The sequence below is a fragment of the Porites lutea genome, chromosome 7 (assembly GCF_958299795.1).
Source record: "Porites lutea chromosome 7, jaPorLute2.1, whole genome shotgun sequence".
NCBI lineage: Eukaryota > Metazoa > Cnidaria > Anthozoa > Scleractinia > Poritidae > Porites > Porites lutea.
Genome location: NC_133207.1, coordinates 18,708,174 through 18,835,673, shown reverse-complemented (window position 1 = coordinate 18,835,673; position 127,500 = coordinate 18,708,174). Strand labels below are relative to the sequence as shown.

General features: G+C 39.0%; 5 protein-coding genes, 1 long non-coding RNA gene and 1 pseudogene across 6 annotated transcripts in view; 5 read left to right on the top strand and 2 right to left on the bottom strand.

Annotated features, from left to right (window-relative positions):
* The first annotated feature begins 5,124 nt into the window (after positions 1-5,124).
* On the top strand, positions 5,125-5,946 carry LOC140942921 (uncharacterized). Its single transcript, XR_012166581.1, has 3 exons — positions 5,125-5,182; positions 5,459-5,603; positions 5,814-5,946. It is a non-coding gene; the product is annotated as an uncharacterized lncRNA (long non-coding RNA).
* Positions 5,947-6,477: 531 nt separating this feature from the next.
* LOC140944548 (sodium channel protein 1 brain-like) lies at positions 6,478-20,932 on the top strand. The gene is made up of 13 exons (XM_073393673.1): positions 6,478-6,867; positions 7,187-7,357; positions 8,109-8,456; positions 8,778-9,036; positions 9,545-9,555; positions 10,674-10,784; positions 11,198-11,470; positions 11,929-11,982; positions 15,255-15,392; positions 16,240-16,353; positions 17,052-17,190; positions 17,936-18,067; positions 19,348-20,932. Exons 1-13 carry the CDS (start codon positions 6,478-6,480, stop codon positions 20,277-20,279), a joined length of 3,072 nt encoding a protein of 1,023 aa, XP_073249774.1. The 3' UTR covers positions 20,280-20,932.
* Positions 20,933-56,603: 35,671 nt separating this feature from the next.
* On the top strand, positions 56,604-59,823 carry LOC140944547 (sodium channel protein type 3 subunit alpha-like). Its single transcript, XM_073393672.1, has 4 exons — positions 56,604-56,664; positions 56,998-57,146; positions 58,824-58,972; positions 59,739-59,823. The coding sequence occupies exons 1-4, from the start codon at positions 56,610-56,612 to the stop codon at positions 59,821-59,823; spliced, it is 438 nt and encodes a 145-aa protein (XP_073249773.1). The 5' UTR covers positions 56,604-56,609.
* Positions 59,824-61,194: 1,371 nt separating this feature from the next.
* Positions 61,195-86,704, top strand: LOC140944546 (sodium channel protein 1 brain-like; annotated as a pseudogene).
* A 13,999-nt stretch (positions 86,705-100,703) lies between these two features.
* Positions 100,704-103,526, bottom strand: LOC140944545 (uncharacterized). Its single transcript, XM_073393671.1, has 8 exons — positions 103,443-103,526; positions 103,253-103,329; positions 102,054-102,143; positions 101,790-101,879; positions 101,522-101,611; positions 101,258-101,347; positions 100,993-101,082; positions 100,704-100,746 (listed from the first exon to the last, which is right to left on the bottom strand). Exons 2-8 carry the CDS (start codon positions 103,315-103,317, stop codon positions 100,704-100,706), a joined length of 558 nt encoding a protein of 185 aa, XP_073249772.1. The 5' UTR covers positions 103,318-103,329; positions 103,443-103,526.
* Positions 103,527-111,189: 7,663 nt separating this feature from the next.
* LOC140943581 (tyrosinase-like) lies at positions 111,190-112,481 on the top strand. The gene has a single exon (XM_073392685.1). It carries the CDS (start codon positions 111,191-111,193, stop codon positions 112,169-112,171), a length of 981 nt encoding a protein of 326 aa, XP_073248786.1. The 5' UTR covers position 111,190; the 3' UTR covers positions 112,172-112,481.
* A 1,129-nt stretch (positions 112,482-113,610) lies between these two features.
* The window catches only part of LOC140944903 (short transient receptor potential channel 4-like), a 35,752-nt gene continuing 21,862 nt past the window's right edge, over positions 113,611-127,500 (bottom strand). Inside the window, exons 15-17 of the mRNA XM_073394009.1 lie at positions 122,756-122,927; positions 119,722-119,942; positions 113,611-114,748 (exon numbers count right to left, since the gene is read on the bottom strand). Of these exons, the coding sequence (XP_073250110.1) occupies positions 114,617-114,748; positions 119,722-119,942; positions 122,756-122,927 (525 nt within the window). The 3' untranslated portion in view covers positions 113,611-114,616. The remainder of the gene's footprint in view (positions 114,749-119,721; positions 119,943-122,755; positions 122,928-127,500) is intronic.

Below are 127,500 nucleotides of genomic sequence, written 5' to 3'. Positions count from 1 at the left end.
CGGAGAGCTTAGCTTCTTAGTGATAGCCACGCGAACCCCTCCCTAGAGTTTTTGATATGTTGCAGTATTTGGAAACGAATCTACCTTTACTGGAAAGCCACTGATCTTCTTAACAAGATGAGGTATATTTTAGGGGTGGTGGCGCTGCTGTTGGCCTGTGAAGTCACCAACAATGCTCGCCATCTTGGCCTTCAACTTGGATTTTACCAAGAATCAGTACCAATCAAACATGTATTTTCACCCAAAATTGGCTTGACCACCTGCTACTTATGACGTCATATCTCGTAACCATAGCAACTGACCATCACTAAACTTGTCTCAAAATGTGTGCCAGGGATGAATGAACGGCTACTGAAAACGTTAGGTACTGATTTTTTATCCTCTAGGAAAAAACTCAGGAAAACCTTATGGGGGGGGGGGGGGGGGTGGGGGGGGGTGGCATCCGCCCCCATAAACCATCTTTTTTTTCGTTACAGAAATTGTGTTGTGTTAATGAGAAGGCGGTCCAGCCATCCCCAGCTCTAGCCGAGATCTCGCTTTGTGCAACCGAGAACTTGGCAAGTCGACCAGCCTTCTCATATGAACATAACGGCATTAGAAGAAAACAAAGTATAAACCGAGCCACGCTATCACCCCATATAAATCATACCATCATCATCGTCGTCGTCACCACCACCACCATCATCGTCATCATATCCCCATCACCACCATCACCATCACCACCATCATTTTCATCATCATCATCATCATCATCATCATCATCATCATCTTCGTCATCATAAACATCATCTTCTTCTTGTGCTTGTTCTTGTTCTTCTTCTCTATATCGTATTGGACATCTTTGTATTGTATAGGGTAGTGGCCGTGTTTTTTGGTGTTTTATCGCTTTTATCTTTTCGAAAACAAAACCGTTCTTGTCTGATGCAGGTACTAATGCTGGAGAAACCTTCTTTTCTACCAGGTTCGTATTTAGTGGAATCTACACCATGGAGATGGTTACGAAGATTTTGTCGCGTGGATTTATACTTCATACCCACGCATACCTTAGAGATGGATGGAACTGGCTTGATTTCATAGTAGTCCTACTAGGGTATGGTGTATTTAACAGCGGATAAAATGAGCAACATGTTCCTTAAATAGCGGATTTGTAGAAAACTGTAAGGTCGTGGTGGATGCTCATAACCTTAGGGGTGGTTTACTTGTTCGGGCATAAGCGCTGATAAGATCTTTCCCCGGGTGAACTCCGATATAAAAGTTACTAGGATGCTCGTCGTCTCGCTTATCATGTATAAATTGTATATTTTGGTCTCACTTAGGGTGCTTAGGACCGAAAGTCACCATTTATATTTGCTCATTTAGGTATCGCTTAGGGCTGTGCATAACGAAATTTACAAAAAATGCGTTTTTGTCTGTTTTAGTATGGTCAGATTTAGTGTTAATTTTCCGATGAGCATCCCCGTCATATATGGGAGTTAAACCCTGGGCATCTTCCACAAATGATAAATTCATACTTGTGTAATATTACAATCTCTTATAATACTTATAGACACTTAACTAAGCAATATTTTTAAAGAAAGTTATCGCTCAAGAAAAAATGAGAAAAATGTTCTTCGAGCGATGCAATTAACATTGCATCTTCAACTTATCACCTCTTAAAGAAACCGACTTGTGTAGATGAAATTTTGATTCCCTTGTTAAGGAAGCACCAGACAGCAGAAACTTTGATTTCTTCAGGTATATCACTATGGCACCAAATATTGCTAACCTGACGGGAATCAGAACAATTAGAGTGCTTCGCGCCTTGAGGACCATCTCTACCTTGAAAGGTAAATGTAGGTGTGTAGCTCAAGTTATGTACATAGTAACAAGATGTATTTAAAACCCCGATGTGGCATATAAAACACGTAGTGACATTGTATACTTATAACTAATGGGATATCCTTTTTACCTCATTTGCTTTAAGGTCTCCGTGCAGTGGTGAATACATTATTGTCTTCTCTGAAGCTGTTGAGTGATGTCCTGATTTTGTTTATATTCTTTCTCGGTGTCATGGCGCTTATTGGACTACAGCTGTTTTCTGGAGAACTGAGAAACAAATGTGTTCTTAACATTCAGTATGCTAATAGTACAGAGAACGAACAAGAGCGAGCTGTAAACGAAAGTAAGAAACACATCTGAATTAAATTAAATGTCACAAATTGGGCGGCATTAGGTCAACTTTACATGTGCACAAAGCTACGCTGAAGAGTGTTATCATCACCATTAATGTTATCATAACCATTACTCGTATTGAATGAGGCTGAGTATGATGTGAAGAATAATTCAGATCGAGGAGAATTTTATCCACGGGGGCCGAAGAGCGGAGGCGGACAAAATCCTCCAAGATCAACATAATTCTTCACATCATACGAAAGCTGGATTCAATAACTGTTAAAATTATTATTCATTCAAAAGATTTCTCCGTTTCTGATTGGCTTAAATCCCATGGATAATTCATTATAACCAGCAGTTGTTGACCAAATTTGGAAGAAGTTTGCGATATGTGGAAAATGACGTCAATTCTACAGCAAAATTGCCAGAAAACTGGACAGTTAAACGAGAAGACCTGAGGACGAGGTTGAGTTTTTTTAGTAGTGAGTTCAAAATGGCGGAACTTTTAGCTCGTTTCGCAAGCAAGAAACAGGCGAACTATTGGCTAAAAACATAGCAAGAACAGCAAGAATATAACTCGACGGTCATCCGCTATTTGGAGAATATTTGCAGAATTGAACAACCCTTTATCTCCTAAACTTGCCGATAAACATGCAATCGAAGACGAACTTAACATCGATGGAGGTAAGCATCTTTTGGCTTGTTTTAAGGCTAGGAATTATTTTGAATGAGTAATACAACAATTATTGAATTGGGCTTACGTATCATCTGAAGAAATATGGAGATCTCGGAGGGTGTTATCTGCCTGGGCCTAATCGGCCTCGACGGATAACGTAAGGAGAGATTTTCCACGTATTCTTTTTTTGTCTGGAATTTTATATCTAGCTTTTAAAGATTCCCTTTGACGTTGTTTTAGTAATTCACACTGAATTTGCATTGCGGTTTTTAGCTCGGCAAAAAGGGCCCGTGCCGTTTTATTTTCCTTTGTTTCAGTTGCTTTTTGTTTGCTTAAGTAGTAATTGTAGAAAAGCCAAAAGTGTTCCTCAATAAACAAAACTAATGGAAATTACTCTTTTCAACTGTACACATTTTTTACTTCAATGTTGACTTTTGAAAACAATAATTCGTTTCTGAATAATGGTTATTTACGTGTTATTAAACTTTAGCCCATCTTACGTGATTTTATATCAGATGGCATTTATTCATAGCAACGCCTTTCCCACATGTGCACCTCGTTTTAATTGCAATTAAGCTAAATTTAGTGAATATATATTTCATTAAACTGCTAGTTAAATAAAGGCAACAGCCGAATTTTGAATATGAAAGGTTTTGCTGTCTTATAATTTTTGAAATAGATCGAGTTTTTAATTTGTTAAAGCTAGCATAGTCTGCGCTGCGGATTTTCATTCATATTGTAATACTTTGTACATAAACGAAAGCTTTAACAAAGAGATGGCCAATGCAAGATACAATTTAGTAAGTCGAAAGAAACACTCTCCTGTTATTGTTAGACCCGTTACGCTCAAAGTAAGAGACCAAGAAACACATGCCGGTTTAACAGACAAAGACCGAGAAGCCTTGCCGAGATGCCTTTCCATTGGGTTTCCAGTCCCGAAAGTGATGCCGAAGTTGAAGAGAATCTAAACCCATGAAGTTCAAGTTTCACGTATCCAGTTCCAAGTTCAAGCCGAGTTGCACCGACGATCCGACGTTCAACCGCATTTTCCACTACTAATCAAGCCCAAATGATAGATCCCCGACTTCCGCATGCAGCGTCGATAACGACGACGAATCCTTTGTGTGTCCAAGCGAAATAAAATATAAGTAAGCTACTTTTTACTGTTTTTCGATTAGACTGTCGATTACATTGCGTCGTTCATTACATTGCTGATTATTTCGCCGTGTCCTGCCTGAGTTTATGCCATGTGATCTGCTGAAGAATAAACGCTGTTGGAACCAAAGTTTAATTCTGTTTTATCCACTGCTGTACCAGTTAGTGGTTTGATCCCGGTCCTACAGAGACATGACGGCTCTTGCCCGCAAGAGAGTTGTCGTTTGAGTCTAGTTTCCCCAGTTTTAACGAGAGTTAAGCATCGAGTTCCTGTTGAGCCTCAGAACTTCGTTTTCTAATGGAAACAACTTCCGTCACAATACCACCCTCCTCGCTCTCCATAATTCAATAGATGATACTCAGCCTCATCCAATAATTGTTAATTATTTATTCCTAATACTCTAAGTTCTAATTAGAAGCTTATCTCCTCGTAGACTTTTTTCAACACTTTGGCCTATTTTTCGACACGGTTTCAGGATATAAACAGATGTTTTTCTTTGCAGATACCTCTCAAAAAGTCGATAACATTCATCGAGCCACATGTATTTGCGCATTCCTTCATTTCTTCCGATCAGTTTTAGTTAGAAATTCCACTATTTTGTCTTTGGATAGCATTAAACGCCATTTTTTTTTAGTTCGCTATTGCCTCGGCAAGCGGCCTCGTTTCCAAACAAATATGCCATCGATCAACCTCGTTTGAAGCAATATACCATCGAATCGATATTGCATCCCCAGCCGAGGAATTTGAGCCAATCAGAAACGAAAAAAATAAAACTGTACTGTCGTCATCATCGTTATATTATAGACTATTAGTGCAGATAGTAAGCTCTGCCTCAATTATTAAATGGCTATTTCTGACACAACCTCTATAAATGTCATCAACACTAAGTATGTTAATTTGATATCATATTTTCACGTCATGTCCCTCCCAGTACTCATTAATATGCTCATCATGTTTTTTTCGTCATTACCGATGTCATCTTTAGTTTCGCAAAGTAAGGATTTATCTTAAGGCAAAAGTTTATGATTCATATAGGCAAGTCTCTTTCATCATACAAAAAAATAACTTTTTTTAACGTTGTGTTGAACGAGACCTGAGACCTAGCAAGAATAGCGACATTATGGGCTATTTTTACTTTCAGGTTTTTGGTTTCTTAATAACGGCGATCCTTTGATTTGTGGGAACAGTTCAAGTGCAGGGTAAATTTTGTAACATATGCATGATCAAATAATCAATAAATTTGTTAGCTTATTTATTAAATGACTAAAATGCTTCTCCTTTCCTTGCCTATAGTCGGGATCCTATCTACAATGCATCAACACTAGCTTTTGTTAAGCTGTACCTTCAACAGAACACCGCGTTAGTCATTTCCGTAGAAAATCCATTGTACTGTATATACAGTACAAACAATTAGCTTATCAAGGTCACAGATATTATTAGTTGATTTTGTGTTCTATTCGTTTTCCCTGATTAAGATCTTGTCCATCCAATTACACATGCATGCCTAACGCTGGTCCAAACCCAGATCATGGTTACACGACATTTGACAACATGGCTTGGTCTCTTATTATGGCTCTACAAATACTAACAATGGATTTCTGGCAAAACGTTTACAACAAGGTAAGTGTATCAATTGAGATTTTCTCTGGATATAAGAAGAAAACTGAAGGAAACATAAACATATGCCATAAGCCAGAATTCGTCAGGCCTACTTCAGGCAGTAAGCCGTGGAAAAGTGGTGAAAAATATTTAAGTGACTATCGTGATACAAACTATAAACTAACTTTCATGGTGTAACTGGCAAAATTGAACACTTATCATTCCTTTTAGATCAACAGATCCTCTGGAGCGCAGTACGTGCCATATTTTGTCATCGGAATATTCTTCTGCGCTTTTTACCTGATGAACCTTGTATTGGCTATGGTGTACTTATCATATGAACAGGAATTATCTTCAGACGGAAAGGAGGTACTTTTAGATATCCGCAAATTCAATCAGCATAGGTAGGGCGACTCAAAGAGTTAACCAACCAGGGTATCATTTTTTTTTCGCGGCGCAATTCCCCGCGACGAAACGCTCCCCTCGTCGCTAACAAGTTTGACAACTGTGGATGAGTTAAAACAAATTTCCTTACTTTTCCTTACAAATGTTGATTCACAACTTTCTAAGACAGCCAAAGCAACGAGTAAACACTCTGATGAAGGACCTTTGCTCAAAAATGCTCTCTTCTCTTTATCTTATCAGTTAGTGCTGTCTTGCTCTGAACAATTCAGTTCCACTCTAGCTGCTTTGTGTAGTATATTATACATGTAAATCCCCATTGATTTGTCCCCAGAGGTGGTGCGGCGCCAGTGATGATTGACCAGATTGATTATCCTTTACTTGCATGGTTTTATGACACGAGATTGAAAACTGTTCTATTAACTCGGCAGAATAGCTGCAGAACTATCTTACATTGTGTTGTTTTGTGTGCATGATTTATTAGGACGAAAAGATGGATCAGCGACGTACTGGTCGTTCATATCAAGCACACGAGCGAATGTTGAACCGTCTTATTTTATTAGATAGAAACCAACCGCCTCCATCAGAAGATGAAGCCAAAGATGCGGATTCGAACGCATCGAAGCGCCGAGAATCACTTCACCACATTTTATCAGCCAGGGTATTAACACAAAGGTCTGAGACAAACAAAGTAACGAGCAAGGTTCTGTCTCATATAAAATCTTGTTGGAAAATGGTACAAAAGTGCATGCAGCAAATCACCTCCCATCCTGCCTTCGATGTGGTGATTCTACTGCTAATAGTTTTGAACACAGTTGTTCTGGCAATGTATTACCATGGTATTCCTGCCCAGTTTAGGCGCGTCTTGGATATTTTGAATTGGGTGAGTAAAAGTCAGTGATCGTTTACATGAATCTGGGATAACAAATCTAACTGTTGATTTATTAGACAGCTCCAGTTGTAGGTAAGTATGCACCACTTGTGGTCATTTTGATAATGTTAACCTATTGCCGTAGTAGCCTGTATAAGAGCCTCCCTTAGGGTCGAACGAGCGCGAGTAATAGTACAGTCCGTTTTAGTCAACAGGACATGTTAAGTACTACTGTAAGATGATCTGTTTTGCACGCTATATTTATGAATGAATAAGTAAATCAGTGAGGTTCGAAAATACGACATCAATGGCTTTTTTCTTTGCTAAATAGGTGTTCACTTTGTTGTTTACTACTGAGATCCTGATTCGTGTGGTCGCTATGGGACCGACAGAATTTGTTCGCGTTCGATGGTACTTGTTTGACACAGCTGTTGTGGCAGCCAGCTTATTGGGATACGTGATACATGCTGATGGACTCAGTATATTTAGAACCCTTAGAATGGTAAGCAACACAGGAATCATTTCATTCCGAACAAAGAAGTTATTAAGGTCACAATTGAAAAAGACACAATTGAAAAAGAACTACGTTGACAACTTTGAACTTTGAAAATGTCAAGATTTTGATTACTCTCTTTTATGATAGCTAACTTGTTCGGAAAGGAAACCAAGGAAATGTTCGCAATTAAAGTTAAAAGATCGCAAGAAATTGATAATTCTTAGACGAATTTCGTACCGTCATGTTTGTAACTGAAATTTAAGGGGGCTCGACCCAGTACATTAATAGGCCCACCCTCCACCTTTGAATCTCTTATACTGAAAAAAATTGATCTTTATTGTAAAAACATTATAACACATGGGTTACACTTACAATAAACTTTATCATGTTATTATTTTTTGGACGATCGGAGTAAATGTCATGCGACATTGACGTCACAATGAATTTTTGTGACACTTCGCACAGCAGAAGAAATTCATCTCATGCAAAGAACACGTAGCGTAAAGCATTTCAAAAGAAAATGCCGAATTGGGCTGAAATTCGATTGAGAGCTAAAACCATTGTGACGTCATTGTCACCTGACGTTTATTCCGATCGCCTAAAGAAATAATATCATGATAACATTTAGTCTTTAGTGCAATCCGTGTGTCATAATGGTTTACAATAAAGATCAATTTGCTTTAGGATGAGTGATTCAAAGATAGAGGCTCGTGTTAGCTTCTGTGTGCTCACATAAGATTAACTCTCTCCCATTTAGGTACGACTCTTGCGTTTGGCGAAATCCTGGAAGACGATGAAAAGACTGATGAAGGCCATTGCTAGAAGCATAGAACCTGTGGGCAACATCACACTTATTCTAGGTGTAATTATCTACATTTTTGCTGTCCTAGGAATGAAGACATTTGGCAAAGATTATAAAGCGGATAAGTTTGGTGATAGTGGAGTGCCACGCTGGAACTTTAGTGATATCTGGCACGCATTTTTAATGGTTTTTCGTGTCCTAAGCGGGGAGTGGATCGAGCCTCTCTGGGACTGTATGAGGGTCACAAGCGCTGCCAAGGCCATCCCTTACTTTCTAACAGTTCTCGTCATTGGAAACTTTCTGGTGAGTAGCATTTGAGAGTGAGAAAAGGATTGACTACTTTGCTCACAATGAACAAACAGTATGTTAGATCATGCCCAGATTGACAAACTAAGACTATGGCAAAATAACTGGCTGCCCGGATCCACTTACTCCTTCCATATGTAATTTTTCAGTCTTCAGATTACGAAAAAGCCATGTTATTAAGTACGGCATATTGGCTACCAACTTTATCAAAAAACATACGAAGAGTATGGCACAAGGAATAACTATTTCAAACTTACTGATTGATCGATCACTATTCTTATACAGCAAGTAAGTTCTGGTAGTCTTTTTCTTTACCAGGTCCTCAACATGTTTGTCACTCTAATAGTGAACGCCTTTGACTTCCGAGATGACAATTCAGATGGCGTAGATGGTTCAAAGTCTGCCATAAAAAACATATTTAAAACACGCAGGTCCTGCCTTTTGGAGGAAAATTATCGTGGTTCTCTTCGTCCTTGCAAGCTTAAGGTTGTAGAGAGTAAACACCCTGATGAGCGAAGCAATGGCGTTTCCTTGGCAACACACACAGGAGATCATGACGGCAAAGAACATTGTAAAAGTATAGAGATAATATAGTTTTTTTTTATCAAGAAAACATATTTTTAATTTGAGTGTACGCCTAAGAGAGGTTTTTTCATTTGCTTATTTTAGCATACTTTCTAAATCACCTTTTGTTGCCCGTTCATAAACAATACAATGAATATGTCACTCTTTGTCTAGACAACCATCCAAATTTTTAATTTTTTGTTTCCTTTTGTATAATTTCTAATCTACTTCCTTTCTTCGAATTACAATACATTTTGTATCATTAATTCAAACTATATCCAAGCCTCATGTAAATAGAAGATTTTGCGGGGGATTAATCGTGAAACTCGGAAAACCTTAAACAACGAAAATATTTCTGGAGCATTCAACAAAGGTAGTAGTTTTGTGGCCTGCTTGCGTGCAGCTAGTTTTGTTTGTTGTGATTGGTCACAATTCAATATCTTTATTGTTCACGGTTTTCTTTCTTGACAAAAGACCAATCAGAAACGGACAAATATTTTGAATGAATTTTGTTGTATAAGGCAGTAGGTTGGTAGTGGGTCTATGGACATATGTCCTCAATGACATCGGCCATCTTTTTATCATGTTCAAGATCACCTTTAATACATATTTTAACGTCCATGAATTAATCCGGGATATTCCAAACTAACATGCTACATTTGACATGCTATTTCGAAATTAGCATTATCATATATGAATAACATTGCTATAGTTTTTAATTTAATTTCCTCTTTCCATGCAGCCTTAGACAACGTTATTGACATTGACAGCTCAAACAACGCAATGAGAGAAGGTACGAGTTTTGAGGATGGCGTTGATTCTCTTCCCAGTGTCAAAATGGAATATATAAAAGACGGGATTTCTGAAAATGGTGTGGTAACATCAGTGCCAGTTCCTTCGTTTGAAATCAAGGAATTATTCATAGAGGACTGCCTCCCTGAGCACTGCGCATGTGTAGACTGTCAACTGTGGAGCCCTTTATCGACGGAAAGCATTTCCTGGCTTAAGTTCCGCGGCCGGGTACGAATTTTTGTGGAAAAGAAATACTTTGACTGGTTTATTCTCTTCATGGTGTTTTTGAGCAGTTTTATGCTGGTAGGTTATTTTATGCTGTGCATCTTTTAAGATCTTTAAAATGATTTACTTCATAGAAGTTATTTTGGTCTTATCAATCTTTTATCATTTCCTTTTTTTTATGGCAGCTAGTGGTCAGGGTGGGAGTTCATTACCCTGTTCTGCCCGGGACACCCGGAAGTGCAGCGTTCTGTCCACTTAGCAACGCTGAGATGTTTGCCCAAAAGCTATTTAAATGCAATCTCTTTAATCGTAAACAGTACAGTAAATGGAAAATGCTTACAAAGGTGTTATTAAAACTTGTAGGTTTTTGAAGACGTGAATCTGCACAAAAGGCCAAATCTCGAGAAAACCTTGGAAATACTCAACTACATTTTTGCATGTGTCTTTACGCTCGAGTTCCTACTTAAAGCCATAGGTTTTGGCCTCACGAAGTACTTCGCTTCTCCTTGGAACTGTTTGGATGCCTTTATTGTCTCAGTGAGTAGAACATGAACTATTAAGCTCCCTACTGTAAAAACGTTTGTATAAAGGCTGGATAAACGCATCGCTTATGGTATGTGTTCTACCTCACAGATTTCACTCGCTTGCCTATTTGAGAACAAGCAATTATCCGTGTTTCGTTCCCTACGTACATTACGAGCATTGAGACCACTCCGGGCCATCTCACGACTGGAGGGAATGAAGGTAACCAAAATTTGCTAGTAAAATCTCCCAGGGTAATTGAATTAAGTCATGTTGTTTCTTGAAACATTGACCATGGTGATTTAGGTAGCTAGATAAAGAAAGATCGTCCGAAGCTAAATCGAAAGAATAGAAAATGATGTGGTCCTCCTGATCAAGAACATGCCCAAGCCAAGCTATCAAAGAGTTTGTTCCGTTTCGTTAATAAATCGGATGCAACAGCTTTTTGATGATGCCCATTTATTAAACAGACCGCCCAAAAGCACAAGACAGCGATTCGCGATTCACCATTCCGTTGGTAGTTAATCCCCATAGAAATGGTAGCCAGTTCAATTTAAAGTAAAACTTAGTTTATTTCATGACTACTAAATCTCATGTGCTTTAAACACTGTTATTCTGTTATTCTCCTTCTTAAGGTAGTGGTGAATGCTCTCTTTGCTGCTTTACCAAGTATTGCAAATGTCCTGGTGGTTTCCCTTCTCTTCTGGCTGATATTTAGCATTCTTGGCGTTCATTTCTTTGCCGGAAAATTTTACAAGTGTGTGGATGAAGGCAACGCCCAGTTACCTGTCAGTGTGATTGCTAGTAAAGCAGAATGCCTCAACCGCACCATGGACGGTTACCGCTGGATCAACTCCAAAGTGAATTTTGATAACGTTTTAGCAGGCTTCCTTGCACTGATGCAAGTGGTACGTTGCCACTTCTTTTATTTTTTATTTTTTGCATTTACTTCTGACAAATGACATTTACACATGCCACCATAGGCACAAAAGTGACCGTACGTTTAGAAACGTCCCACCAACCACATACTTTTAAAAGTGGAGTTAGGTTATATTTGTGTTAAGCGTATTGCATTAATTGTTAGTACAAAGTACTGATAATATTAAAGGCGCTTTTGGCAAATAGGACACAAAATAGAATTTCAAAACAGGTATGGACGACTCTAGTATGAAAATCGGAGGAAAACGCTTTGAAGTTAAGCTAACCTGCAGTATATTTTTCCCTTAACAGAATGAATCTTCGCCATAGGAGTCGCTTAGGCATTTCGTAAACATTTATTTGTGTTTCAGTTTTTAAAGGACGCTAAGCTTGTGTACCTAAGTAGCAAAGTCTCTCGCTGAAATTTGAGTTTATATGACGTGTTTAGGCGACTTTTGCGGGTTGGATGGAAGTTATGAAGGACGCAGTCGACTCGACTAAGGTGAGTATCAAATTCGTCTTAGAAGAACATAAAATTGTTGCGCTTGCTAAGCTCAAATAAAATTTTTTTCTTTTCGGAGCTGAAACGACCTAGTGCAGACCTCCTGATTTTCCATACCATGATTTAAAAGAGGCTGACGCGATCATGACTGTGACTTTCTGGTTTGCCACATGCGTTCTTGATCGGTTCAACACTGAAATTACTTAAATTACTTACTGAAATTTTGAGATTTATCCTTTTTTGCATTTTTTGAATAACGTATACTGATCTTAGAATTTATGGGCTCTATTCATCTAACCTGAGACATTTGAAGCTGTGGGAACCACCCTTAGACATAGGATTTCCTGGCTGCTTTAACAAGGGCGCCCCGGGAACGGGTCATCATAGGAGTTGTGTACATTTCTTTTGGCCTAAGATCAAATATTTTGAGCTTTTCTGGTTTCGCCTTTTAACGACCGATGTTATAACTTGCTGTTAGGAGTGGATTTTTGCAGACGAATTGCAGGGTGAACTGACGCTGCAAACGTTCATGTTTATTGCCGTGTATTCGACGCAAGTGAACTCCAGCAGTACGCGTTTAACACATTAACACCTACTGGTAACGAAATTTCACTTCATCCTCTTTTAAAACTCAAGGTTCAAACACTCGTTTACTCAGTCACCTCTCTGCCCTGTTGTATCTTGTGGCTCATGGAAACTTTACACCATTGTTGGGGTTTAGACATAGAAGTTCTCGAACTGATAGATACTCCACAGTCAGAACCATCTGTGCAAGAAACTCCAGGTGTTTTCCAAACTGATTTTGTGTTGCGGGACTTTGAAGATGGTTTCAATGATAAACATGGTAAGCTACCTAACAACGTACATTTGGAAGTTGATCCCTTGAAACCTCCAATAGTACGCCCTCCCAGGAAAAATTGCTTTCTTTGAACCAGGACGAGATGGAACGATGGAAGAAGATGGGACTATTATCAAAGAAGAGAAACATTCCCCTTCAGTTTTCTCTATACTAGTGTTCTACAAACGAAAAGTTAAAGAAAAGAATCATCCATCCTCAAACAATGATGTTCGAATTTGTATTGACCCAAGGGACTTATTAAAAGCACTTGAGATACCACACTATTCAATGGTTACGGGGAAGGAGGACGTTGCTAACCGACTTCCATGTGCTAAAAGTTTCATTTTCCTTGATGCATGCAGTGGGTACTGGCAGCTGCCAGTTGATGATAAAAGCGCAATGCTCTTAACATTCAACAACCATGGGATCAATATCTATTGGAATGTACCAAAAGACGGTGGAAAATTCTTCGAAGGGGATGCTGTGGAGGTTATAGTTCATGATTTCCTGATACTTGGTGAATATCAACAGAAGCTGACCAGAAGTTGAGAACGGTACTGGATAGGAGAAGAGAAGTAGGACTGAAGTTTAACCTTCCTAAAAAGTAAAACCTCGGTTTCCTGACGTAAGTTATGTTGGACATGTGTTCTCAGCCGATGGCTAAAAAACAGACCCTGATAAAGAGCGAGCAATCAGTGAGATGCCTCCTCTTACTGAAAAAGGTGTGCTTTGAATACTTGCGACCGTAAATTATCAGGACAAGTTCATTCATTTACTAGTGCCTCTGTGTTAGCTCACTTTAATAACAGCATCGAAATAGTTCTAAGTGTTGATGCTAGTAGCACAGAAAGTGGCCGTGATCGCTGATGCAGGGGGGTAGACCAGTTGCTTTCATTTTAAAGTCATTGACCGCCTCTGACAAGATGTATGCAAATATTGAAAGAGAGCTGCTAGCGATTGTGCGGGGAGTGCTATTTTCGAGATAGATCACCAAACGCTCTAGTCAATCGTAAACACTGAATGAGGCCCCTCCCAGAATACAGAAGATGCTGCTGAAATCCATCAAGTATGACCTTGCTACGTACCAGGAAAATAGCAGAGCAGATCATTTCAGATTGTCTGTTAGTTACCGACTTTCAAGTACTTTGAAATAGCGCGGCTTGGGCAGACCACAGCCACTAGTGTCGTCAACAACTTAAAGTAAATATTTGCAAGGTTTGGAATCCCAGAGAAAATTTTCAGCGACAACTGACTGTTGTTCGGCGCCAGACATTTGTCCAGCCGTTAACTATACTTTAAGAGTGGAGATATTACTATGCAGTCAGCTCACCATAGTATATTCAATCAAATGGAGCAGCAGAAAAGGCTGTGCAGACTGCAAAACGCATTCTTAAGAAGGCTGCAGCAGAAGATGAAGATCCATTTGGGGGACCGTTAAACTGTCGCAACTCACCATTTGATTGGCGTATCTTCTGCACAGTTGCTGATCAGTTCGAAGAACACGAACGATGATAACAACTCATCGACGTCTCCTGTTTACCTCAGCCTGTGGATCGTGATAGTGTTCTGAAAACTCTTCATCAGCGACGGCGTAGTGTCAAGTCTAGTTAACACAAGCAGACTAGTGATTTGCCTCCACTTGTAACCATGCACAAGGTGCAAATAGTGAAAGAAAAGGGTGGAAAGCTGAAGTATTGCCAAGATCGTGCCTCCTGGAAGACTAATATGGATTTACTTACTGGAGAAATAGAAGGCAGATAATCTCAGTTCCAAATGATTGTCCCATGTCTCCAGTTTTCATCCTATACGTGAGCAGCCTCGTGACACTCCCGCGAGTCCACTGGTAGCTGAATCTGAGAAGCTAGCGCCAAGTCCATTAAAATTTAAATCGAGACCGACAGAAACAGTTTCACACACACCCATTACAAACAGATCTGGGCACCAAGTGAAGAGGGGACAAAGACTCATTTATTCCTTTTAGTGAACATGATGTAAAATTTGAGCCTTTGGGATCCCCCTAAGATATAGGGTACCCTGATTGCTTTACGCGGGCACCCCGGAAATGGACCAACAAGTGCTTGGTGTGAGGGTGACTTGATCTTGAACATGATCGAGTAGTTTTAAGTTGTGTAATTTTGCCATTTATAGACACTCTTAATATATATCAGACAGTTTTTGTTAGCCTTACGTTTTGTTGACTAGTTCGTCACCTTAGTATTTATAAATTTATCATTGTCATGATCATTCTTAATTATTATCGTTAGTAGTAGTTAATAAAATAATTATAAACAATTGACCAATAATATTTGCTTTAAACGCTCTGTGTTGATCCTGGCCCACTGGCTTTGTGGTTTGCTAAGCCTGCGAGATGACGCTTTGCCGTTTGCATTTTATCGTTATAACGTGTGTAACTGATAAATGTACTTCTTTTCAGGTGGACATGCAGCCGAAGTTTGAGAACAACTTGATGGCTTATTGCTTTTTCGTTGCTTTTATCATCGTGGGTTCGTTTTTTGTGTTGAACCTGTTTGTAGGGGTCATTATTGACAACTTTAACACCTTAAAAAAGAAGGTAAAGTATCATTCACTGTTTTTCTCAAAGCTACCTGACCTTTGCAGACTCTCTCCTTTATTTAAAAAAGTGAATTGAACTGAAAAAGGAAAAAAAAGGAAAAGGTGCATTTACGTTTTTTGGGGGGACAAAACGACGAAAATGTGCGATTACATTATTCGAAACAATGACATATCTACATCAAATTAAAACAAAACAAACATAGTAATTTCGTTATGAACGTGAGTGAAGCCCATAACATTTTTTCTTAATGCACATGCTACCAAAGAGAGATGATGATGTGATGACATAAGCACTGAGTTAACACTCCTGTTTTCTTTAGGAAATAGAGCAAAGGTGCTTCTTGACCTTCCACGTGGAAGGGTTGAAAGTATTCGAGACACAACTTCACAGAAACAAGACCAAAACACAAGGATGTTGATCTTTAGAATGTTACATGATAACGAGTGCACACGTTGTTATTAATACAAATTTATGCGAACAGACAGGCAATTCAGCTGGAGTTCGTCGGGCAGGCTCGCTTGGCCCGCTCCAGCTAACCGGATTTGCTGGGTTTTCATGCAATCACAAATTAATTTTTTGTTGCGTTTAATTGGAGCGCTGCGATCTTTTCAAAGCGTGCGACACCCGGGCAAGCCAGACTCATGTCTACAGCCTCCTAACGTCATTCATGAGCTCTTCTTTTTTTAAGAGTTGACCAAAACCAAAGCGGCCATTAAGTTGTACCCTCCTATGCTGTGAATAAAAACATTTCAATAATTTTTGGAAACTAGCGAATAATTTGTCTACCTTATTTATTTTAGGCGCACTTACTTACGAACTGTTGTGCTTTAATTTTCAATCTTAGTACGAGGACATCAGCAGTATGGGTATGTTATTGACCGAATCACAAAGAAAGTGGGTCAATTTTCTAAAGGAAGCCGCCAGAAAGAAACCACCCACAAAGGACATTCGTCCTGAGGTACTAGTTAATGCAGCTGAACTTGTTCCAGACAACCTCATTAAAGTGATGGGAGAACTATTTATGAGCGTGAAAACGTCAGTTGAAGAAGACATGTCACGATTTTCTGTTGTTATTTTGAAACCCTAAAAAAACAGTTCAATCAAAGAAAACCGTAAAATAATAGTTCCTTTTTTTTTTCAAAATTACTCTAGTAATTTAACTTAACTATACGTGTATGTCTGCCATTCGGTGACTAGGAGGCAACAGGATTAAAACGTTTTGGAGTCAAACTCCTGTGTTGTCGACAAATAAGCAAAACTGATCATTCTTTGGTTTCCTTTGATAGAAACATTTGATATATTTCATTCATTGACCAAGCATGGCACAGATGACTGAAAATATTGGATCAAGTAAGGGTTCTGGGAAACTGCCCACCTACCCCTCCCCTAACTCGACGTTAACATTTGCGTCTCACTGGGGCAATATTTTGGGTAAGGGGAGGGGTAGGTGGGCAGTTTCCCAGAAACCTAAATTGATCCAAAATATTCACCATAAAACTCACCATGACATAGCCCCCTTTAAAAAGTTGAAGAATGCGTTATTGTTAGTTAAGGAATAAATTTCTTAATACCATCTATACAACTACATTTTCCGGCTGCCCAAAGCCGAGCCCCTCGCTATGCTTTTTCATGTGTATTTGTTTATATGTTCCACAGAAAAGATTGATCGGCCAGCTATATGACGTGGTAACGGGGGATAAATTTGAAGTCGCCATTATGATAGTGATAATGTGCAACATGGTCATGATGATGATTCAACATCACGGACAGTCCTCCCAGGTCACCACCGTGCTTCATATCCTTTTGCCAGGACAAGTGTTTTCATTTGTTTCCTATTTCCATAAAGTGCGGTTTTTAATTTATATAATTTATTTAATCTGTAAGATGATGTCTACTTGAATAAGATAAAAACAGATATTTCTATTTAAGTTGCTCTTGGTTGAAGATAGCTGAAGATGAGGTACTAACTTTCCGTTCATGTTTGAAGTGAAGTCCAAGGATACATAAAAACGCAAAGTATACATAAATATAATCATCGTGTTGAGAGAAATTTTAGTATTTCCTGGTACATTTGCGCACTCCCAAATCTCTTCTAAGTCCCAACTAGTTTTAATTTATCATAGTCTTTCCCACCAAGAGACAGTAACCTCTTGTGACTCTTGCACGTTCCATCAGAGACAGGCGGGGCCCAGTTGTTCAAAAGCTGAATAGCGCTATCCATCGGATAAATTTCTATCCAGTGAATAAGCATTAGGGAAACCAATTGCACTATCCAGTGGATAGAGATTTATCCACTGGATAGCGCTATCCACCTTTTGAACAACTAGGGCAGAAGATTAGGACGTTACACACGTTATTTCAAAACAAGTAAATGAGTATCGTAAATGAGTATCGAAAATGCTAAATTTAGCACTTCCTTTAATACTCAGATTTCCTTAAAAGATTTCGTAGGCTGAACATCGAACATAACAACAATCCGCAGAATAAGTAATACTGTAAGCTAGTGAATTTTATAAATACTTTCCTTAACTCATGATCACGTGTATCCAATTTTATCTTCACTGGTATCTTTGTTTTGGAAGCCATACTAAAGGTTATTGCGCTGAAACAGCACTACTTCAAGAAAGCTTGGAATGTGTTTGATTTTGTTATTGTTATCAGCTCTATTGTGGGTAGGTATATCCTCGATTGTCGTAATAAATTTCTAAATTTGTCAGCCTTCCTAAAAGTTAAGACCAAATGCAATTGAGATTCCCGGCTCTTTCTTCACTAAAAAACAGTTACTTGTATATGTTATTTGCCGGCCGGATAGTCTGTATATATATAAAAAAAGATGCCGGCAAATAACATTTTTGTTCTCACTCTTAAAATTTGCGGGAAAATATTACTTTAGCCTCCAAGTTGATTCAGAGCACGAACGATTATAAAACTATAAAAACAAGTGAATCTTTCTCATATACCGCTTATTTACCGAGAGTGAGCTTTTTTTAACAGGGAAATCTCAGACTGAGGCCTACGATTGAGCGCTAGCGAGGTCAATACATAAAGGCCGATCGCGAGGTCTGAGATTTACCTGTAACGACCGAACGGGCGAGGTTAATAAGTTATTTATTGTATGGCCTTTTTAGCGCTGCCGATGCGATCGAAACCGCATGAAACAGTTTTTTGACAATGAGAAAATTCTTGTTTTTATTTGTCAAGATTTACGGCAATTTTAACTACTTCAATTTCACACGACACACTGACCTGTGTTATAAGTCTTTGACCCTTAAAAAGTTTAAAACCTGAGGTAAAGACGGGCGCAGTTTAAGGTTGAATTTTGAACAAGTTGCGAGACCTTGCGGTCAGCGTAGGGTAACTGAAGGCTGGTTGAGGCAGCATGGCCCCCCGTTTTACATTGTTTTAGCAGTTTTCCCGACTGATTTGCCACATATGTTGTCCGCCCCCGGATAACAAAGTTCACTTTTTCTCTAACTAGTACTCATAAGGGCTCATGTTTAAGATGAAAACTGTATAAAAGCATAGCTTTCGCTCATTCACCAATACTAACAAACCTGTGAATGAAGCCGCCACGACTGTAAATTCCGCTTAGGGTTGGCCGGCAAGATCATTGTAAAAACTGCCTACCAACGGAACTAATTAGATAGAAGGCTTTAGAGAATCCACCGGCTTGCAATTCGGAGCTCTAAATGTAGTGGGTAGCCAAAATTTATCCCGAATATCAAGCAACTTTGGAACAAATCTTTCTTCCCAGATAGCCTTTATCTTACCCAGTACTAAAAAACCTCCTCCTTTAATTCCTCATCTTAACAAGTCGGGTTTGGTTTGAGGTGCTTCAAAAAATTTCTGTATTAAATTTTCCTCTCGAAGAGTTGCTTGAGTGGATACGGGATTAATCCAGTGAATTGTTTTGCTGCAGACTAAAATTTTATTTTATTTAATGTTTTTACAGAGATTATCCTTGGAGAGGTAAATGTGAATGAAGATAGGTTCAGTCCCAGTCTTCTTCGTGTTCTACGCATCTTTAGAATTGCTAGGCTCCTAAGGCTGGTAGAGTTTGCCAAGGGAATACGTCAGCTCTTGTGGGCTCTTATGATTTCATTACCAGCTCTTTTCAACGTAGCAGCACTTCTTTTCTTGGTGATATTTATCTACGGAATCATCGGCATGTCAGCGTTTGGACACGTTAAACAAGAAGGCGCGTTAAATGAACTTGTAAATTTCGCGACATTCGGTAGTTCATTGTCATTACTCTTTCGCCTATCAACTGGCGCGGGATGGAATGACATTATGGATTCCTTGCTACTGAAACCGCCAGACTGTGATCCTAACTACATGAATCTTCCCCATGGCAACTGCGGTTCCATCGGAGCTGTTTTTTACTTGGTCAGTTACATCGTAATTGTTTTCCTCATCATTATCAATATGTACATTGCTATCATTCTCGAAAATGTGTACCGTGCTCACGAGATCGAGGATTCCGGCATCACCCAGGAAGACTTTGACAGCTTCTATGTCTTGTGGGGGGAGTTTGTTCCTGACGGTAGGTTATATCTTCGGTTAGCTCAGCTGTCAGAGTTCGTTGCTACTCTGAAGAAACCATTCAAACTTCCAAAACCAAACACTGAAATATTAGCAGAGATGGACATACCGTTGGGGTCAGGCCCAGGGGGGTCAGGAGAAGTTGTTCACTGTTTTGACTTGCTGAAGGCGCTAGTTAAACGTGTTTTGGGGGAGCATGGTGAATCCCCCGAAGTTTTTCAGGAAATTACTGTGAAAATGGAGGCTAGTTTTAACAAATCATTCCGAAAAAGGAGGGCGTCATTGCCGATAATTGGTTCTACATCGAAATTATCTGAAAGCGTGCCCGAGAATGACCTTTGAGTATTGTTCATAGAGTGACTTTAAGTTCATGGTCAGTCTGTGTAGCCTGCAACTGGGCCTTTTCATTTTCGACAAGGTCGGAGTTTAGGCTGGAAAAAAAGAAATTGAAAGAGTATCCTTCAAGAAGGGGAACTTGGGTTAACACGTGGACAAAGCTGCTCATTTTTAAGCAGATGGGTGTAACATTTACGCCTAGGCCAAAAAGTGTCGAACTTTTCATGAGACGAACCAAACTCTAATTTGGGTCGACCTCAATTAAGTTAAGATCGTCTGTTAGGTCAGACGTCGAACTTAAGACTTGTCGAACCAATCAACTGAATCAGACCAAAAAGCAATTGTGATAAATTTTCTCCCGAACTAGGCTAAATATACATTTTCTTACAAATTTTTAATTCAGTAGTTTAGTTCGTCGAATGTGATGATCGACGATTAGCTACGTTTGTTCCGGAGACGATCTTCAGACGTTCTGTCTGTTTGAAGCAGACGGATAGAACGTGTTGGACGATGCAAACTCATTCAGACGAACTTAACTGGGCCAGACGTCGAACTCTTCATGAACTTAACTCACTAAGTTTGGTTCGTCCCATGAATAGTTCGACGTTTGGCCTAGACCTTAGGGAAGCAACGACGACGACGACGGCAACGAGAAGGCAAAAAAAAGGACTAGGTTTTAATAGATTAGCAATACAAAACTTTGCACGAGCATCACGCTTTTTTGTTCATTTCTTTGTCGTTGTTGCATGACCACGGCATCTGAAACCGCCTTATTTCACCCTTTTTGAAACTCAGATACAGTAGCTGAGAATTCAACTCCAGAAAAAAAACGACACGGAATAAGAGCAATAAATTTTAAATCAGCTTGAATTCAATTTTTAAGGGCCTGTTAACATGGAGGTGGGGGACCCCAGGTAGGTGAGGTTACCCGCTTAGGTGGGGTAACCCGCCTGTCCATATAATCCGCTCTCATTTTAATTTGATCACGTTTACATGACAGTTGGGGTGACGTCACCGCATGTTACCTCACCTATCAGGGGTCCCCCACCTCTGTATAAACAGGCCCTAAGAGACGTTTTCGCCACCTACGTCGTCGTTTTTGATAAAATCCTAAATATGTTAATGAAAAGGACTTTTCAGTATTTCTTTAAAAAGAGTATGCATGTGCATGTAACGTTTATATGCCATTTTTTTGTATTTTAAAAGGAGCAAAATTTGTGATGTCAAACAAATACCGGAGGGTATCTGCACGCTTGGAAATGATGTACTAACCATAATGCTTTGTAAGAATATTTCAGGAGTAAAAACAAAATCATATTGAAGCTTATTTGCCGTCCTAGATACTTTTATTAGGATAAAAAGATAAATTTACGTTAAAGTTTACTAAGGAAATGACAGTAAGATTTGTAATTTTTTTAAAATTTTTAAATGTTTTGATGTCCATTTTTTCTACAGTAATAGTTTATTATTTTGAAACTCAGCTCCGCTTTTAGGCTTGGCTTAATGTCTAGAATAAATTTTTACCTAGAGCACTAAGCTTTGAAGTAGCAGTTTTACTATGAAAAACGAAAAAAAATATATCTTAAAGAGCCCTTTTGAACCTCTAAAATTACAGTCGACTCCTGATAACTCGAACCTTCAAGAGAAATCGAAAACAAATGACCCGCCTGGGAACGATGCCAATTTTCCATTGGCACCCCGTTATTCTATTTGTATCTTTATTGGAAATGGCTAGAAAAAAAACTGTGATTCTTCACCTTCAGGTTGAAAGTTCAATAAGCATCCGTTACATTGCTAACGTTTGAAGGACGAAATACATCGCCAAGTGAAAAAAAAAAAAGGCGAAGCAAGAAGAAAAGGGCAATATGCAAAAGTGACTATTTGCAGCGAGAGCAATTCTATTATCCTGCTCATAATTTTATTGACTTTTCTGTGCCCTCGGTTGACTACGCAATCCCACGATTCTTCTTTGGTTATTTAGCGACCGCCATATTTGTAAGAAACAACCGAGACTATCTCGTGTCGGCACCCCTTAAAGGTGGGGCACCACTTTGTTTCATACTGATGCGTGTACACGTGGGTAATTGCTCCAACCGTGCCAACAAAATGCAAGCAGGGTGCCAAAAATATGTGGTGCCGTGGCCATTCTTTCGCTCGTGAAAATGGGGTGAAACTCCACTCCGATATCAAACTTTTCTACTTTATGCTAAAATGTAAAATTCAGCTTGAACTTTTGAATGAGCCTATACTTTTTTTTTTTTTAACAACGTCACGTCTTTTTGAGTTTGCAAAATACAAAATTAATGATAACAAAAAAGTACAATGAAAGTTTAAAGAATGGCTCAAATAGTTTAAAAGAATATAATGTGATATGTGATTTGTTTCAAAAGAAAGACGTCAAGCATACAAGGTTTGCCTGTCTTGTCGATGTAATTATAAAACGATCAATTAGCAAGTTCAGATACCCTTTAGAATACCAAGTTAAAATTAAACTCACTTTACAACTACCATGCGAAACCACCATTATATTCCACGATTTTTCCTATAAAATGGCTACAGTTTCAATGTCCCAACTGCATAGAGGACTCAAGCTCTGCCCTTATAGTAAACCCCTGCTCCAAGGGCTTTTTTTCGACCCTAAGAACAAAGCTCCCGAGAAGCATTCGCAGTTGAAGATATTCTTCCTTTCTTATAAATGTTAATTGATAAATTCCCATTTCAAAACAGACTTTCTCTTCTACCACACGTATAAAAGTACCTTAAAATCTTCGCTCCTTCGGGTTTTCTTCTGCCGATCCTACCCGCGAAGAAAACAGTGAGAGATTCCTCCAGTGTAAATTTGTCGCTTGATCTTTTGACTTTTTTCTTCAAAATGACAACTGAGTATTTTCTTCAAATTCTATCTTTTGTACATTTCATTGTTGTATTTTACTGACAGCAGTGGAGATTTGCTGAATTTGCCTCAATTTTACTGCGTTAGCTCAGTTTTTTGGCATGCACCCACGGGCAAATGATAGATGGGTAACTGACGAATCAGAGCGCGCGCTTTATCTTTGTTACGTTATAATGCCAATTAGACCTACTGTTGTTTTTTCACCGTTCTCGTTTCCTTCGCCGCTTAGCATTACACGATTTTATATTTAGTTTGAGCAAGCTATAAATATTATCGAGAGCTTCCCTTTTAGCCCTGGCTAAATCTATATATTACACTTACATTATGCTCACAAATTTGAAATAAAAGTTTCCTGTCCAGGGAGGGGAAATCAAAGAGGTTCGTACAGAAAAAAGTAACCTCGTTTCCAAGTTCTCTTCCACTCCCCGGGGACGGGTGGGAAGGCGTCCTGGGAACGAGGTTGAGAAAAATGGATGTAACTAATATATTAATCATAACTATGTAAAATTTTCAAATCTGATTGGCTATCAACTGCCCTGATTTCAGCCTTAATAAGACAGTTTAATAGGACAGTACGCGTCATGCCTAAGTAATTGGACAGTGTGCGCCATCACGCCGCGCTTAATTGGCTTTTTTTCACTGTTGGCAAAAAAAGGATCTTGGAATTTCTTGTGTTTTGACTTAAAAAAGAGCTACTTTTCTATCTAAAACAAGTACTCCACACTTTTACACGACCTATTTTGCCTACAAAGAAAACATATAAAAATTTCAAATTTTCAGCCAAAACCTTGGACAAATGCAAATTTTGCCACTTTCCTAACATGATGTTTTTGTAGTGTAGAAAGGTTAGTTATTCGACCAGAAGGTTACCAAACACATTTTCTCGGCGCATATTGCCCTTAAAAGAAGGATTGTGAAAATTTCAAATTTTCGACCAAAAGCATAAACTAATCCCTTTGTTCACCAGACTCGGCGTAAAAATCGGAGTGGGCGTGACAAGCACCGTCGCTTAAGCAGAGTACAGATGGGCGTATGGGCAATTTTTGCCTGGGGGGCGGGGTGGCGGTAAACCATTTGCCCAAAATAGTCTTCCTCAAATTGTACATATAAGTAACCATGAAACTATCCTGCGCGAGCTCTCTCTTAACTGTGGCGTACCTCATGATCACGGGACAATAAAATCGACCCCTTTCCTTTTCATCTAAATAGATGATCTATCGACTTATTTAATGCTGGTTCTCAGTCCAAGAATATCTGCAGACGAGACTAACGTTACCATCTCTGTACCTACCATACCTAGTACCTCATCTCGAAACACAGATCTGCAATAGTGATTGAAACATAATTGAACTATGACTTAACGACTTTACGATAAACCCAAACGTAAAGGACGTCCAAATAATGCAGAACATTCATAGCAAATCTCTTGCACAAAAATCTCGCTGGGAATGCCCACAAGCATGAAATCTTAAAGAAGTCTGAGCTCCTAGAGTATTGGTCGCTGAAGCGAGTCAGACAATCGCACTGCAATCAAAGTGTACAAAACGTTTTTTCCAACCACAACCGGATACAGTAGCTTCTTGAGTGCTCTCCAAACTTCCCAAGTGCATCCATAACTCGATATACGCACAGCTAAAAGCACGAGCAAATTCTTTTATAACATAGCTGACAAAAATGCTTGCTTTTTGATTAACTGCAAAATTATCGTAACGCGCGACACAATAACAAACGGTTCTATTAGCTGATTACGAACACGCCACAATCGTCTAGTTTGAATGAAAATATTCTTTCTGTAACAGTGAGAAAGAAAATTTGCTTCTTTATTCGTTAACGATCAATGGAAACTAAGCAGAAACAAAGGTTAAAGAGTCTTAAAGTTCACTTAAAGTTAAAGTCCTCCGTGACATGTTCGTGAGAAGTCGTGGAGTATGGTTTGGATTTGCTAAAAAGATGTTTACGTTTTGCTCGGCGAAATCCAGAAAATATGTTTTTAGCGAAGACGACTGTCATCCTTGTTTAAACTTATATTCATTTACGAGCATTGGCTGGTCATTACGTCTTCTTGAGAAGACCTGGCAGCAGTTGCTTTTGTGAGTAATAAATTTATGTCTTCTTGTGTAATTTGTGTTGTTATTGCGAGAGAAATTTTCCTGCTTCAGTCGGATTGTCCGGAGATAACAAAGTGCATAACAAATTTAAAAACAACAATAAAAACGAAAATTTTGGCTTTAAATGTTGTTGATGACCAGTTGGTGTCTGCTCTGTTCCCAGTGAATGTCTTTCGGCCAAAATTTGCTGCAGCTGGTCTTCGAAATTTGTGAAACGAGCAACTTGCGAGTTTTTTTTTTATTCGGCTTTATTTTTGCTGCTTGTTGGATCAGGACCTAAAAGGTCAATGCCGATAGAAAAATTGGGCAGTTTTTCGCTGGTTTCTTCCATATTTTAAAGAGAAGGAAAAGTGCACTGCAGCTTAAAAGACGACAACTTTGCAGCCAGCTAAAAAAAAAATGCTCACGTCATCTTATTTACTCACGGGCGTGCGTAAATAAAGATTTTGTTCATAGCGGCTCCATAGGACTTATATAGGGCAAGCACGCGCGCTATGTTATAAAACGTTTTTTTCAACCACAACCGGATACAGTAGCGCTGACTGTGATAGCTTGTCGCATCAGCTGAGAACCCCAAACACTAAAAATACCATGCCATGAAATCTCGAATTACAACCTCCACATTGCGAAGGGCCGATTGTTGCCTGCGAAATCGAAAACTGCAGAGTACTAATAAGCGAACTTCGTGTGGTATTCAGTGTACTTACTCGTATAAAATTTCTGCTTTACGTACAGTGACTTTTCTACATCCTCCGACTATTCTCTCCCATTTTACTTCTCTTTGAGGTTTCGCCTTCGCTGCTGTTGTAGTTCACTCCCTCTCTAAAACGTTCCCTTCCAGCTCTCCGAAAGTCGACATGTCTACTAACGGGATAAGTGTATCCTTTTCCAGTTAAAACCGCTTATAAATAAAGCATTATTTATTCATCCATTCAGTCATTCGATGTTGGTTATCTTCTCTAGACCCGGGGCGGCGGTTCGACCTGACACATCTATTGCATCTCTCTTCCCCACGGTTGCTTGCTGCACTGAAAGAATGTCAAAAAACATCAACCAACTCAAGGCCACAAGAAAAAAAGAAAAAGGAACCGAGAATGGATGAGCAACGACCGAAAATTGACCTAAAGACGATTTCCCCCGACCCAGGTCTAGAGATGATGACTACTGATAGCCCGACGTAGAAGTCAAGGCAACATGGAAATGCCATATTTGACAAATCACTTGCGGAGTCATCTCTCAGGACCCAAGAATGAGACAAAATTATTGAATAGTCCTCGCATCGACGACTTTTCCTAAGCCCATGAAGCTAAACGCAAACACTGCTACAATCATTAGTAATATAAAGCTAAAAAAGATACCCGTTATTTGAATTCATAATCGGGCTCACACAGATACCCGGTCACTTTATAATTGGGCTCGAACAGATACCTGCTAATTTTTCTCTCTCTTTTTTTTAATCGGGTTGACACATATACCCGCTCACTTAAAAATCGCGCTCACACAGATACGCGCTCACTTCAAAATCGGGCCCAGACATATACCCGTTCATTTTTTAATCGGGCTCAGAAAGATACCTGTCGCTTCATAACGGGGTTCACACAGATACCTATCGTTTCATAATCGGGATCTCAGAGACCCGTCGCTTCACAAATCGGGTTGACGAAGATCCCATTAGGTTTTGGATTTTACTTCCAAGACACCCCAGACCAGCGAGCCAAAATATCCACAAATTAAAGAAAAGGATAATAAAGACACAAAGTGTCTTCTCCCACTACATGCTAAACGATACATCATTTTGGACAAATTAAGGAAGGTTCGCCAAACTATAAGCCCTCCGGCCTAACGGTAACGCAGGTGAAAAAAAAAAAAAATAACGTGAAAGTGAATGAACATATCGCAAGCTTTGCCACGAAAATGGTGATAAATTCTCACGCCGACTACGAACAAACCGCCACAGAATGCCGACCCACCGAAACGGAATAATATAAACAGTACAACTCACCCCAGCTGTAGCTGGTAATACATAAGGCCAGAACCGTTCACAACTAGCGCAGAATGAATGTACGGAACAGACGGAATAAATGAATCCGTCACGTTTCCTTGACGTGGAAGTGGAGTTCGAAGGTCGAGCACGTGGCGCAACAGAATTTGCGAGCTCCAGGACAGCCGCACTCGTAGACGCGCACGACTGCAAACCATTGTCAGCATCTCACTGTGGTTACGGAAGCAAAGGGAGTACGGCCTGCTGCGACTGTACTGCAACTCTACCGACGAAACGGCAGCAGGCCGTGCTGCGGAGAACTTCCCTGACCCGCGTTCAATGACACTCTTTGCGAACTGACAACTTTGCATATATTATTCAGGTTTATATAATGGCTAATACGTTGTCGCACGGGATAATGAATATTACGTGACTGTGAATAGACGTTCCGGCAAACCGGACTTAAGCTACTTACCGGGGAAGGCTAGGCAAGCCTATTGTTCCTATTGTAGTAGAGAGACGCTCATTACATAGGGAGGAAGACCCTCATTAGACTGACTAGGCACTTAATTATATAGTATGGAGGAAGACAGTTATTAGTATGCAGGAAGACCCTTATTTCTATGGAGGAAGACTGCAGTTATGCATATTAATGAAGAGAAGACAGGCGAAGGCACCAACGGGGTTAAGTTTGCTGAAGCATAACTACTAAGCTTTCCCGGCTTGTTTGTACACGAAAATAGCCTCAAACTTTCATAGCATATTTCCTTGCTGGTGTGATTGAGTTATTTGTTAAGAAATGTCCGCTTTCAGCTCACTGTATGCACGTAACCTTTATTGGGTTGCGATGGTGAGACAGAACTTTAGCCCCAAAATCTGGTATGAAAATATATCTCAGTTTATTTATGGGTTTTAAGAGAAATAAACTATAGCTACTTGGTGGTGATACTCTTGACGAATAGAAATTCAATTAAAATTTACATCAAGTAAATCTTATTTCGCGCCGTAAGTTTAATAGTTTTCGGCTCTCTCTTACAACACAATACAATACAATACTTTATTCAAGAGATAAAAATTAAAGTTACAAAATATCTCTCGAAAGGAGATATCTAGAGGTTAACCAGATGTAAAAGATTGCTTAAAGTAAAAGATAGGCAGGTAAAATCTAGAATCTAAAACATTATATACAGAGAGAAAAATCTAAAACCTAAAAACTAGAATTAAAAAAAACATCATTTGCGTATCATAATTGAAACCATTTATAGTCGTATTAATCAATATTCAAATAAATCCTTAATCTTTTCCGAAATAAAGTCAGCGATGTAAAGTAAAGTAAAGTAAAACTTTATTTACACAGGGTAGCCCATTCAGCTCTAAGGTTGGTCTCCATAGGGGCGCCGTATCTTAAAAAATTAATTTACATCAAGAATTTTCATGAACTATTACATTTAAAAAGCCTAGAATACTAGAATTTAAAAACTACATTAAAAAGCCTAAAAATACAATGCAAAATCACATTTAAAGCCTAAAATAGTAATAAAATATCAAAGTTATGATAAAAAGAAATGTCTTGCTCGGCGGCAGAACGTTTGAATCGTTTCACTCTTCACAATGTTTAAAGGAAGTTTGCTAAAAATTTTGGCGCCAGTAAAAAAGAAGGTCCTTTTCCCAAAATTTTGTTTAACGTTTGGTAGCGATAGCCTCATACTTGTGGAATAATCGTGGAATAATTGTGAATGTTCGAAAATCTAGTAAAATATAATGAAAAATAAGTAGGAACTAATGAGTGAAGAGAGAGAAAAACGAGTTTAGCCTTGTGGTAAGAGCGTCTGCTGGAAAGAGTCGGCCAGTGCAGCTGCTCTATTTCTTCAGATGAGCGAGAGTAACGTGTGATAATCCGTGCAGATCTATTCTGTAAGCGCTGTAGTCGGTCTATATCTTGCTGTAGAAGGTTACTCCAGGCAATGTCGTAGTAATCAAATAATGGAAGAATCAAAGCGTTGTGAACAAGTGTTGCTGCCTCTTTTGTGACGAAACTTCTAACACGGCCCAGGATACAACTCTTGATGTCACCTTTTTACACACATAGTCCTCGTGAGCCTTCCAAGTCATAAAGTTGTCGAACACCACGCATAGGTATTTAAACGTAGTTTCGCAAGATATGGACTTTCCGAGAAGATTAAGATTTAAAATGCAATCGCGATCTTTATGCCTTTAAGATGTAAAAAGGACACACTTAGTTTTTGAAACATTGAGAACAAGATTATTGTTGTCGAGCCATTCAGATAAACACTGAAGATCTTGGTTAATGTAAAAAGTTAAATTGTGTACAGTTGGACCAGCAAGATATAAAACTGTGTCATCAGCGTACATATTTAAAGGACAGTGTTTGACACAACGTGGTAGGTCATTAATGTGGACAATGAATAACAGGGGTCCGAGGATGGACCCTGAGGCACTCCAGAAGTTATGGCAAGCTCTTCAGATGACTGAGAATCAATGTGCACGATTTGCTTTCTTCCCGTGAAGTATTTGTTAAACCATGGAAGGCTTTCATTGCGTACACCGTAATACTCTAATTTGCGAAGCAAAATGTCATAGTCAACTGTGTCGAAAGCCTTTGCCAGGTCAATAAACACAGAACCAGTGACTAAGCCCTTATCCATATTCATGAGAATGTCGTCGGCGAAATAGGTTACAGCCGTCTCAGTTGAGTGCATTCTTGTAAAACCGGATTATGATTTACAGAGCAAGTTATGATCGTCAAGATAACTTGCAAGTTGCTTGTGGATTAAACGTTCTAGGACTTTAGATACCACTGGTAATACGGATATGGGGCGGTAATTTCTTGGGTCATCTTTTGTACCTGATTTGTGCAGAGGGGTCACCTTTGCTTTTTTCCATTCCACAGGACTAACGTTTTGTTGGATAGTTGAATTAAAAATGACGTCCAATGGAGAAGCCAGGGCGTCTGATCTGTCTTTGAACAGACGAGATGTAGCTTTCTTCGATTTTAATTCTTTAAGAGCCTTAAGAGCCTCCGATACAGTGATCTTTTTAGTTTAAATTTTTCTGGACGATCAATTTGAGGCAGCCATTTGAAAAATGATCGCGCGCTTGATCGATGGGTCAACCTTAAATCTTCCGCACAAGAGACAAAGAAGCGTTTAAAAATGTTACACTTGTCTTTCGAGTCATTTGCCGTACGAGCAGCAGCGCCGCTAGACCCTGTTTACATGGAGTGGGGGACCCCGGTATAGTGGGGTAGGTTTCTTTTGTTTTGTGTCCTCCAGAGCGTGAAAACAAAAGAAACCAACCCCACTAGATCGGGGTCCCCCACTCCATGTAAACAGGCCCTTAGAGCCATTTCCAAGTAGTTGTTTTAGATTTTTCCAGGTCACACGGGAATCTCCTTTTGTCTCGCGGAGCTGTTCATTGAAATATCTTTGTTTCTCTTTTCTGAGCTTCAAAGTCACGACATTGCGTAAGCGCTTGTAAGAGCGATCCTGCGTGTACAACATCTTAAGGCAAATTATTCCACGCATTAACGATCCGTAGAAAGAAAAAATATTTGTAGCATTTTAGGATGGAAACTTTAATTTACATAGAGCTTATAATCGTGATTGGCTCTAGTTCGACTACACCACAGGTAGCCCAAGGTCGAAATATGAGCATCGGTGAACATCGGCATTGTTGCGTAACATTCAAAATATAAGGATTTGTATGGGAAAAAACCTATCGTTTCCGCAACCTACGAAAATGAAAGGATTTCAATAAAAAAAAAAAAAAAAAAAACAGCTTACTTGACATAAAATGTGTGTTACGTCTCTCCTGTGTGCTCCATGGGCCGATTTATGGCCGTTTTATGGGTTGTACTGTAAAAGGTTTTCTCTCTATATAAAGGTTTACCAAGGTTGGAGACTCAAGCGAAGCGGCCCGACGGCTCCAAAGGAAAACGGTTGTAATTCGCTCCAACGGCTCCAGTCGCCTCCAAATTCGGTCTATGTAACACACAATAGTTCTGCTTTCCATTTGTGATCTTGCTTCAAGACGCCTTTGCACCGAGAGCGAATCAAAGGTCGCCAATCTGCAAACTTTTCCGTCTGAAGCCATCGACAGAACCTTGGTTTGAACTCCGCTTTACCGTTGAAAGATAGCGACTCGGCCTGAGACTCAAATTACTTACACTCGGGATGGGAGACAGTCTCTTGCTCCTGTTGAGATCAATACCCGAGAAAGAAAACAACGGGGGCGAGAGACTGTCTCCCACCCCGAGTGTGAGTAATTTGAGTCTCAGGCCGAGTCGCTATCTTTCAACGGTAACGAGGAGTTCAAACCAAGGTTCTGTCGATGGCTTAATTCAGACGGGAAAGGTTGCAGAGATTGGCGACCTTTGATTCGCTCTCGGTGCAAAGGCGTCTTGAAGCATGATCACGAATGGAAAGCAGAACTATTGTGTGTTACCTAGACCGAATTTGGAGGCGACTGGAGCCGTTGGAGCGAATTTACGGCCGTTTTCCTTCGGTGGATCCGTCGGGCCACTTCGCTTGAGTCCCCAACCCTGGTAAACCTTTATATAAAGAGAAAACCGTTTACGGGACAACCAATAAAACGGCTTTAAAGGTCAAATGAACCAAAAAAATGACGTATTTTCTTTTGTCGCTTTACCTTCACCAAACACTAAAAAGAACCATCCTAAGTGAGATTTGGGTAAAGATTTTTGTTTCCAAGCCTTTATAGAAAGATAAAAGATCAAAATCCGAGCATTTCCGAAGATTTCACGAAAACGTTTCAGAAATGGCCGCGTGATAGACTGGAGACTACGTGACGTCAATGTTGGTCTTTCAGGGCGGAAAAACGTTCTGCGCAAGCTTCTGCGCATCTCTTATCACCTGCGTTTGTTGTCTCGTTCTGTGAGAGTTCTGACTGAGACTGAATGAAATACACGAGGTGCGAACGTTTGCTCCTTGTAAAGGCTTTTTTTTCGTTTTTGTTGTTGTTGATTTTTCGTCACTTGAAAATTACTTTGGATTCAGAGCAACCAATGTTAGAGTAAAAGCAGATCATTCCCTCAGTCTGAGGTGGAATAAAACGTTTTGAACATTTCCAAACAGGTTTGTATTTTTCTGATAATTGTGCATTCGATTTGTGAGTTGATTTTGTGTCCAGTGCTTCGCCTTCTTTCGCCGGGTTGAATTAAAACCTGCTTGTATTCTGTTATAAGTAATTATGGTTACTTTTTTTACATGCCCAGATTTATTTACCTTTACAGAACCAGCTTTATCCTTGTCTTCAGTCAAAGAACCGTAACGGCTAACACATGCGAGTGAACATCCTCGAGCGCTTTTAAGCTTTTAAGTTTTAAAAACTTTCTCGGAACTTTAGAAGGCTAGCAAGCTTACTCGAGAAGAAAAGACTACTTCGATCATTTTTCTGTTGCTCAAGTAATAATACTCAGAGTTTTTTTCCTTTAGTTTTTTCAGTTGTAATTACATAGTTATGTTATCTTCTATGCGCAAATTTTCCTTTCATTCGCTGTGGAGTAGCGGAGAACGACAACAGTGCCGGCAGTGACTCCAAAACAATCGACTCTTTGCCTGTAAACAATTGCTGGAGCTGGATTTGACTGAAGCGAGCAAAACAAACCCTTATGTGCAGTTTTCTGTATTTTCTAATGATTCAGTTTGCCGAGTTTAATTTGCTTGAATGAAGACCCTCGCATAGACCAGTTATTAAAAGTAGCTAATCTAGCTAAGTAGTCGGAATGATGGCTTGGCTGGGAAGCTTGCAACTGATAAATAATAAGAAGGTTATAACCTCAGCTGGCAACTTTTGATCGATTTCTTTCCAGGTTTATGGCCGCACAAACCACATCTGCGCCAAGTCGACTCGAAAAACTCTGTTTTGAATTTCCCGCTTTTTTTCTCCTGACCAACATTGACGCCACAAGCTGTTTTCTCCGACAATTTTTCCGACCGCTTTACGAAGATAAGGACCAAAAAATAGCAATTTTTAATTGCGAATATCTCGGAGAAACTTACTTCAATTGAGCTGAAACTTCACAGTATGTTTATTTGTTTCATATTAAACACATTTCATTAGAATTGAACTAAAATAAAAAAGGTAGAAATTTTGGTGCATTTGACCTTTAAATCGGCCTATGGACTACACAGGAGAGACGTAACACACATTTTATGTAAGGTAAGCTGTTTTTTTTATTGAAATCCTTTCATTTTCGTAGGTTACGGAAACGATAGGTTTTTTTCCTCTACAAATCCCTATATTCGAATGTTAGGCAACAATGCCGATGTTCGCCGATGCCCATATTTCGAGCTTGGGCTACCTGTGATTGCACTTAGTTAGTTCAAAAAAGTCCGAAAAAGGAAGGCTATCGATTACAAAAACTATCTTGTAGCACTGAACTAGAGATAATAACTCTCTACGGTTCTCAAGAGTTTGCCAATTCAGTAAGCGGCAGCGGTCTTTTTATTCAGAGCTCATTTCTCCACGCTTTTGCTTCAAGGCCAACCTTGATGCTCTTCATAGTTCGGAATTTTCCAAGGACTCAATATCCCTTATTTGTTAGGGGCTCCAGACGGGGGCAGCCTATTCGAGTATCAGTCTTACCAACGACTTAAAGAGGCAAGGAAAACGCATGCCGATTGTCGTTTCCGAGTGATCGCTTAATTACACCTTTAGACTTTGTTCGCCTTTGTTTACTATGTAGTAGACGTGTTTACCCCAAGATAGATCGTAGTTTATTGCGACCTCTCGGTCCTTGACACTTTCAACAGATTTCAGTCGCACACCTAGAGAAGAACTTGGCTTAGATCTCTTAGTCCGACTAGCATCAGTAAAATAGACTGAACTCTCCAAAACAGCTATGCAAATATTTCCGTTAACAAAATGAACAAATTCTTCTGAGGCTTTAAGACTTCTGACTTACAGGCTTTCGAACAAAGTCAACCTTTGGATAAAATGGATGAATCGAACATCAGAATGACTCTTACTAGTGATCTGCGTGGGGAAGAACTCCTGGCTACCACTCTAGGGAAACAACTCGTTGACAACTTCTTTGATATCTCATTTGCAGCTAATTTATATTTCCTTGATGTGAGACGATTGCCTAGTACAACATCACAAATTATCATATGAATTCAATTTTGCTCCGTAAATTTCACTGTTTTCTGTACTCTTAGTAACAGTAAAGTTGAACTCTACAGATTGAACCTTTTTGGAAATTGTCTTCTACAATTAAAAATCATCAACTGTTGAGGGTGCTTTTAGGAAGACTACGCACTCATTCTAGAAAAAAAACCCAACTTTTAGATAAAATGCAGCGTTTACGAATCAGACACAGAGGTTTGATGGCATCTTCAGAAATGCGGAATAACTCTGCGCCACTGTTACGGCTTTATTGGCGAAGAAAACCACTTCTTGAAAAACTAGTAAAAATATATTGACCCGGTGATTCATAGGGGATCCCATATTTCAGTATCTGAGCATTTAGATAGAAAATTGGTATCTTGCATGTGTTCTCTTTGAAACAGGACGATAACATAACTATGGAGCCATTCAAGAGTTTTGGTGGAGACACCGAGTGCTTGTAATTGGCTTGAAAAAAAAAATAATAATTCGTACTTTTAAGTAATTTCATTCTAGCTCATTCTAGATTTCCAATTGTTTCACTGCCGAGAACTACTGCGATATAAAATCTTTGCCACACGCGTAAATATATTTGTTGTATTCAGCGCCCCAAATTTTTCCTCTTTAAAACGCACATGAGTGTGTATTATTTAGTCATTCAAATCGCATCTGAGAAATGCAATTCTGAACTGTCAAAAAGCAAACTGGGCGCATCGAACACACTTTTCTACACTCGTTTTCAGTCTAGCTCATTAAGCAGTCCCAAGGAACTACTTCAAGTTTGTTAGTTTTTAACCAAGTCAGTTTACTGTAGCCCACATGCATAAATTATTACAAAAAATGATCTTACGTTATTAAAAGTCAAATATAACGCTTGCTACACGGTATTTACGTTTAAATCAAAGAACATCATTTCACCAGAAGAAGACAGCCATTTTGTTAAAGGTATGTCGATGTGAAAGTTAAGATCGTTCTGGTTGACGTTTCAATTCATTTAATGCCATATAAATAACCAGCGACACCTAGCGTGGACTGTTGTACTCCTCTGTCTGGTATCGCTAAATTCGAACAAAGCTTGTATACGCTATTCTTAAAAGTGTCACAGCCGATATCTCCATGTTACCTTTAGAACGGAACTCAGTTTTGTCAGAGTTAACATTTCAGCATTTCAAATATGAATTCAAAACAATGACGTTAAGATCGCAGAAAACCCTGTACATGAGATGACTGTGTATTCAGCCGTGTTACAATTTGTTTTACCTACTCCCAGATTTAAAAGCAGTAAGAAGTTCCGGTCGTAATTTACCTTAGATGGGAAAAACAAAGCTGCTTAAACATTAGTTTCTAGAAGTTTCCGTCCCTAATGAACTTAGTGTAAATACAATCTAGAATCAGAGCAATTGAGGTGTTCTCAGCTGCTTTACCATCCTCTGTAAGAGCTTCCGTTTTTTAACTAGGAGGATGTTAGTTAATTGTTTATTCCGCTGTGAATGTCATTTTAGGTGAAAAAAAGGTTCGCTGATTTCTTTCAACTTGCTTTCACACAGCACCCTGCAATTTTCTTCAATTTAATTTACATCAATGTTTTCTTCAGAAGATTATTCGAAGGTATGCCGCTTTCAAAGGGAGTAAATTCAAACGACCCGCGTTCACGTTCCCCATAAAACAATTTAAACTGAATTTATTTAACGTACGATACTGTTTTCCAGAAAGCGGCAAAGAGAGATACATGTATATGGTTATCATTGTACTGCGTAGAGCTCTCGACTGGATCCAAGTTGCAGAATATTCTCCAGTTGTTTTGTTGTTGTTTTTTTAATCGTCGCTCATTCCATCCTCGAAGACCCAGAGGACGTCAGTCGGGTCGGGAGAAAAGGTGCAACAATGGTTTTCAAGCGCGGGCTGAAAAGTATAAAAAATCTTTTTTTATTTAATATTGTGCCCAGAAATCGGCGAACAGCATCTCCTGCGTTATTTTAGTGTGTTCGTACACGACAGCTATTGCCTCGCTATACTTTCCCGGTTCGTTCACCAAAGAGTAAAATGCACGCAGTCCCGACTTTCAGTTTGATATAAACCCCGTCCATTTCAAAATGCTGTCTACCCGAAAACTGAAATAACATGGAAACGAGTCAGGCTGTTTTAAGACGCTCAGTTTCCAAAAATACAGGCTTGAGCTTACAACACGTATTCAAGCTTTCATCGATTTTTAAAAATTGTTATTAAAAATATTATTTAACAAAATAAACAAAATAGGAGTTAGGAGTCAAGGCTTTCTCGGCTTGTTTATACACGAAAATGGACTCAAACTGGTACCAAAGCGGTTACTAATATCTCATCATTTTTATTCCATAGCATGTTTCCTTCCTGGTATGTGACCGTCCAGAGGACTTTGATGCCAAAGGTGAAAGCACGCTCACGAAATGCTTGCTGTGTATTAGATCACGCCTATGCGCATATAAAATTGCTACAACAAAGAAGGAAACACTTGGCCTTTGTCTTGGTTAGCCCTTGACGAAGCCAATTTCCCTGCTTGGCTCGCCCCTTTTGAAACGACAAAGTTGTCCAAAAAGTCAGATAAGCAACATGTCGATCGTCGCTTTTTTTTCGGCTTAAAGTGAAACTTTTACTCGTCAAAGTGTAAGACATAGAGGTGCACGCGCATGAAAGCACTGACGGGCGGTATGAATTTCTGCACATGCGACGCAATAAATTGCCTGCTCGAAATCCTTTCGACTGGTGAATATTCAAAAAATTTGTTTGTTTGTTTGTTTTTTTCGTACCTCAAGAGCCGAGACTGGCGATTCTCGTGTCTAACAGCTAGAGGAGGAACAAGTTTCGGGTACTTTTGAGTAGTACTGAAGATAACACGCCTTGAATGTCTTTGCGCACACTGAAAGCGAGTTACGCTATTTCGCACGCAAGCTGTTGTTTAAAAACTTTAACACGTTCCTTTGTTTAAATTCCTCACGCTTAATTGTATCAAGCGCACTAAAGCGTGTCGTGAGCGTGCTTTGAGCATCAAAATCCTGTGGGGGGTCACATATGATTGAGTTGTTTGTTAGTAAAAGCTTCCGCTTTCAGCTCACTGCATGCATGGAGGCTGTATTTAGTTCCGATGGGGAGACAAGACTTTGGCCACACATCTGTTATCAGAATATATCTCAGTTCATTTATGGTTTTTAAGAGAAATAAAACTATAGCTACTTGGTGTGATAAAAAATAGGAAGTTTCCTGTTTTGATCCTTTCCTTTTACTTGTGCTTGAATTTTTGCTTAGCTCGCTAGTTTACTTAATGCCATTTTAGGAATTTTCTTCGTTTGCCATTGTCAGATGTTAGTTTTTGATAGGTGGTCGAGTTTGTGATGTTAGAGCTGACCTTGATTCATTAGTCTCGTTGGAGTTCCTGTTTGGGTTTGTTAGTTTAAGGGCCTGTTTACATGGAGTGGGGGACCCCGGTCTAGTGGGGTTGGTTTCTTTTGTTTTCACGCTCTGGGAGACAAAAAACAAAAGAAACCTATCCCACTAGACCGGGGTCCCCCACTTCATGTAACCAGGGTCTAACACTGGTTTGTAACTTCTTGCCGATCGCAAGAATGTAGGTTCAGTAAATCTATACTTTTAAAAAAGCAAACTGGGCGCGTCGACCACACCTGGGTTAGCTTACCAGCAGTTTTTTTTTTCTATTTTATCATTATTCTGTTTTTCACTCATTTTCAGTCTAGCCCATTTAGCAGTCCCAAGGAGAACTAGTTCAAGTTTGTAAGTTTTTACCCAAGTCAGTTTACTGTAGCCCATATGCATAAATTATTTCAAAAGTGACGTCATTGCGTAACAAAAAGTCAATTATAACGGTTGCTACCTGGCATTCACGTTTAAATTAAAGCGCATTATTTTACGAGTAAAGAAGCACTGACGGCTGTTTTGTTTAAGGTATGTAGATGAGAAAGTTAAGATCGAACAAAGCTTGTACGCTTTTCTTAAAGGACACGTAGTATTGTTTTGTTCGCGGCCATTTGGAAGTTTTAGGATAATTTTTTATGCATTTACATGTACGAGATCACAAAAGATCACGAAAGGTTCCATTTCTTTAAACTTGCTTTAATACAGCACCCTGCATTTGTGCCAATTTCTTCAAATTAATTAATTTAGATGTTTTTCTTCAGACACTTATTCGAAGGTATGCTGGTTTCAAAGGGAATAAATTCTAACGACCCGCGTCCACGTTCTCCATAGAATAAATTTAAACTGATTATTTAACGATACTGTTTTCCAGAAAGCGGCCAAGAGAGAGAGATATATACATATATCGTTATTATTGTGCTGCGTAGAGTTCTCGAGTGGATCCAAGTTGCAAAATGTTCTCCATTTTTTTTTTCCTAATCGTCGCTCATTCCATCCTCGGCGACCCAGAGGACGTCAGTCGGGTGGGGAGAAAAGGTGCAAAAATGGTTTTCAGCAGGGGCTGAAAAGTACAAAAAATTCTTTGAATTTAATACGTATTGTACCCACAAATTGACGAATAGCATCTCCTGAGTTCTTTTAGTGTGTTCGTACACGGCGCCTATTGCCTCGCTATACTTTTCCGATTGTTCACCAAAGAGTGAAATGCACGCAGTCCCGAAACTTTCAGTTTGATATGAACCCGGTCCATTTCAAAATACTGTCTGCTCGGAAACTAAAACATGCAAACGTGTTTACGGGTGGTTTAAAGACGCTCAGTTTCCAAAACTACAAGCTTGAACTTACAACACGTATTCAAACTCGCATCGCACACGCCTTCGTGCTTTTTTTCTAAATTGTTATTAAAAAGATTATTCAATTTTTTTTTTTTAAATAGTTAAAACAAAATAGGAGTTAGCTTTCTCGCTTGTTTATAACTGGTACCAAAGCGGTTACTAATATCTCATTTCATTTATGGCTTTAAGTGCAGCAAAATTGCATCATTTTTATTTCATAGCATATTTCTTTCCTGATATGCGACCCTCCACTGGACTTCGATGCTAGAGGTGAAAGCATGCGCTCACGACACGTTTGTACGACACACTTAGTTTGTCTTAGATCACGGATATGCGCATACAAAATTACTACAATAAAGAACGACATACTTGGCTTTCTTTTGGTAAACTTGACACGCGAAATCTTTTATTTCTTGTAGCGTGCTATATATGTCACGGTAAGCGTGCGCTTTATGGCACACTTAGCGTGCAATTTGAGTAACTACTTAGTCGATAAAACTTAAATAAACCGACACTTAGATTTCTTTTATGGAATTTGATCGAAAACGACAATAAATCATCACTTAGTAAACAAGAACGCGAACACTATAACACCTTAAAACCTTTTCCTTCGTGTATACATTCAACCATTGCAATTTATCGCTCGCTAATTCCTTAAGCCAGAACAACTCGATTAACCGATATAAAATTTTGCCCGGAATTACAAGAAGCGAATTAGCCCTTGACGAAGACAATTTCCCTGCTTGGCTCGCCGCTTTTGAAAAGACACAGTTGTCCAAAAGCTCCGATAAGCAACCTATCGTCTTTTTTTTTTTTCAGCTAAAAGTGAAACTTTTACTCGTCAAAGTGTAAGACATAAGGCGGTGCACACGCATGAAAGCACTGACAGGCGGTGTCAATTTCTGCAGATGCAAAGCAATAAATTGCTTTCTCGAAATCTTTTCGACTTGTTAATATGCCAAAATTCTGTTTGCTTCTTTTTTGTTCCTCAAGAGCCGAGACTGGCGATTCTCGCGTCTAGAAGCTAGAGGAAAACAAGTTTCGGGTACTTTTGAGCAGTACTGTCGCTCTGGATAACACGCCTTGCGTGCTTTTGCGCACGCTGAAAGCGAGTTGTGCTATTTCGCACACAAGCTGTTGTTTAAAAACTTTTATTCGCTCTTGTGTTCAACTTCCTCACTTTTAATTGTCTCAAAGGTGCTAAAAAGTGTTCAAATGAATTCTTTTGTTTTAAAGTGGAAGCGTGTCGTGAGCGTGCCTTCACCTTGAGCATCAAAATCCTGTTGGGGGTCACATATCATTCAGTCTTTTTAAAAGTAAATGCTTCCGCTCTCAGTTCACTACATTCACGAAGGCTGTATTAGGTTGCCATGGTGAGACAAGACTTTGGCCCCAAAAATCTGGTATCAGAATATATTTCAGCTCATTTATGGTTTTTAAGAGAAATAAAACTATAGCTAATTGGAGTGGTACAAAATGGGTAGTTTCCTGTTTTGATCTTGTCCTTGTACTTGTGCTTGAATTTTTGCTTAGCTCGCTAGTTTACTTAATGCCATTTTCGGAATATTCTTCGCTTGCCATTGTCAGATGTTAGTTTTTGATAGGTTGTCGTGTTTGTGATGTTAGAGCTGACCTTGGTTCATTGGTCTCGTTGAAGTTCCTGTTTGGGTTTGTTATTAGTTTATCATTGGTTTGTAGCCTCTTGTCGATCGCAACCATGTAGGTGCAGTAATACCAAAACATTACCCACACCGAATTCACCTTGTTTTAATTCCAACCCAAACATGTCCAGCTGTGGCTATAAAAACCATTGCTATTCGACGTATTAGGAGAGGAAGAGAAGAGTAAGGATTGAGAAGAGAAGAAGAGTAAGAAAATTAAGAATACGATTGTTAGCAGAAGTCAAAGGAGAATAAAGACCAAGAGGTAAATTAGATTCCTGGTACCTCATCGCGTAGCGAGCGAGTTGCTCGAACACACCACCATAATTATTATAGAGAATTGAATCTTGGATGCATACTTTGAAAGCGAGCGATAAGATAATTATGGAGCCACTTAAGAGTTGTAGGGGAGAAACCAAGAGCTTGTTATTCGCTTGCAACAGAATTCGTCCTTTTAAGTAATTTCATTGTAGATTTTTAATTGCAGTTCACTGCCGAGAACTACTACGATATAAAATCTTCGCCACGCGTGCAAATATGTTTCTTGTATTAAACGCCCCGAATTTCTTTCTTTTAATAGAGTTGTTTCGGATTACACACGACCTGCCATGTCAAAACGTCTTTGAATTTTGGGTTTTTCACGACGTCAATCAAGATCTGAACCTTCCGATCGCCTTCATATCTTACGGAACCTCCTAGGAAACACAGTGTCATGGTTTGTGATTTGCGATTAGTGGATTTCGATCCGTTTTCCGTGTTTCAAAGTTTCTGTGTTTCAAGGCTTTTGAGCTTCAGAGTTCGGTAGTGTGTTTTTGAAAGCGCAGGAAGTTTTACCATAGCTCTAAGTATTTTTTTTATCTTCTTTATACTGAAAAAAGGTAGGTTTAGATTCCCAAGGTAAAATTGTTCCTCAGAGCTTCCAAATCCAGAAGAAACACAGCTATAAGAGAGTGAAAACGAATCGGTACGTTCCCGCCAACATTTACTCTTGCAGCTTCTGCTCTTTTTTGCCGCCTATATTTGACAAACACAGTGGAGAATACAGGAACGGTTTGATTGTGACGTCGCAGAAAAACCAAAAATCCTGAAACGTTTTTGACAACGCAGGTCGCGTTGGGGTGAGATAAATTATGCTCAAAAATTTGAGCATTATGCTTTTGAGCGTCACTCCTAAAATCATAGCATTAAGCTCGAAATTATGCTCGTGCCCTAGCATTATGCTAAAAAGATGCTGGGTGAATTTTGAGCAAAAAAAGCCAAAATAGGGGCTAACATATTATTTCCTTCTTTTAAATAACAACAACGTCTTTGGAAGAGCTGGAAGCCATGTTGCACTCTCAAACTTACAGGCCTGGGCAGCCAGGCAGTAAGTAAGGTAGCCAGGCCTTCAACAAAGCCAAATAAGTGCATAAAGCAGCCACAAAACCCACAATTGACAGGACATTATGTAAACACATTATTTTGATGTTTTTATTTGAAGGATAATTTTATCAACCTGCTCCTAAACATGACTATTATGACGACATTATGCTCGATGCCCGCACATTCATTCATTCATTCATTCATTCATACACTTTATTTAAACACACTAAAAACATCTGTTACAATTATAGACAATAGAAATAATATAACTGATTTACATGTTTTTCGTGTGGGAGTACTAGGGGGGCGTAACTCAATTGATAACATTTTTAAACGTGATAAAAGATCTGGTCACCCTCGTCTTATGGGAAAGGCTGTTCCACAAATGGGCCCCACTGTAACAGATACGTCGTTGAAGGAATTCAGTACGGAGCTTGAGTAGAGCTAACTTATTTGCCTTGTCTCTAAGATCATATTCTCTGGCGAATGGTTTGAATATATCTTGTAAATGTTCCGGGGTTCGTTTAATTAAAACTTTAAACATTAGTTTAGCTTTCTGTTTTTTCCTTCTGGTATAGAGGTTACCCCATCCTAACCTTGTGCGGAGGGCGGTAGCACTACAGCACTACGGACTTTGTGATTACTCTAATGGCACAATTTTGTCAATTTTGTAGTTTTTTGTAATTTTTCGGCTAATTCGTTGTTGAGACCGTCCCAAACAAGGCAGCAATAGTTGAAATGTGGCTCGATAAGAGTGCTATACAGCAATAAAAGCTGTATGTACACAGATGTACGGTCTAAGCCTTCTAAGTGCACCTATTCCAGAGGAGATAGTTCTTGCAATCTCATCGACATGTTTGGACCATGACATATATTGGTCAATGTGAATTCCTAAGGATTTAGTGTCACATACCCTATTGATTACTTGATCTTCCAAAAGAACGTTAAGTGAATAATCAGCGTTATTTGCAAGTCTCTGACGTTAGTTTGTCAGCAATAGCTCGGTTTTAGCAATGTTTAGGCCTACATGACTAAATTAACAATTCGCCAAATGTGAAGGTTAGCAAGTTCTCCAATAATTACACCTTCAAGTTCAGGTAAACTACTGGCGACAAAGCTAATGCTACTTTTAAGTATCATCAGCGTACATCCGCCGAATGGCCGTGGTCAGGCAATTAGGCAAGTCGTTGATTTATATCTGGAAAAGAAGGGGCCCAATAAGGCTTCCCTGAGGAACGCAACAGGTAACGGCCCGCTCCCGAGATTGCTCCCCGCTAACTAGGCAATTTTGTCGGCGATCACTAAGATAAACGTTAAACCACCTAAAGGCCTTATAATCAACTCCATAATTAACTAACTTTTGTAGTAGGATCGTGTGTTCTATTGTGTCGAAAGCTTTGAAAATTTTTTAAATCTATAAATATTACATGTACACCATTGATAAAACTGTTATCTATGTTAACAGACCAACTGTTTGTGGCCTCAAGCAAGCTAAAGCCGTGAGTGGTCTAAAGCCGTATTGACACTTAGCTGAAAGATAATTGTCGTTAAGACAACTATATAATTGATTGTATATCATTCTTTCAAAAATCTTGACAACAGCTGGGATAATCGAGATCGGCCGGTAGTTATTAGCATCCTTTCTTCCGCCCTTTTCAAAAACTGGCGTAACTTAAGCTAAATTGGAACAATACCGGAAAAGATTGACTGACTGAACTCAAATGTCCGGGATGGAGCAAGAATATCGGCCTCTATTTTAAGAAACCTGAGTGGTAGATTGTCCAGGCCAGTCGCCTTTTTAATTTCTAGCTTTTCGAATAATTTTTAGACTTTATTAGCACTACAACTTTTGAAAGAGAACGTCTTGTCAGTTGGAATAAAATAGTGTTCTGGTTGAGTATCAACATGAGGTATGCCTCTTGCCAAGTAATGTCCAACATTTGTGAAATGACGATTAATATAAGTAGATATGTTCTGGCTCAAGAGAGAGGTTCCTGCTCTGTTCAAATGTAGGCGGCTCCGAATTAGATGCTTTTCTGCGACGATGTTGTTATTATCGACAAAGCCCAAGTCGTTTTGTCGGCAAAACTTTCTTAGTGTATTGTTGACTTCAAAAGCTCTTTTTGATAGCTCAGAGTCATCTGCGCGAGCGGTTAGACTAGAAATGGCTACCGAAATACCTTCTTGCTCAACTTCTCGAGCGAAAAGTATTCTGCACGAATTGTAAAAGGGACAAAGTCCAACACCTTCATATGCAAATTGTGCGCATGAGTTATTTTTATAATCCTGTCAATTGAATTACTGTGTGATAACTCGAATTCCCTCGCGTACGAACCACGAAAGGGGCAAAGTCCAACATTTTCATGTACAAACTGTATGACTGTATATCTTATGCAGACTGGCTTTCCAAAGTGATAATAGTAACATGAATGTATGAGGACCACTTTAGTTTTTTAACTAGTGAATTACGTGAAGGTTCTTTTCTTTTAAAAATCAATAACTGATAACACTTTTAGAATCAAGTCGTGAGAGTTAAAGACTGTTTCATTAAGTAGAATCGAACGTGACAACCTCGTGAATAAGGATGATGCAACCACCCACAACAATGATGAAAATCGAGGTATTTCTTAGTTATTTGGTACTCAACGAGCTTCATTCGGGAGGGGCGGGGGGGGGAGTACTCGATATATCCTTGGGTGGGGAGGTGCGGCCCCGGCCCGGCCCCTCATACCCTGACCCTTTCTAAGACAGAATTCCGATTTTTGAGACCCTGTTTGAAATATTTAACCCGAAACCATACCCTGTATAAGACAATAAGAAATAAAAATTTTGCTGTAGTTTAGTTCGTGGAAGATACGCGCAGGCTGTTTATCGTCCAAGAAAAGATACCCTGTTTAAGACAAAAATTGATAAAATCGATACCCTGATTAAGACAAAAAAGGATAAAATCGATTCCCGTTTAAGACAAAAATCCCGAAACACATACCCTGCCTGGCCGCACGTCCCCATTAAGCCCTTATAAGGGAGAACCCTTTCCTCTAAGCAACGTTTGGTGAGTTGATATTCATAGTTTTTGACAATTTGTTTATTTTTGAACAGTTGTCGGAAAGAAAGACAAAGAAAAGTGTATGAGGATCGACTAAGCTGTGCGGAACTGTTCGCGTTCTCATTAATGTGCAGCGATACCCAATTTTGCCCAAAAAAAGGGTCTAAATTTAGGATAAGAACAGTGGATTGTTAATACGGTGACACTGGAGCATTCAAAATAGCACAGTGGGTAATGCGCTTCTCCTGTCTCGAATTTTAATGTCTGTTCTAAATTTTTGTAATAACGCTTGTATTAAACGGTAATAATTACTCTACAAGTATTGTATATGTCATTTCCTTCGTTATGAGCCTAATTAAAAAAAAAAAAAAAAAAATATATATATATATATATAAGAACCATTGTCGTATTTTGTAATACACGCACTAAAACTAAGAACACCGGAACACAGGAACATCCCAAACACTACGAAATACTAAAAAGTAAAACTAAATAAAAATCTACTATAAGAAAGCAAATTGCACTTAATTTGCGTGTGGCTTGCGCTCATCAAGCGTGAAGTCTGTCATCTATGTTTGCACCGACCAGTTACCTCGTTGCAGATGCGCTGCTGGTGCATTACACTTTTCCAGTTTGAATGTTTTTAACTGCGTAGCAGTCCCCCGTTTAATGATTGAGTTATAATCATCAGCACCAAGATACTGGTACAAGAATATTTCTTTGGTGTCGTCTAACACGATTTTGGAATACTCAGGTCTTTTGACACGGCGTGAACGGACATTTGTATCTTGAGTGTAGGCGCCACAAAATTGAGCTATACTTATCAGCACATCACAGAGCATGTTCTAATCACTTTGCTAAAGACAACAGAAAGAGGGAACAAAATTGCCGTTTCCCCAACAGTCACTTGATGACGAAACACAATGGTCATTTCAATTTAAGACAGCTCAGCTTATTACAAATTACCACAATGTTTAATGATTCCAAATGAGTACGAGACAGCTGTTTTACATAGCTACTCAGCTCCGGGTTATTTGTGTCGTGCTGACACCACACTAGCAGTATCATTGACTCCACACAACACTATAGCACTGTTGTCAAGCTACTGAAGGCACACAATAGATACTAATGGTTCAGTCAGTCTTCAGACGTGTTTCCATCTCGGCGATCCCACTTTTCACCAAGCCTCACAACGTTTTACCATGAACTTGATAACAGCCACCGTCAACATTATCACCGCTCTAGTTGTTGTTGTCGTCAATGCTTTAGTTGCCATTGCAGTCTTTGGCTACTCCCCACTACGTACTCCTTCAAATCTACTGATTGGCTGTTTGGCCCTGTCTGATGTTCTTGTTGCTTTAACTTGCCAGCCTGAATATATCACTTACAGGCTCATGGAAAACAAACATCGAGTGGTCCCCTGTTTCGTTAGAATCACTTACAGCACAGCTTTCTACGTTTGCTTGGGAGTTTCTTTCATGACCTTAACCGCCGTGAGTTACGAAAGATAAGTGGCGGTCCGTTTACCTGTAAGGCACAACTCTTATTTTTCATTTAGGCAAAGTGCAAATTATATCTCATTGATGTGGTTCCTGAACAGTCTACTTGCGGGCTTAGAATGGGCAAATATAAAACCAGTGGCAAGAAGTGTCCGTCTCTTTGTCTGGCTGATTTGTCTTCTTGTTTCTGTAGCCACGCGAATTGGTATTCTTGCTACCATGCGGCGGCATCATAAACGAGTTCAAGTTCACCTTCGAGAAACCAGAATTGTGCAGAGGCAATTAAGAGAAGTTAAACTTGCCAGAAGTATCTCTGTGATCGTCGGAGGTTACATAATTTTAAAATTTCCCATGCTGTTTGTGAAATTTTACCGTCAAATCGACCTATGAGAGAACAGCCATAACAGTTGGACTGAAACATTAGCTCTTCTCAATTCAAGCTTAAACCCTTTCATCTGTCGCTGGAAAAATCAACAGATCGGTCGAAAAGTCAAAGCTTTGTTAAAGAAAATATATTTTATAACAAATTAAGATGGCAGAAAACATCAATAAAAAACATACACGCCAGGACAACAACAGAGCCCACATACCAGTCCTTCTGCTGAGCTGGTCAAGTTGGGTTTATTGTACTAAGGCGTGTGATTGTACTAACGGTGTGGTTAGTGTAAAGGCGGAAGATGTAAAAGTAGAAAATCTTTGTTTCGATTTGTTAACTTGTAAAAAAGGCAAGCATTGTGTGTCACGAGGAAATATTTAGAAGGTATGATTTTTAGAGTGCAGAGACGAAACACCACTGAGAAAACGTGATAGTAGTAGAACACTTGGCTCTTGTTTTCTGTAGAAACTCTATCTCTAATTAACATAGAAATAACAATACAACAGACCTTGTTAAACTTACTTTAGTTTCTGACATGTTTATTTTTTATTAACAGCGCTTTCATTGGTTTCAGACAAACGATATTTACGCTGCCCTTACTTTTTATAAAAACTCATTTGCAAAATGTCTTTTGAAAAAAAAAAGAAGAAAACAAAAGGAAAAGAAACGAAAAATGTCTTTTCCTTTCCGCTAAATTAAGCGTCCTCGTGGAGAAATGGAAAGAAAAATAGCTCTTTAACTAATGGGGGTTCAATTTGATTCAAGAAAATACAAGAGACAAAAGCCAATTCTCAAGTGCTGAGAAGCGCGCTCTAAACACACACGCACAGATTGGACACTATAGTTTTATGGTGAGAAAATCCAAGCGTTTTCGCTCCTTACGGATTAAGAGTTACAGCGGAACTTAAGTCTAACATACTACAATCCTTTAGCGGCATAGAGCAACGGAGGATTAAAAATAACTTTTTCCTGAACTAACCTTGACCCGCCGTGTTTATCGATGAACGAGAACGTTCTTGGGATCGAGCAGTTTCGTTAAACGGAACAAAAAACTGAAACCAGATTGAGATACCAATCTGAACGATCCAAGTGTGGAGGTGGATCGTTCAGATTGCAATCTTAGATTGGTTTAGTCCTTAGTGAAACGAAAAATCAGATTTCGGATCGCTAAATCCGGATTTAGATTGGTCAAAATGAACGCAACGCTGTTTCGTCTTTCGTAATTTGTAAAAAGTCCGAGCTGTCATCAATTTTATTGGCCATTGTTGTGTTTCGTTATTAGTCATTTAGTAGATGACTAATAACGAAACACAACAATGGCCAATAAAATTGATGACAGCTCGGACTTATTACAAATTACGAAGGACGAAACAGCTGTCTCAAAAAGCTACCGTGCTCTGTTCGGTTATCTTTGTCGGTTGATATCTATTATGTAGTGTAAGCTCTGCTGCCTTGTTCACCGACGACTTACCGGAATTACAATAGGTGTGGTAATAATTCACGACAGAACGCTGGTATGTAGTACATGCTCTCTTTAAACGTTAAGTGACACCACAGTCAAAACGTATAAGTATAATGATACTCTCCTGGTAAAGCAAAAAGGTAACAGTGTTTGCCGGATTTTTTATTCTTTAAGTAACGTGTTTTAAAACCTTTAGCAGACATCTTTTAGGTTGTGTTCTATTTTCTACGTAAAGGAGGGGGGTGGGGGGGAGGGATAGGAGAGACCATCATCTAGCAATGCCAGCGACGTTTTGGTAACATCGACCTAAAACTCTGTAGTGGTTTTCTGCTTAAAACAGAAAACAAGGATGAGTAAGTTTATAACTGGTACCAAAGCGGTTGCTAATATCTCATTTCATTTATGGCTTTTAGGGCAGCAAAATTGCACAATTTTTAATTCATAGCATATTTCTTTCCTGATATGTGACCCTCCACTGGACTTTGATGCTAGAGGTGAAAGCATGCGCTTACGACACGTTTGTACGACACGCTTAGTTTGTCTTAGATCACGGATATGCGCATACAAAATTACTACCACAAAGAACTACATACTTGGCTTTTTTTGGTAAACTTGACACGCGAAATCTTTTATTTCTTGTAGCGTGCTATATATGTCACGGTAAGCGTGCGCTTTATGGCACACTTAGCGTGCAATTTGAGTAACTACAGTAGTCGATAAAACTTAAATAAACCGACACATAGATTTGTTTTGTGGAATTTGATAGAAAACGACAATAAATCATCATTAAGTAAACAAGAACGCGAACACTATAACACCTTAAAACCTTTTCCTTCGTGTATACATTCAACCATTGCAATTTATCGATCGCTAATTCCTTGAGCCAGAACAACTCGATTAACCGATATAAAATTTTGCCCGGAATTACAAGAAGCGAATTAGCCCTTGACGAAGACAATTTCCCTGCTTGGCTCGCCGCTTTTGAAAAGACACAGTTGTCCAAAAGCTCCGATAAGCAACCTATCGTCGCTTTTTTTTTTTTTTTTCAACTAAAAGTGAAACTTTTACTCGTCAAAATATAAGACATAAGGCGGTGCACACGCATGAAAGCACTGACGGGCGGTGTCAATTTCTGCAGATGGAAAGCAATAAATTGCTTTCTCGAAATCTTTTCGACTGGTTGATATTCCAAAAGTCTGTTTGCTTCTTTTTTGTTCCTCAAGAGCCGAGACTGGCGATTCTCGCGTGTAGAAGCTAGAGGAAAACAAGTTTCGGGTACTTTTGAGCAGTACTGTCGCTCTAGATAACACGCCTTGCGTGCTTTTGCGCAAGCTTAAAGCGAGTTGCGCTATTTCTCACGCAAGCTGTTGTTTAAAAACTTTAACACGCTCTTCTGTTCAACTTCCTCACTTTTAATTGTCTCAAAGGTGTTAAAACGTGTTAAAATGAATTCTTTTGTTTTAAAGTGTAAGTGTGTCGTGAGCGTGCTTTCACCTTGAGCATCAAAATCCTTGTGGGGGTCACATATCATTCAGCCTTTTTTTCTAAGTAAATGCTTCCGCTTTCAGTTCACTCCATTCACAAAGGCTGTATTAGATTGCCATGGTGAGAAGTAAGTTGTGAAGTTTTCATCGCATCGATGAAAAATTTTAGTTGAGTTTGATCGGACGCATTACGCTGGAATAAGCGAATTTCATTTGAGTACAGAAACATTTGGGTTTTCAAATAAATTTTTTAAAAAAATAACTTCTGTGTGTATTATTTTGTTCCTCAGTGTTCATTCATAACAGTCGTTCAGAGAACTGTCGAAAAGCAACTGCCTTAGAGCAGGCTGTCTGTTGGCGAATTTCAGTTGCAACTTTGACTTTCATAGCTGGATTTCCCCAGACAGTTTTCGATACAAAGCTAGTTAATATCTTTTTAAAATTAGTGTTACCTGTAATTCTAAAGGAATTACAGCCAGATTTTCTCATTTCTACTTTACGTTTATTTCAAAAATTGTCACATAAATAAGCTTGATAATTATTTCATTTATTTAGTTTTAGCTTATTTTTGAGCTTATTTTTAGTTGGTGTTTATAGTTGCAGCTATTGTTTTCCCTCAATATTAAGAGCAAGTAGACAGATGCCATTCAGAATAACAACGAAAAACGTTTTTAAAATTTACCTAAAGACGGAAAACGGTTGATTCAGCGAAAGAAAAATACAAATGCAAGTTGTTGAAAAACATAGAACATGATTTGTTTACGCGCGGGCAGATGGCAGCATAAATAAACTCGTACCGATGACTCAACCGAAGGCGAATGGAAAATAATGTTTCTCTCTTTTGATTATGTTATAAAAGAAATGGTAAACGTTGCAGCCGTGCAACCATGGAGTTATGGATGCACTTGGGAGGTTTGCTAAGCACTCAAGAAACTAGAGTCGCACGAGGCTATCGCCTCGTGCGACTCTAGACTTACGCTTCTTTCGTGCTTAGCAACCTCCAGCGTGCATCCATAACTCCATGGTTGCACGCTGTACGTTTACTATTTCTTAAGTAGCGTCTTGTCGATCGTAACCATGTAGGTGCAGTAATACCAAAACATTACCCACACCGAATTCACCTTGTTTTTATTCCAACCCAAACATGTCCAGCTGTGGCTATAAAAACCATTGCTATTCGACGTATTGGGAGAGGAAGAGGAGAGTAAGGATTGAGTAGAGAAGAAGAGTAAGAAGATTAAGAATACGATTGTTAGCAGAAGTCAAAAGAGAATAAAGACCAAGAGGTAAATTAGATTCCTGGTACCTCATCGTGTAGCGACCGAGTTGCTCGAACACACCACCATAATTATTATAGAGAATTGAATCTTGGATGCATACTTTGAAAGCGGGCGATAAGATAATTATGGAGCCACTTAAGAGTTGTAGAGGAGAAACCAAGAGCTTGTTATTAGCTTGCAACAGAATTCGTCCTTTTAAGTAATTTCATTGTAGATTTTTAATTGCAGTTCACTGCCGAGAACTACTACGATATAAAATCTTCGCCACGCGTGCAAATATGTTTCTTGTATTAAACGCCCCGAATTTCTTTCTTTTTAGAGTTGTTTCGGATTACACACGACCTGCCATGTCAAAAACGTCTTTGAATTTTGGGTTTTTTACGACGTCAATCAAGATCTGAACCTCCCGATCGCCTTCACATCTTAGCGAACCTCCTAGGAAACATAGTGTCATGGTTTGTGATTTGCGATTAGTGGAGTTCGATCCGTTTTCCGTGTTTCAAAGTTTCTGTGTTTCAAGGCTTTTGAGCTTCAGAGTTCGGTAGTGTGTTTTTGAAAGCGCAGGAAGTTTTACCATAGCTCTAAGTATTTTTTTTATCTGCTTCATACTGAAAAATGGTAGGTCTAGATTCCCAAGGTAAAAATTGTTCCTCAGAGCTTCCAAATCCAGAAGAAACACAGCTATAAGAGGGTGAAAACGAATCGGTACGTTCCCGCCAACATTTACTTTTGCAGCTTCTGCTCTTTTTTGCCGCCTATATTTGACAAACACAGTGGAGGCTACAGGAACGGTTTGATTGTGACGTCGCAGAAAAACCAAAAATCCTGAAACGTCTTTGACAACGCAGGTCGCGTTGGGGTTAGATAAATTGTGCTCGAAAATTTGAGCATTATGCTTTTGAGCGTCACTCCTAAAATCATAGCATTAAGCTCGAAATTATGCTCGTGCCCTAGCATTATGCTAAAAAGATGCTGGGTGAATTTTGAGCAAAAAACGCCAAAATAGGGGCTAACATATTATTTCCTTCTTTTAAATAACAACAACGTCTTTGGAAGAGCTGGAAGCCATGTTGCACTCTCAAACTTACGGGCCTGGGGAGCTAGGCATAAAGTAAGGTAGCCAGGCCTTCAACAAAGCCAAATAAGTGCATAAAGCAGCCACAAAACCCACAACTGACAGGACATTATGTAAACACATTATTTTGTTGTTTTTATTAGCAGGATAATTTTATCAACCTGCTCCTAAACATGACTGTTATGACGACATTACGCTCGATGCCCGCACATTCATTCATTCATTCATTCATTCATACACTTTATTTAAACACACTAAAAACATCAGTTACAATTATAGACAATAGAAATAATATAACTGATTTACATGTTTTTCGGTCCGGAGTACTAGGGGGGTATAACTCAATTGATAACATTTTTAAACGTGATAAAAGATCTGGTCACCCTTGCATTATGGGAAAGGCTATTCCAAAAATGGGCCCCACTGCAGCAGATACTTCGTCGAAGGAATTCCGAGTACGGAGCTTGAGTAGAGCTAACTTATTTGCCTTGTCTCTAAGATCATATTCTCTGGTGAATGGTTTGAAGAGATCTTGTAAATACTCCGGGGTTTGTTTGATTAAAACTTTAAAAATTAGTTTAGCTTTCTGTTTTTTCCTTCTGGTATAGAGGTTACCCCATCCTAAATTTGTGCGGAGGGCGGTAGCACTACAGCAGTAATCGGACTTTGTGATTACTCTAATGGCACAATTTTGTCAATTTTGTAGTTTTTGTAATTTATCGGCTAATTCGTTGTTGAGACCGTCTCAAACACGGCAGCAATAGTCGAAATGTGGCTCGATAAGAGCTCTATGTAGCAGTAAAAGCTGTATGTACACAGATGTACGGCCAAAGCCTTCTAAGTGCACCTATACCAGGGGAGATAGTTCTTGCAATCTCATCGACATGTTTGAACCATGACAGATATTGGTCAATGTGAATTCCTAAGGATTTAGTGTCACATACCCCATTGATTACTTGATCTTCCAAAAGAATGTTAAGTGAATAATCAGCGTTATTTGCAAGTCTCTGACGTGAGCCTGTCAACAATAGCTCGGTTTTAGCAATGTTTAGGCTTAACTTATTAACAATTCGCCATTTGTGAAGGTTAGCAAGTTGTTCTACCATTAATTGCACCTTCAAGTTCAGGAAAGCTACTGCCGACAAAGCTAATGCTACTTTTAAGTATCATCTGCGTACATCCGCGTAGTGGCCGTGGTCAGGCAATTAGGCAAGTCATTGATATATATCAGGAAAAGGAGTGGCCCAATACGGCTTTCCTGAGGCACGCCACAGGTGACGGCCCGCGCCCCAGATTGCTCCCACTAACTAGGCAATTTTGTCGGCGATCACTAAGATGAGAGTTAAACCACCTAAAGGCCTTATGATCAACTCCATAGCTAACTAACTTTCGTAGTAGAATCGTGTGTTCTATTGTGTCGAAAGCTTTGAAAGTTCTTTAAATCTATAAATATTGCACCATTGATAAAACCGTTATCTATGTTAACAGACCAACTGTTTGTGGCCTCAAGTAAGCTAAAGCCGTGAGTATGCTATGGAGTGGTCTAAAGCCGTATTGACAGTTAGCTGAAAGATAACTGTCGCTAAGATAACTATATAATTGATTGTATATCATTCTTTCAAAAATCTTGACAACCGCTGGGATAGTCAAGATCGGTCGGTAGTTATTAACATCCTTTCTTGCGCCCTTATTGAAAACTGGGGTAACTGTTGCTAGTTTCCATTTAATTGGAACAATACCAGAGGAGATTGACTGACTGAACTCAAATGTCCGGGATGGAGCAAGAATATCGGCCTCTATTTTAAGAAACCTGGGTGGTAGATTGTCCAGGCTAGTCGCCTTTTTAACTTCTAGCTTTTCGAATAATTTTTAGACTTTATTAGCACTACAACTTTTGAAAGAGAACGTCTTGTCAGTTGGAAAAAAATAGTGTTCCGGTTGAGTATCAACATGAGGTATGCCTCTTGCCAAGTAATGTCCAACATTTGTGAAATGACGATTAATATAAGTAGATAAGTTCTGGCTCAAGAGAGAGGTTTCTGCTCTGTTCAAATGTAGGCGGCTCCGAATTAAATGCTTTTCTGCGACGATGTTGTTATTATCGACAAAGCCCCAGTCGTTTTGTCGGCAGAACTTTCTTAGTGTATTGTTGACTTCAGTAGCTCTTTTTGAGAGCTCAGAGTCATCTGCGCGAGCGGTTAGACTAGAAATGGCTGCCGAAATACCTTCTTGCTCAACTTCTCGCGCGAAAAGTATTCTGCACCATAATACGTGGTGTATTATGCACCATAGTATTATTAGGTCGCCTGTTATCCGAAACAGCTGTATAAAACATCAGCCGTAAATACTGTTTTTGTTGCTCTTGTCTGATAGTTTTGATCATTTCAAAGATTTTTTCCTGCATGATAATCTTGTAAGGAAGACAGAAGTGTAATCTCCTTTATCAATTTATTGTTTTCCACATTGTGTACCCCTTTCACCATTTTCCTGTTTAATTTATGTTTTGATATTTTTTTTATCCCCTGATTTTGCTTTGGATTGTTCACGTTGAAAGGGGGGTTGATTTATCAATCGAATACCGGTATCTCTTGCAGATACTGGGTGTGTTGATAAGGTTCGCGGAAAATATCATTTATAGTGTACGATGCACCGTGACAAAAAATGAAATGAAATGATATTCCTTTAATTCATTCCTTCGACAGCGTTGACTACCAAATATTGTTACGTAAAATACAAAGCGTCGGCGCCTCAACCTGCACGCTAAAACGGTTTAACAGCTACCTTACAAATAGATATCAAGTTGTACGAATTCATAGTTTCGTTTCTGATTCTCTCCTAGCTGAATGTGGCGTTCCTCAAGGCAGTATTCTAGGCCCCCTATTATTTAGTATATACGTAAATGATCTACCAGAAATTCCAAGGCATTGCTCTACAGAATGTAGAGCGATACAAAACTGTTTGTTTCGTTTAATTTACACGACTCCCAGCGGATTGTCCAAGAAATGAATGAAGATCTCGTGCAGGTGCGCAACTGGTGCTTCTGAAATCGGCTACCACTGAATCCAGACAAGTCAAAATTAATTGTTTCCGAGAGCTGACAGATGATCTCTAACCTCCCTGAATTTCATTTCTCTTTGTTGGGAAAGGACATTTCCCCAGTGCAATCAGCGAGAGATCTTGGCGTAACTTTGGATTCGAACTTAACATTTGACAACCATATAACGACCACAGTGTCGGAATGTATATCACGTCTAGCTCAAATTAACCGGGTCAAACATTGCTTGGACAAAAATACATTGTTAACCGTAATACATGCCTTGGTCTTCAGCAAAATGTACTACTGTTGATTGTTTGGGCAAATATCACAAATAAGAATGTTAGAAAATTGCAGGCCGTTCAAAACTTTGCTGCCGAATCGTCAGCGGTGCGAAAAAATATGATCGTGTAACACCTCTCTTGAAAAGCTTGTCTTGGTTGCCTGTTAAGGACCAACTGTACTATCGCCAAGCTATTATGGCCTTCAAATGCATGATCGGTCACGCCCCTAAATATCTTACATCCCAATTTATTACCCGCAAGCAAGTTAGGGAACGAACAACTCGGAGTAGCCAAACGCTAAACATCTCACTTTTCAGAACAGCCTCCGGACAGAGAACCTTGGTCTTACAGGATTTTTAAGCTTTGGAACAATTTAGATATCTTTCCTTACATTTATATAAGCCCATCTGTAAAATTTTTTAAACGTTCCTTAAGGAGCCAGCTTTTAGATAATTTTGTAAATACTTCTTAGGTATATTAAGTTTAAAAACATTGTAATTAGTAGTTAGCTAACATTGTAATTAGTATTAGGCTAAGAGTTGTAATTAGTTATTATAAATAATGTAGTATAATCATTGTTCCTGAAAAGCCCCTTTGGGGAGGTAACAATAAAGTATGTATATATGTATGTATGTATGCTTGTAATTACGTATTACATCACCAATTTTATATTACTTACATTAGATAAATATCAAATTCCTGGACAATTATCGGGTTGTCGGTGGCAGTAATAAAAGCAAACTCATGTACCCTTCGTATTCCTTTCTTGATTCTGTTCTATGAACGTCTGAGAATAAACGTTTTGATAAAGGCAATCAATTCAGATTGCAAACATGGGGAAAAAGGAAGATATCTTATCACCATGAATGATGACCTTGCTAATACTATATTTACAGGTAATCAGGTATGGCTGAGTCAGAAACAACGGATTCGAAGAAAGTGGAAGATGAAACCAATACCGGTAGGTGACTGAAATGGTAACAGAGACAGAGAAAAAAAAGGAAAATAAATGGAATGAAGGAAGGATGGGGAAAAGGAGTGTTTCATTGGTTTCAATTTAACGACCGGGTGGATGAGTTGATGCATGCGTAGGCAAAAAGAAAGTGCTGAGCCAGCATTCATCTTGGTTAAAGCAATTTTTTGTGCTTGCATATTTATGTGGTAAACTAAAACCCATCTTTATGCCGATTTGCGACGTGAAACACAAGGCCAAAGTATGATTTCAAATGGAATTATTGTCTGGTGAAATGAACTACCTTAACCCATCATTTTTCTCCTACCTTTACACCCTCAGCGGAAAAAGTCCAAGGAAAAAAAAGAGTGCGAATAAATGAGGATCCACTGCTGCACATAGTTGATGACTCTAAAAGTAGCAGGGCGGCCCGAGTGCCTTCGTTCTATATTGGAAAGCCTCTGATCGATTTTGATGGAGGCATCGCAAGTGTAAGTAGAACTCAGTTATTGACATCTAAACTTGCAGTTACGGTAACTGGCGAGTGTACTCAGAAGTAAATTTATAACAGCTTAGAGGCATGATATACATCCTACCTTTTATAGTCATTTATTGATAGCATGTGAAGAATGTTCTTAAACAAGGTGGTGAGTGTTGAAAACGATTTTCCAATAGGCAACTTGTACTAAGAGGTCACGTGGTCAATGCTTTCTTTAAGCCATGAATTGGAATCTTGCTGGTGCAAAAAATTGACGGAGCGCATAAAAATTATCTTACCCCGAAATTTGAGAGAAAACGCATTTAAGAGAGATATTTTATAACACTTTGATTTTTCAACAAAGTAGTATGATTTGTATTGGCCGCCATGTTGGAGGGCACACTCTTGCCCTCCAACATGGCGGCCAAAACTACTTTTTGCTTGTATGTTATTACACGTTAGATAGTTACGCTCAAATGTGCTGAAAACGTTACCACATCATCATTCAACAATTTCCTTGAAGTTTAAGTGCAGAATTTCTGTTCAGAAAGAGGTAATTCATAGTTTTAAAAATCACATTTTGGTCACGTTACCAGCTACGAACGTACTCATTACGAAAATGGTGGGGGGTTGAGAAACTAAATCACTTAACAATTAGTTCATGCGTCAGCGTGCGTATGTCGAGATATTGAGCACGCGGGAAGTTTGGAGAGCACGGAAGAGGCGTAAGAGTTGCACGAGGCGCAGCCGAGTGCAACTCTAGCCTCTTGAGTGCTCTCCAAACTTCCCAAGTGCTCAATACCTCGACATACGCACAGCTGCAGCATGAACTACTTGTTTTATAACATTATTAAAGCGATCAATGCAGCAGTTAACTGAAAATTTTATTATCGTAGGGCGCGCTCAAAGCAGTACGCGTCAATGTTTACGTGAATATATATTTTTCTCCTCACAGTTAATCTTATGTTTTTATCCTGAAACTGAGAGAAAGTGTACTCTAAAATGATTGTAAAATCCATATTTAGGTGCCGGAAAACTATTAATTTACCGAAAAATTGTTATTGAAAGAAAACAACTTTACAAAGAATGAGCTCACGCCATAGCCCGCACAGCTCGCGGACATGACAACAACAACAACAACAACAACAACAACACTCACCTCTTTTCCTTACTATCGGTTAACAAATTCAAACGTTTCCTCTTAAATTTCCTCACAAAACACATGGTAAACGCTTGTCTATTGCTGAGTTATGGATGCACTCAGGAGACTCAGGATTGCTAAGCTTACAACAACTCGAGCTCAATAGGAATATGAAGCACGCTCGCGCTATTGAATTTGATTAGGCGAATTTTCTAGCTATGTTACAATGTTATTTTGTTTAAGATATGACCCACTAATTGTTTTTTTGAAGGCAAAATCATAACTTTCATTTTTATACAAATGATGTCGCATGAACTCGTGTTGAAAATGGCCTATTGGCTGTGCAAGCCTTCTGAAGAAAGTTGCGGCTCTCTTAGCCCCATACTCACAACCTCAAATTAACTAACAAATATTTAACTTTTGACGTTTGACCCTACCTAGCGTTCCTTCTGGAAGTATGTAAACGCAAGCTATGGAACAGCTTAATGTTTTATTCCTTGTATCTGGGGCTTTTCAAGAAATATTTACTCTTCCTCGCTTTTTTTTCAGCGGCCTTCCATAGACACCTTTTTGGTGGTTAGCCGTCGTGGAAATTCCAGTGCAGATCACGTGTTCCGATTCAACAAAGCAAATTCACTGTGTCTCTTTGGACCTCTAAATCCCATCAAGAGATTTGCAATTCGCCTGGTCACTAACAAGTATCCTTTTAACCAAAGGTTAACATACTCTGTAAAAATGTGAATGCCAATGTACCCTGCGAGCAGTGGTTTCGTCAGGCCGGACGCTGTGCTTCGTAGCGTAGGGTCCGGCCTTGAGAAACCACTGCTCGCAGGGTAATGCCAATGTAACTTTCACTGCAAATGCAAATAAATGTAACACTTGAGCAATCGTTCAATGCAAGTTTGTGCGTTCCAGATCGAAGTAGAAACACCTCTGGACCGAATTACTAATGATACTAAACACAGACCGTAATGTTTGGGCAACGCAGTTTATTGACTAGCAGAATAGACTCAAGATCAATAAATTACCGATAAGGGTGGAGTTGGCGCGGAAACGTTGACTAGCTCCTCACTGAATGAAAGGCTGAGCAATCTGAAAAACGATTGAGGCAGCTACTACTGACAGTTATGGGGCTTGTTCTCTATTGGTATTACCCTTCATCACTTTGGGTGATTTTGGTACTGCTGAGAATAGTGTCTAGAGTTGTTAGGCGTGTGTTCATGCCACCGTGCCATCCTTGTTTTACTGCCTGGCAGTTGAATGCGTTTAATGGATCTATTCAGTGATTTTGTTAAGTGTAACCATTCCCACCTGATTCTCTTTGTCCTCCCTCTTTCTCCCATGAATTAAAACATGAGTTTAGACATTAAACGATCCCGTTGAATGGTACCGTAACCTTTATTAATCATTTATAGTTTGAATCTGTGTTTGAAGCAGATTAATTTTCCTTAACTTTCATTTTAGATATTTTGAGTCATTTGTTATCCTTACCATTCTAATAAACTGTGTTTTTCTCGTACTTGAAAACCCACCTGATGAAGCAGAGTAAGTAAACCGAAACTTAGTTACTTTTTAAACTCAGAGCTTAGCTTTTTAGTGATATCCGCGCGTTCTCGTTCCAGTGTATTGGGAATTCAAAATACCTAAGAATAATTCGCTAAGATTTTCGAATTCTTTTGGGTTACTTTTTAAACATAGCCTGCTTATACAACCGTTTCTCATCGCGACACCAGGGATATTTCGCAAAATGTCCTTAGCAGTAAAAAGTGAATATTTCTGGGGATTCGTGAGAATCCTGGGAAATTTTTTGGTCAGTAATTAGCATCCTAATAGTCTTTGGATTAAAACAGTAAGTCTTTCATCTTTGGAAATCCCGAAGATTGTCGAGAATAGTTAAAACAATACAAAACAAAACAAAAATACAAGCATCCTCAGAAATTCCCCAGCAATTTCTAAGTATTTTTATGTTGTCTTCTAACTAAAAAAATACCAAGTGCTGCATTTCCATTTTTCATGTTCTCTTACAAGTCATTTTCCTCGTCTAATTTTTTGTTTCCCTTGATGCGACTTAGGGCCTGTTATCTCAAGCATTTTAAGGCATGACCCAGATCCTAATTTGCATAAAATCAGTAAAGAATCGTAATTTTGACAAAATATACCTCAACAGCATCAAACTTGGAAATAACATAAAACTTAATGTCCTTAAATTATTACCCGCTCTAAGGTTTGAATTTTTGCTTGACGTGACCTTTTATTACAATTTTTTTAAGCGAAGAGAAAAGTAAAAATGTGCCGCCGAAATGACGTATATAAAAGACATATAACAGGTATATGTTGAAACACCAACATATTTCAGTGGTTGTCCGCTTTATGAATCTGTCCTGAATGGCCCACCACATATAAACCGTTAGAGAGTTTTTTTTTCCAAAAATAGGTCACGTGACCTTTTTAACAGTTTTATAACTCTTTACAAAAGCCCAAAAAGGTTCCTGCTCTTTAATGAAATAAGATTTTTCGCCATTCAGGAAACAAATTGTATTTATGCATCAATCATACAGCATGTTTGTTTGGCCGCCAATATCAAAAGTCATTGGCTTGTTTTAGTCGTCACTTTTCTTTAATTACGACGTCATCAGACAAGTGACTGCTGTTATTAACCCTCAGAAGGTTTAAGGATGACAAAGTATTTCATCTAATTCTTTTAGTGGTGGTTAATATCAAAAGAACATCGCTTTTACTAGCAAAAGTAGTTGTCTTCGTGGGAGGACTTAGCTCGAAGGACGAGCCAGGCCTTAAGTCAAGTCAAGTCAAATCAAGTCAACTTTATTTTGGCAGGGTAGCCCTATCAGCCATTGGCTAGTACCATAAGAGGCCCTGAGCAAATTACGGCTACACGATAAAACAACAACATGCCTATATCATGCTTAAGTTTACAAGGGGTGAGCCAGCCAGGTCAGCCTGGCTGGCTCTGCTCAGATCTTTTTTCCTCATAGAAATTGTGTCGTGTTTATGAGAAGGCGGACTGACTATCCCTAGCTCTAGCCGAGATCTCACCCATATAAATCAGATCATCATCATCGTCGTCGTCACCACCACCACCATCATCGTCATCATCACCATCACCACCATCACCATCACCTCCATCATCATCATCATCATCATCATCATCATCATCATCATCATCATCTTCTTCTTCTTCTTCTTCTTCTTCTTCTTCTTCTTCTTCTTTTTCTGTATATCGTATAGTGCATCTTTCTATTGTGTAGGGCAGTGGCCGTATTTTTTGGTGTTTATCGCTTTTGTCTTGTCGAAAACAAAACCGTTCTTGTCTGGCGCAGATTGACATGACGACTCTCTCAGCTAATGCTGGATAAACGTTCTTTTTTACCAGGTACGTATTTAGTGGAATTTACACCATGGAGATGGTTATGAAGATTTTGTCGCGTGGATTTATATTTCATACCCACGCATACCTTAGAGATGGATGGAACTGGCTGGATTTCATAGTAGTCCTATTAGGGTATGGTGTATTAAATAGCAGATAAAATGAACAACATGTTCCTTAAATGTAACGTTGTGATGCATTCTCATAACCTGAGCGGTGGTTTACTCCTACGGGCATAAGCGCGGATAACATCTTTCCCCGGGTGAACTCTCATATAAAAGTGACTGAAATGCTCATCGTCTAGCTTAGAGGTATATTGGAGTTAGCCCCTGGGCATCTTCCAACAATAATAAATTCATACTTGAGTAATATTACAATCTATTATAATACTTATAGACACTCAACTAAGCAATGTATTCAAAGAAAGTTATCGCTCAAGAAAAAATGAGAAAAATGTTTTTTGAGCGATGAAATTGACGTTGCATCTTCAAGTTATCACGTCTAAAGAAACTGAATTTTATAGATGAAATTTTTGTTCTCTAAATGTTAAGGAAGAACCAGACGGCAGAAACTTTGATTTCTTCAGGTATATCACCATGGCACCAAATATCGCTAACTTGACGGGAATCAGAACAATTAGAGTGCTTCGCGCCTTGAGGACCATCTCTGCCTTGAAAGGTAAATGTAGGTGTGTAGCTTAAGTTACGTACATAGTAGCAAGATGTATTTAAAACCACGATGAGGCATATGAAACACGTAGTGGCATATTATTTACTATTAATATTTTTTACTTATAACTAATGGGATATCCTTTTAACCTCATTTGCTTTAAGGTCTCCGTGCAGTGGTGAATACATTATTGTCTTCTCTGAAGCTGTTGAGTGATGTCCTGATTTTGTTTATATTCTTTCTCGGTGTCATGGCGCTTATTGGACTACAGCTGTTTTCTGGACAACTGAGAAACAAATGTGTTCTCAATATTCAGTATGGTAATAGTACGGAGAACAAACAGGAGCGAGCTCTAAACGAAAGTAAGACATGTATCTAAATTAAATTAGGATGTAATAAATTGGGCGGCATTAGGCCAACTTTACATAAGCACAAGGCTACACTGATGTGATGATGTGTTATCATCACCATGATGATGTGTTATCATCACCATTAATATCATCATAACATGACAATTACTAGTATTGAATGAGGCTGAGTTTGATCTGAAGAATTATGCAGATCAAGGAGAATTTTATCCACGGGGGCCGAAGGCAGAGGCGGACAAAATCCTCCGAGATCAGCATATTTCTTCGCGTGATACGAAAGCTGGATTCAATAAATGTCATTATTATTCATTTAAAATATTTCTCCTTTTCTGATTGGCTAAAATCCCATGGATAATTCATCATAACCAGCAGTTGTTGACCAAATTTGGAAGAAGTTTGCGATTTGTGAAAAATGACGTCAATTCTACAGCATAATTGCCAGAAAACTGGACAGTTATCGAGAAGACCTGGCACGAGGTTGAGTGTTTTTGGCAGTGTGTACAAAATGGCGGAACTTTTTCACTGGTTTCGCGAGGAGGAAACAGGTAAACTACTGGCTAAAAACATAGCAAGAGCAGCAAGAATATAACTCGACGGACGACATCTGCTTTTTGGAGAATATTTGCAGACTTGAACAACCTTTTATCTCCTAAACGTGCCAATAAACATGCAATCGAAGACTAACTTAACATCGATGGAGGTAAGCATGTTTTGGCTTGTTTTTAAACTAGGAATTATTTTGAATGAATAATAAAACAATTATTGAATTCTGCTGACGTATCATCTGAAGAATTATGGAGATCTCGGAGGGTGTTACCTGCCTGGGCCTAATCGGCCTCGACGGATAATGTAAGGAGAGATCTTCCATGTATTCTTTATTTGTCTCGAATTTTATATCTAGCTTTCAAATATTTGCTTTGACGTTGTTTTAGTAATTTCACACTGAATTTGTGCTGAGCTTTTTAGCTCCGCAAAAAGGGCTCAAGCCGTTTTTTTGTCCTTTGTTTTAGTAGCTTTTTGTTCGTTTAAGCATGTAATAATCGTAGAAAAGCCAACAGTATTCTTAACAAACAAAACTAATTGCCATTTCCTCTTTTCAACTGGACACATTTTATTTCAATGTTGACTTTTATAAACAATAATTTGTTTCTGAATAATGTTTATTTACGTGTTATTTAACTTTAGTCCATCTTACGTGATGTTATATATATTTGCGAATATATATTTTATTAAACCGCTAGTTAAATAGAGGCAACAGCCGAATTTTGAATATAAAAAGTTTTGCTGTCTTACAATTTTTGAAATAGTTCGGGTTTTTGTTCAAGGTAAAAACTAGCAGTTAGTCTGCGCTTCTTTCTATTGAAACAGCCGTTTGCTGCACTTGTATTTTCATTCATATTGTAATACTTTGTACATAAACGCTGTTTTGCTGACCTGGCTAGGTCTTTGTTTCAGTACTTTTACTTTTTATAATAGTGAAGACTGTTATTGTTAGACTCAAAGTAAGAGACCAAGAAACATAAGCCAGTTTATCAGACCGAGATGTCTTATTTGCCGAATTGCCTTTCCATTGGGTCTCCAGGCCCGAAAGTGACGCCAAAGTTGAAGAATCTAAACCCAAGTTCAAGTTTCACGTATCCAGTTACAAGTTCAAGCCGATCTGCACTTACCACACGAAGTTCAATCGCATTTTCCACTCCTAATCAAGCCCAAATAATAGTTTCCCGAGATACCCGCGTCGATAGCGACGACGAGTCCTTTATGTGCCCAAGCGACCCTGAAGAATAGGTACGCCGTATACACACCCCAACGCCTTGCCAAGTACGCTCGTACCAATTAAGTATATTTTTCATGGAACATTCAGAAGAAGAAAACAGTGATCCGGACGACGAAGACAAGACGGAACAGTCCCGAACCGAAAAGGAAACGTCACACAGTTGCCGCCTTTGGTGATTAATTTGCCCGCAGAGTTACAAAAATAAGTTCCACAAAGACCTTTCTGTGAAGAAAACCATCTAACCGACTACTCGATTGAATCAAGAGCCAGTGAGGACGAGGCTCAAAATTTTCCCGACGATAACAAGAAGGAATTTCGCACAACCCACGTCAGGTCTACAGAGTTGCTTAAAAGCTTTCAAGTTTAAATGGCTGCTTTACAAACTCAATTAGAGTCAGAGCAAGAGCAGCAAAAGAAAACAGTCAACGCTTTCGAAAACAGCCCGATTTGAGAAGCCGCAAGTGCACCTCGGCCAGCTCCATTTCATGGATATGACTCTGAAGATGTAAACCGATGGCTAGAGATAATAGAATATTACCTCAAATTGCGATGTATAGACACTGGTAGTCCCACAGACTTGGCTGAGTTGGTCTTGAATCTCTTGGACCTGCAGAAGGTTCTATGACCTATAACCGCAAGGCGACGTTTGGCCAGTTACGAGACTCCCTGAATGAGCGATTTTTCAATGACAAACAGAGCTGGATAACCTGGTAAGCTGTAACTTCCAGGAAGCAGGGAGAACTAGAACTGGACACTTATGTAACGGAGCAGACCAATAACTTCCGACGACTAAATATCACCGATGCAGAGAAAATTAACTACATTCCGCGAAGCAAAACGGCAGTTGACTCGTCTGTAGACAACGAGTAATCCACCGCGTCTCGCCTTTGTCGCGTAGGGTGATTTTCACAGGCGCTCGCGTTTCGCTTGCTCTACTATACCTGAGGAAAATGGGGACTACTCGTAATCTAGCTTGTCTGGCGTGTCCCGAAAACGTAGGAGATGTGACCTCTTCCGGCAAGTAATGATCTTCCCATCTGCACTGACCCTCCCACCCGCGAGGAAACGGCTGAAGCAATTGCTGCTATGAAAACCAACAAAGCAGCTGGCCTTGATTGTGCAATTACTGCAGAGGCTCTCCAAGGAGGTGGCGACTAGATGATCGATACCATCCATGCCTTCTGCTCGGAGGTGTACACCAGCATATCAGCTCCTAAACAGCGGGTATCAAATGTCATCATCCCACTACCGAAAAAGGGTGATCTGTCTCAAATGACAAACTACAGAGGAATAACTCTAATGTCGATTGCTGCGAAGGTTTATAACAAAATTCTCCTTAACCGAATTCGACCTCACCTGGACCCTCTGCTACGAAAGAACCAGGCAGGTTTTCGTCCAGGTCGTAGCTGCGCCCAGCAAATCCATATTTTGCGAAGAATCATGGAAGGCTTTAGAGAACACCAACTCCCATTGATTGCCACCTTTGAGGATTTCAAGGAGGCCTTTGACACCATCAATAGGTCTGTGATGTTCTCTGTTCTACGTCATTATGGCATCCCAGAAACCTTGGTCAACGCAATCCAGGTGCTGTATACCAACTCTAGCAGTTCAGTGATGGTTGATGGAAGTATCTCCAAACCATTAAGTGTTACCACAGGAGTGCTTCAGGGTGATGTATTAGCTCCATTTCTTTTTATTATCTTGGTAGACTACCTGCCGCTAAGGTCTACAGATGGTGGCTGTGGAGTGCTGACCTACCCTCGTAGGTACCCTGCAAAAGTTCTAAATGACTTGGACTTTGCAGATGACATCGCCTTGCTTGAGTCCTCCATCTCCCGTGCTCATTCCCAGCTTACCAGAACTGCCAATACTGCTGCTGACCTTGGACTTGTCATCAGTGCTCCCAAGACTGAGTATATAACGATCAACTGCTGTCCACAGCCTCCACTAGAAGTATATGGTAGTACAATCAACCATGTACAAGACTTCAAATACCTTGGCTCCATGATGGCATCTAGTAGTGGGGATCTCAAAAGAAGGAAAGGGCTTGCATGGACAGCTTTTTGGAAGCTGGAACGTCTGTGGAGATGCCCTAACATCTCTATCTCCGCCAAGATCAAGCTATTTAATACTACCTGTGTCACTGTCCTTCTAGATGGCTATGAGTCGTGGGTCCTGTCGAAAGCAATGGAGAGCGACATCAATGCCTTTGGTACCTCATGTTATAGAATTATGCCCAGCATCAAGAGAATTGATAGGGTGTCCAATGCTAAAATCTATGATCTAACTCAGACTGCCCCGCTAGTAGAAAATGTCAGAACCCGCCAACTGAGGTTTCTGGGCCATATACTCAGGATGGCTGATGATGAGTCATGCAAGGAGAACGCACTGTATATTCCACCACATGGGAAGAGAAAACCAGGAAGGCAACGAACCCTGTTTCTCAGATACATTCAACACCTTTTGGGAGACACAGACAACATGATTGGCCCGGGCAAGTTGTCTGAATTGGCACAGGATCGTTGTGGCTGGAGGAAGCTCGTAGTCGCCTGCTCTGCAGCCGACCAATGATGATGATGATGATGATGATAGAGATGTGAAAACCGTGAGTGGCGACGCTTTACCTGTCCTGGGTAGTTTAAGATCTACCTTCTTCTCGGAAAAGATTTTCTGCGGGAAAATGGAGCCATTATCAATCTAAAGGAGAGTACCTTACCGTTGGATGGCAGCAGCGATGAACCTGAAAAAGAATTTGCAAACGGCCTGACTTGCGATCAAACCCCCTACAGCCAAACGGACGTGAAGAATTCACTGAAGAAAAGTCTACGACAAAGGTTACACCTACTAAGGCCAAGAGCCTCGCAAAAAGGTGTCTTGCCACAGCTTTCATAGGAAAACTATTCTTCCCATAAGCCTCTACCAAACCAAAGGTGTTCAAAGAAAGAAATCGCCGTTTTCAGCAGATTCCCGCAACCTGCTACAGTGGAAAGTCGAATGTTTCTCGTTTATTGATCCCTAAATCCTTTTTAACCGCGCTTTGTATCGCTTTATACCTTACTGACTGAATCGCACGCAACAGTGCCAAACTAAAAGGTCCTCAAAGTACAGATGGCTCTAGGGATAGCTACCTTCCAAGAGTAAGCTTTCGACATAAGAAACGCTGCAGGTGTACCCGTCTACAAGTGTGCACCACAAAATCCCAAGGAACCATACAACACTGTAAAAGAAAACGAAAAATCCCAGAAATTGAGAGACCCTTCTCAGCGGGTCACACAAGGACTAACAGAAAATTTTCCAGCTATGATGAGTCTCGTAGATTTCCGAAACAGACCAGTTTGTGAAGTTATGTGAAGCAGTTCTACACTAAAGCACAGATTTTTGTCCCCACAGCAGCGCTCAATAACATGGTCATCATTATTAAGCATAATGATTTACGCAAAGTAAGGATTTATCTCAAGGCAAAAGTTTATGATTCATATAGGCAAGTCTCTCTGATCATTCAAAAAATAACTTTTTTAACGTTGTATTGAACAAGACCTGAGACGTCTGAGTAGCAAGAATAACGACATTACGCGCTATTTTCACTTTCAGGTTTTTGGTTTATTTATGACGGCGATCCTTTGATTTGTGGGAACAGTTCAAGTGCAGGGTAAATTTTGTAACATGCATGATCCAATAATCAATAAATCTATTAGCGTATTTATTAAATGACTAAAATGCTTCTCTTTTCCTTGCCTAGTCGGGATTCTATCTGCAATGTATCAACACTAGCTTATGTTACGCCGTCTCTTCAACAGAACACCGCGTTAGTCATTTCCGTAGAAAATCCATTGTACTGTATATACAGTACAAACTATTAGCTTATCAAGGCTACAGATATCATCAATTGATTTTATGTCCTATTCGTTTTCCCTGCTTAAGATCTTGTCCATCCAATTACACATACATGCCTAATGCTGGTCCAAACCCAGATCATGGTTACACGACATTTGACAACATGGGTTGGTCTCTTATTATGGCTCTGCAAATACTAACAATGGATTTCTGGCAAAACATTTACAACAAGGTAAGTATATCAATTGAGATTTTCTCTGGAATAAGCCAGACTTCGTCAGGCCTATTTCAGGCAGTAAGCCGTGGAAAAGTGGTGAAAAATATTTAAGTGACTATCGCGAGACAAACTATAAACTGTCGTAGTGTAACTGTCAAAATTGAACACTTATCATTCCTTTTAGATTACAAGATCCTCTGGAGCGCAGTACGTGCCATATTTTGTCATCGGAATATTCTTCTGCGCTTTTTACCTGATGAACCTTGTATTGGCGATGGTGTACTTATCATATGAACAGGAATTATCTTCAGACGGAAAGGAGGTACTTTTAGATACCTTCTAATTCAATTAACATAGGTAGGCCAACTCAAAGAGTGAACCAACCAGCGTATCAGTTGTTGCTGTTTTTTTTTCGCGGCGCAATTCCTCGCGACGAAACTCTCTCCTCGTCCCTAACAAGTTTGACAGTTATTGATGAGTCAAACCAAATTTCGTTACCTTTCGCTCCAAATGTTGATTCACAACCTTCTAAGACAGCGAAAGCAAGGAATAAACACTTTGATGAAGGAGCTGTGCTAAAAAATACTCTATTCTCTTTACCTTATCAGTTAGTCCTGTCTTGCTCTGAACAATTCAGTTCCACTCTAGCTGCTTTGTGCAGTATTTTATACATGTACATCCCCATTAATTTGTCCCCAAAGGTGGTACCGCGCCAGTGATGATTGACCAGATTGATTATCCTTTACTTGTATTCTTTTATGACACGAGATTGAAAACCGTTCTATTAATTCGGCAGAATAGCTGCAGAACTCTCTTACATTGTGTTGTTTTGTGCGCATGATTTATTAGGGTGAAAAGATGGATCAGCAACGAACTGGTTGTTCATATCAAGCAGACGAGCGAACGTTGAAACGTCTTATTCTATTAGATAGAAACCGAACGCCTCCATCAGATGATGAAGCCAAAGATGCGGATTCGAACGCAGAGAAGCGCCGTAAACCACGTCGCCACCTCTTAACATGCCGGCTATTAACAAAAAGGTCTGAGACAAATAAAGTGACGAGCAAGGCCCTGCCTCATATGAAATCCTGTTGGAAAATGGTACGAAGGTGCATGCATCAAATCACCTCCCATTCTGCCTTCGATTTTGTGATTCTACTGCTAATAGTTTTGAACACAGTGGTTCTGGCAATGTACTACCATGGTATTCCTGCCCAGTTAAGGCGCGTCTTAGATATTTTGAATTGGGTGAGTAAAAGTTAGTGATCGTTTACATGAATCTGGGATAACAAATCTAACTGTAGATTTATTAGACAGCTCCAGTTTTAGGTAATTATAGACCACGTCTGATTATTCTGATATCCTTAAGCTTGCTGTAGGAGCCTGTATTAAGGCCGTCCTTGGGGTCAAACGATCGCGAGAAATAATAGTGCGGCCAGTTTTAGTCAACAGGACATAAGTACTACTAGGATGATCTGTTTTACACGCTATATTTATGACTGAATCACTAAATCACTGAGATTCGAATATACGACATCAATGCCTTTGTTCTTTGCTAAACAGGTGTTCACTTGGTTGTTTACGACTGAGATTCTTTTTCGTGTAATCGCTATGGGACCGACAGAATTTGTCCGCGTTCGATGGTACTTGTTTGACACAGCTGTCGTGGCAGCCAGCTTACTGGGATACTTAATAGATGCTGAAGGGCTCAGTATATTCAGAACCTTTAGAATGGTAAGCATACAGGAATCATTTCATTCCAAAGAAAGAACCTGTTAAGGTCTGTTGGCGGTTTATTTTGCTGAGAAAGATTTTATCTGGCAGCGCGACACAATTGAAAAAGATATACGTTGACAGCTTTGGACTTTGAAAATGTCAATATTTTGATGACTGTATTTTATGATAGCTAACATGTTCAGAAAGGAAACCAAGGAGATGTTCGCAATTAAAGCTAAAGGATCGCAACTAATTGAAAATTCTCGTACGAATTTCGTACCGTCGTGTTTGTAACTGAAGTTTGAGGTGACTCGACCCAGTATTTTAATAGGCACACCCTCCATCTTTGAATTTCATACTTAATCAAATCGATCTTTACTGTAAAACCATTGTAACAAACGGATTACTATTAGACCGAACTTAATCATGATATTAGTTTTTGTGCGATCGGAATAAATGTCACTTGACAATGGCGTCACAATGGTTTTAGCTCTAAATCGAATTTCAGCCCTATTCGGCATTTTCTTCTGAAATGCTTTACGCTACGTATTCTTTGGATGAATGTCTTCTGCTGTGCGAAGCTTCACAAAAATCTATGAGAGGAGCTTCGAGATATCTTGGAATTTCTACAAAAAGGGCATAAATTATGCATGCACCGAAGACTGGACTTAATACAGACAAATTTGCTACTTTTGGGATATTTCCGAAAAGGTTTTATACGCTCTAGAAGTCGCTGAAGAACACAATGCTGAGCTCTTTTTGTAATTTCTAAGGCTGGTTTCACGAAAACAGCGATTAAAACAAAACTCGTCGATAGCCTTTTTTAAAACATTTTCAGTACGTTTTCTATTAAATCCCAGAAGTTCCTTCCGATTGAAAACTTTAAAAGTTGTCTAACATGGGCGCAAGAATGAGTAAATATTGAAGCGATGTCATAGATTTAGATGTTTCATTTCTCTGGGATTTCCTATTGTTCTGAGTTTAGCACAACATCAAATTCCCATGAAGTACGCGAGAATTTACCGAACTTTTTGTACAAATTCCAAGATATCTTGAAATTCCTCTTATACATTTTTGTGAAGCTTCGCACAGCAGAAGACATTCATCCAAAGAAAAAAAATTCCGAATATGGCTGAAATTCGATTTAGAGCTGAAACCATTGTCACGTCATTGTCAAGTGACATTTATTCCGATCGCCCAAAAATAACATCATGATAAAGTTTAGTCGAAGTGTAATCCATGTGTCATAATGGTTTTACAATGAAGATCAATTTGTCTCAGTATAAGAGATTCAAAGATGGAGGGTGTGCCTATTCAGAAAATACTGGGTCGAGCCACCTTAATGGTCTGGTTTTAACGTATCTCCTTGTAATAGCGCGTTTAAGCTTCTGTGTGCTTACATAAGATTAACTCTTTCCCATTTAGGTACGACTCTTGCGTTTGGCGAAGTCCTGGAAGACGATGAAAAGATTGATGAAGGCCATTTCTAGAAGCATAGGACCTGTTGGCAACATCACACTCATTCTTGGAGTAGTTATCTACATTTTTGCTGTCCTAGGAATGAAGATATTTGGCAAGGATTATAAAACGGATAAGTTTGGTGATAGTGGAGTGCCACGCTGGAACTTTAGTGACATCTGGCACGCTTTCTTGATGGTTTTTCGTGTACTAAGCGGGGAGTGGATCGAGCCTCTCTGGGACTGTATGAGGGTCACAAGCGCTGCCAAGGCCATCCCTTACTTTCTAACAGTTCTCGTCATTGGAAACTTTCTGGTGAGTAGCATTTGTTAAGAGTGAGAAAAAGATTGACTAATTTGCTCAGAATGAACAAACAGTAAGTTAGGTCATGCCCAGATTGAGAAACTATGGCAGAATAACTGGCTGCCCGGATCCACTTACTCCTTCCATAAATAGTTTTTCAATCTTTAAATTATGAAAAAGCTTATTGAGTACGGCATATTGATTACTTCATCAAAATAACAACGAAGATAAACTGTATGGCACAAGGAATGACTATTTAAAACTATTTAAAATGACTATTTCAAACTTATTGATTGATCGATCATTATTCTCATACAGCATGTAAGTTCTGATAGTCTTGTTCTTTACCAGGTCCTCAACATGTTTGTCACTTTAATAGTGAACGCCTTTGACTTCCAAGACAAAGATGACAATTTAGATGGCGCAGATGGTACAAAGTCTACCATAAAAAGGATATTTAAAACACGCAGGTCCTGCCTTTTGAAGGAAAATAATCGTGGGTCTTTTCGTCCTTGCAAGCTTGAGGTTATAGAGAGTAAACACCCTGATGAGCAAAGCAATGGCGTTTCCTTGGCAATACACACAGGAGATCATGACTGCAAAGAATACTGTAAAAGTATAGACATAATATATATTTTTACTAATAATTTACTAAAATAATTAATTTGAGTCTACACTTAAGAGAGAGTTTTCATTGGCTCATTTTAGTATACTTTCTAAATCAACTTTGTGGTTGCCCGTATATACACCATCCAAATTTCAATGTTTTGTTTCCTTTTGTATAATTTCCAATCTACTTCCTTTCGTCGAATCACAATATATTTTGTATTATTTATTCAAACTATTACCAAGCCTTATTTAAGAAAACTAAGCAGCATTCAACAAAGGTAGTAGTTTTGTGGCCTGCTTGCGTGTAGCCAGTTTTGTTTGTTGTGATTGGTGAAAATTCAATATCTTTAGTGTTCACGGTTTTCTGGCTTGCCATTAGACCAATCAGAAACGGAGAAATATTTGGAATGAATAATGTTGTATGTGGGTCTGGGTTTGGACATATGTCCTCAATGATATCGGCCAATTTTTTATTTTCTTCAAGATCACCTTTGATACTTACTTTAACGTACATGAATTAATCCGGTATATTCTTAACTAAAAAACAGTTGATTTTATTTCAGCATTTCTTTTTGATCCTTTTTTAAATCTATCCAGTAATGATTCTGAATTTAATTGGACATACTACATTTGACATGCTATTTCGAAATAAGCGTCATCATACATGAATAACATTACTATAGCTTTAGTTTTAATTTCCTCTTTCTATGCAGCCTTAGACAACGTTATCGACATTGAGAGCTCAAACAAAACAATCAGTGAAGGTACGAATTTAATGGATGGCGTTGATTCTCCTCCGAGTGTCAAAATGGAACGTATAAAAGAGGGGATTTCTGAAAATGGTGTGGTAAAATCAGAGCCAGTTCCTTCGTTTAAAATCAAGGAATTATACATAGAGGACTGCCTCCCTGAGCACTGCGCATGTGTAGACTGTCAACTGTGCAGGCCTTTATCGACGGAAAGCATTTCCTGGCTTAAGTTCCGCGGCCGGGTACGAATTTTTGTGGAAAAGAAATACTTTGACTGGTTTATTCTCTTCATGGTGTTTTTCAGCAGTTTTATGCTGGTAAGTTATTTTATGCTGTGCATCTTTTAACATCTTTACAATGATTTACTTCATAGAAGTTATTTTGGCCTTGTCAATCTTTTATCATTTCATTTTTTTATGGCAGCCAGTGGTCAGGGTGGGAGTTCATAACCCTGTTCAGCCCGGAACGCCCGGAACTACAGCATTCTGGCCACTTAGCCACGCTGAGATGTTATTTAAATGCAATCTCTTTCATAGTAAACAGTACAGTAAATGGAAAATGCTTACCGAAAGGTCCTATTAAAACTCGTAGGTTTTTGAAGACGTTAACCTGCACAAAAGGCCAGATCTCGAGAAAACCTTGGAAATACTCAACTACATTTTCGCATGCGTCTTTACGCTCGAGTTCCTACTTAAAGCCATAGGTTTTGGCCTCACGAAGTACTTCGCTTCTCCTTGGAACTGTTTGGATGCCTTTATTGTCTCAGTGAGTAGAACTTGAACTATTAAGCTCCCTACGGTATAAACATTTGTATAAAGGCTGGATAAACGCATCGCTTATAGTATGTGTTTTACCTCACAGATTTCACTCGCTTGTCTATTTGAGAACAAGCAATTGTCTGTGTTTCGTTCTCTACGTACGTTACGAGCATTGAGACCACTCCGGGCCATCTCACGACTGGAGGGAATGAAGGTAATCAAAACTTGCTAGTAAAATGTCCCGGGGGAATTGAATTAAGTCATGTTAAGTCACTGTTTCTTGAAACAATGACCATGGTGATTTAGTTAGCTAGATAACAAAGATCATCCTAAGGTAAAACAAAAGAATACAAATTGATGTGGTCCTTCTGATCAAGAACATACCCAAGCCAAGCTATCAAAGAGTTTGTCCGGTTTCGTTATTAAATTGGGTGCAATAGCTTTTTGATGATGGACATGTTATTAAACAGACCGCCCGAAAACACAACACAGCGATTCGCGATTCACCATTCCATTCAGGTTTAATCCCCATAGAAATCGTACCCAGTTCAATATAAAGTAAAACGTAGTTTATTAGATGACTACTCAATCTCATGTGAAGGCATTAAACACTGTTTGTATTCTCCTTCTTAAGGTAGTGGTGAATGCGCTTTTTGCTGCTATACCAGGTATTGCAAATGTCCTGGTGATTTCCCTTCTCTTCTGGCTGATATTTAGCATTCTTGGCGTTCATTTCTTTGCTGGAAAATTCTACAAGTGTGTGGATGAAGACAACGCCCAGTTACCTGCCAGTGTGATCGTCAGTAAAGCAGAATGTCTCAACCACACCATGGACGGATACCGCTGGATCAATTCCCAAGTGAATTTTGATAATGTCTTAGCAGGCTTCCTTGCACTGATGCAAGTTGTATGTTGCCACTTTTTTTTATTTTTTTTATTTTTTGCATTAACTTCTGGCTAATGACATTTAAATATGCTACGATAGGCACTAAAGTGACGGTAAGGTTAGAAAAATCCCACCAACCACATACCTTTAAAACTGAATGTTGGTTATTTTTGTGTTGAGGGTATTGCATTAATTGTTTGTACAAAGTACCGGTAATATTATAGGCGTTTTGGGTGAATAGCGTAAAAAATAGAATTTAAAAACTAGCATGGACGGCTTTAATATGAAAATAGGAGGAAACTTTTTGAAGCTAAACTAACCTGCAGTATATTTTTCCCCGTATGAGAATGAATCATCGTCATGGGTGTCGCTGTGGCGTTTCGTAAACATTTAATTGTGTTTCGGTTTTTAAAGGACACTACAGCTGGCCCTTTCGTCGTACCACTTCCACGTAATTAGCGCTCATTCTGTTAGGTGTACAATGCACTGCCTTGCATACTTAAGTAACGAAGTCTCTCGCTGAATTTTGTGCTTATATGACGTGTTTTAGGCGACTTTTGAGGGTTGGATGGAAGTTATGAAAGACGCAGTCGACTCGACTAAGGTGAGTATCAAATTCTTCCTAGAGGAACATATTAAAATTGTTGCGTAGCTAAGATCAAATAAAAATTTGGCCATTGTTTTCTTATCGGAGCTGATACGACCAAGTGCAGACCTCCTCATTTTCCATACCATGATTTAAAAGAGGCTGACACTATCATTACTATGATCATGGTGTTACCTAGCCGCCTTTTAACTGGATGAATATCTCCTGCCAGGGTCCAGACTCTTTCTGGTTTTCCACATGCGTTTTTGATCGGTTTAACGCCGAAATTACTTCTGAAATTTCTAGATTTATCCTTTTTTTCATTTTGTGAATAACGTAGACTGATCTTAGAATTTATGGGCTCGATTCATCTAAGCTGAAACATATGAAGGTGTGGGAACAACCCTTAGACATAAGGTCCTCTGGCTGTTTTTACAAGCGCGCGCGGGGAACGAACCACCATGATCAGGGGCGGATCCAGGATTTTTTCAAAGAGGGGATTGTAAGTATGAGAGTTCAAGGCAAACGTCCCGGGGCCAAGAAATTTTCTATTTTCCAATTCCCCATAATACACTCTGTTTTCCCCCCAAATTTTGCATAAACCATTGTTTTTAAATGCTCCTGGGAGTATTGCATTTTCCCAAGAGCATTTTAAGACAATAAGTTATGCAAAATTTGGGGGGCAGACAGAGTGTATTATGGGGAATTGGAAAATGGTCAATGGGGGAGGGGGAGTTGGAGGGTAATGTTTGAATAAGTAGATTTTCGACATTTTGATTGAAGAGGTATAAATTTGTCAAATTTGAGACACTTATATTAAGGACTAAGAGTACAGTGCAAGAACGATAGTTGTTTGTCAATCAGACTAGCTTGAAAGAGCCTTGTTGAATGAGCCTTTACAAAGTCTTGCTGGCATATCTCGTCTTTCTCGAATCTCCCGGAGTAGTATGTGGCGATCTTCTGCGAGATCAGAGAATCGCTCTTCAGGCGTTGTTGACCTAGAGCAGGTCTGGATTCATTTCATCAATGAAAACGACGGCTCAGCTTCCGCGTTTGTGATCGTTAGGGTGCCAGCAATGACCAGAAGGCGACAGATGTTTTGTTAAGGCATCTTCATCGCAAACACCAGGTGCTAATATAAGCTTGTTTGGAAGCTCCCTATCTGTAGACGACCAGAGTGTTTTCCATCTACTTAGTACCTAATTTCGAAGAGATTTGAGAAATGGAATATCTTTCTCCCAGAACGGCATGCTTTCTACTTCATCATCCAGCTGCAGTGCCTTATTTACTATAATCGATGGCACGACGCAAAGCAGATGGCGGGCTTGGCGATCTTCGTCAGAAAATCGACCTTGCATTTGGATGATTAAGGAGTTCAAGAGGAGGAATAGCTACAGTCTTCTTGTAAGATCGATTTGACTGGAACTAACATTATAACTTATAATATTTTTTGGGCATGAAAAAGGGATAGACATGGATAGCCAGACAAGTTTGAAAACTTCCCAAAGGGGGGGTTGCAACCCCCTCAACCCTCCTCCTGGATCCACCTCTACCATGGGAGTTGTATACATGTTCTTTTGGCCTATGATCAAGTAGTTTGAAGTTTTCTGGTTTCGCCTTTTATCGACTGATATTATAACATGGTGTTAGTCCTGGGTTTTCCAGACGAACTGCGAGGTGAGCTGACACTGAAAAATCCTCATGTTGACTGCCGTATATTCGACGCAGCCGAACTCCAGCAGTACGCGTTTAACACATCATCACTTACTGTTACCGAACGTTCACTTCATTTCTCTTAGAAAACTCAAGGTTCGAGCACTCATTTTCTCAGCCTCCTTTTCCTGTCCGGCCCTCGAAAAATATGCGACAAATGTAACGAGAAGACACCTTTCACGGCTGTGAAAGAATTAAGTGCTGTAATGTGTTAGTGGACCATGAGCCTCCCCTTAATCACGATGTGCACACGAGTTTTGGATCTCTTGTGCTGGATAGTGTATCTGGCACTCGAAAGAAAAAGATGCGGGAAAGGATGTACAGATCAAAGCAGTATCTTATTCCGAAGCTACAGTCATTTCCTATGAGCTGTACAAAGAAGTCAGAAGTTCAGCAATCTTTGAAGAGGTGGATTACATCTAAACCCATTCATCCAAAGAGCTGTGTGAGGCTTTCAACTTGATAAGGGAGTCGTGATATAAACCTGTTGTATCCTGTCGCTGATGGAAACTTTACACCATTGTTGGGGTGTGATGCTTGCTTACACATAGAAGTTCTCGAGTTTACGAATCTCGAACTGATTTTGCGTAGTCCTTGTAGGCCTTTTCCCAGTCCCTGTCGGTCAATTCAATTCGGTGACGTATCCGAGGCAAACGAGCGGGAAACGCCTAGACAAAAACAGAATGCGCATGTGTGTGTTGCTTTTTGAAATTCAAGAGACCTCAAGATGTTGTCGGTGATGGTTGTTTTTCAAACGCTTATGCATATTTGCGAGATCGAATTTTGCCGACCGGCTTTGAAAGTCATCAGAATGTTATTCATAGTCCTGTGAAGATTGATTTCTGCTCCTTCAGTCTCATCATTCCAACTGAATTATCAGAGTTTGTTGCTCCTACCTGACTCTTAACCCATATTTCAACCGACCGTGCGAATTTTCAAAGTACATGATGCATGTAATGTGAGAAGCTAAAAATTCAACTTGGATGTTGTAGCCTCAGGATCGTGTTTTGAGCTAATGTTATCAATGAAAGAACACACAACAGCAAACGGAGAAATTATTTTTCGAAAAACTTTATTTAAATCTCAGAAATTAATCCTTGAAAGCAATTCGCGTAACAAAAACTTGGCGAAATGGCACATGGCGAAAATTATCAACACAAATCTCAAATCAAGGCGCTCCAGCCGATCTCAAAATGTATAAAACGCCAAGATCAAATAAGTACAAGTACATAATTTTCCTTTTAAAAACGTTATTTTCTTGACGATAGAGTACAAAATGTACCGGAAAATTCTCAAAAACTTCGCTGCCTGGTTGCGTTTCAAAACAGGCCAAACGCTCCGATGATGGAAATTTCGTGAATTTCGAATTTCTCGAAAGACAGTTTTGTAAAGAAAAGCCTTCCTTTGTCTACTAGAAGAAACCTAAGCATTCTTTTGCACTTTACCTTTTCCATCTGTGTCTTTCAGCGGCGTATCTTTAACCTGGAAATGCAAAATAAATGTAAACCAATGCTTTGAGCTGTCTCACTTTTGAAGATTTTTGTCTAGGCCTCACATTTTTGCTTGGACCACGTGACCCGAAACGGTTTGGCCCTGCGGAATAATAAGACCTAGGAACTAGGCAAGAATTGACAGATACTCAACAGTCAGAAACATCTGTGCAAGAAACTCCAGGTGTTTTCCAAACTGATTTTGTGTTGCGTAATTAACAAAGTACATTTGGAGGTTGCTCTCTTGAAACCTCTAATAGTACGCCCTCCCAGGAAAAATTGCCCTCTTTGAACCAGCACGAGATGGAAGGATGGGAGAAGATGGGACTATTGCCAAAGAAGACAAACACTTCCCTTAAGTTTTATCTATACTAGTGGTTGACAAGCGAAAAGTGAAAGAAAGGAACACTCCACCCTCAAACAATGATTGTTGAATTTGCATTGACCCAAGGTACCTAAAAAGCACTTGAGATACCACACTATTCAATCGTTACGGGAAGGAGAAAGTTGCTAACCGACTTCATGTGCTAACCCTTGATGCTGGCAGTGGGTACTGGCAGCTACCAGTTGATGATAAAAGCGTAAAGCTCTTAACGTTAAAAAACCATGGGATCGATATCTACCGGAATGTGCCAAAAAAGACGGTGGAAGATTATTGGAAGGGGATCCCAGCCTGTGGAGATTATAGTGGATGATTTCCTGATACTTGGTGAATATCAACAGAAGCCGGCCAAAAGGTGAGAACAGTAGTTACCGACTTTCAAGTAATTTGAAATAGCGCGGCTTGGGCAGACGACAGCCACTTGTGTAGTCAACAACTTGGAGAAAATATTTACAAGGTTTAGAATCCCAGATGAAATTTTCAGCGATAACAGACCGTTGTACAGTGCGACACATTTGCTCAGCAGTCACCATAGTTTAAGAGTGGAGATATTGCTATACAACCAGCTCATCAGAGTATATTCAATCAAATGGAGCAGGAGAAAAGGTTGTGAAGACTGCAAAACGCATTCTTAAGAAGGCTACAGCAGAAGATAAAGATCCATTTGAGGGACTGTTGAACTATCGCAACTCACCATTTGAAGATATTGGCGTAACCTCTGCACAGTTGCTGATGAGGTCGACGAACACGAACGATGATACCAACTCATCGATACCAACTGATCGTGTTCTGAAAACTCTTCATCAGCGACGGCGTAGTGCCAAGTCTAGTTAACACAAGCAGATCAATGATTTGCCTCCACTTTTAAATGTGCACAAGGTGCGGTTTTGTCCAAATAGTGAGAGGAAATTCTGCAAAGCCGAAGTATTGCCAAGATCGTGCCTACTGGAAGACTACGGACTTGCTCACTGGAGAAATAGAAGGCATATTCTCTCAGCTCCAAATGATTGTCCCATGATTCCAAGACCAAGTTTTCCTTCCATGCGTGAACAGCCTTGTGACTCTCCTGCAAGTCCACTGGCTGCTGAAACTGAGAAGCAAGCGCCAAGTCCAGTGAAATTAGAATCGAGACCGACAGAAACAGTTTCACACACACCGATTACAAACAGATCTGGACACCATTTATTTCTGTCAGAGGAGATGATGTACCATTTGAGCCTTTGGGATTCCCCCTAAGATAAAGGGTCCCCTGATTGCTTTACGCGGGCGCCCCGGAAATGGGCCAAAATCTACGTGGTGTGAGCGTGACTTGATCTTGAACATGGTCGAGTAGTTTTAAGTTGTGTAGTTTTGACATTTATAGACTTGCATTACAACAGAATTTTTGCTAGCCTTACGTTTTGGTTACTTGTTCGTCACCGTATTATAAATTTATCATTGTCATGATCATTCTTAATTATTATTATCAGTACTAGTTAATACAATAGTTATAAACAATTAACCAATTATATTTGCTTTTAACGCTCTGTGTTGATCCTGGCCCACAGGTTTTGTGGTTTTCTAAGCACGCGAGATGATTCTTTGTCATTAACATTTTTTGTAACGTGTGTAACTGATAAATGTACTTCCTCTTAGGTGGACATGCAGCCGAAGTTTGAGAACAACTTGGTGGCGTACTGCTTTTTTGTTGCTTTTATCATCGTGGGTTCGTTTTTTGTGTTGAACCTGTTTGTAGGGGTCATTATTGACAACTTTAACACCTTAAAAAAGAAGGTAAAGTATCATTGGCTGTTTTTTTCCCATACCTACCCGTAGGTAGGACCTTTGTAAACACTCCTCTTTACTCAAAAAAGTGATAGAATTGAACTAAAGAAAAAGGCGCGTGAACATGTTGTCTTAAGACAAAACGTGGGATTTGCATTATTCGAAACATTGACACATCTATATCTAATAAAAACAAAATAAGCATAGTAAATTCGTCATGAACGTAAGTGGTGCCCGAAACATTTTTTCTAAATGCACATGCTGCCAGAGAGAGAGATATTTTTCAACCTTGTCTCTTGCATCTATAATGTAGTAAGTGATGGTGCCGCTGCGGGCCCTTTGATGAACTGGAAAATATTGTGATGACGTAAGCACTGAATTAACGCCCCTGCTTTCTCTGGGAAATAGAACAGAGGTGCTTCTTGACCTTCCACGGGTAAAGGTTGAAAGTATTCCAGGTACAAATTTACAGAATCAAGACCAAACCACAACAAGGATGTTGATCTTTAGAATGTTACGTGATGACGAGCGCACACGTTACGATCAATACAAATTTATGCGAAAGGACAGGCAATTCAGCTGGGGTAAGAGGGCATTCCCGCTTGGCCGAGGTGTTTTTTATCCTGATATTAGCTCGTATTATAGCTAACCGGATTGGTTGGGGTTTCATGCAATCACAAATTATTAAGTTGTATCCTCCTATGCTGTGAATAAAAGCATTTCAATAAATATTGGAAACGAGCGAATATTTTGTCTACCTTATTTATTTTGGGGCTCTTACGTACAAACTACTGTACTTTAATTTTCAATCTTAGTACGAGGACATCAGCAGCATGGGTATGTTGCTGACCGATTCACAAAGAAAGTGGGTCAGTTTTCTTAAGGAAGCCGCTAGAAAGAAACCACCCACAAAGGAGATTCGTCCTGAGGTACTAGCTACTACAGTTGGACTATGTTCCAGACAACTTCATTAGTCTAAAAGAGTAATGGGAGAACTATTAATGAGTGTGAAAACGTCGGTTGAAGAAGCTATGTCACGATTTTCTGTTGTTATTTTGAAACCCTAAAAACACAGTGCAATCAAAGAAAACCCTAAAATAATAAATCAGTTTTTTTTCAAAATTAATCCAGTAATTTGACTTAACTATAAGTGTATCTCTTTGGCTTTCGGTGGCTAGGAGCCCGGGCAACCGGATTACAACTTTTTCAAGTTAAACTCCTGTTTTGTTGAAAAATAAGCAAAACCGATCATTCTCTGGTTTCCTTTGATAGAAACATTTGATATATTTCATGTAGTGTTCCAAGCATGGCAAAGATGGCTGTAAAATACCCACTTGAAACTCAAACGGTTGAAGGTTGAAGACTGTGTTATTGTTACTTAAGGAATAAATTTCTTAATACGATCTATACAACTAATTTTCCGAATGCCCAAAGCCGGGCCCCTTGCTGTGCTCTTTCATGTGTATTTGTTTATATGTTCCACAGAAAAGATTGATCGGCCTGCTATATGACGTGGTAACGGGGGATAAATTTGAAGTCGCAATTATGACAGTGATAATGTGCAACATGGTCATGATGATGATTCAACATCACGGACAGTCCTCCCACGTCACCACCGTACTTCATATCCTTTTGCCACGAAAAGTGTTTTCATTTGTTTCTTATTTTCATAAAGTGCGGTTTCTAATTTATATAATATATTTAATCTGTAAGATCTAATATCTACTTGTATAGGATAAAAACAGAAATTTCTAAAACAGTTGCTATTGGTTGAAGTATAAGTACTAAGCTTTCCGTTCATGCTTGAAGTGAAGTCCACGGATACACAAAAGGCAGAGTTATGTATAAATATAATTATTAAACGTCTAGCATCGTTTAGAGAGAAATGTTAGTATTTCCTGGTACATTTGCTTAGTCCCATCTGCTTAGTTGTCCCAACTAGCCTTAATTTATCATAGTCTTGCCCACGAAGTGACAGCAACCTCTTGTGACTCCTGAACGTTCCATCAAAAACAGGCAGAAGATTAGGACGTTACACACGTTTATTTATTTCAAAAAAAGTGAATGAGTATTGAAAATGCTAAATTTAGCACTTCCTTTAATACTCAGATTTCCTTGAAAAATTTCGTAGGCAGAACCTCGAATATAATAACAATCGCAGAACAAGTAACACGGTAAGCTAGTGAATTTTATAAATACTTTCCTTAACTCGTGATCACGTGTATCCAATTTTATTTTCACTGGTATCTTTGTTTTGGAAGCCATACTAAAGGTTATTGCACTGAAACAGCACTACTTCAAGAAAGCTTGGAATGTGTTTGATTTTGTTATTGTTATCAGCTCTATTGTAGGTACGTATATCCTTGATTGTCGTCATAAATTTTGAAATTTAGCAGTCTTCCTAAAAGTTAAGACCAAATGCAATTAAGATTCCCAGCTCTTTCCTCACTAAAAAACATTTACATGTATATGTTCTTTCCGGCCGGATGGTCCGTATATAAAAAAGAGAGACCGGCAAACAACATTTTTGTTCTCACTCTTAAAATTGGCGGGAAAATAATACTTTAGCCTCCAAGTTGATTCAGAGCACGAACGATTATAAAACCAATTAAACTTTACCTGAACATTTAATTATAACCATAAAAACAAGTGAATCTTTCTCATATACCGCTTATTTTCCGAGAGTGAGGTCCTTACAGGGAAACCTCAGACTGACGACTGTCAATACATAAAGGCCGATCGCGAGGTCTGAGATTTACCCGTGATGACCGAACGGACGAGGTTAATAAGTTATTTATTATATGGCCTCTTTAGCGCTGGCGATGCGATCGAAACCGTCAGACATAGTTTTTTGACAATGAGACAATTCTTGTTTTTGTTACGTCAAGATCTAAAGCAAATTTAGCCACTTCAATTTCACAAAACACACTGACCCGTGGTTATAAGTGATTGACCATTAAAAAGTTTAAAAGTTGAGGTAAAGTTGGGCCCAGTTTGTGATTGAATTTTGTACAAGTCTCGAGAATTTGCAGTCAGCATAGAGTAAGGCTGGTTGAGGCAGCATGGCCCCCGTTTTACATTGTTTTAGCAGTTTTCCTGACTGATGCCTGGTTCAGACGTCGAACTTTTCATGAGCCGAACCTAATACACTAAATTAGGTACATGAAAAGTTCGGCGTCTGAATCAATTAGGAACGCCTGTTTCAATTTGGAACAGCTCAGACGTCCTCTTCGCCAAGCGCGGCTAGGAATTTCGCCTTTGGAGCGACTTTGGAACGGCTTTGATTCAGACGACGAACGTTTCATGTACCGAACCTAATGCATATATTATTATAACCTATTTTGTAAGCAGTTTGACCGAAATGAGCATTATTCGCCTTTTGAACTTAGTTGAGCTGCAATTAAGATCTGCGTCTGAATCAATTCAGCCGGTCTTAATAGTTTGGGTCGGCCTTAATTCGAAATAGGTTCGGCTCACAGAAAAGTTCGGCGTCTGAACCGAGCCTGATTTGGCACATATATTTTGTCTGGAAAACAAAGTTCACTTTTCTCTAGGTCATGTTTCAGAGGAAAACTGTATAAAAGCATAGCTTTCACTCATTCACAAAAACTAACAAACTTGTGAATGAGGCTGCTACGACCGTAAATTCCGCGCTAGACTGGCGGGCAAGATAATTGCAAAAACTGCCTTCTACAGGAACTAATTAGATAGATTAGGCTTTGGAGAATCCACCGGCTTGCAATTCGGAGCTCTGAATGTAGTAGGTAGCCAAAATTTATCCCGACTTTCAGGCAACTTTGGCAGAAGTTTTTCTTCTCAGATAGCCTTTATCGGACCCGCTACTAAGTCTCCTCCTTTAATTCCTCATCTTAACAACTCGGGTTTGGTTTGAGGTGCTTGAAAAATTTATTTATTAAATTTTCTCTCCAAGAGTTGCTTGAGTGGATAGGGGATTAATCTAGTGAATAGTTTTGATGCAGACTAAAAAAATATTTTATGCCTTTACAGAGATTATCCTTGGGGAGGTAAATGTGAATGAATATATGTTCAGCCCCAGTCTTCTTCGTGTTCTACGCATCTTTAGAATTGCCAGGCTCCTAAGGCTGGTAGAGTTTGCCAAGGGAATACGTCAGCTGTTGTGGGCTCTTATGATTTCATTACCAGCTCTTTTCAACGTAGGTGCACTTCTTTTCTTGGTGATATTTATCTACGGAATCATCGGCATGTCAGCGTTTGGACACGTTAAACAAGAAGGCGCGTTAAATGACATTGTAAATTTTGCGACATTTGGTAGTTCACTGTCATTACTCTTTCGCTTATCAACTGGCGCGGGATGGAATGACATCATGGATTCCTTGCTACTGATCCTAACTACATGAATCTTCCCCATGGCAACTGCGGTTCCATTGGAGCTATTTTTTACTTGGTCAGTTACATCGTAATTGTCTTCCTCATCATTATCAATATGTACATTGCTATCATTCTCGAAAATGTGTACCGTGCTCACGAGATCGAGGATTCCGGCATCACCCAGGAAGACTTTGACAGCTTCTATGTCTTGTGGGCGGAGTTTCTTCCTGACGGTAGGTTATATCTTCCGTTAGCTCAATTGTCGGAGTTCGTTGCTACCCTGAAGAATCCATTCAAACTTCCAAAACCAAACACTGAAATATTGGCAGAGATGGACATACCGTTGGGGTCAGGAGAGGTTGTTCACTGTTTTGACTTGCTGAAGGCGCTAGTTAAACGTGTTTTGGGAGAGCATGGTGAATCCCCCGAAGTTTTTCAGGAAATTACTGTGAAAATGGAGGCTAGATTCAACAAATCATTCCGAGTAAGGAAGGCCAAATTGCCGATAATTGGTTCTAATAAATCGAAATTATCTGAAAGCGTGCCCGAGAATGACCTTTGAGTGTTGTTCATAGAGTGAGTTGGTTCATGATCAGTCTGTGTAGCCTGCGACTGAGTCTTTTCATTTTCGACAAGGTCGAAGTTTAGGCTGGAAACGAAGAAATTGAAAGAGTGTCCTTCAAGAAGGGGAACTTGGACAAAGCTGCTCATTTTGAAGCAGATGGGTGTAACATTTAGGCCCAGGCCAAACTTCGAACTTTTCATGAGACGAACCAAACTCTAAGTCAGGTCGACCTAAATTTAGTGAAGACCGTCTGCTAGGTCAGACGTCGAACTTAGGACGTGCCGAACCGATCAACTGAATCAGACCATGAAAAAGCAATTTAATACATTTTCTCCCGAACAAGGCTGAATATACATTATTATACAAATTTTGATTCACTAGTTTAGTTCGTCGCATGTGATGATCGACGTTTAGCTGCGTTTGTTCCGGAGACGATCTTCAGACTTTCTATCCGCCTGAAGCAGACGGATAGAACGTGTTGAACGACTCATTCAGACGAACTTAACTGGGCCAGACGTCGAACTTTTCAAGATCATGAACTTAACTCAGTAAGTTTGGTTCGTCTTATGAATAGTTCGACGTTTGGCCTAGACCTTAGGGAAGCAACGACGACGACGACGGCAACGAGAGGGCAAAAAAAGGACTAGGTTTAGATTAGTAATACAAAACTTTGCACGAGCATCACCCTTTTTTGTTCATTTCTTTGTCGTTGTTGCACGACCACGACGACTGAAACTGCCTTATATCACCTGTTTTGAAACTCAGATGCAGTTACTGAGAATTCAACTCCAGAAAAATTCACCAACATTTTACAACTGTAAACGACACGGAATAAGAGCGATAAATTTTAAAACAGCGTGAATTCAATTCTTAAGGGCCTGTTTACATGGAGGTGGGGGACCGCAGGTAGATGAGGTTACCCGCTTGCGTGAGGTAACCCACCCGTCCATATAATCTCTCATTTTAATTTGATCACGTTTACATGATAGGTGGGGGACCCCACCTCCATGTAAACAGGCCCTAAGAGACGTTTTCGCCACCTTCGTCGTCGTTTTTGGTAAAATCCTTAATATTTTAGTGAGTAGGACTTTTGGTCTATATTGTCTATATCTCTTTAAAAAGTGTATTCATATGCATGTACCGTCTATATGCATTTTTCGTATTTTAGAAGGAGCAAAATTTGCGACTGAAATGTGAAACAGATACCGGAGGGTATGTGCACGCTTGGAAGTGATGTACTAACCATAATGCTTTGAAAGAATTTTTCAGGGGTAAAAGCAAAATCAGATTCAAGCTTATTTGCCGTCCTAGATACTTTCTCATAGCATAAGAGGATAAATTTACGTTAAAGTTTACTAAGGAGGTGACATTGAGATTTGTCTTTTTTTTTTAATTTTTAAATGTTTTGATGTCCATTTTTTCTAGTAGTAGTTTAGTATTTTGAAACTCAGCTCCGCTTTTAGGCTTGGCTTAATGTATCGATTAAATTTTTACCCTACGTTTTAAAGTAGAAATTTTACTATGACAAACAGAAAAAAAATCTTTAAGAGCCCTTTTGAACCTATGGAATTACAGTCGAAACCTAATAACCCGAACCTTCAAGGGAAATCGAGAGTTTTAGTTATCAAATAACCATATAAGTAAGTAAATAGAACGAGGGAGGAATGCACTGAGTATCATGCACACTTTACTTCAAGGGCAGCAAGAGATATATTGATATTTTAAAAAATAATTTAGGCAACTTGAGCTTGATTAATAAGTACAGTGCTAAACGTTGTATTTGAATTGGACTGACAGAAAAGTAAAGAAGCTTAAAGACAAATAATACACGGTTGTTTTGGTGATTTTCGGGCACTGCACTACCCATCCCACTACCCCTAAAATCAAAATGACTCGCCTGGGAACGATGCCAATTTTCCATTGGTACCCCTTTTATTCCATTTGTATCTTTATCGGAAATGGCGAGAAAAGTGTGATTCTTTACCTTCCGATTGAAAGTTCAATACGCACCCGTTACATTGCTAACGTTTGAGGGACGAAATACATCGCCACGTAAAAAGAAGAGGAAGCTATGAAGAAGACCAAAGGCACTCGCAAAAGTGGCTATTTGCAGCGAGAGCAATTCTATTATCCTGCTCATAATTTTATTGACGTTTCTGTGCCCTCGTTTGACTACGCAATCCCACGATTCTTCTTTGGTTATTTAGCGGCAGCCATTTTTTGTAAAAACAACCGAGACTACCTCTTGTCGGTACTCCTAAAAGTTGGGGCACCACTTTGTTTAATACCGAAGCGTGTACACGTGAGTAATTGCTCCAACCGTGCCAAAAAATGCAAGCAGGGTGCCAAAAATGTGTGGTGCCGTGGCCATTTTTTCGCTCGACGTGAAAATGTGGTGAAACTCCGATATCAAGCTTTTCTACTTTATGCTAAAATGTAAAATTGCTTGTCTGAACTTTTGAATAAGTCCATACTTTTTTTAACAACGTCACGTCTTTATAAGTTTAAAAAATACAAAATTAATGATAGCAAAAACGTACAATAAAAGTTTAAAGAATGGCTCAATTACTTTAAAAGAATCAAGCACACAAGGTTTGTCTCTCTTGTCGATGTAATTATAAAGCAATCAATTAGCAAGTTCAGATGCCCTTTAGAATACCAAAAAGTTAAAACTCACCTTACAATTGCCATCCGAACCCACCTATATATTCCACGATTTTTTCTATAAGATGGCTCGAAAATTATTAAGTTCTGGATAATACGACAAGAGGAGGTTCACAGTTTCAATGTTTTTACCGCATAGAGGACTCAAGCTCTGCCCTTATAGTAAAGCGCTGCTCCAAGGCCTTTCTATCGACCCTAAGAGCAAAGCTCCCGACAAGCATTCGCAGTTGAAGATATTTTCCCTTTCGTATAGATATATATATAAAAAATTGGTACAGAACTCCGAAAATTGTTCCACCAAGATTCTCCTATTACAATGTACCCGGCAAAATTTGACCCCGGCTGAGGGTTATACCCGGTCTGGCATACCGGGCTACCTGTTTTCGCGAGTCACCTCACCTATCATGTAAACGTGATCAAATTAAAATGAAATATTACATGGACAGACAGGTTACCTCACCTACCTGTTGTCTCCCACCTCCATGTAAACAGGCCCTAAAAAGTCAATAACACAATGCTAACTGATAAATTCCCATTTCAAAACAGACTTTCTCTTCTATAAAACGCATAAAAGTACCTTAAATCTTCGCTCATTCGGGGTTTTCTTCTGTCGATCCTAGTCGTGAAGAAAACAGTGATAAATTCCTCCAGGGCAAATTTGTCGCTTGATCTTTTGACTTTTGACTTCATAACGACAACTGAGTATTTTCATCAATTTCTATCATTTGTACATTTCATGGGTGCATGTTACTGACAGCAGAGGAAATTTGCTAAATTTGCCTTAATTTTACCGCGCTAGCTCAGGTTTTTGGCATGCACCCACGGGCAAATGGTAGATGGGTAACTGACCAATCAGATCGCGCGCTTTACTTTTGTTATGTTATAATGCCAATTAGACCTACTGTTGTTTTTTCACCGTTCTCGTTTCCTTCGCCGCTTAGCCTTACACGATTTTATATTTAGTTTGAGCAAGCTATAAATATTATCGGGAGCTTCGCTTTTAGCCCTGGCTAAATCTATATGTTACACTTACATTATGCTCACAAATTTAAAATAAAAATTTTTTATCCAGGGAGGGGAAATCAAAGAGGTTCGTACAGGAAAAAAAGTAACCTCGTTTCCAAGTTCTCTTCCACTCCCCGGGCACGGGGAATGCAACTTTTGGGACTTTGTTAAATATGTATGTGACGTGAATTGGTGTTTTTAAAGTGTAACAAGTGACAAGGGGGTGTTGCTAACAGAGTAACGCAGTACTTAACGAGTAACGCCGTTAACAGAGTAACGAGAAAACGAGTAAAGGAATAAAAATTCAAGAGGTTAAAAAAAATAATAATTAAATCCTAATAAAAGAAAAAACATAAAAATGGTTGTAATATCCTAATAATGACCTTTACCAATCTCGAAAAATATTTGTATTCCAAAAAGTGCTTAAAACAACGACGTCAACTCCCCATCCTCGCCCCCCCCCCCCCCCACCCCCCATCCCTCCCACCAGCAAAATATATAAACGAAACATAACAAGAAGAAACAGAACAAACAAGGAGAAAACGGCCTGATTACTAGGTGTTATTTTAGAGTTGAGATCTTCCAAATTTACAAGTTTTGAACCCAAATGATCCTAGCAGGCAATCAAAAGTAGGCAAAGAAGACCCTACATATCTAGTAAGAGACAGAGTTTCCTAGTGAAATATGTGTCATTTTGCATGATCGATCGTCACAGGCATTGGTACCTGTATTACTTGCAATTGCAATTTCACTTCCTGATAACATCAAATTACATGAACTCATTTTGACCCAAATTTTAATTTGTTAAGCCTGGGCTTAATGACTTAAAGGCAGCTACGCACTAAAGGGGACATATTATGGAGTCTTACATGAGATACTGACCCCTGTCAGCAGGGACTTTTCCTCTTCTGGTTACGCTAGTGCTTGCGGCAAACTTTAAAAAAATATTGTTGTGTCACATGAAACGTCTAAGCTAAGATAACAACAACTAATAGTGTTTTGAAATCGTAGAAGACAGAAGAGCCCTCTTTCCCACTTCTGTCTTCTCCCACTTATGGTCCCTTTGGGAAAGGAATGATCGTGTCTTCTAGACTTGGTTTGACGATCAATCTCTTATTTTCAGTTTAATAGGACCTGGCATAAGGACCTGAAGCTAAAGTGGCACTTGCAGACAGTTTTTACCATCCTGCGATTACGAACTGGGGGACCTGTATTTGGCATAAGAAGTACTTTCCTTAATCTTCTTACAAAATTTAATTAATCCATTAGTTATCACAATCGTTCACACTGAAACTTGAAACTTAGGGTAATCCCATACCTTGTCATCACAAAACAAACTCTCTGTTTATTTTCTTCATGATATCAATAAGCACAACGTTCGAATAACGTATACAGCGGGATCAAACTAACCTTAGGGATAGCAATGTTATTGATGCAGATGTCGATGTTGATACTAAATCTACTACCCGGGTACTACTCATGGACAGTGACTCAAAACCAGTATATGCAGTTTTGTTCAGTTGTAAATATTCAATAATTTGTGACAGTTGTTCAGAAACTCGGCACTTTTAAAACAGTCTTGCTGATCCTGGGCTGTAGGAATTAACCTTTTAAGGTAAACGATAAACGGAACGTTTTGTTACTCTATCTGCTGGATAGGCATATTTAATTGCAAATAACAGCCGTAGCCAGGTGACTTTTTCGGCGCGAAAATACCTTGGAGGGATGGGCGGGTGAGGGTCGGGTGGACGTCGTTGTTTTAAGCAATTTTTGGAATACAAATATTTTTCGAGGTTGGTAAGGGTCATTATTAGGATATAACAACCATTTTTATGTTTTTTCTTTGATAAGGATTTATTTTTTTAACCTCTTGAATTTTTATCCCTTTACTCGTTTTCTCGTTACTCTGTTACTCGTTACTCGTTACTGCGTTACTCTGTTTAGTAACTCCCTGTAACAAGGCTAGTTTTCTATGTAACGTCTCTAAACGCTTTTACTAGGCCTCTTTTTACCTATTGTGTATATTGACAAAAGAGTAGAATTTGTATTGACAAGATTTAAGCCGTTTAGAGACTTGGTTGCTATGTACACCTACAGCTGTAAGTAAGGTAGTAACAGGATAATAATATCCTTTAGGAACAATGGAGACATTGGTGTTTGATGAATTGTTCATTTTTCGGTTTATATCACCTATCAGGATGTCACCAAACAAATTTCTATTGGCCTAATAAATCTTGGCGATTTACATGTTTTGGATTAATTAAATACGGGATTACCATCGATAAACAAAATGTTCGGCTGCTTCCGAGTAAAATAAGCCTACTTACCATCTTATCTCGCTTTCGAAGATGCGCATCTTTTTCTTTTTTACAATCGGCTAATTCCTTTGGTAAATCTGCCTAAATGCTATAGTCTGTTCTTTTTAGTTTTTTTGCACTTGACATCACTTGTTCGCGATCTGAGTAGCGTAAAAAACGAATGATTATCTGCCTTGATTTCCCTTTGAGTTACTAAATTTTCCAATACGGTGTACTGTTTGAAATTCGAGGTTCTCGGCGATAGCGATGCCCAACTTATCTTCAAGAAAGTCCACTAAAACTTGTTTCGTGTCTTCATCGCTGACAGCCGTGCTCGATTCCTCAATTCCAAACAAACGAAGAATTTCTCGGCGTTGGTGCACTTCCATATTATAATAGAACCTTTCATCTCTGTAAGCTTGTCTACTTTCGCCGTTAGCTCCTTGATCGCCCCATGTATGGGAATTCAAGGCAGTCTTGGATTCTGGATTCCACACCGTAGATTCCGGATTCCCAGGAACTGGATTCCAGTCATTGTCAGTGAGACTTGGATTCTGGATTCCAGTCTTCAGAAGGATTGCGGATTCCATGAGCTGCTATTCCCTTTATTCCCTCAAGTAAACATTTATTGGATTTCGGAATCTGGATTCCCTGTAAGCTTTCTTTCTCCACAATTTGCACAGTGCATACCATCTGCAAGCTCTTTGACCGATTTTCCCGTCTTGCATGCCTTTTTCAGACGACTTCACTTTCCCTTGTAGTTCACTCACTTTGCTGTCTACCGCTTTTGCGTAACTTTTTCACTTTATCCAACTTCTCCTCTACCCTGCCAAGCTTCTCAAAGATCATTTCTAATTTCGGCATAATGCTTCCTGCCATGTTGAAGGCTTTTGTAATCTCGTCGATTGACTGGCTTCCTTCTGAATCTGACCGTTTACCGCATTTCAGCTTTTTATCTAACGGAGAAAAGGACTCTTCTTCAGACGAAGTTGAAATTATATTTTTCCAGGTCTTCCTTTTAGAACTTTCCGCCATAAACGAAAATTCCAAGACGCAGTTCACAAAAACACTACACGTCAGACATCTTGCCCGACCCAGTCCGCTCTTACTTTCGGTGTCCGAAAAAGCTTGTATACCTAGAATATATTAGCCAAAAATCTTTTCCACGCCTTTTTGAACCTTTTCTAAAATCCAGTTTGGTGATTTTATAAAACCAATACATTTAAAGCCTGAAAACGCTTGTTCCATATCTAAAATATCAGCCAACATCATTTCTGGGGCTATTTTGACGAAAATGAATGAGGAGGGAGGAATTTTTCAGGTTTTTGACGAAAATAAAACATAGCGACTTTGTAAAAGTAATATCTTTCTGGCCTAGAGAGTATTGTTTAATATCATGTATATCGCCACACATCATATCAAAGAACATTTTAAAGAAAAATGAAGGGTATAGCGACTTTGTAAAAACAATATCTTTAAAGCCTGGAGCGGAGTGTTTATATCAAGTACATCACTGAATATCATTTGTAAGTAGACGAAAAATGAGGAGACACATGAATTTTGTTAATTTTTTGACTAAAATAATGGGTCAAACCCTGTACAAAATTCCAATATGACGATTTTGTATTTATAGCCTGGAAAGGCTTATTTTACATCCCCAATATCACCATACTTCTTTTCTAGAGCTTTTTTTGACAATGAAGGAAGACAGACCAATTTCTTACTTTTGACGAAAATCATCTGTTGACCACTTTACAGAAAACCCATTATGGCGACTTTGTAAAAACGATGTCTTTATGGCCTGCAGAGGATTGTTTTCATGCCGTATCATGTACATGTATATCACCAAACATCATTTCAAAGCCTATTTTGTCAAAAAATGACATGGCAACTTTGCAAAAACGATATGTTTATGGCCTGAAGAGAATTGTATAGTACTGCCAGGGCTAGAAGCGTCAAGCTCTCTTTAATGTGAATAGTTTACTCAATTGAATAGTTTACACAAAAGATAAAATCGTGTAATGCTAAAGAAATGGTGAAGACAACGATAACGGTGAAAAACAACAACAGTAGGTCTAATTAGCAAAAAACAACTTTGCACGTGCAACACACTTTTTTGTACTTTTCAGTTTTTTCCTTTGTCTTGCACGACTACAACTTGAAACTTCCAGAAAATTCCTACATACACTTTGACGTTTTATGGAGGAAATGTTGAATGTGCTCCTGTTCACTCTTTTTTTCACTGCCGCTCATTTTTACCTTGGTGGCTGCTATAGCATTCTCATTTTCCAACCCCGCTATAAAATTTTCATATTTTTCTTTTATTTCTTGCTCTAGCTCTTTCTCTGTTATCCACGTTAATGGGGTGGACGTGGAATGTATGTACGTACGGTACGAAAGTCGTACAGACGATTTTGTCAGAACCAAAATTTCTTGGATGCATAGATAACCAGATTTTGTTATTCAAGGTATTCCGCTTCGCGCGCGCGAGAGCTCCGCTATCAAAAAACATCATTTCAAAGGCTGTCGACAAAAAAAAAATGAAGAGAAAAACGATATCTTATGGCCTAGAGAGGATTGTTTTGTATTATGCTCATGTATATCACCAAACATCATTTCACAGCTTTTTTTGTCAAAAATGAAGAAGTCACGAACCTGATATAGTTTATCAATAAAGTTAACATCATTTCAAAGCCTATTTTGACACAAGCTCGGTGCATAAATTACCGCGTGTTTCGATACTGTTTTGCATATTACGAACGATTTTCAAGACTTTGTATGAGAAATTCAATTTAGTTGTTAAATCGTAAAAATATACGCATAAATAAATTGTACTTACTTAAACTTGAGCCTGTTGTTGCTTTTTCTGTGTAACCTGGGCTTCGTTGATGGCCATTTCATACGGTTTTGCGACTCGTTGTTTGTTCGTTTATGTTTTCCTACGTTAAGCGAAGCAAGGCAGGTTACTGTGGGCAAACTCGGCTTGAAAGCGCCATCTTCTTAAGGCCAGGTCAGTCTCTTATCTCTTCCCCTCGTCATGGATATTGCAATGAGCCTTTTGTGGGAAAGTGTTTTTCAAAGTTTTTAGTTCTGGGCAATCTGACGTGCGCTCAGGAACCTCAATGACTGCGTGTTGCGTGGTGAACGCGAACATGGACTCAGGGGATCCCGGTAATCAATATTGCATGAAAAAACATGGATCTTCCTACCCTCAGATAGTCTACTGATTGCGCGTTAGCGGTGTTTGGAATTATCCAATAGACATTTTATTCGTAATACAGGCCATCGTTTTTTACACGCCTTAGGACTGATGGGATAAAAGCAATGTCATGTGGTCTTTCAGGGGGCAAACAACAGATAAAACGACGATTTAATAGTCATGCAAAATGTAAGGAAAGGTAAGGTAACGCCTCTATTTAAAGAGGGTAAACACGTGATATTAATGATAAAACTGATAAACTTGCATTAATTGTGGCCCTCTAAAAAACATAATAACAAAATTACTGTTAAAATATTTTTACACTGTCATTATAAAAAGAATTTAAAAACCATCCAGAGTCTTATTTAGAAATTTTAACTATTTAACTATCTAAAACAAGTTATTTTACAGACTTAATTTTTAAGAGATATTCAAAACTATTTAAAACTATTTATTAATAAAAGATGTTCAAAATTATATGTTTCTCTTTGCTTAGAGATCAAATTCTTGTACATTTTCTTTTTAAAAGATTTAACATTTTCACCTTCTTTACGTCAAAGGACAGCTCGTTCCAGTTTCTAATAGTTCGCACGCTAAAAGTCCGGCCTCCTTCTGTGTTTTTCTTAAAAACAGGACAATGAAAATTTAAATTTGCAAAACGAGTTGAACGGTTATGAATCTCAGAATTTGTCTTGATATAGAATTAATATAATCTGGAGTTGTACCCTCTAGTCTATAAAAGGCTATGAACATCTATTTTCGTATATGCCTCGATAAAAAATAGAATCCAGTTAAGTTCATTAAACATAGTTAATGTGCGTGTTGTTCTTTCGGGGTCCAATATAATGCGTGCAGCTCGCTTCTGCATCCGCAAGACTCTTTCTGGCAATTCCTTACTGCAAGATGACCAGATTGGACTGAGGTACAACATAACTGGCTTTATAGCAGCATGATAGAAAGTTAACTTGTGTCTTTTCTTGAGATAAGGACTAACATGCCTCAAAAGTCTAATTCGTTTTGACACTTTCTTATATAATTCATCTATGTGTGCTTCAAAGCTAAGATCTTTAGCAATGATTAAACCCAGTAACTTGTGATGCAATCATTGGTCGATATTTGTGGCGTCAGGGCGAAGTTTCAAGGTTGCTGTTTCCGCACTAAGCTTATGTTGTAACCTTTTTCCCGTAAAAAGTAACGCTTTAGTCTTATCTGTATTGATGTACATTTTGTTTTCGGTTGACCATTTCTCGATATTCTCCAAGTCATTAGAAAGAGCCCGAGTTAAAGAAGTGGTATTATTCCAGACTGCGCTCAAGGACAGGGTGGTATCGTCAGCATATATATCAATGGTGGAGTTGTTCAAATGTAAAGGCACATGATTCACAAATAGGAGAACTAAAACTGGACCTAGGATTGATCCCTGCGGTACCCTTGCCTGACAGGTTTCGGCTCAGATGTTATATGCCCTAGTTTCACAAACTTTCTTCGCTCTTCCAGATACGATAGAAACCAGGCCCCCCTATCTGGGCTGGCACCGTACACTGATAATTTCTTTAGTAGTGGTTTGTGATTGATTACGTCGAACGCTCTACGGAAATCAACAAATACTATTCCGTCCGTGATTCTGATAAAAGCTGTTTCAGTGGAATGACCAGAACGGAAAACTGATTGTTATTTTATATTGCAAATTGTTCTCTTGAAGATATTTTAATAGCGAGTTTGCTACGTGTTTTTCGATGATTTTAGATAGGATTGTCACCACTGATATGGGGCGATAGTTATTTCTTTCACGTTGCTGAGCACCTTTGTGCAGTGGTGTAACTTAGGCGACTTTTAATTTATCAGGGAACTAAGGAATTTGTTGCAATTGATAAGTTCAGAAGCCTGCAAAGTGGGTGGATAAATGATGGTGCGATAAGGTTGAGGATTTTGGCCCTCAAACTATCATGTCCAGTTGCCTTGCTGACCGAGATCTTATTAATGATATCAGCAACCTGCTGCGGTTAAATTTCAGGTATGACAAAACTTGTAGTGGCCCTAAGCCTGGATGAAATAAACTTCTTCAGTTTTGAGTCATCAAAGACCGTGATCGTCCTTTCCTATTTGTTCCAGAATTTTAGTGAAAAAGTCGTTTAATTCATTGGCTGCGGATGACTCGTCATATACTGTGCCGTTTTCCGTCTCTAGTTCCACGATTTTAGTCGTTCGTTTGCCTGAGCCACTTGAGTTTTTTAGGGCATTCCAAATCATTGTTTCTATAGATTTGTATATATTGCGTTAGTTTTAATTTTCCCTTTTTTTAATCATTATGAATAAAATAGTTTAATAGTTGCTTTGGTTTTAATTTGTTTCCTTTTTTTTTTCTTTTTACTCATTGTAAATATAATATAATAGGATACGGTTGTAAATTTGTAAATATTTATCAATAATGTTGTTTACATGACTGTAAAGCGCCTTGAACATAGGATAAGAGCGCTATAGAAAAAAAGTTATTATTATTATTATTATTATTATTATTATTATTATTATTACGCAACACGTGGTCATCCAGGTTCCTGAGCCCACGTCAGATTGCCCAGAACCATAAGTTTTGAAAATATTACCCCACAAAAAACACATTGCAATACCCATGACGAGCGGAAGAAATAGGAGACTGATTTGTTCTTAAGGATTTGACGCTTTCATGGTGAATCGGTGCGCGGTTCTTTGATACAGGAGAGATTTGTGAGTTGAGACTGCACACAGCAACCTGCCCTGCTTCACTTTATGTGGGAAAACAACAACGAACAAACAACGAGCCTCAAAACTGGACTGTATTGGGAGACGTTTTGTTCAAACCATAACATTTAAGGTCATCACTCTTCACAATACGATAAACCTTTCTTGAGTTCGCGATACTGGCCAAATTAAAACACATCCATCAACAATGTAGACTGCTACCCCTTCGACGCAATCCTTCTTAATTTGTAGAAGGAAGTCATGGGTGTCCTTGGTCAAATCTTTATTAATGTAAATATTTTTCCCTCTAAGACCACGATGAGCCCTCATAAATTTGATCTTCGTACCATAGCCTTTTAGTTAACTGTAATGGCGCGTGGAGGCGGTGGTCTCTCGCTACCATCCACAGCCTCCCTTGGCTTTCCCACGCGATGTACGCTATCCAATTCAACCCTGCCAACTTCAATTTCCAACACATTCTCGTATAGGTCTAGGACGTTATCGTAGCAATCCTCCCCCTCTTCTTCACTCATGATCAGCCCTAAGATACGAATGGAATTACTTCTCCAATATTGTTCGTTGTTGTTGGCTTTGGCCTTCACCTCGTCTAGCTCACTTTTCAGTTTAGCAAGTTCGTCTTTAAGACCTGAAATCTCTTTTCGTAAGGGAAGAGCTGCTGCTTGAACTGCAGCGAGGATATGTTTGGAGAAAGAGACCGCGCTGTCTTCGGCCATACTGCTCGAACGAGTCTTGCCAACCATCTTTAAATAACGTCAGAGCAAATTTATGGCATAAACTGACCCAAATTGCTCTCAAAATACTCCACTCCACACGCACTGGATGCCAAAAAAACTTAAAACGACTTCATAACAAACACGAACAAAAGAAATAAATTGCAAAAAATACACAGATTCTCAGCTCAAATTCTCAGAGCTCACGGAGCTCCAAAACACACGTCCGATCACGACACGCCCTAGATTTAGAACACTTATGGCTAGAGATCCAAGGCCGCAATAAGAACAGTTCTCTATCGATCGGAACTTATTCAGGACTACCAAACGTGGCTCGACACAGTAGAGGGACTATTCAGCCAGCTAGCGACAAAAAGACCATCCCAAAGAACATTCACCGGTGATGTTAAGGTAGAGATGCTCACGCCAAATCGTCCTGGAGTAAAAAAATACACTGATCGTTTATGCTGACGTCCCTTAACCTACACCAGCGGGTACAGCGCCCAACAAGAACCACACCCACATCCAAAACACTCATTGACCACATCATTAGCAACGCACCCAATCGCGTCAGGCATTGTAATGTGCTGCCCTTCCAACAATTAGTGATCACGATGGACCGTATGCTTGTATTAACGCAAGAGTCAATCGTTTTCAACCACGTAACAAGTTAATCCGTGATGAAAAGCGATTCGATGGGACAGCCTTCAAGAAAGAACTGAGTAGTATTCCTCTTATAATTGTATACAGTGTTGATGATCCCAACGAGAAAGTAGTCAAGACATTTCAACTCGTTCTTTAAATCTTGTCTGGATAAGCACGCTCCTCTACGCAGAACTAAGATCACGCGAGAGCCTGGCCCTGGCTGAACAAGGAAGACATCAGGAAGCTTCAGAAAGAACGGAATGTAAATAGGTATTTAGTGCACAAAACAAACTTTGCAAGTGTTTGGAATAAATTTCGTGAGGTGCCCAACAAAATCAAGACCAAGATCAAGTCAGTTAAATGCGCTTTTTTTTTCAGGAGGGCCCTATCATCCAATAAACCCTAAGAACTGTGGAATACCATAGATCGTATTTTACATCCTGGTCCCCAGTCAATCAAGGCGGACCCTGACACACTGAACAAGCACTTCAGCTCCACATTGCACCGCTTACTAGGATCAGAGGCAAATCCATTAGACTTCCTTTTAGATCTCATTAACTCCCTTCCTGGGGAGCACCCTACTATATTTGCTCGTTTAACCTACGCCCCGTTACTTACAGTGAAGTAATGAAGATGTTAACTACCATCATGTGAGATATGACTGTTCAACGGGCAACGATCAGATTTCTGCAAAGTATCTTAAACTAAATGCCGACATCATAGCTTCGCCTCTGACGCACATCCTTAACAGTTTTATTTCAATGGGCTCTTTTTCAGAGGCCTGGAAGGTTGCTCGTGTTTCGCCCATCCCGGAAGTAGAGTCTCCTTTTGAATCTGATCGTTACCGACCTATGGCTATCCTACCAGCAATATCTAAAGTCTTTGAAAAACTCGTTTTTAAGTCAACTACTTGAATACATCGATCAGAAACAGATGCTTCAGGATACTACATCTGGATACCGTAAGGGTCATTCGACCACTAGCGTTCTTTTATGGATGAGGGACGACATAATTCGAGCAATGAAGAATGGTGAGTTAACACTCATCACCTTTGCGGACTTTTCTAAGGCATTCGAAACGGTCGACTACTCTATTGTCATACGTAAGCTAAATGCAATTTGATTGTCGAAGGCAGCTCTTCTTTGGTTCTTGAGCTACGTGACTAACCCTCGATAGTTTGCACAAGTCAATGGACAAGCAGTCTAGTCTTGCAAATGTCCTATTTGGAGTTGCACAGGGCTCAATTCTCACAACACTAAATACAGTTTTTCCGCGATATCTTAATTTCATTCCAGTTTGATACACGAAATCTGTTATTAAAAGCATTCTTATAAAAACCAGATCCAGTTGAAAGGGCATAGAAATTCCCTTTTTAAAGTTTCTGAGATGATATGGTTCTGTTACAGGGCGCCTTCCAGTCCCTCCCCCCGGACGTCGGGATCCGACAATAGGATCATGTCTCCATTCAGCCCAAAAATAACACAAATAAAAGAGGGCAGACCTGAATTGACATAGAACAACTTGTCACATTTTATTTCGCTTTACTTCCACACAGTTTTTCGTTAACTGATAATTGCAAATAAATCCCGAGCTAATGCTTGTTCTTTTCATCCTCATCCTCACGGTCAGCAGCGCTGAAAAATTAGAGAAGGAAATGAGGAATTTTTTAACTTTAATTTTTTAACAAACCTAAAGCCAGTTTCAGGGTTTTTCTTTTTTTACAGTTTTTAAAATTGTATTTTCATTTATTTAACGAAGCTTGTAATCCGTTTCAATAAAAAAACAATCACACATTCATAGTATTTGCTGGGGCCTATGCAATTCAACCTCCGGTCTCTCATCAGTGTTAAAGTTGTTCTTTAACGGCTGTGGCAACTTACGCAAAATTCCTCAGCTTCTGCTTTCCATATAAACGTATATACGTCTCATCCCGCTTGCTCATTTCATCTTCATCCCCACGGTCAGCAGCACTGAAAAATCAATGATGATAAATAATTGTTTTAAACACTTTTTTTTAACGAAGCTTGTAATCCGTTTTAATACAAAAACAATCACACATTCATAGTATTTGTTGGGGCTTATGCAATTCAACCTCCTGTCTCTCATCAGTGTTAAAGTTGTTCTTTAACGGCTGTGGCAACTTACACAAAATTCCTCAGCTTCTGCTTTCCATATAAACGTATATACGTCTCATCTCGCTTGCTCATTTCATCTTCATCCCCACGGTCAGCAGCACTGCAAAATCAATGATGAAAAATAGTTTTTTTAAACACCTTTTTCAACGAAGCTTGTAATCCGTTTTAATACAAAAACAATCACACATTCATAGTATTTGCTGGGGCCTATGCAATTCAACCTCCAGTCTCTCATCAGTGTTAAAGTTGTTCTTTAACGGCTGTGGCAACGTACGCAAAATTCCTCAGCTTCTGCTTTCCATATAAACGTATATACGTCTCATCTCGCTTGTTCATTTCATCTTCATCCCCACGGTCAGCAGCACTGAAAAATCAATGATGATAAATAATTTTTTTAAACACCTTTAATTTTCAACGAAGCTTTTAATCCGTTTTAATACAAAAACAATCACACATTTATAGTATTTTCTGGGGCTTATGCAATTCAACCTCCGGTCTCTCATCAGTGTTAGAGTTGTTCTTTAACGGCTGTGGCAACTTACGCAAAATTCCTCAGCTTCTGCTTTCCATATAAACGTATATACGTCTCATCTCGCTTGCTCATTTCATCTTCATCCCCACGGTCAGCAGCACTGAAAAATCAATGATGAAAAAAATTTTTTTTAAACACTTTTTTTAACGAAGCTTGTAATCAGTTTTAATACAAAAACAATCGCACATTCATAGTATTTGTTGGGGCTTATGCAATTCAACCTCCTGTCTCTCATCAGTGTTAAAGTTGTTCTTTAACGGCTGTGGCAACGTACACAAAATTCCTCAGCTTCTGCTTTCCATATAAACGTATATACGTCTCATCTCGCTTGCTCATTTCATCTTCATCCCCACGGTCAGCAGCACTGAAAAATCAATGATGATAAATAATTTTTTGAAACACCTTTTTCAACGAAGCTTGTAATCTGTTTTAATACAAAAACAATCACACATTCATAGTATTTGCTGGGGCCTATGCAATTCAACCTCCGGTCTCTCATCAGTGTTAAAGTTGTTCTTTAACGGCTGTGGCAACTTACATATGTACGCTTTGTTTAAACTGAAAATAGATAAGGTTCAGTGTGGTACTGAGTTTTCTGTTCGGAACATATGCTACCTACACCTCCCTCGTAGGTCATGTTCAGTAAAATATGATTTGCCATAAAACTTGGGAGGGGTTCAAAAGGGACATTGCACACGCTGTATGCTTTACACAACCTAACAAGCCAAGCGCTTCGTCGCAAAGAGCTCCTGCCGCTTCGCATTTCATCTCATGCGCTCGGCTTTATGTATGGACAAAAGCATTATCCAGTGTTCAAGCTTTCGACACGGAACGAAATTTAAAGATGTTCGGCAAAGTGTAAACAGAGCCGAAGATACAATTAGAAAGTTTGGAAACACTTCAGTCGATCAGTAAAAAAATACTCTAAGGGATCTTCAGCAGTAGAATGTCGACTGACAATTTTTTTTGGTCGGTATTAAAAATCATATCCCCAAAGTTTGCCATGAAAACGGCAATTTTTCCACGAACTGCATGCCCTTGTCTTTCAAACCAAATTTGCTGATTGATGCATGAGATTTAGCATTTAAACTAAAGACGACGGATTATACCACTACTAGCTGTATACACTCCAATTCCTACATTTTTCGGACCATAAAGTGCCAAAAGTTTATTAAACGTCTTGTTCAGCAGTTTCTTAACAAGCTGCACAAACTTGTACCAACACAGTAGTTGTCGCTGAAATACGAAAGTCCATGTCGACTGTTTTCACTGCCGTCACTTAACGGCTTTCTCTTTTATTGCTAAAAAATAAATAAATTTCGGCAAGGAACAGCCGAAACCTTTTGATCTCCCAGTTACACATGGGGTACGGGTCCGTTTTGGAAAATTTTGACTTAATACATTCTACGGCTCACATTAAGTTCACGCGTAAAGGGGGTGTGGATAAGGCCAAAGTTATTATAAGCCACAAACCTTTTCCCCTGCACAAAGGAGACGAGCAAAATCATTGCAAGAAAAACCAAAGTAAGACGTGACATTGTCAAGTCGTCCTGAAAAACATAAACACATAGGTAATAATGTCAGAGAAAAGAAACTTAAAACCCTTGAAATTTGAATGAAAAGAACAAGAAGAAATGAAATCACAGCTCACTTCAACACTCACCTGCCTGTCCCCAGGTAAAGTTTCCGTAAATCTTCACAGATTGCTTTAAATAAGAAGCAAGTTTCTACAGATGAAACCTCTGGTTAATGGCCGCTCTAGTGCTGGTCATATATATCTCAAGCGCAAGGAAGTTCCGCGCGTCTTAGCTGGAACGATTGATTTATTAGTTGATAGTTGCTTCCGCAATTCATAACATTCATAAATTCAAAATTGCTCGGTAAATATCATTGTTTGCCGTACTCTCTTGGTATCTTAGTAATCAAGTATAATTATAGATCTTTCCAAAACCTATTTAAAAATTGTCTTGGAATATGAATAAGTACCTTTAAGGGGGCATCAAGTTGCGTAAAGCCAACTTTTGACTAAAACAATCAGCAGTAAAAACTCAAGCATAGCAGAAGTCATTGGGATAGGAGAACACCGAGTACCCATTTGTACGGCGGGAGTCTCAAAGGTTTTTGTGAAAAGTTCTGTCACATCTAATCTGAGATGATGGCGCTGATTGGAAATATTTCATTTCAATTTTGTGGAGCATACATATATATTTTTCGAATATAATATTTTTGTTCCTTTTAAAGTGCTAAGCAACAGCATCTTTTTCTTTAAAGAAGGGGGTTAGGGCTGATGTGGGATTTGGTATAAAAGAAAAAAAAATAGGAGATAGGAGATAGAAGTCAAAGCTTTCTAGGCTTTTTATACACGAAAATAGCCTCAAACTTTCATAGCATATTTCCTTGCTGGTATGATTGAGTTATTTGTTAATAAATGCTTCCGCTTTCAGCTCACTGCATGCACGTAGCCTGTATTGGGTTGCGATGGTGAGACAAAACGTTGGCCCAAATCTGGTATGAAAATATATCTCAGTTTATTTACGGGTTTTAAGAGAAATAAAACTATGGCTACTTCGTGTGATACTCTCGACAAGTAGAAACTTTTTAAAATCTTCATCAGTTTTATTTTGCGCTGTAAATTTTATACTTTTTCGTACTCTCTTAGTACGCTAGTATCAATAAAAAAGCCGACTGAACTCTCCAAAACCTATTTAAAAGTTTCCTTTAAATAGAAAACATTCCTGCCGAGGGTATAAGACTTCTGAAGCAGTCTTGAACAAAGCCAATCTTTGGATAAAATAGATGAAGCGAACATCAGAATGACTTCAAGTGAACTACCTGGGAAGAAATCCTTGCTACTATTTTTACTTTGGTACTCACTGAACAACTCCTTTAAGATACGTGCGACTCTGCGCCACACCATGCAACAGGGTGTGCAAATAGACTTAACATGTAACATGTAACGTCCGTTTGCACTGGGCTTTACAGTTTCTTTGATGTCTCATTTGCAGCAAATTTATATTTTGCTTCATGTGAGACGATCGTCTAGTACAACTTCATAACCTATCATATAAATTCAATTTTGCTCAGTAAATTTTAAGGTTTTCTGTAATCTCTCATTTGTATCTTAGTAGCAGTATGGCTGAACTCTCCAAACTTTTTGAAAATTGTCTTTAATCAAAATCATTACAGTTCAGGGTGCTTTTACGAAGACTTAGTTTGCAGTATTTAAAAATCAAACACAGCGGTTTGATGACACTTTAGAAATACAGAACCTGAACTCTGTACCATTTTTACGACATTTAAGGGAATAAGCAAAGAGTTTTACAGTAACAATTGTGCAATAAGGTACATGTAGTAAGACCTCTTCTTGAAAAGCTTGTATAAAAAGTATGGACTCGGTGATATTCAGGGGACCCCATATTTCAGTATCTGAGAATTAGAGAATTGGTATCTTGGATGCGTACTCTTTGAAAGCGGGCGATAAGATAGCTCAGTATGGAGCCATTCAAGAGTTTGGAGGAGACACTAAGGTCTCGTATATCTCTTGTAACAGAATGTCAATTCGCCTTTTACATGTAAGTACTTTCATACTAGATTTCTAATTGTTTCTCTGCCGAAAACTAACTACGATATAAGCTCTTCGCCACAAGTGCAAATATATTTCTTGCATGTCTTGTACAGTATGTGGTCCTAATGGTCCGGACCAAAAAAACGTAAATGAGTATGTCTTATCTTATAATTTGAAGAAGAGTAGTGAGCTGAAATGTTTCCTGTAAGTTGCCGTAACATTTTACTAACTTGTGACAAACTGATAGCCTCTGAACTTTGCCGAAAATCCTGCATGACAGAAAATGACCGCTCCGGTTGAAGGCCCGTTTCTCGAAAGCCCCGATAATTAACAGGGCCCGTAAAGCTGTTGTTGTTTACATGCAAGAGAGAAGTTTCAATATATTTGCATCTAATTGTAACATGATAAAACAATTAGTTAATGAAACAAAATGGAGTAGTTTGCTAGTCAGGACCCGCGCTCTTATTCTTTATATTTCGATTTGAAAATTGATTTCGGGCCCGAAAAGTTACCGGGACGTTCGAGAAACGGGCCCCAGTGGCCCGGCCAGTGGTTCCTTGGTCCGGCCGCTTTGGCCGACTTTGTAAACCATGGGGGGATTTAGGGGTCGGCCGATGGAGCCGCGGCCACCTCTTTTGCTTTGAAATTTTGTATTATTTTTATAGACTTCCGTCTCAGAAAAATAAAAAGTGTCTACTCTAGAATAGAGCTGTTAAGTGTCCAGGCCACCCCTTTTTGAGTTTTCTGGGTCCGCCCCTGCAAACTGTGCTCAAAAATGTACTGTCCAAACACCATCTGATCTAAACTACTGCATGTATATTTTCTATAAGCATTATTTAAACTTAGAAACCAAAATGGTATTTCTGTCTATATTAATAGTTTGGTCTCATGAGGAAATTATTTTCATCTGTGCGAATGCGTCGTGCAGTTACGATGCTACGGCAGCAAAATCGCTACTATTTTAAACGATTTCAGTCAAAGTTTAAAGAGAAAGAAAAATTTGTTGTTGCTTGTTTAAGTCCCCATGAAAAACTTGCCATCAGGAAATTTTATGTGTTGGTCGTGCAGCCACGGCAAAGAAATCCGAAAAGCGTGCATCATAATGCACGCGCAGAGTAATGTTTTGCTTGTTAAAACCCAATGCTTTAATTTTTTTAACTTTGCTAAAGTTCCCTAATGAAACCAATCGGACGGATATAAGCTTTCTTTTTATGACCTGGCTTGTATATTATTACTTAATCAGGGGCACCCAACGACAATTTTCGGAAAATATCTGTTCGGAAGAAGATTTGAGATCTAGAATTTTCGGAACATTTGTTGTAAAATTTCTTGCTTGCCTGCCTCTAGCATTTTCGAACATCTAAAAAAAATGGTATAATTGCCCATTATTAACGGATTTTTACCCTAAAAAGGTCACCTAGAATTTTCGGGAGCCTTTTTTTCTGGCTGAAATTTTCGAAAAGGTAAGTCTTGATCCCTATAATTTTCGGATCACTATACTTTCAGCTAGCCCAACGCAATCCGAACAGATGAAAAATTTTTAGGGGATAAAAATATGGCCATATTTACCCTTTAAATACTAAAATACGTTTAAGGCTATGTTTGAGTGGTTTTGAACTATATTCTCGTTGGGTGCCCTTAATTAATTTTAATAAATAAAGTGCAGTGCTTGGAAGGTCTCAAGCAACATATTTAACTTGAACGCTGCATGCGGTTTTTATTATTTACGTACGCTTTTCTTAAAATGTGACTCAAAGTTGAAAGATCCTCACTTCAATTCATGAATCCTAATTTACTAAGAACTAAACAAAAAGAAAGCTGAACTTTCTGAGGCTATCCCTTTTCAATCCATATTTGGCTGGTTTATGTTATCGTCCGGTGGCCGGCCGGGACCAAGGACCTAGTACGCAAAATTTACTTTGGAATCATCATACCTTTGGTTTTAAAACTAAACCTTGCGACCGAATTTTTGGGCAAGTCGAAACAACATTTCTTTTACGCCGTGTACACCAAAAATTAGCTTTCTTAACGCCCTTAATCGCATATGCCTGAATTCAAAGTATATCCAAGTAATTTAAGGCGTCATAAAAAACAAAAATAACAGAACAAAATTCACCTACGTTCGCGTTAACTTCGTTCTCCAGCCTTCACTAGCAGCTCCCTGCAGTTGTATCAAATTGAATTGTCTTCAATTTAATTTACATCAATGTTTCCTTTAAAAGATTATTCGAAGGTATGCTGCTTTCAACTACAAATCCAGGGACTAAATTCAAACGACCCTCGTCCAGTGACGTCCAACATTAAACAATTTAAACTAATTATTAGGCGATACTGTTTCCAGGAAGATGTGTATCGTCGTCATTGTACTACGTAGAACTCTCAGCTGGATCCCTGTATTTCTCATACAAAGTCTTTAAATCGTTAGTAATATGCAAAACAGTATCGAAACTCGCGGTAATTTGTGCACCGAGCTTGGGTTACCTGTGGTTCACCAAAGAGTGAGAAATGCACGCAGTCCCGAAACTTTCAGTTTGATATAAACCCCGTCCATTTCAAAATACTGTCTACCTGAAAACTAAAACATGGAAACGTATGTAAGGGTGTTTTAAAGACGCCGTTCCAAAAATACAAGCTTGAATTCACAATACGTATTTAAGCTAGCATCGATCACGACTCCTTTTTTTTAAAATCATTATTAAAATATTATCATAAAAAAAATAAACAACATAGGAGATGGGAGATAGGAGTCAACGCTTTCTCGGCTTGTTTATACACGAAAATGGCCTCATACTTTCATGGCATATTTCCTTGCTGGTATGATTGAGCTGGTATGATTGAGTTATTTGTTTACTTAATAACTGCTTCCGCTTTCAGCTCACTGCATGCACGTAGCCTGCATTTGGTTGCGATGGTGAGACAAAACTTTGGCCCCAAATTGGGTATGGAAATATATATCTCAGTTCACTTATATGTTTTAAGAGAAAGAGAACTTAAAATAGCTACTTGGTGTGATACTCGCGACGAGTAGAAATTTATATAACATTTACATCAAGTGAATTTTATTTTGCGCTGTATAAGTTTCATAGTTTTCCTTACTCATTAGTCCAAAATCCTGGTAACAGTAAAATGAAATAGACTGAACTATCCCTCAAATGCTGTAATTTGCATGATCAAAAACATTTTCCCCTGATAATGAAGACATGACTTCTCCGAAATGTCGGATTTTATAGTTCGTTTTTATCGTTTTATGTCTTAAGAAATCTCTTTTGATACGAACTCTCCAAAACAGCTATTTAAATATTTCCTTTAAAACTGAAAAATTCTGCTGAGGTTATGAGAAATTTGACTCACGCTCTTGAACAAATCCAACCTTTGGGAAAACTTGGATGAATCAAACATCAGAATGACTTGACTGGTGATCTGCCGGGGAAGACCTCCTGGCTACCACTTTTACTTCTATACTAAGTAAACAACTCCTTTACAGCTTTGCCGCTAAGTTATATTTCCTTGATGTGAGACTATTGACTAGCACAACTTCATAACTTAACTTATCATATGAATTCAATTTTGCTCGATCAATTTCACCGTCGGTTTTCTTTACTCTCTCAGTTGTGTCTTAGTAACACTATAGTTGAACTCACCGTAACCTTTTTGGAAATTGTCTTAATTAAAAATTATAAACTGTTGAGGGTGTTTTTAGGAAGACTAAACTGTTGTACTCTTCTGTCTTGTATCGCTAAATTCGAACTAAGCTTGTACGCTTTTCTTAATAGAAACGTAGAATTGTTGTTTTAGTTCTCTTGAATGTGTAATTATAAAGTTTTAGGATAAATTTATCCATTTACGAGATTACAAAAGGTTCGATTTCTTTCAACTTGCTTACAGCACCCTGCAGTTGTATCAATTTTCTTCAATTTAATTTACATCAATGGTTTCTTCAGAAGATTTATTAGAAGGTATGCTGCTTTTAAATACAAATCTAGGGAGTAAATTCAAACGACCGGCTTCAACGTTCTCCATGAAAGAATTTAAACTGATTAATATTTAACCATGTCATTGTGCCACGTAGAGTTGTCGACTGGATCTCAGTTGAAAAATGTTCTCTAGCTTAAGCTTAGAAACCGTATTCAAGGTTGAATCGATCACGCCTTCGTGTTTTATTTTTAAATATTATTATTAAAAATATTATTATAGAAAGTAAGCAAAATAGGAGATGAGGGATAGGAGTAAAAGTTTTCTCGGCTTGTTTATTCACGAAAATGGCCGCAAACTTTCGTAGCACATTTCCTTGCTGTTACATGTATGATTGAGCTATTTGTTAATAACTGCTTCCGCTTTCAGCTTACTGCATGCACGCAGGCTGTATTAGGTTGCGATGGTAAGACAAAACTTTGGCGCCACATCTGGTATGAAAATATATCTAAATAAAACTATAGCTACTTGGTGTGATACTCTCGACAAAGAGGAAATTTATAACATTTACATTAAGTGACCACACCTTGATGAGCTTACCATCAGATAGTTTATTTATTTATTTATTTATTTATTTATTATTATTTTTTTCTTCACTCGTTTTCAGTCTAGCTCATTAATAACAATCCCAAGGAACTACTTCAAGTTTGTTAGTTTTTAACCAAGTCAGTTTACTGTAGCCCATATGCATAAATTATTACAAAAAGTGACGTCGTTACGTTACAAAAAGTCAATTATAATTCTTACTACATGACATTGACGTTTGAATCAAAGCACATCATTTCACGAGAAGAAGCACTGACGGCCATTTTGTTAAAGGTATGTCGATGCGAAAGTTAAGATCGTTTTGGTTGACCATTTAATTCATTTGAAGTTATATAAATAACCAGCGACACCTAGCGTAGATTGTTGTACTCCTCTGTCTAGTATCGCTAAATTCGGACTAAGCTTGTTTTCCTTTAAAGAAATGTAGAATGGTTGTGTCTGTTCCTTTTTGAAGCTTATTAGGATAAACTAATATCCATTTACGAGATCACAAAAGATCACAAAAGGTTCGATTCTTTAAACTGGCCTACAGTACCCTCCAGTTACAACAGTTTTATTCAATTTAATTTACAATAATATTTTTTTCAGAGATTATTCGAAGGTATATGCTGCTTTCAAGTACAAATCAAGGAAGCAAATTTAAACGACCCATTTCCACGTTCTTCATAAAACAACTGAAACTGATAATTTAACGATACTGTTTTCCAGAAAGCGGCAAAGATAGATGTATATCGTCCTTATGATTTTACCACGTAGACCTCTCGATGCCAAATCAAAAATATTCTCTTGACTAGTATTTTTTTTTAATCGCCGCTCTTTCCATCCTCGGAGACCCTGGGGGAAGTCACAGTCGGGTCGGAAGAAAAAGCGCGACGAAAGTTTTCAAGCACGGACGGAAGAGCACAAAATATTAATTCTTTGTATTAATTGTGCCCACTTATCGGCGAAAAGCATCTCCTGAGTTCTTTTCCTGTGTTCGTACACGACGGTTGTTATCTCGCCATACTTGTCCGGTTCGTTCACCAAAGAGTGAAATGCACGCAGTTGGGAAACTTTCAGTTTGATATGAACCCCTTCCATTCAAAATAATGTTTACCCGTATGTACGGGTGGTGGATATCGAACTTCTAAAGACGGGAAAAGAAGGATAATCGGTTTGCCTTCCTTCCCTCCCTCCCACTCAAGGAAAAATACATTATTAATTAAACATCTTAATGGTAATTGGTGGCATTTTTAAAGAACAGCTCGTAAAATGAAACGTGACTATTAGATAATCGACCTTTCAAAAATATCTTAACCTTTTTTGTTGTTGCAGATAACCCAATGATCATGAGGCTTTATCATTATTGGTATATTGTTTGTCTTATCAATGCCTGGATTATTTCTGAGGCGGACAATCCAGAAAGGATCGAAGACGACAACCGCGATGTTAGTACACCTGAGTGCGGAGAAGAAAGCAGCTTCGTGGTCAACAAGTGTGAAGAGCGTTGTGAATGTAAGAACGGTAAACTGACCAACTGTCACCGTGTGCGAAAGGAGTTCACCAAAATGACCATCGAACATAGAAAACGTTATATTAACACTTATAAGTTGGCATCGGTCCATCCTCTGTTTAAAAAAGTTTACGAAAAAACTGTCGCACTCCATTTGAACGAAAGCGATGAAGCCAGACTTCCTGAAGTCTTTCTTCCCTGGCACCGGTGGTATTTGACTGAGTTTGAAAACCTCCTGCGCAGAATCGACTGTCGTGTGACCATACCCTTTTGGGACTGGAGCAAAAACATTCATCATTGGTGGAGAGGAACTGAAAAAGAAGACCTTTGGAATCCTGAGGATCACGGTTTGGGAGGAGATGGAAGTAAGCTTGATAACCACTGCGTGGAGAACGGACCTTTCAGCAGAGATAAGTGGAGTCTCTTGGATGTGTCCGGAGGAGGGTGTTTAACAAGGAATTTCTTGAAGCGCAGTCTTGTTCACGATACTGAGAACGTTAACAAAACTTTATCGCTGCCCCTGGAAAAGTTTAATGAATTTGAAGAAACTCTTCGTTCAGATTATCACATAGAGCCTCACTTCGTTGTCGGTGGTACAATGAATAATCCTCTGATTTCAGCAAATTCCCCAGAACTGCTTCTTCACCATGCATTCTTGGACAAATTGTGGTATGAATGGCAAACTAAAGGAAACGAATACAAAAATGTCTACTTTCCAAACGTGCCCCTCAAATTTCATGGTTCAAAGTATTATTGCTGGGAATGGATCGATTCTAGTAACCTTCCCGGTGAAGTAAAAGTAGTTTACGAAGAATGATCATGAGTGTAAAAGCCATAAATTTTACAGTGAAATCATCCGTTGTCTGTGAGGCAGAAATGATAAACTTTGATATTTAAAAATAGGCTTATTTGTTACGACTGAATTCTGTGCTTAGCGAAGTAATAGCTTTTGAACCATCTTAACACTGAGTTCGTCAGTTATATGCCAACTGCTTTATTAGAAAACTAAAGGTTGTTTAAATTTAAGGCCTTTTAATATATAGTTGTTCAGTTGGTTTGGGTTTATATTTTATTCTGTTTTTGTTTGTTTGTTCGATAGTTAGTTGGTTTAATATATTTTTCATGCGACATCACAGGTAACTCGTGCTCAGTGATAGTAACACAGTACAAACCCTGTAAAATTTCATTGCTTGTATGGAATAAAGTTCCGATCATAAAACGTAAATAAAAGTCAATAAATTGTGTTTTGTTGCCCTTAATGTTCATACGGAGTTTCGTGAAATATATCTGCAACCAAATTCTCCCTCCATGAAATAAAATCAATACACAATGTAGGTCTGTTCTGTCGCACTTTGTAATAATCGTCCCACTTTGTAATACCTGTCGCACTTTGTAATAACACTTGTCACACTTTGTAATAAAAAATATCTGTAGTTCTTTGTAATGACACTTGTCGCACTTTGTAATAAACCTGAAATGGACGGTCGGAGGACAAGAAAACCCGGTAGTGTAATCAACAACAAGAATAAGACCTCTTACACGGACAGGCTTCCAAATGAAATTCTAAGCAAGTTCATTTATCAGGTCTCAATTTCTTAAAACTTTTCGTGGCCTAACCATAGATGCCACGTATAAAATCAACTGTGCAATGCCGGTTAATACTTGTCTTCGTGATTTAACCCAAAGGCTGGCTTTTCAGGTTCTGCCGCGTATTTACTTCTTAAGTGGCGGTGCAGCGGGAAATGCCAGCGTTAAAAAACTCGTAAGAATGTCTGGGCCTTCAAGTGGTGTTGTGCTTGAATTACGGCGAATAGCCTAAAATGAAAAATGGGCAAATGCTTGACTGGTACTGCCTTATATAGGTCTTTGATGGTTTATCATCATTGACATATTTTGGCGAAACAAGAAGCATACTTCAAAGCTCTAGGCAGAGACACTTCAATATTATTTTAGCTATTATTGGGTGAAAGAACTTGTGGCAACAAAAGGCGAAAAATGCTTTTTTACAACTTACGTCGAAGATGGAACTTAGCATAAACGTTCGAGACTGAGATGTTTTGTTAGTATCAATGTACTTGAGATTTGCTTTTCGCGTTTGTTTGTTTTTTTTTTTGTTATGTTAGCAGCTGGTGGGTCACACTTTCCAACGTCGCATTTTCTGATTTTTATGAAGGATTCTGTTTCATGTCAGTTCCAGCGCATTCGACCACTTAAATTATTATTCATTGTGGCACAATGACGACTAGGCAAATGATATGCAATATTTTAAAGAAAGTTTTAATGCGATCATAATAGTAATAATAACGATGATGATGATGAAGATGATGATTATGATGAAGATGATAGGATAACAGGCCGGATTGTAATCAAGCAGTCTGGTTAAAAGCACAGTTTTTTTTCTTCATTTTCGCGAATTGTTGAATGATTTTTCGAACGTTTTAAAGTTTAAAAATCAGGGGGAATGTTTAAAATTCTGGAAAATTGGAAAACATTGGATCTGGAGGTTGAAGCGAATAATTAGTGTATGAATTACCAGATACTTCATCGCCACAACAAGGTGCCTCTGAGCCTATTAGTATTCTCTGCGCACTTCTTAACCCTCGCTGTCAGCCAATTTTTAGTGGGGGACACCTCAGTTTGGACCAAATCTTTTGAACCGTTTTTCAGCAGATAGCACTAAGGACATAATTTTATGCTAATCCAGCGTTATCGTTTTTTCGCGCGTGCGCAATTAAGCTAAAATTTGGACTTTTTCAATTTTTTTCTCGCTCTCTTCCTTTTCCCTTTCTTTTCCCTTTTTATTGCCATTTTTATTGCCCACTTTGTCGTCTTTCTTTCACATGAAATTTTGGCTGGCTTTTTTTCCAACAAACGGAGAGATCTATTAATGAGTAGCAGGTAAATAGCAAAATTGGCGGTGGACTTTTTCCCCCAATGTTGCTTGGTTTTTTGCCTATAACTCTGTGAGGATCGGTCAAAATTTGCTAAATAAGGTACCAATGGAAAGCTCTACTCTCGTTGATTTTGCTAATAACCATCTTAATAGCTTAAATGGAAAGCTTAATGGGTCCAGGAAGCTAGAGTAATATACATGGGTCCATATAAACCCAAAACGACCAAAAGCGGCTAATTAATTTGAGAGATTATCAACTTCAATCTGACGTTTGCCTTATGCTACAAATGCGTTCTAAGTGGGTTTGAAAGTAGTTTACTAGGTTGAACTGAAGGATTGTTGCAGTGATTGCTTTCTCTCAAAAGCATTTCACTTTCCCTTTTCATCGAGCTTCTGCAACAAAGTATCCAGTTTTTCTTCCAAACGGTTCGTCGCTTTTCTAACTTCCCTGCTAACAATGTCCTCTACACTTTCTTGAAGTTCTTCCTCCGAGGCATGCATCTGAAAAGAACCGATTAATGATATAAGAAAGCTTACACCTGGTAAGAAATGCAAAATGCCAGCTGAAATGTTTTATCATCACCTTAAGAGTTCCAATCTTGCAGTTAATAGTTACATGTGAGCTGGTCGTGAGACTGACCTCTACAGGTGTAGAAGGCCTAAATGTAAAAATTGACCCTAAATATAAAAGCCTAAAGGTGATAACATTTTGCCCTAAACGTAATAAATTCCTAAATGTAATAACATTTGGCCTTAAATGTAATAAACTTTTAAGTAGGCCTTTGATGCACTGACGTCATGCTAACGTCATCAATGACGTAAGTTACACTTCATAAAAGGAGCTGTGTTCATTTTGTTAATGTTGCCAATTACCGTTTTAATGGAATAAGCGCAGCCCCCGATTAAGCGCCGCGGCCATGATGTAATCAAAATCAAAAGACGCTTATTCTGTTAGTTTAGTACGAAAAATAATAATACCGTAAATAATACAATTCCTTGAGTACTTGAGGCGTGAAAAATTTAATAAGCGTCGCGGTGCTTATGCAAGTAAATACGAAACGTTTCCTTATGTAGTATTGAACTTAACGTTAACAAATAAATTACTTATAAACGACAAAAAATAACAGTTTCCTTCAAGTAAATATACTAACCAAGCACTATAGGAAACATTACAAACAACAAAAATGAACTATGAAAATTGTTAGGCTAACAAGTTTTCAAAACTTACAATTTCAATCCGTTTCAATTTTCTTCAAGTGTGTCCACCCATACCTACGTTTGTATTTCCTGTGTTAAGAATACCTTCTTATAATGTTTTGAGCGATTCTTTTTATGTTTCAAACAATTTGCGATAGTTCTTACTGTTATTTTGATCACTCCTTTAAACAAATAATTGGCTTGGTTATCATCGGCTTATTAAGTGCAGCGCTAAGAATTGTATTAACTAAGGTATTAAATTATTATTTTCCGAATTTTAAAACTAACAGAAGTAACGACTTTTGATTGATTTTGTTTTTTTTTTCAGCGTCGCGGCGCAGGGGCGATACTGGGGAACTTAAGATGGAGACGTTTTCGGGGCGACGGCGACCGGACTGGCAGAGAAAGCCTGGAACTGAGACAACCGTCGCTCCCCGTCAAAAATCGAACATTAAGATCGCAGTGAACTCAGAAGGACGGGGCCTTTAATTAGAAGAATACCGAAGAGGAAAATATGGCTTCAGATAAAGAATTAAGAGAATAAATATTTGCTATGCAGACAACATGTATCGGATAAAGAGTTTCTCGTTTGTGGGAAAATTATGAGTCCAAAAATCCCGATTTTCCTCGGGACAGTTACGATCCGTTCACGCTAAAAAACATGCGGGATGCAGCTGAGTGCAAGGCAGAATTTCGTGCCGAAAAAAGAAAATATCTCCACAGGCTTCCCGAAGCCTTGCAAATTCCAGGAACATTAAAATGCTACCAAGGAACCGTATTCTTAGTTTGGTATTGAAATAATTCCCGGGAAATAATTGCATGCAACAACAACAACAACGGCAACAACTTTATTTCAGTATTTCCACGTTAGTACATGGTATTACCTACTATTCTATATAATTTTCAATGCGTTTCATTTATATGATATTCTAACGAAAAGAGCGAACTAAAAACACACAATTAAAATATCGGCGCTCTGATATTTTTTGTCTGGATACTTTTATTTGGCTCGTAGGACAATTTTGTCCATGTCAGGCTCACTTACGGTTGGCTGTTTGCCAAGTTGGATCTTGACCCTGTGACATGAAAAGACAGAAACATTCAAAGATGTAAGTTTAGATAACAGAGCTGGGAAATCGAGCTTGAAATGTGCCTCAAAGAAAACAAGGACAATTTAAGAACGATAATCTGCAAAATTTTGGTTGCTAAACGCAACAAACCTGATTGAAATGAAAGTCAAATACTCACGTTTTCGCCACAACGCCAAACACCCTAGTTTCACGTCGCCCACGGGACCACGACGGCAAGGTGGTGAGCAGGAGCATGCGCAATATCCAACAAATGATGATGTCACGTCCGGTTGAAGTTGCTGTCGGCCCGAAAACGTCTCTATCTTAAGTTCCCTACTTATTGGAGGGCGGCACTTAAGGTGACTCGACCCAGTTTTTTTGGGGGGGTACCATCCTACTTTGAAGCTCTCTGGTATCCCCACCTTTACTTTCATCGTAAGTCTAACACATAGAATGGATAATATATAGATCAATCTACAATATAACATAAAAATTTTGGCGATCGGAGTAAATGTCACGTGGTTATAATGCCACGCCCCTTTGAGGTCTGAGTCGAAAATCTGCTGTTGCCGGCATTTTTTCGTGAAAATCTCTCGGCTACACATAGTGCGCATTAGTGCCTTGCGCTGAACAGAGTTTCACCAAAATCGCAAAGACCCAATTCGAGAAATTCAGCGGTTTCCAAATTTAGGTCATAATTTATGCGAAAATGATAAGCAAACTTTACACGGATTATATCTAATAAACTATGAGATTCATCTCTTTATTTTGGGCATCGTTATAACAGATGGGTCCTTGCAAGTCAGCAAAACGCTTTAGGGCCTTGTAAATGCGCGCGATTTCGAGCAAAGCAAACATATAGAAATTATAGTTTTCGCTATTTGTTGACGTTTATCAGCGTTAAAGAGTCCTTCTCACGAAAAAAGCATTTTCTTAAAAATTCGTAGTTTTTTTTCCTTCAAATTTTTTCAGGGCCACAATTGATTAACTAACTACCCGGACTCTGAATTTCATGGTCATTGAAAAACTGTGACATTATCTTCTTTAAGCCCAAACTTGAGTAAACATTGAAGATTTTTAGCGTTTTGGCTGAGTTTGTGCTTTGGGAGTTGTCTATTGTTTCTAGTCTGTCATTATACAGCATTCTTGTTCAGCACGCGTGCAATGACCGCGCTTGGCTGACTTCCGAATGCTCACCGAGATATAATAATTTTGGTACAGTGAGACAGGCCATCGCGTTTAAGTCACAAAGATAGGTTTAAGTCACAATTTTTAATTAATTCTCGTGCTTCTTGTGCCTTTGCAAAAAAATCAAGAAGTGCTACACACTAAATCTACTTACTATTAAAAAAATATCATTTTTTCATAGGTTTAATGCAAGCCAATAATTAAACCAACTCGTGACGGGAATATCTCGGTGAGCATTCGGAAGTCAGCCAAGCGTGGTCATTGCACGCGTGCTAAACAAGAATGCTGTATAATGACAGACTAGAAACAATAGACAACTCCCAAAGCACAAACTCAGCCAAAACGCTAAAAATCTTCGATGTTTACTCAAGTTTGGGCTTATAGAAGATAATGTCACAGTTTTTCAATGACCATGAAATTCAGAGTCCGGGTAGTTAGTTAATCAATTGTGGCCCTGAAAAAATTTGAAGGAAAAAAAACTACGAATTTTTAAGAAAATGCTTTTTTCGTGAGAAGGACTCTTAAACGCTGACAAACGTCAACAAATAGCGAAAACTATAATTTCTATATGTTTGCTTTGCTCGAAATCCCGCGCATTTACAAGGCCCTAAAACGTTTTGCTGACTTGCACAGGACCCATCTGTTATAACGATGCCCAAAATAAAGAGATGAATCTCATAGTTTATTAGATATAATCCGTGTAAAGTTTGCTTATCATTTTCGCATAAATTATGACCTAAATTTGGAAACCGCTGAATTTCTCGAATTGGGTCTTTGCGATTTTGGTGAAACTCTGTTCAGCGCAAGGCACTAATGCGCACTATGTGTAGCCGAGAGATTTTCACGAAAAAATGCCGGCAACAGCAGATTTTCGACTCAGACCTCAAAGGGGCGTGGCATTATAACCACGTGACATTTACTCCGATCGCCAAAATTTTTATGTTATATTGTAGATTGATCTATATATTATCCATTCTATGTGTTAGACTTACGATAAAAGTAAAGGTGGGGATACCAGAGAGCTTCAAAGTAGGATGGTACCCCCCCAAAAAAACTGGGTCGAGTCACCTTAAACGGGGCGGCGTTTATTCGAGCACATATGGTAATTAGCAAAAGTAACAAAATGAGGTAGACAGTCGTGACACAGAGCCTTTGATGAAGTGTTATTAACGTCACTGATGACGTTAGCATGAGTTCACTACATTTAAGGCCTAATGTTACCACCCTTAAAGAGCTCATTACATTTAAGCCCAAATCTTATTACATTTAGGACTTCGTTTCATTTAGTGCAAAATGTTATTTCATTTAGGACTTCATTTCATTTAGGGCAAAATGTTTTTTCATTTAGGACTTTATTACATTTAGGGTCGTTTATTACATTTAGGCCTTCTACACATCTTGAGACCCTACGTTTCTCTTCTATTAATACTTCTTTGAGCGTATTAACTTAAAAGGGAGACTTTGAAAGAATTAAGACTCGATTCACAGATAACATTAGACGGGAGAGAATTCCATACATTGACGTAACGATTAAAAAAGCGATACTTAAAATAATTAGTACGAATTAAAGGCCTGTTTAAAATCATGGTTCCTACGAATCTTGAGTGTATCATAACCATCTTCTCATCTCAGCTCAACTTTGATAAATTATTATCCTTAAATATGGTCATATACGGGTTTAGCCAGAGGCACCTCAATCTGAGGTTTTTCCCAAATCCAGAAACCCTCAGTTTCAAAATAAATCCAAGTGCAAAACCTTTCGTGTTACAGCGAGTTTTATTCGTATGAAAACCAAAAATTATTTTAAGTGTCATATCCAAACACATCGCAGCTTAACCTCGCTTTGAAAGCGAGGCTTGGGACAACTCGGAATTGGTCTAAAGATGGATTATTTTTTGAGGGGTAAGTAATACAAATTTTAGTCGATGCGTTAAAAATTCTTGCATAAAAGGTTCTATACCCGAAGAATAATAAATAAATATAAAAGGTAGATTAAATAGATCGAAATAGAGTCCTTACCTTGGCCAACACACTGCTACCTTCGGTCATACCAATGAAAGGGAACAAGGGTTCTTTAAAGTCCATGAAAATAAGGCTGCTTTCCGGGCTCTCTCCGCGTTGCAAAATTATCTCACTGCCATTAAGTGTAAAGAAAACTGGAATTTTGCCGTCTGCATCTCGCTTTTTCTGAAACAAAACTGTGCAGCGAATGCGATCACCTCGGCGAGCCATAGCAGGACCTGACATGACAAATGATATACATACGATTTTATACACGAACTGTCATGTGGAAATATTTAATAAAAATATTAATTTTCCCGAAATTAAATTTCAATGGTCTCTAAAAACTCTGTGATTAATTTGTTGTCAATTTCCTTTTTGGATTTTCACTAGCTTTTGCTTGCTTTTGCTTCTAGGTAGCTCTTCTGTCGAGGAGAAAACCGCGCATGAGATCGGTAATTTCGGGGAGATTTTTGTGGAAAGTGAAGCGTCACATATCGGGTCAGCCGTCACCAAGAAAGATGTGCTTCAGTTTTCTTGCTGACCTGTAATTGAATTTTATTCAATGCTGAAATCAACTGGCTACCTGGCTCCGCTAGCCCCCATGGTTATTCCAGGCAGCCAGTACTCGAATTTTACTTTTAATATGTTCATTGTCGTAATTTATTTTTGAGCAAGAGTGAGTACAAATAAAGATTGATTTTGTTATTGTTTTGTTTGGTGTAGTGTGAACAGGTTTTCGGACTGTAGCGGAAGTGAATAAGTAGGGAAGAGGACTGGAACCTACTGAGACGGAAGTAAATATTCATGAGTGAGGAGAGAGAAAGAGACCCAAGCCCCTCTCGACAAACCGCTCCAGTACGATGTTCGATGTGTGTGAACGATTTGTTCCAGTTCTGTGCCGTCTCTGTTCATACTGTACTATACCGGGTAGGTTAAATTATGGCAAGCACACATTTAAGTTTGCCATAACCAAAATCTGGCAAGAGTTTCCTACTAACATAAAAACACTGAGCTACTGCCAATTAAAAAACATTACAAACTATTTCAAACGAGGCCGTGAGGAAACTCAAATGCAAATACTTCGATTACAGTCGAGCCTCCTGTGAGCAATCAAACCAAAATCCGAAGATTTCGTGGTCGCTTACGGGAGGTGGTGGTCATGGCGGATCCGCCTTGGTGGTAGCCTACGAGAAGAGAACCACAAGGAGGGATAAATCTAAAACTGAGACAAATTTATTGCATGCGTTTCCTAAGTTAAGATGTGTGTAGTTGCATTTGTCACCAAAAGGTTTTTTTTTTCTTTGTCGTAGCGTAGTACATACAACGAACATGGAGAACAGATCCTGAGTCAAGCGGTCGCTTACAAGAGCTTGAAAATAATGGTAAATTATGAAACCGTCACCGCAAAAAGTAAACGCAGTGGCTTACGCCAGGTTCCAGCTTAAAGGCTTTGAATGAAACGTTTTTTGGTATTTTGGACAGATGGTAGCTTACTGGGTTGTGGTCGCTTACGAGTGGTGGTTGCACATATACATTGTCAAGTTTCTGCACACCTTGAGGTGGGTAACGTCACTAAGAACCACGTCAAGACGGTGTATGTTTTTGTGCCCTTTAAAAGTTATATGTGTAGTGTGTATTGTCGTGGATTAGAGGATAACAAGACGCGCCCTCTTTACATTATATGTTAACATGTTAACAGTAAGCTCGGACGTCAGCATACTAGGGCGCCAGTGGCAGCCGCTATCAGGCCTTTTATGAGCTTACGGTAACCCACCCATCACATCACCGAGGAAACTTCCCCTACTCATTTCCAACAGTAGTGCGGGGTTTGAACCGACGACATCCCGCTCGGCAGGCCGCATCCTCAGAGACCCAAGGGCAGTCAGTCAGGTCGGGAGAAAAGGCGGGACGAAAGTTTTTAAGTACGGGCGAAAGAACCCCTGGGTACCGACTCTTACCAAACTATTTCCAAAAATTCGAGCGGATGCCGGCTCCTGATTGGGCACAAAAAAAGCTGTGTATTATTGTGCCCAATCGGTGAACAGTTTCTCCTGAGTTGTTTTCGTGAGTTCGTACACGACGGCTATTGTCTCGCCACACTTGCCCGGTTCTTTCACCAAGCTTGTGCGTGCAAGGGTAACTTTTATTTTCTACTTTCCTAACCAGAAACGAATTGAATGAACTACCGATCGATGAGTCGAAAAAACGTTGGGATGCTATCAGCAGGACCAATTGACTTTGCCCCGAGAATATTCTGTTTTTGACGGATCACAATGTATCGTAAATAATAGGAAGTTTAAGATGCGGCGGCGGCGACGAGAAAGTCAAATAAGCAATAGCTTGACAAGGCAGAACAACAACCTCGCACGTGTATCACGCTTTTTTGTACACTTCTTTGCCGTCAACGGCACGACTACCCATGAAAATGCTTGATTTCACGTTTTGTGAAGGACGTAAACAAGCAATGACATAATTCATTCTCTTCATGAACTTGGTTATGGTTGACAGAAATTCAGCTCCAGAAGAGTTCACTTGCATTTGACACAGTAAGCGAGTTGGAATAATCACCATAAATAGTGAAAAAATAAGAATACCTGTTGTAAGCTGAAGCTTGTATTTTTGAAAAAGCGTCTTTATATAGTTTTCGAGCAGGCAGTATATATTTTGAAATAAGATGGGGATTTTATATCAAACTGAAAGTTTCCTGACTGCGTGCATTTCTTTGGTGCATGAGCCAGACAAGCCGTGATCGAGACAATAGCCGTCGTGTACGAACACAGGAAAAGAGCTCAGGAGATGTGTTCGCCGATTGGGCATAATAATACAAAGCATTTTTTGTGCCCAATCAGGAGCCGGCATCCGGTTGAATTTTTGGAAATGGTCTGGTGTTAGTAGGTACCCTGGGGCTCTTCCGCCCTTACTTGAAAACTTTCGTCCCACCTTTCCTCCCGACTCGACTGACTACCCCAGGGTCTCCGAGGATGGGCAGACCGGTGCTCTGACAGCAGAGCTAACCGGGCGGTGGTTTGTTGCTCACAGGGTTTCCTACCCTCAGTTATTATGGCGGCATCAGGATCATCTGAATTGTGGAAGATGTTCCCATCATCCGTATGGTAGCCAACAGATTCTTCGATCCATCCGGGCATTTTACTGTTATTGTACCCTTCATTCACAATGCCTATTCCCAACCACCTCTTTCTTCCGGTTTCTAGAACCACCACCTGTTTTGAAAAAAAGAAAACATTCTACAAACAGATTTGCCCGAAACTGGGAGAGTCGACACGTTAAGGATTTGTCGACCATAAAGAAAATATAAAAGAACCAACAGATTAGATATAGTTGAAATTCAAAGAAATAACTTCCACGCGAGTCTTGCTTTGTCTGTGTTGCGTTCCACTTGCACCGAACTCGTATTTTTATGACTTGAAAGTAATAAATCAGCTCTGGGTTTTCATAGCATAGGAAGATGTCAAACGCTCACAGTGGTTTATCAGGTAAAGCGCTTTCATAGACACCAGTATTGTATTCTTACAGCTAAGGAAGCTACCCTATATGGTCGCCGTGGAACCCTCCGTATTCGACAACCCAATTTAACTGCCAAGATTTTGTGGTCGCCCTCTGGTTCTGGAGGTGGTCGCTTAAAAGAGTCGGACCACGGGAAGTCTCTACCTGGTCTGGCAGATCCTCTTACTTTAAAGGTCAAATGAACCAAAAATTCAACATTTTTTATTTTAGTTCAATTCTAGTGAAATGTGTTTAATATGAACCCAATAAACATACCATGAAGTTTCAGGTCAGTTGAAGCAAGTATCTCCGAGATATTCGCAATTAAAAATTGCTGTTTTTTGGCCCTTATCTTCGTAGACCAGTCGGAAAAATTGTCGGAAAAAACAGCTTGTGACGTCAATGTTGGTCAGGGCCCAGTTGTTCGAAGGCCGATTAGCGCTTAACCCGGGTTTCTCTTTCTTGTGTTCAAAAGCATTTTCTCGGATAATTTTCTCTGTTATATTTAGAGCTTTCAATAATCAACTTGTAGACCAAAAGAATTAAAACTGAAACGTTTTTTAAAGCTTTCAAATTTGAATTCAAATCTCGCACTAACCCTGGGTTATCTAAACCCGGCTTTGAACAACTCGGCCCAGGTGAAAAAAAGCGGGAAATTCAAAACAGAGTTTTTCGAGTCGACTTGGCGCAGAAGTGGTTTGTGCGGTCATAAATCTGGAAAGAACAGGCAATTTGTCTTCAAAAGTTGCAAGCTGTGGTTATAACCGTCTTATTATTTAATTTTCTCGAAGAATACATCATAGTAAAACTGACTTTAACGACATTTACTAATTTCCTTGAGTTGTACTGGAAATGTGCGTGCGTGAGTCAAATTTTTTCCAAGACGTATTCACAAAATGTGTTCATATAAGGAAGTTCCTGGATATATAAGGTCCGGAGCTCCACTGTGGACACAAAGAGAAAATATCTTTGTATTATATATATAACAATCTGCCCAAAGAAATTCAAGTTTGCCCACGTACAATGTGTTTGAAGTCTCTGAACTTTGTCGCACTCGAGCTGATATTTTAAAACCTAAGCTCGATCGGACACTTTTAGCTTCGCAGATCACTTAAATATAAACAAAATCCTCAATGTAAAAGTTTTAGCGTTGATATGTGGGCAGAAAAAGAGTTAATCTTTATCTAGTAAATCTTCCCCAAGCTAGATCGGTTTCAAAGCAACCATAGTTTTCTAAACTTAATCGTTTCGCGCAGGTTAATTTTGCTTTGTGTTGTCAAGTTGAACATGCATAACACCTGTTAAAAAACCTACGCGTAAGTGAGATTTCCTTCAAACAAAGTTAAAGTTACATTATTGCAAAAACTTCTTTCCAATTATGTATAAGATTTAATTACCGATTGAGGTCACTTTAAGGACCATAGACGCCACTTTAAGCTAGCAAAGAGATGCGACAAGCAAAGAACAGTTCCATCATGCATAAAATTCAGCTTAAGTGAACTAAAAAAAGCTTAAGGTTGCAAAACAACAAATATTCATTAAAAAAACATAAGGCTTAAGGCTCTTATACCTGATGACAAAGAAGAAGTGAATTTTCTGTACGGAAACAACCTACCTAAAGATCTTAAAAGGAAAAGATGAGTTGCAAGAGTCGCAGCCAAGCCATGATTCCGACTACTTAGCTAAATTAGCTACTTTTTTTTAGTAATAACTGGTCCATGCGAGGGTCTTCATTCAAGCAAATTAAACTCAGCAAACTGAATCAGTAGAAAATACAGAAAACTGCACATAAGGATTTGTTTTGCTCGCTTCAGTCAAATCCAGCTTCAGCAATTGTTTACGGGCAAAGAGTCGATTGTTTTGGAGTCACTGCCGGCAGTTGTCGTTCTCCGCTACTCCACAGCGAGAGAAAGGAAAATTTGCGTACAGAAAGATAACAAAACTAAGTAATTTAAAGTGAAAAAACTAAAGGAAAAAAACTCTGACTACTATTACTTGAGCAACAGAAAAATGATCGAAGTAGTCTTTTCTTCTCGAGTAAGCTTGCTGGCCTTCTAAAGTTCCGAGGATGTATTAAGCGTTCAAGTTTGTTCACTCGCAAGCGTTAGTATTACGGTTCTTTGACATAAGACAAGGATAAAGCTGGCTCTGCAAAGGTAATTAAATCTGGGCATTTAAAAAAACTAACCGCAACTAATAATAACAGAATACAAGCGGGTTTTAATTCAGCCCGGCGAAAGAAGGCAAAGCACTGGACAAAAAATCAATTCACATATCGAATGCACAATTATCAGAAAAATACAAACCTCTTTGGAAATGTTCAAAACGTTTTATTCATCCTCAGACTGACGGATGATCTGTTTTTACTGTAACATTGGTTGTTCTAAATCCAAAGTAATTTTCAAATGACGAAACAGCAACAACAACAACAAAAACACAAAAAAGCCTTTACAAGGAGCAAACGTTCGCACCTCGTGTATTTCATTCAGTCTCAGTCAGAACTCTCACAGAACTAGACAAACAAACGCAGGCGATAAGGGATGCGCAGAAGCTTGCGCAGAACGTTTTTCCGCCGTGAAGGACCAACATTGACGTCACGTAGTCTCCAGTCTATCACGCGGCCATTTCAGAAACGTTTTCGTGAAGTTTTCGGAAATCCTCGGATTTTGATCTTTTATCTTTCTATAAAGGCTTGAGAAGAAAAATGTTTACCCAAATCTCACTCAGGATGGTTCTTTTAAGTGTTTGGTGAAGGTAAAGCGACAAAAGAAAATATGTCAATTTTTTGGTTCATTTGACCTTTAAGGATATTCTTTTTACCTACAATCTCAGTGATGAAGATGATGTGAACTGTGGAAATTTAAATGAAGATATGATTGTCAAAGTGGTACTGTAATTGCAATTTGAGCAATTATAATTTAAACTGAACAAAAAATCGTGACTTCAACTGGATTCGAACCCATGACCTTTTCGTTAGCGTTGCAGTACTCTGCCAACTGAGTTATGGAGACCCATACATTGGGAGCAGGCTCGCCAATTTTTGAGTTCATGATGATTCATTCCATGTTCATTCCATTCACAGGTTAAGATGAACTCAACAAACCTCGAGTCTTTTAAGCGTAATTTTTATAATTATTTTCAATGTTGAAACTCTGAACAGTTTTATAACTTTTAAGTAAATCAAATAACTTTGTGACTTTTAAGCCCTATTATAATCTTTTTAATAGTTCTTTGTGATCATTTCGGTTTTTAGTGTGGGCATTTTTTGTGGCTTTTTATCGTTTTACGCTTCTTTTTATCTTTTTCTATTTTCTATTTTCAGGACCTCTCTGAAAATCACCATGGTGAGAGAGTCTCCTGGTTAAAAATTATTATTATTATTATTATTATTATTATTATTATTATTATTATTAATGTGGCCTGCTCCCAATGTATGGGTCTTTATAGCTCAGTGGGAAGAGGAACGCAGCGCCAACGCAGAGGCCATCATATATGATGGGTTCTAATCCTGTTGAAGTCCCGAAATGTTCTTCGGGTTAATTTGCCATTGCTTAAATTGCAATTATCACTGCGACGATCATATCTTCATTTAAATCTCAGTGATAATACGCTAAAAGACTCTAAAATTGCCTGTTATACTACCGTATGGAAACTCTAAGAGCGTACATACGGCAAACATTGGATCTAGAAATGAAATGTCGTAATGAAAAAACAACTCTCACGGTGTTATCAGCGGTTGGGCAATAGGCCTCTTTATCGCTTATAGGATAACATCAAGGGGAGTTAGAGCTATAGTAATTCCAAAAAGTAGTTATGGTGACTTACTTGCCTAGTCCCTAGGCCTCATTATTATTCGCGGACGATGCGTTTCGGGTCACGTGGTCCGAGAAAGTTTTTGAGGCCTAGACAAACTAGGAGAAGTGAGACATTTTGTCTCACTTGGGGCGGAGCTTTTGGAAGCGGGAGAGCTGTCCAGCAGCCATGGAGAGTACAGAGGATAAAGATTTAAACCGAGCATTTTTATTCTATGCACGTTTTCATTGTTGAAAGTCCTTTGGCCTTTCTTTTTCATTTATCTCATTAAACTAATTTGAGCTTTATTTCATTTCAAAAACTATTTGTAGGCTAAGCAAAACAGCGTCGCCTTCAATGAAAAGTTTTGTTATATGTAGGTTCAGTTTGCCTTCGGGAGGTTACGAGTCGGTCGTACACGTCACAAGACAATGTCTGGTTTTATGTCAGTAAACTTGAAAAAAAAAAGGTTCTTTATTTGAAGTCTCCGAAGGTTTT

Excerpts from the sequence above, each read along its gene's own strand:
- LOC140944548 (XM_073393673.1), top strand. The coding sequence starts at position 6,478 with ATGGATCAGCGACGTACTGGTCGTTCATATCAAGCACACGAGCGAATG. Across the intron at positions 15,393-16,239 it reads TTAACACCTTAAAAAAGAAG|TACGAGGACATCAGCAGTAT; the intron begins GTAAAGTATCAT and ends TTTCAATCTTAG. Across the intron at positions 17,191-17,935 it reads CCAGGTCACCACCGTGCTTC|GTGTATCCAATTTTATCTTC; the intron begins ATATCCTTTTGC and ends ACTCATGATCAC.
- LOC140943581 (XM_073392685.1), top strand. The coding sequence starts at position 111,191 with ATGAGGCTTTATCATTATTGGTATATTGTTTGTCTTATCAATGCCTGG.
- LOC140944545 (XM_073393671.1), bottom strand. The coding sequence starts at position 103,317 with ATGTCACGTCTTACTTTGGTTTTTCTTGCAATGATTTTGCTCGTCTCC. Across the intron at positions 101,880-102,053 it reads CAGAAGCTGAGGAATTTTGT|TGCTGCTGACCGTGGGGATG; the intron begins GTACGTTGCCAC and ends TTGATTTTTCAG. Across the intron at positions 101,348-101,521 it reads CAGAAGCTGAGGAATTTTGC|TGCTGCTGACCGTGGGGATG; the intron begins GTACGTTGCCAC and ends TTGATTTTGCAG.
- LOC140944547 (XM_073393672.1), top strand. The coding sequence starts at position 56,610 with ATGGCTGAGTCAGAAACAACGGATTCGAAGAAAGTGGAAGATGAAACC. Across the intron at positions 57,147-58,823 it reads TTGATGGAGGCATCGCAAGT|CGGCCTTCCATAGACACCTT; the intron begins GTAAGTAGAACT and ends CTTTTTTTTCAG. Across the intron at positions 58,973-59,738 it reads ATTCGCCTGGTCACTAACAA|ATATTTTGAGTCATTTGTTA; the intron begins GTATCCTTTTAA and ends CTTTCATTTTAG.